The sequence below is a fragment of the Cyprinodon tularosa genome, unplaced genomic scaffold (genome assembly GCF_016077235.1).
Source record: "Cyprinodon tularosa strain WSP-4 unplaced genomic scaffold, ASM1607723v1 ctg1008, whole genome shotgun sequence".
Taxonomy (NCBI): Eukaryota; Metazoa; Chordata; class Actinopteri; order Cyprinodontiformes; family Cyprinodontidae; genus Cyprinodon; species Cyprinodon tularosa.
This window is the reverse complement of record NW_024037792.1, coordinates 54,983-179,028: the sequence shown is the minus strand read 5'-3', so window position 1 is coordinate 179,028 and position 124,046 is coordinate 54,983. Positions and strand designations below refer to the sequence as shown.

At 37.8% G+C, this 124,046-nt stretch overlaps 2 protein-coding genes and 1 non-coding gene across 4 annotated transcripts; all 3 read right to left on the bottom strand.

Annotated features, from left to right (window-relative positions):
* Nucleotides 1-2,961: 2,961 nt before the first annotated feature.
* On the bottom strand, nucleotides 2,962-94,838 carry LOC119777847 (rho guanine nucleotide exchange factor 17-like). Its single transcript, XM_038276857.1, has 24 exons — nucleotides 89,859-94,838; nucleotides 27,171-27,248; nucleotides 21,841-22,023; nucleotides 18,035-18,151; nucleotides 17,289-17,381; nucleotides 17,018-17,194; nucleotides 16,818-16,868; nucleotides 16,601-16,710; nucleotides 16,415-16,500; nucleotides 16,124-16,242; nucleotides 14,693-14,900; nucleotides 14,405-14,478; nucleotides 14,144-14,227; nucleotides 13,953-14,056; nucleotides 10,448-10,557; nucleotides 9,284-9,403; nucleotides 8,931-9,198; nucleotides 8,177-8,263; nucleotides 7,949-8,016; nucleotides 7,689-7,837; nucleotides 7,438-7,612; nucleotides 6,513-6,608; nucleotides 5,570-5,752; nucleotides 2,962-5,449 (listed from the first exon to the last, which is right to left on the bottom strand). Exons 1-24 carry the CDS (start codon nucleotides 94,836-94,838, stop codon nucleotides 5,241-5,243), a joined length of 7,929 nt encoding a protein of 2,642 aa, XP_038132785.1. The 3' UTR covers nucleotides 2,962-5,240.
* On the bottom strand, nucleotides 20,093-20,165 carry trnam-cau. The gene has a single exon. It is a non-coding gene; the product is annotated as a tRNA-Met (tRNA).
* A 5,847-nt stretch (nucleotides 94,839-100,685) lies between the features above and the next one.
* On the bottom strand, nucleotides 100,686-118,635 carry LOC119777833 (P2Y purinoceptor 3). 2 transcript variants are annotated; one of them, XM_038276847.1, is made up of 4 exons: nucleotides 118,438-118,635; nucleotides 117,451-117,529; nucleotides 105,127-105,554; nucleotides 100,686-101,762 (listed from the first exon to the last, which is right to left on the bottom strand). In XM_038276847.1, exons 3-4 carry the CDS (start codon nucleotides 105,543-105,545, stop codon nucleotides 101,090-101,092), a joined length of 1,092 nt encoding a protein of 363 aa, XP_038132775.1. In that variant the 5' UTR covers nucleotides 105,546-105,554; nucleotides 117,451-117,529; nucleotides 118,438-118,635; the 3' UTR covers nucleotides 100,686-101,089. The 2 variants fall into 2 exon arrangements, with proteins under 2 accessions (XP_038132775.1, XP_038132768.1); XM_038276840.1 differs by lacking the exon at nucleotides 117,451-117,529.
* Nucleotides 118,636-124,046: the final 5,411 nt, after the last annotated feature.

The following is a 124,046-nucleotide window of genomic DNA, read 5'->3' as shown; positions in this document are numbered from 1 at the left end:
AACTGCATAATGACCGAGTTTGAAGCCGATAGCTCATAATCCCTAGGAGGAGTTCGTTAAAGTTCGACATGAGCGAAAATGAAAAATGGCCAAAAATCGCACTTTGAGCCAAAATGGCCGACTTCCTGTGGGTTTTAGGGCATACCTCCAAGAGACTTTTTTTCATGATTTTACGAGATCTACCTGTGTGCCAACTTTCAAATCTCTGGGACTTACAGTTTCCCCCAACTCACGTTAGGGGGCGCTGTGGCGTAATTTGGGGGCGGCCATTTTGGATTCCATTACAGACCGGCTATTTCACGCGGGGGACAATTTACTGCCACGTTTTCCTGAGTTTTTGAATATGCGAAGTCCCCGTAAAATGCGTTCAAAGTGCTACAAGAATCGTAATAATAATAATAATAAGAAACTTTCGAAATACAATAGGCCTTCGCAGCGCTTTGCTGCTCGGGCCTAATAATAATAATAATAATAAGAAACTTTCGAAATACAATAGGCCTTCGCAGCGCTATGCTGCTCGGGCCTAATAATAAGAAACTTTCGAAATACAATAGGCCTTCGCAGCGCTATGCTGCTCGGGCCTAATAATTAAAAATAATCATTTAATCATCATAACCTTTATTCAAATAACATAGTTAATTTTTTATATGCATTTTTATAAATTTTATAATAATTTTTTAATTATTCATTTTTTATTAGTTTTTTAATTCAATTTTATATTAATTTTATATCAATTTTATATCAATTTTATATTAATTTTATATTAATTAAGGCGGGACTTCCGGTTTAATTAAGGCGGGACTTCCGGTTTAATTAAGGCGGGACTTCCGGCTGTCACTTTGGAATGTGGGCGTGGTTTCGAGTTTGATGAAAGGTGGTGCATATAGTTTTTTATCATATCTTTGACAAACTTTCTGGAGTCCTCAATTTACAGTCAAGAAGATAAACAATTATTGACACCAAATGCTGCAAAACTATCTGAAAAAATATGAAAAAACAGAGAATAACAGAATTCAAACTAGGGCTGAAACAATCAGATTAATCAATTGTTAAAAAATCATCAAATAATTTAGTAATTGATTAATCTTTAAATAGAGTATAGAGACTCTAAAATATGCCATAAGCTGACAGAGAAACGCACTTAGAGGAGTAATTATATCAAAACCGAAAAAAAACAAAACAAACATAAAGGTTTTGCATTTAAGATGAAAAAAAAACAAACTTTTTGTCTGTATATGTGCTCTATCCTATGGAGCCCCAGAGCTGACATGGGAGAAAAAAGAGAAACCGTGTGCGTACAGAATACTAATTTGTTCCCTCAAAATACTAATTTGTTCACACAAAATATTAATGTCTTCCCACAAAACACTAATTTGTTACCACAGAATCTAGATTTTTTCCCCACAAAATATTGATTTGTTCCCACAAAACATTTGTTTTGTCAATTGTATAGAATTTTAAGACCCTTTTAAGAGAACTTGAGAACAACTTAGTGGGAACAAAATTAGTTTTTTCTGGGGACAAATTATCATTTTGTGTGAACAAATATTTTGTGGAATAGATAAATATTTCATGGTAATAAATGAGTAATTTGTGGGAACAAATTAGTATTTTGTGGGAATAGATAAATATTTAATGGTAAGAAATTAGTATTTTGTGGGAACAAATTAGTATTTTGTGGGAATAGATAAATATTTAATGGTAATAAATTAGTATTTTGTGGGAACAAATTAGTATTTTGTGCACATGCTGTATCTCTTTTTAGTCCCATGTCAGTTCTTGGGCTCCATACTATCCAGAACTCCTCGAGTGGAAAAGTTTTACCTTCCCCTGTTTAAATTTCGTAAACGATCTTCTTTAAGGAACCTTTGGCTATGTGATTATTAATCAATTAATCAGAAAAAATAATCATCAGATTAATCATTTTGCAAAATAATCGTTAATTGTAGCCCTAATTCACACATATAACGTGAAGTCATCATTGCTTCAGTAGGTCTAACAACTATGATTAGAAGTTAATGTCCTAACAAAATTGATAAATGATGATCAACAATCTTTGAAATAAGAGTCATTCCAAGAAATACCCTGTATTACAAATATATATCCTTTCCAACAGAGAAATACTCATAATTCTGTCCTCTTTTCCTTTACTTCTAATCATAACCAAGTTCCAAATTAAAGCTTCAATTAAGTCAGGACAGTAAGCACAGACCGACCCCAGTGAAATGATTTATTTTACAAATAGGAATCCACAGTGACAAAACCAGAACAGCTACATAAAGGAGGTAACTCTGATAGACTGCAGCCATGACAAGATGTCAATCAGAGGCAGAGAAAAGCAGAAAGTCTCCACAGCAAAAACTAGCTTTCCATTTTCTTTTGTGTTTTTTTTCTTCCTGTGGAAATAAGCAGCAAAGCAGACAGGACATTTTGAGGCTACGACATCATGAACCCTTAATTTTTCCGGTGAAAATATATGTTTTTTTTTTCTTTTTCAATAATTCACTTTCCTTGTGAATGAAAGCACATGCAGAAGAGAAAACGGGGGAAATACACAGACAAATTCACAAACATATAAAAATATGCCATATGATTTATACCAACAATTGAGGCCCGTGAGTGCACTATTTACAGAAATTAAGTAGTATATACCAATATTTACATCACTAAGACTCAGTTCACATGTAGTTACGTACAAGTCAGTGAGAGTTATTTTAAAGATGGGATCATACCAATTATTACTACTTACCTCCTTCTTTTAAACCTGTTCAGAGTGCGATGGATAGAGATTATTCATACCTTCATATTTAGGATCTAAAGTTTAATAAGGAGACTAAGTATTTCCACTTAACTTAGTTCAAACATCCTCCCCGGGAACAGCGTTTTATAAAGTGGTGTTACTTCAAAAAAACATTTGAATTTAATTTGAAATTAAGCTAAAAAAATCTTCACTACAACCGCAATGCAAAATCTGCCAAAACTACAGTTCTTATCAGAGAACAGGAGAACAAAAAAACACCTATGAGGTTTTTTTTTTGGCGAGATTCAACTAAAAGAAAAGTATGTGTACGTCCTACAGCCAGCATAAATGTACAGCTTTTTTTTTTTTCCAACTGGCTGCATTTACACAGAAAAAGCACAAAACATTTAAGACTGATTCATGCAATTCATAAAAATAAAAAAAAAACAGCTTTTTTTTTTTTAAACTAAATGACAAATAGAGATGCTTTATGGATTGTTCTAGAAAAGGAATGTCTGCACAGGGAAGGAGAAAAGCTTTCAGTAATACTGGAGCTACAATCATTGGGGTGATCAGAATAGCTTTGCTCAACACAATACATGAACCAACAAAGAGGTCAGAAAGCCAAAAAAAAAAGGCCTCTACGTTTTTTTTGTTTTCGCTAAACAACAAATGCACTTACGGAAAAGAATGCACACCTATGATAACACGTTAGGTAGAGGCTATAACAGCAGCTTGCTGATCCTCTCAGTTATTTCACAGGGAGAAAGAACTCAGGTGTATTGGGAAGCGGGAATGCTGAGGTGTGGAGCCCAGATGGCTGATAAAGTGCAATGAGGTTTTCTAGGCTTTGAGAGATCTAAGACAATCACTGCTTAACCTCCAAAGCCTGCGGCTAACTCCTAAGTGTGTCTGTAAGGGCAAGAAATAAAGGACAGCTGACTTTTACTTATGTGTGTGTGTAAAATGGTTTAACCTTTAGCCTTCTGAAGGCACGTGAAGGCACTAATCATTCATCCTACTGGCAAACTATCATGGTTGTGAATACCAGGTGTGAATACCGGGTCAAATACATGAAATGGAGCAACTATGAAGCCCATTTGGCACACATATAGGCCTCAGAGTGACTGTGCTTGGGCAATCCAAAAAGGCTGCTTACTGATACTGTTCAAGGCAAAGTTTTAGGACTGTAACAAAATCATTTTTAATCTAGTCAAATCAACAGGAACTCTCTGTTGTGTGTTGTTTTGAACAATGGAGGAACGGCCTTAGCTAAACTGGACCTTATATACTCTCATAGCCAAGTTTCGGCTTTTGTGTTCATTATTTCATACAGAAAAAAGTGAAAGCTACATTTTCTATAAATTAAGTGCTGTAAAAGAAGGCGCTAATATTAAAAGCATAAATACTGTACACTATTGTCTTCCTGCATACTGCAGCTTTGCGTCATCTATGAAGAGACTCCGTTCAGACGTGACAGAACTTCAGCTGACTGATTTTCTCATGGCCATAAAATATTGTTAAAGCAGACAAGGCTTTGGTATGACTGTGTTAAGGAAGAATGCACTTTTCTCCCTTCCTAGGTGGACACAATTAAAACTGTCGGCAAAACTGAAAATGAATGAGCAAACCAAACATAATTATCTGCAACTATCATATTATATGTTCTTTGTGTTGTTTAATAAGGCTGTGCATTATAAATGTGCAATGTCATACTGTTAAAAAAACAAAAAAAAAAACAACAGAAAATAAAGTTCCTCTTACTTATGCGCCCTCTGCTGGAGCGAAGATGACATTGGCAGTTTCACGACTATGACCAGCCACTGTGCAACAGAGATCATCACCACCTCAATAGAATCAGAAAAAATCTGACCTTACGTCTCACCTTAAGGCTAGAATTTCTGCTGAAAAAATAATACTAAAATAAAATATATATTTATACATAGCAAGGAATTTCAAACTACTGTTTTGAGTTATGTTACATTTCATGTACATTATTATCTCTGATCTTCATCTGAAGGCTTCTTGACTTAAATTAAAAAGAAAAAAAAATGTGAATCCAAGTATTTCAAGCTCCAATAAACAGAATTCAAAGAACATGCAATGCCTTATTAGTCACATCACATTACTGAAATCCTCTTTTATTGTGTGCACTGACATCCTGAAGACTCCAGGTCTGCTTGCGTGAGTTTTTTTATTGGTCCTCAGTTTGAAAACAAGTCAGTCTATACAACTTTAAATTAGAACTTCTAGTCTTTTTCTGTGCTTCAAAAAAACTTGAAACCAATCGGATAAAAAAACAACAAACAGGCAAAGCCATGCACACCATCGAGGACACAACAAAAATTGTGGGTTTGATGTGGTGAAATTCATTCATAAATCCAGGTTTGGAGCTTACAGCCATGTAACGCACAGAGACGTAGACCAAGCGGAACGTCTACAGAACGAAACACCAAGAAGTGCAGGGAGGAGATGTGTCAGACTCTTGAGTTCGATTGTCTCAGACTCTCCAAAGCAACAGGTGGTTGGTGCTGTCGTCTCTGCCAACGGTTTCACTACTGCTGGTCAGTCTGAAGTCCTCATAGCCATCTCCGCCAGAAATGACCAGATGATTTGTCTTCGCAGGGATGTGGGTCGAGGCTCTGCGGTGTGTGGAGTCGCGTCTCTGGAGGCTCCCATCGTCTATGCTGCTCCTCTGAGAGTTATTGCCTAGAGTCCAGACACACCAGGGTTATGCTTTGTTTAAATATTTGTAACACTTTAGTAAAGCAACAAGCAAAATCAGAAGAAATGAAGGTTTTTGCAATGATAAGAAAAATAAGTCAGGACCTGCAGTGTCTGTAGTTGTTGAAGGGAAGTTCATGTTGAACCCTTCTGGTAGTTCGATAGAAGTCAGGAAGCGAACGTGCCCCGTGTGTCCGTGAGCCGATCCCATTGGAGCCAGAGGTGACCTCAGAGTACCAGCAACAGTTCCTAAGCTTACCATTGGGATCGGCAGCGTGAGTACCACCCCTGAAGAAGAACATTTTAAATGTTTTCTCTTTGAAAATCCAAGCCTAAATCTTACATTTGTTGAATTTAAAAACAGTTACAACACTAAAAATTACACAATAAAATCTTTGTCCTTTATTTGAATTTCTTTTCTGGGTGTTATTGTGTTTAATACAGAATTTAGTTTTTTGGTTTTCTATTGTTCCCGTTTTCTTTCTGTATTCATTGTACTTTTAAAGGTTCCATATTATTCTATGTTTAAAATAAAAAATATATATTAACAATGAGTTCCCCAGAGCATGTTTCTGTAATTTGTACAAGAAAGTTCTTCTCAGATTAACCATACAGCCTTTATCTACAATCTCCTTATTCAGCCCGTCTCTAAACAAGCTGTTTTGGCCTTCCACACCCTGTCCTCCCGAAAGCAGCTCCTAAACAACCGGCAACCATGACAACCAGGAGCACAGAATAAAACATAATACAGATGAAGGCCATAGCTTGACCAATGGGCTCCTACAGACAGCTCTAGACAGCTTATTTCCCCCGATGACATCATGAGGGGAACGATTTCAAACAGAGGATTTTGAGCACATATTAGCTAAGAGGTGGAGAAAGGCAGTGAGAGAGGGCAAATGTTTTTTTTTTTGTGAACCTCATACACAGACTTCAGGACACATATGACTATTAAAAAAGTTTATAAAGTAAATATTTACATATGAGACCTTTAATCTTATAGTACTGCAGTACTACTGCAGTTTTTTAGGCAAATCTGTATTCTCACCTGCACTGGTGCCAATCCATAGCAGATCCTTACAGGCCAATAAGGCAGTGATCCTGAGGCAGGCAGCTTTGTGCTGTCTGATGATTGCATCTGCACCTGAATAAGAAGGGGTAAGAAAAGACAGGGTGGTGGGTCAGAACAAAACCATAAGTTAACTTATTCTGCATCCTTTCCTAAAAAAGAAGCCATATTCAGTCAGTATTTTACTGGGTATTCAAAGAATATTTCAACTTTAATGTATTTTATTATTATTCCTTTGAATTTCACATGATAGATCATGAGATGTACTGTCTAGATGTAAAAATTAACAAAAACTGGTTCTGATTTGTTAAAAATAAAACTCTGAATATAGATGACATTCGGGATGTCTTTACCTTTATTTTCAACTGGTCCAAGTTCAGTTAGATTGAGCAACTGATAAAACAGGCTATTAATTCTTCAGACATTATTTAATTTAGGTTTGGACTTTGACTAGATCACAGAAAAAATGAATAAATTGATCTAAACCATGCTGTTGTAGCTCTGAGTCCTTTAGTCCCCATCAACATTAAGTTAACAGGGCACTCTGGAGTGCTGTTAAGTATGCTGACTAGCCCTGAGTGTACCCCGCTTCTAATCAGCCTGTCAGCTACTTCAGCCATGCTAAAAAAAAAAAAAAATGTTCCCATAAAATTCAGTGGAAACCCATCCCAATGGCATGATGCATATTTCTCTCCTATTCTAACCGTTCATTTTGTCCTTTGGTTAGAGGCTTCTCAACTAAAACCAAAGAACACAGACCATACTTATGTCACATAAGAGCCCAAGGAAATGCATCTAAGATTGTGGTTCAACAGTGACGAAACCTGAAAAAGCTCATGTTTTTGGCAAACCACTGTGTACAGCTGACACCCTCAGTTTAACCTCAGAAGGTGTGCATGCTCACCTGCAAGCATTTTGTGCACGGCTGGAGCCACGTCAATCTCCGTCAGGCTCTCCCAGGTCTGAGCATGGTACAGCCTGACCTGTGCACTGCCCTGCAGCGCCAGCCACACACCTTGACCATAAACCACCATGCATGTAACGCAGCGATTGCTGTCAGTGCCGACCTGGAACCAGTGCTAGAAAGGACAGAGGAAAGCAAAGGTCAAACTATTGATCCATGAATCCATTTTTCTAAAGCGCTGCTTAACTTACCTCCTGTACCAGTGTAGTAGTGTTGATAATAAGAACTCTGTTCTGGGAGCCACACCAGAGTTTCCCTCCAACTGGAACCATTTTGGTAACTGGACTACTGGGTGTACCAAGAACTAAGGTCTGGGAAGACTGAGGATCCCAGAAACTACCTGGAGATTCAGATGGAAAAAAAAAAAAAGAAAAGAATTACCTTTAAAAAATCTCAAATCTCAAATCTGTTTAATATTTCTTTCACTGGTTAGTTTTAAACTTTAGCTCACCTGCCTCTCTTTGATAGACGATCACCTCACCGTTTGCTAATGATACAAACACTTTGTTGTCTAAATACCTGACATAGAAGGAAAAAAAATGTTTGCAAGAACCTTTTAAGAAAATAAAATACATTATGCAGCTTTAAAATTACTTTTCTAAATGTTTAATCAAAACAAAAGCTCAAAAAGACATTTGCATTAAAGATTCAATAGCTGTGAGTTTAAAGGCAGGCTTACAGTATACAGAGGATGGAGGCAGAATGCTGCATCTTCATGCTGTTTTTACGGTTTCGGATATTGTCTGAGGATTGGTATACATGGATGCTGAAACAGACAGAGATGCTATAATTAATCAAAGGATGGGGTAAAGCAACCTGTCCCGTCTTGCCAAATGTTCCCTTGAGATATGCAGCAGCCTTCCCTGTGGACCTACATGGATCAATGGGTATAGGCAGTGGTTGGATGGTTGTAATTAGTTAAGAACAGAACTTAAAATCAAAATTTCATGTCAAATTTGTAAATTCTTCAAACTCAGGTTGCAGCACTAAATACTTTATACAAATCTGTATATATATAAACTAAATATAAACTACAGAAGAAAATCTTTAAATATGAAGCCTAAAAATAAACAGATACTCGGATAAAGATTACAAGCCAGGTAGGAAAGAAGGAAGTAGAGAACGTGAGTAAATGAGGGAAATTTTACTTATGTAAAAAGCTTTCACAGATTCAATCACTGTGCTTCACAAAACACATACAAATATATCAGACATCTCATCAATTGAACACCAAATTTTTGAGTAATTAGAGGAATCTACACGATGTAGAAACAACATGGAAGACTGAGGGGAGTGATGTGCTTCATTATTTATTGTTGTAAACACTACATCATCCTGCACCCAAAAAAAATAAAAAAATGAAAGACTTGAGGAAGAGAGATGACATTTAACTTTAAAAGGGAATAAGGAAAATAACCGTTTAATTGTCCTACCATCCATCTTCTGTGCCAAGCCACACGGAGCTCTGATAGGCCTCCGGGTCGATACTCAGCAGATCCTCCAGACTCGCTCTGGTGAAGGACCCCCGTGAGGATCGCCGCATAGCCCGGCCGTCCATAGGGCTCTCTGTGTGGGCACGACTCCCTCCTCCTACTCCCAGCATCCCTGGAGCACCAAAGGAGCTTGGGACAGGAAACTCCTGCTCCTCCTCGCTGCTGGTGGTCTCTGTGGCCATGTCTTTGGAGCTCAGACCCTCATCATCTTAGGGAGATGAATGCAGGACAATATGATGAAGTGGTAAATCTGATGGTTTAACTACCTAAACCCAAAAAAAACAATTACTCACTGCCATAGCTGGAGGATATGGTGGAGTGACTGGCCTGACTCTGCAAAGTTGAAGAAGGACTAGGTGAATCCTCATCGTCTGAGTCATCGCTGTCAAAGGGAACAAGCTCGGCCCCTGGTCCTAATAGATAAACAACAGACTAGATGATTGTTTTTCTGTTTTTATATGTAACATTGGAGCAGATACTTTTAAAATTCACGCCGAGTTGCCATAATTTTAAAGACTCAAAGGTCAAATTCAAGCAGAGTAGATTTTTCAATTCTTATTAGCAACCTGTTAAGTTTATAGGTTGAATGATCCCAAATTAAGCTGTTTTAAAACATAAAAAACCCCTCAGATTTAATAAATTACCTTAAGGCTAGATCACATTTTTTTTTGTCATTTGAACAGGTGTTCTAAAACATATTGTATTTGGCCCCAACAAGGCATACAGAAAAACTGTTGATTTTCTCCAGTCCCTATTTCAGTGTTGCTGGGACTAAGAACCAGTGAACACATCTGGCTATTGTAAGGTAAGATGATTTTTGCTAAATACTTACTTACAAACTTGCTTTATTCAAACATTTTTAAAGTAAATAAATATTGAATTTAAAAAACAGATTTAACATAAATATGCAAGTACAGTAAAATGTATCCAGCTTTAGAAACTGTTCCTTTTTGTTCAGCTCCTTGAGCCAAAATGTATTTAAATAAAAGTTAGCTTCCCCTCCCTTCCAATTCTGTGCTTTATTCACTTGTTAAATGAAATTGTAAACTACCCCTGAAAACATAATAGAAACAAAAGATGCAGATCCAGCCTAGATATATGTTTTGTGGTCAACAAATGACTTCAATTTCTGCAATTGTTTTCACTTAAACCATGAAGTACGAGTTGGTCAATGTGGAAAACATTTGAGGCTTGAATAAAAGTATTTAAAAACTAGATTTTGTTCACATTATAGGAAAAATAAGGTCACTAAGTTGGCAAATGAATTGTGTTTTTTTTTACATCTAAGCGGCAAACTAATGAATTTCATGCATTTATTTGATTAATCTTACCATAGACTGTGAATTTATAAAAGTCTTAAGGTATTAATGTATTATAATCAACTCAAACAAGCAGTATACCGGTAATTCAAACAGGCTCTATGCAGCTTGCAGCAGGTGTCTGTGGGAGGAGCTGACCTGTAGGCTGCTCTGTCAGCTCCAGAGTAGAAGGTGAGATCGAGATGTTGAGCTGCTGTTGGGGGTGACTGGGAGGTCCGGAGGTTGGAGCAGGTTCCGACACACGATCCCTGAGAAATCAACATGAATAAAGCTTTACATCTGAATGCACATATTTCTGATTTTATTTGAAATAAGGGCCATAACATTGGCCATATATTACAAAGAAATGTAGTTAATTTTTCAGAGTTTTTTCACAGTGCAAAAACCTAGCACCATCTTTAAAGATGTACATGTACAGTTTTGTGAGTGCAGCTCTATGTTTGTTGATCTGATGCATGTTTTAGCCCAAACATTTAATTTAGGGCTTGAAATGTTTGGGCATATTTGCACCCTGCTGCAGAAAAAAAGGCTTTTCATGTGCAGGCAACATTGAAGGTATAGAAATGGCCTTACAACAAAATTTAAAGATAAATGCAATTAATCTTTAAATAATGTATATTTATAAAGTCAGGGTTATAAATCCAATGTTCAGAAGTTGTTCTACTCTTTACCTTCTTAAGCTCTTTGTTTCAGCCCTGAAGTTTACTAAAGGTTTTGAGCCTGTGAACTCTGGAGCAAATGGTAGAATGTTGATTTTGTGCCTGATGAACAATTTTTGGCCAGATTATGCTCAATGTTTTATATGATTATCCTATTGAAAGACCTACTAATTCGAATTTAGTTAATCCAATTTTGAATTTTGCACATAAAGCCTGAAGGACAATGAGCCCAGAGCACCATGTTTAAGACACACTGAAATAAGAGATATAAAATAAAATAAAAAAAGAAGCAGAGCCAGCTCTGATAGGTTCCAATTAAAATCTAAAATCTTATAAGCTTAGCTTAAAACAGCAAAAAAAAGCCACTGCTTTTCTCATCATGGTGTTAGCCATGAGGTGATCAAATTTATTAAACTGGACAAAAAACAGTTACCCTCAAAGCCATGAAGCTTAGTAAATAACCCCCATTCATATGTTCTCAGTCTCTGTTATCAAACTCTGCCTATTTCTGTAAGCCAGCTTCAGAATGCTGGACCTTCTGCATCTTTCCACTATTGCATTATTATAAGAAGAAAAGAAGTTGTTTTGCCTTTAAGTGTTCATGAAAAACATGCTAAACTACTAGAAGTTCCCGTCAACTGGAGCTGACGTCAGATTTGCCAAAAGACAGAACAGCAACGCAACAGCAGAGGGGGCATTTATCATGCGCACAAAGAATGAGGAGAGCAAAATGCGGTAAATTAGGTAGAAGACATGTCATCTATATTTTTTGTTTCCTCATCTTCCCGGCAAGCCCACCCTTAAAACTATCTATTAAGTTACCACTTGCTTATTTCACTGTGCAGATTTCTGCACCTGAAAAACAAAAAGATAAAATCATGTCTGTTTTTCATACTTATTAAAGCCCATCCAAACCCTGACCAATCATATACAGTAGGTAAAATACATATTGAACACGCCACCATATTTCTCAGAAAACATATTTCTAGAGGTGCTATTGACATAACATTTTCACCAGATGTCAGTAACAATCCATGCAATCCACACATACAAAGAAAGCAAACCATAGATGTCCAGAAATGTAATTATGTGTAATAATATGGAATGGTATAGGGAAAAATTTTGAACATGTGAAGAAAGGGAAGTTCAAAAAGGCATGAAAAGCCAAGACAGCAGCTGAAACCACTCAGTAATTAGAAAGCAATCCTTGCCTTTGTCAGTTTAAATTAATATCAGCTGGTTCAGTCCCAAATGATGGCCTATAGAAAGGTTTCTCTGGTATCACACGAGAAATATCTGATAATGGATAAAAGTAAAGAGCTGTCTCAAGACCTTCGCAACCTTAATGATGGCATCAGTTACAGAAGGATTTCTTAAATTCTGAATGTTCCATTGAGCACTGTTGGCAGAATAATCTGAGAGTGGAAAGAACATTATCTTACTATAAACGGACCACGACCAGGTACTCTTCGCCAGATTTCTGACAGAGGGGTGAAAATAATTATCAGAAGAGTTGTCCAAGAGCCAAAGACAACTTGTGGAGAGCTTCAGAAAGACCCAGAATTAGCAGGTACAATTGTTTCAAAGAAAACAATAAGTAATGGATTCAACCGCCACGACCTGTATGCACCCTCACCATGCAAGACTCCATTGCTGAAGAAAAAGCATGCTGAAGCTTGTTTAAAGTTTGCTGCACAATATTTAGCCAAGTCTGTGAAATAATAGGAGAATGTAGTCCTGTCAGATGAGACAACATTGTAACTCTTTGGATGCCATAATACACATCATGTTTGGAGGTCAGATTGCACAGCACATCACCCCAAAAACACCATACCAACAGTGAAGTTTGGAGGTGGTAACATCATGATATGGGGCTGTTTCTCACCATATGGTACTGGCAAACTTCAAATGATTGAAGGAAGGATGAAAATAAAAATGTACAGAAACATTCTTGATACAAATCTGCTGCCACCTACCAGGATGATGAAGTTGAAATGTGGGTGAACATTTCAGCAAGACACTGACCTCAAACACACAGCTAAGGAAACTCTCAATTGGTTTCAGAGAAAGAAAATAACCCGACTTGAATCAAATAGAAAAGCTATGGAAAGAGCTAAAGATCAGAGTTCATAGAGGACGCCCACAAAACCTTCAAGATTTGAAGACCGTTTGTGTGGAAGAATGGGCCAAAATCACACCTGGGCAATGCATGCAACTAATTTCTCCATTCAGCCGGCGTCTTGGAGCTGTCATTGCCAATAAAAGCTTTTGTACAAAGTATTAAATACATTTCAGACATCTATAATTAGATGTCTTTGTATGTGTGAATTGCATGAATTGTTACCGACATATGGTGAAAATGTCGTGTCAATAGCAGCTCAAGGAATATATTTGCTGGGAAAAATTGAGGTGTGTTCAATACTTATTTTACCCGTTGTACATCTGTTGTAAGACACTCTGCAAGGAAAAACAAGTTCTGCCCACAGGATGTATATGGAGAACAAGAAGTGAGGATGGCTAGGATGAATATTTTGCTCTCGCAGATGTAGGAACAACAACTTTCTTGCAGAAGTTTCTTGCTTCTCAAGGAGTATGTTATGGCCTTAATGCAGAAACTGTCTTTCTTTTTTATGGATCCACTTTCACATTGCCCTAATCACAGACTCCTAATAATTCTGACAGCAGTTGCAGAACTCAGCATGCTGACCCCAATACTCCCATCATTGCTGATTTAGGGATATTTTCCCCACTAAATAAATAATCGCAAATGACTTTGAATGTCACGAAAATAATCAGTGTCAGTTTCAACTATCTCTAGAAAATGGTGACTTGCCAATAAATGTTCCTGGCACTAGATAGTAATGAACTTTGTGGATTTAGATGATATTAAGTAAAACACGAGAAAATAAAAGCAGGTCTTAGTGACTAAACAGCAACTGTTTTGGGGTTACTTTTGGTGTAGGTAGTTATAACAGCACACCAACCTTCCCTTCAGTCCTGGAACCGCAGCGATACAGATGATCCTGGCTGAGCAGACAGCGATGCAGGCCTCCACTGTGGGCTCATCTTTTATATTCAACAAGCAAACCTAAAGCAAAGACATCCCATCCATCAAACTGGCTGCAAAACCAATGCAAAAAGAATTTAAGGATAATCATATTTCGGGTCCGCTCACCTGACCCACGTATCCGTCGCTGTTACACACCCAAACTTCACAGCCACTGTCAGGACAGCTGTGGCTCGGCGAAGCACAAGAAAACTGCAGACAAAACAAATATATTTTATGTATAACTGTTATCTATCATTTTCATCATGTTTGAAGTTTTTTTTTTTATCATCAATTGACAATTCAGCTCTAACAACACTGGGAAAATCAGAACATGGACAAACAAACAGAGAAGAGCTTCTTTGTTGTGTGTAAAAAATCAAAATTCACCTGCATCCCACTGCGGGTCTTCATAATAGGGATAGCCTTTAGGAATTCTGGATCCCACTGGTCCTTGTTCATAGCTAAAAGCACAGAGAAGAAAAATCAGGAAGGATATAACGAAGCCAGTAGATCTAAGTTAGTCAGACTCATTTAGACTAAAGAATACAGTAATTTAATATAAAAAACACTTTTTTTCTAAGATTTATTACGCTTATTATGTTGATATCTGTTAATTGGAACAATCAAATCCCATTCAGCTTGATTCTTTTAACACTATACATTTCTGTCACTGACCCAGCTTCTTCTTGGCATCTTCAAAGGCCTGTTCGAAGCTTGAGCGAGCGTCAGGAGAGCTGAACTCAAAAACGAAGGTGCTCTCAGCGGAGACTGTGGTGAACTCCAGTTTTGTTGGCAGGAAAGTCATGCTGAAGGCCAAAGACTGTTTCTCTGAGAGCTCTTTGTGCACAGATGCCATCAGATCTTTAATGGCCTCATCTAGGGACTGAGATAAGCAAATTAAAAGATGGAGAGGTTAGGGAAAATTAAAAAACACTCTGCATTTAGAAAACCATCTTTAGTAAATATATAAATTAATAAAGAAAAAACAACACACTAAGAATGAACACCACACATGGACGGCAAGGGTAGCTGGTCAATTTGTTAATTGCGTAAAGATGTTAATGCATGTTACTTCAAATATCTAAAAATAAATTATTTGAGGCTAGAAACATTGATAAGCCAGGAAGTGGCCAGCTCTTACTATTGAGTACTAGTAATTGTAAAGCAAACATCTGGCATTTGGACAATTTTTGAATTTCCAAATCCCCCACTAATAATCAGTTGTTGTTTTTTACTGATAAATTTTGAGTCGTTTTCTACTGCCAATTTTCAGGAAAAAAAACAGACGGCTAACAATATTTACTGAAACTCAGCTTTTCTCTCATGAGCTTTTGGACATATTAAGAAAAATACATTTTTCAATTATTAAAAAAAATCCTTTCAGAGCAAGACAGAAATAGCCACTGATGCATTAGAACAACAATAAGTTGATGTTTGTCTCAAAAGTAGAAATTGGTTTATCGCTATGGAGACGTTAATTTATCAAAGGTATGACTCAGAGTAAGAAAACACGTATCACATCCAGGTAATATATAAAAACACTCCCTTTCTATGAGCATTTATTTAGAAAAATTGAAAATTTTATATTTTATAAATATTTCTTATTCATGGTTTTAATCCTTAGTCTCTTTAATTATACACTGCAAAAAAGAAATCTGTATAAGCCATTTTCTCTTAAAATAAATGCATTTTTCTTGAATTGAGGAGGTAAGTGAGAGAATTTGTCATTGGAACGAGACAATTTACATTTAAAATAAGAAAAACAACTGTGTTGTCTTATTTCAAGACCATATTATCCAATTATCTTGTTTTAAGAGTAAATAGAGTAATTCCATTGGCAAATCATCATATTAACCTGCTCAAATTAAGGGTAAACCAACTTAAATTAAGAAATTCTGACAATTACTCTGGTGTGTAATTGTACCCCATGCTTACAAAAAAAATAAACAGAGTAAGAACAGCTTTTTGAATGTTTTTTTGTCTTCAAAAACAACAGGAAAATAAAAATGATGCTTTTAGACTAAATGTCTTTGTCTTGGGCAGGAATTAAATGAAAATAAACGTCATACTTCAGGACAATATGCGTATTCTGTTTCTGGAAAGTACCTGATGAGGGAAGCTGAGGGTCTCTGATAGTTTGCTGATCTGACCCAGAGTGCTGAGATCCTCATCTAATCGGCTGATCATCTTCTGGATGCTCTCTCTGTTGGTCGCCTGAGAAGAACCTTTAAGAGATGAGAAGAGAAGCCAAAAATCTGTTACTCAAATAACGGCAAAAACGGGAGAAAAAACTTTATTTACACAGGAATGACAAAAAAATAATCAATGTTTTTATGTTTCTTCATATATACAACAACATAATGTATGGATATCAAAATAATAAAGAAAAACTCCTACTTTTCACCACCTCCACGTCCTCGAGAGGAAGTTTCCACAAGAATTTGTATTTACTGGACGTATCAATCACACTTGCAGCCGAATATCTGAAAGTGGAAAATGAGAGAAGCACAAAAATGCTAAATTATTTTTGGAACACCAGGGGGCAGTGTGCTTTAAAGTCGGGGCCATATTCTTGTTGCATACAGGCTCATGGAGCTGCGCCTTAATGAGCCGGACTTCCTCTTGAGAGTGGTGCAGATGATCAGATCGCTGAAGAGGAACAGGGATCTGTCTTTCTTCCCCCCTACGGTTTTCTACAGAGAGACAGGAGCAGCTCAGATATTCTGGACCACTTCCCTTCAGAACTATTTGTTTGATGCTTTTATCTTTATTCCTTTCACGAATTTCACTCGTTTCTTACCGCCTCCATGACTATTTCCTGTCTCAAGAACTTCCTCTGTGGATTGAAAATCTGAAACAAACATCATACATTGCTGTCAAATAACAAAAGATACCAACTGATATTACAGATCAAACCAGTTCTAGTTCATGTTTTTGGCCTCATTAACAGTAAACCAGAAGCAAAAAAGAAGATTTTCATTCTATTCCGCCTCATCTCACATGTTCCACTCCCTCTATGTGCGCCTCGATCTCCTGGATAACCCTGGCCTCCCTCTCTGCTTCCTCGGCGGACCGACGTCCCTTGTTGATTTTTTCCGCCAGTCGCTTGATGTCCCTCTGAGCGTCCAGCAACAAGGGATGATCCGGATGATCCTCCGGCGTGTGTTTCAACAAGTCCTTTATCAAGCAAGGCAAACACATCAATCTCTATTTAAACTGTTGCCAAACTTTCACTTTGCTAAAAAAACAAAAAGAAAACTGAAGAAGTTACCTTAACCAGCAGCTCGTATCGAGGAATCCTCTGCACCGGCTTAATCATTAGGTCCCCCAGAGCTTGCTTCTCCTTGTTCTCACGCATGTTTTGCTTTTGGATTCAAAGGAGGGGTGAGAATTTGAAATGCAGTAAGAGGACTGGTTTGCTTTAATAGATTTGATTTGGGTGTTTTGGGTGATTATGTGCACTTATTTTAAGTGCAGAGTCATTTTAATTTGTGCCTTTAGTCCCTCATCCTCTTATCTTTTATTTATCCAGTTTTCTGTTTACTTAGTTTACCAAGTAAATATTTGTTACTTGTGTGTTTTGATGATGGCCTTTTACCTCAGGAAAGCACTTATAGAAAAATTTGTTATTGGGAATGGGCCTCTAAGTAGTTATTAAAAACTCTTATATGAGAACATTTACATGCTTCTCCTAGCAAAGATAATCTAGTGATTGTTTACAGTGTAAATTAAGTACTAGAGAATAAAAATCCTTTTAAATCTGGTCTTTGGTGAGTTTCACAACTTCACCACAAGATGGCGAATGGTTCTACTGTCAAAGCAACTGACAGGAAGCAAACCAAGATAAACACTGAGGCCAGGTAAAATACGATTTAAATGAAGGTAGGTGCAAAGAGTAGTTCTCAGTGAAACCTGCAACAGGTCTGACATTTCAAAGCTTACACTGATTTACAATATAAGCCAATAAAAAAAGAAGGAAGCTAATGAAAAGAGCAACAAACTTGATCAAACGCTCACCTCCAGAAACTTGTGAAACGCTGGCTTCGCCTCCTTGGCGATCCTCACGGCGTCTTTAGCGTTAAGAAAGTTGTCAATGTATGCCGAATACATGTCAGCCAGAGCATCTTTGGAGAACTACAGGAAGAGAAGAATCACTGATTAAAAACTGAGAACAGCATAACAGCTGTGTTGGTCTAGTGGTTAGAGCAGTGTGCATGTTCTCTGAGAAGGTTTCAAGTTGATCCCTGCACATTGGGTTCCTGAGCAAGACCCTTAACCCCCACACTGCTCCCCGGGTGCCGCACAATGGCAGCCCACTGCTCCCCAAGGGGATGGGTTAAATGCAGAGGTAGTGGCACTGTGGCTTAGTGGGTTAAAACACCTGTGTAGTAAACAGGAGATCCTGGGTGCCCAGCAGGAATCCTAGCAGTACCTTTACGGGGCCTAGTGGTAAGGGCATTGTACTTGGAACCCAGAAGTTCTGAGTTCAAGCCCCAATCCACAGACTGCCACTCTGGGTCCCAGTGCAAAGACCCTTAACTCCCCGGGCGCCGTACAACGACAGCCCACTGCTCCCCAAGGGGATGGCTTAAATGCAGAGAGTTCATTTCCTTGCTCTGTATTTGTGACAGTGTAATGACAATAAAACATTTTAAAAAACATAACAAAACATAAAACGTGCCCAAATATTTTAAGGTTAAACCAAATCTACTACAGAACAGTAATATATTAGTTTAAATATTAAGAACTGTTAAAAAAGCACTGTTACTGATATTATACTAATGTGCTGCGATGAAGGAAAATATCCTTAGGTAAATGGATTCATCTGACATTAAGAAAATGTTTAAAATATTAAAAAAAAATACATTTATTATGCAGCAAAAGAAAAAAGGACTGATTTATTTTCTTTTTTTCCAAATCAGCAAAACAAATTAGACTCCAACATGAGGAACATTGTGGCTGAAAATGTATATGCCTCACCATATCATCATTATAGAAATCAGTAAAAGAAGCATAAAAGCATTTTTTTTAATCTATATTTTAAAGATTATGTACACATGATCCATACACTTTTTCCAAAACGTCCAACACAGTAACAGGAACACAAACTAGAGAAAAAAAATGGACATCAAATTTGTAACTAGGTTAATTATGGATGTTTCTGAGAAAAAAAGAAACCTTTCAGTCAGTTTATTAATATTATATTTCTCTACTTCCTTCAACCACAGACTTGAACCAAGATGACTCAGCCTGACCTGATTTTCCCTGAGAGGGTACAGGACCAGATGGAGAGAAAGCAGAAATTGTAGCCCAGATCCAAACAGAGGGGGAGGGGAAAGGGGGCTGTTATTTAACCCGATTACATAGTAAACAGTTTTTTGTCACTCGATCAAATACGAGTTGACCCTTTCCTAATTATCTCAGATTTTCTGTTTTCCCTGTTCCCAGCCATCGTCCCCGCTGCCCCTCCTCCACACTAATTTGTTCATTCTCAAACTTCGAGAACGAACAAGCATTAGCAAAACAAAAGCCTGAGTTGTGGAGGAGCACACGAGGTAAAAAGGTGAAGTTCTTTTCCAGCTGATTTTTTTTCCCCCTCTAAATATAGTTTCCTCTGATCTTTACTTAGCTTTAATTAAGAGTGTCCACTGGTCTGAACGTTAACAGGAAGATTAAACTGCACTGCCAGAGAGTTGATAACACAATGCCTTGTGTTTAACTTCTTAATCCCCCTGATGTTTGCACACTTAATGCAGTCAAAAAAAATAAAATCTCTTTAAGCACCGACTTTCAGAATCAAAACTTGTTTGGGCATTTACTGTGCAAATATGTATCCGTTTTTAAAATTGCCTTTAAACTGACTTAATGTTTGATTAGGAAAAGTAAACGTTTTAATGTTGCTTTTTTGCTTTTATTTAAGAGTTACTTCCTTTGATTGTTGAAAAGTATCTTGTGAAAATATATTTTTTTCCCACTCATGAGCTCTACACCATATATAAATCTGTATTTAACAGAAGCACAAACAAGAAAACGGCAGTAAATGCCAGAAATAAGGGAGGGGAAAAAGAAAAGCTATGCCCCGTGTGAGGCTCGAACTCACGACCTTCAGATTATGAGACTGACGCGCTGCCTACTGCGCCAACGAGGCCTGAAGCACACTGCCGCTGCTGTGGTATAAATAGTTGGGGGAGGGCGGTGCTTGCTGAGAGAGGAGTGACACAATAGCTCCTGCTTGCGGGGGAGGAACACCGGCTCTAACCACCTACTAAAAGCACCGCTTCTACATTAACCGTCATTTTTAGAGTACATAAACAATATTTGAATTATACCTTCAAATAGTGAAATACTTCTAAGCTGCTTTTATTTAGTGTTTGACTTTAATGTCCCTCTTAGAGACCTACCCTAACATTTAGACTGACGTCAATCCTGTTGAGCAGGATTTGTTTAACATCTAGGTCTAGAGTCACCCTTAGGTCATGGGAAATTTCAGACAGGGGCACAGAGCGGCCACTGGAAAATAAGCACTGAAACTTTGCCCCATGTTGAGAGATTCTCTGTATTCCAGCTTCTTTTCATGTTAAACAATTATTAGTTCCACCGGGAATACGTGCAATTTATATCGTCCTTGCATATTCATATTCACAGCAAAAATTGCATACTACATGGATTTAAATAGACAAGCCATAGTAAAACCAAGTTAAACCATTTTTGCTGTTCCAAATGGTGTTTCAAATGGCTTTAATAGAACCCTTTCTACATATATTCCTCTTATAGCAGCACCTCACTGCTCCTGTACATGGTTCTTTGTCAGTTTTCATTAAATTAATTTCAGATCATCCTGTGATAAAGCCTTTTCACATTCCTGACAAATGGTCTGTACTTATACGTGCTTTTTCTAAGTCAGGAGACTCAGAAAAAGCCCTTTACACTATATTAGGTCATTAGGCAACGCAAGTGAAGTGTCATACTCAAGGACACAACAACAACATTGGCGTGGTGGAGGGAGGCCGGGGCTTGAACCATCAACCCTTCGATTTCATGGCCACTGTCATAAAGGGAAGTAGTTGTCAGAGAGATGTAGAAGTTTGCCCTGAAATCGAAGGGTTGACGGTTCAACCCCTGGCTTCAGCTTTTAGTGTCATCATGTTCTAGGGCAAGATACTACAACTCCATGGTCTGCTAATGGTAGACAGAGAGACTGGTGGCTCCAATGTATGGCAGCCTCGCTTCTATCACTGAGCCCAAGGACAGCTGTGGTTACAATGTAGCTTGCCACCATCTGTGTGTGCATGAATGGTTGAATGACTGAATGTAGTATACAGTGCTTTGGTCTGGCTGAATTTAAAATTGTCTATATAAGTGCAGGCCATTTCCCATTTCAACTACAAAAGGGGACACAGACACTGATCATTAGTCAGGGTCTGTAAACTGGATGGTTTGGTCAGCGGTTATTAGGTGCATGAATTATCATTTTCAATAACACAGCTTGGAGCAACTGAGCTCTAGGCTTCCAAATTCTGACCCTTAAAATAAAAATGTATGAGGTTAAGCATTCAAGCATTTTTTTATGAGTCTATAAAAGCGGTGCAATGGTAGTAACCAGCATCATATATGTGGTGTTATGTTTTTAAATATGTTTTACAGCATTGAATCGATTTATTCTCATAGCTATTTTTGGTACTTGGTATTTATTTATTTATTTATTTTCTTAAGATGATCTTAATAGCCATCACATATGCGACCCTAAGTGGGGTACCAACCCCAACTTTAGAAACAAGAGTAACAAGAGGTATTGACAGATAGGTGCTCTAATTCCTACTCACTGAATGAATGAGGAGGTGTCCAACAGTCTGCCTGTCGTGCCACTGGCTGACGCAGCCTGCAACCTGCTCCAAGAACTGTTCGTGGTGTTCCAGGATCTCTGGGATCTGATAAAACATCTCGTCCACCAGCAAAGGATCCACGATGGAGTTACCGTCCGGTTGTTTTAGAGGACGCATGTAGCCCTGTAGAATGAGAAGGACAAGTCAAGAACAGATGAGTTTAAATCATTTTAGGAGGATTGCATTAAAAATATTTATTAACAAATTAAATATCTCTCCAATCTCTACTTATACTAGGCCATAACAAATGAACATGCTAGAAAAGGTACATTTTTTATATCTGATGCTGTTCTGGGAGTGGAGCTAATAAAGTTATCGCTATCAATGCCAGCATGTAGATCATTGGACAACACCATGCTGGTTTGGTCCTTTTATTTAACATCTGGTTTAGCCTCATCTTATAGCACTGTGAGTTGCAAGCAGTACGATGAATATGGGAATAAATACAACATGACCAATCATAGTGAGGCCGCTTTCAAAAGAGTCAATTTGCTTCCAGTTTAGGACCTCAAGTAAAAATGCACCAGGGACAATTTAGAAAAAAGAAAAAAAAAAGGAAATTCAGAGAAACATAAAAACAAAAGAAAAAAACAAATACGAGTCATTTAAGGGATTTTAGCAATTTTGCAGTGTGGCTTTTAACATCTAGCAATTTTTTATTTTATCCTTTTATTCCCTTTTATCTTTTACCCACGTTTTAGCTGTTTTGTAACTATTTTGCTCTTTAGGGACAGCTGGTGAGGTTAATTAAAGCTACAGTGTGTAGCTTTTAGCGACATCTAGCGGTCAGACTGCAGACTGCAGCAACACGAACATCTCCCCCCCACTGCTTCTCCCCCCCAACAGTACGGCGAGCGTTACGGGACAAAATGTCTTCCAACACGTCCGCATCACCTACCTTCTCAAGTGATGAGGTTTGTTTACATAGATAATTTTACAGATAGTATTTCATTAGTCTGTGTAGGGTATAGATTTCATGTAGACTTAAGATAATAAATATACCCGTTATTTTTTCTACATCGTTGTGACGTTTTGGCGATCTCGCAATCGCTAGTTTGTTGGCTCTGCGCTGCCGTAGCGCAAAGATGTCTGCCTCCATGGCTGCAAGACCCGCTCCTATGTAATTATAAATAACGGATTCTAAGGCAACGCAAATATTAAGGTTAAGAGGCTGAGCTCATAGATGATGATAAATAACATAGTTATGTATAATATATTACATTTCTGACTGTATATCCCTGTAATTATTACACACTGTAGCTTTAATAATTCATTTTAATTTTTTTACCAAATTTAATGACTTTTTTCCTCCAGCCTTTCCAGACACACATCGAAAAACTGCTGTTTTTATGCAGAGAACAAATTATGTGGACTCCCTTGACTACTCAGGAGTAGAGACAGACCAATGCTGATTTTTCAAGCAATTTTTTACTTCCTCTGTTTACGTTACACAACTTAAAAAAGAAACACTAACAATTTAAACAAAACAATAACAATGCATAGAAAACAGAGGGAGCAGCAAGGCATCACCTGCTCTCAATGGATAGCTGCTGAATGCACTGATTAATCGGCAAACACACACTCCAATCTGCTCATGCCAATACAGGGAACCAGGTTAATATCAGCCAGCGGATGTATAATACCCCAAGGAGCTCAATTTAATATAAATACAGGAAAAAACCTACTTAGGCCCTATCTTTAGAAAATGGTAAGAAACAAGGCTATCTCAGTACCAATATGTTCTAGCAGGGGTAGAGTTGTTTCACTTTTAAGGTTGATTTTAGTACAAACTGGGTTTCATTTAGTCAGGATCAGGAATGAAAACTTTAAAATCATCATCCTCAACTCAGATTTTTTTTGTCCACTATTACTTTTAATCAGAGTATGAGCTGTTTAGCGATAGATCACCTCCACAACTTGATCAAGATTTCGTTAAATAATGTTGCCCTTTATGTCTCCCGCTTTTTAGCGATTGCAGTCTAATGAGAGTGAGTCAGAGACTCAGACCCACGCTGCGAACCATTAAACATGAGAGAATTTAGGAAATTCAGTTTAGGCAGAAGTGGACTTAGCAGGATATGATCTCCTGGCTTCAGAAACAGAAGCTTACTGCCTGGGCCTTATGATAGCTTATGACTAATTCAATCTGCAGTTTACTCCATTTGATATGAAGACAGGTGAAACAAAGACGGGTCTGAGGGTCTCTTCAATGAGGCACTGATTCAGCTTGGGCTTTTTTAGTACGCATAAGATCTCAGTATTTTACAGGAATTTCCAGATGCAATAATGAGAAAAAAGATAAAGTTGTGTGGCCTTTAACAAGGTTTTCATGAGTCATGTTATGAAACGGCAAACTAAGTCCTCCTTTAACTCTTTATTAAACACAAACTGTGAAATGTGTTTTAACATGATTTGATCCATGTAACTTTTCTTCTGGGCAGCAATTACAGTAAATGCACCAAAATTTACTACATCTTCTCACCCAGGTTTTGCAGAAGCTAGCTGTTCCTTTCTAGATTTATGTTGCAAATAGCACTATATGCATGCAGACACATACACTTCCAATGTAGTTTATTCAAAAGAAGGCGACACATTGTATTTCTATTCGTGCAATGAAAACGAGGGAGAATACTTTTTTTTTTTTTTTTTTTTTTTAGAACTGAGCTGAAAAACTAAAACATGTAACTATTTAAGAGACCATCTGATTGCCTTAGGAAAGAATCATGCTCAGTATTTAGGTTTAAGCTCATTCTAATACACAACTAATTTTAAATGTTTTTATAATTCACCAACAACATGTGCTGATTTATCCAAGTTTCAAAATAAACCTTCTTTGACTTTTAATTATAGATATGAACTAAGGCTAAACTTCCTATAAACACATCTATCTTTAACTATTAATAGAATAGAAATATCCTATATTGTGACAAAGTGGGGAAATTCAACTCTGTATCCTTTACACAGACTAAACCTTTTATTCCTCACAGATCTGTTTGCCTGTTTTACTTCACTTATACGTTAAACTGCAAAATCCGCTACAATAACAGCTGCAGTTCAATATATATTTAATTAAGTATTAGCTCCAGTAGAAAGTTTCTTTTTCAGTTTCTATCAAATTAATGTAATCCTCCTGGAATAAAACTTTAATTAAAATGGTAAAAGAGAACATTATATTAGCAGACTATAGTAGGGAACTGTACAAATTATAAGTGCTGAGGTGGCTGGTTATAAGCTGTGGATTTGTCATTTTCGGTTTAGTAGAATCAGGAGCTTCCAGTGTTTAATTGTTTTTTGTTATTATTATTAATGCCAGGAAAAAACGTAGGAAGCGATCAAAATGCCACAACGTTGGAACATAAAAAGGTCTAAATGCTGAAAAAGATTGCAGATTGGTGACACAGTGACTGGTTAGGAGGAAGAATTTGGTGATCTAATGAGAAATCTGGAAATAAATGGTGTTTGGGGTGCAATGTTAGTGGAATTGTTAGCGACTACGCATCACCACATAGATTGTCTTTCCTTTAACCCCCTACCCGGTCTCAATTCATTCCGGTTCAAACTGTTATTTCTTTCTGTTCTCTTTGTATACCTTAAAGAAAATGTAAGTGGATGCTAAATAAGGCAAAGATAAAATCCTTACAATTTTAGCTTTAAAGTTCATTAGCAAACTGTGAATTGGCAAACCATTATAACTGTTTTATTAATATGTCTGTCAGTAAAAGACCTGCAACAAGTGACATATGTGCAAACTGACCATTTATCTGAGAAACCAGAAAAGAACGTCAAGGTAAACAAAAAATAATGGATGTATTTTTAAAAACAAGATTTTTGCAATTACATTTTAAACACAGCAATTAAATTCAGTAAAATCACATAGGCTGGCTTTAGAATTAAGTATATTTTACTATTTTTTAAAGTTATAGTGGTCCAGATTCCAGCCCCGGGATCAGCAATCTGCGCCTCTGCAGGAGGATCCACAGAGCCAAGGGCTTTTATTATTGGCCAAAATGATGAAGAACCAACAAATGAAAAACAGCATAACATCAAAAGCCAGTCTTGGAAGCTTTAGCAGCTAATTTTTATGACAGAGTATCATTAAAGAAACAATTTATATGTTTCTAAACCAATTGTTCTTATTGTTTCTGGGAAATTATGTGAGAGTTTTTATACATAATTTCAAGCATCCCATAAAAAAAATACATGCTTCGTCTTGCATGTATTTTTTTTTTTCTAAAAACATTGCAAATATTTATCCCTAATAATATTTTGTATATAATCAAAAGGCCATGTAATTTATGGCTATGACTTCTTTTTAGCAGGACTAGGGGCAAAATGACTCTGATTTGAAAGGTTGCAGACTCCTGGTTTAGATCCTCCTGCATTTTTTTTAAAGTACAAAGTTTCAGCCTAATTTCAAGGGGGAAAAATATAATAAAATAAATGCAAGAAATTAGAATCAAAGTTTAAAAAGAGCAGCAGCTTTGATAAGCTGGTTTCAGCTCAGGTGAAGACAGACATCTGAGCCAATCACTGCCAACTACAGTGTTCCAACTCAAAAGTTTTTCAAACAGCCCTCAAATACAGTAAATCCACGGGGTCATATTTCAACCCTGGCTGAGCGCCGCTGCAGAGTGGTCTGCGCTGAAGCACATCAGACCCCCCCCACCCCTCAAGGATCTGCGCTGTCTCTGCAGTCTCCGTGGTAACGCTTCTTTTTTCCCCCAGTGTCGTCATGGGAACACAGCTGAGGATTATTCACTTTGTGGCCACACACAAACTGAGAAATACATGAGTAAGAAGAGCACAGTCAGCGTGCATGTGTGATGTAACAACGCTCACACGCACACTGCAGCCAGGCGGCACAACTGGGTGATCAACGTTAAAAAATGGGAATCTGTGAGTGTGTGACTGCTCTGGAGGGATGGAGGAAGATTTGGGGTAAAGGTTAGTCAGTTATTAGAGCGCAGACGGGTGTGGGATATACAGGAGTGGTTATGCTTATACGTGTGTGTGTACGTGGGCAGATACTGCTGATGACAGTGAGTTGTGATAAGCATAGCAGATAATCCTGCCCAGATGAATGACAGTAAGTGGATTATATAACACCTTTGCTACCTACATATGTTATTCAATGCCTCTGTGCTCAGAGTTTACAAAACGCTTGTTAGTTTCTGCCTTTTATGTGTACATGGTGATGTGTTTGTGAGTGAAGAAAGATGGTTTATGAGAGAAGGAGAACCTGCAGATGAGGGGGTGTTTGAGAGCGTCACCTGAATAAGAGTGCGTAGAGATTCCACGTATGACTGCTCGGTGTCCAGGAGGGTCATCATTACATGTCTCCTCATGTCCTACAAAGACAAAGGAAACAAGAGGGATACATGAAGATTGATCACTGAATTTATTTCAGACTGTGGCATGCAGACAATTAAACATTGTGAAATGATAAAAAAAAAAACATTTCAAGGTTGTTCTCCAAATATACATAAAATCTCTCAATAAAAATAAAATATTGTATAAAAATAAAACATGTATAATATCAAATCTTTGAGGGAAAAAAATCTAATTTCAGGTTTTCATAAATACTCGGTTAAAAAAAGGTTTATATAACTGCCATTAATATACTTTGACATGTAATCATAACCATCTTTCTGAGAAATCAAAGATGTTTGCTGTTTTTTCACTGTTCCTAAGGTCAGAATAGGTCAGCTAAAGAGCTTTTTTCTCTCTGGCTGCAGTATTGAGTAGCGCACTGTGCCCCTTCCCCTACCTGTTGTCAAGCCCTGCTGGTCAGCGAACTGAAAGAAGCTATTGCTACTGTTGTTCACTAACAACAAAAAGCCATATATTTGTGCAAATTTCCCTGTAAATGTAAACACAGACTGACACGATACGAGAAGTAAAGCACATCCACCTATCAGTCTGGGAAACTAAATAAGGCAGATAATTTTAAGTAGGCTACCTGAGCCTAAACTATACTTATTTATCAGCTAATAACAAGTTTGTCATTCCTTTAACTCTATGAAATACAAACTAAATATCAAGATATAACCCTTCAAATAAAACAACCAACAAAACTAAGGGATATAATCAATAATTTTGGCATCCAAAATCAATACATTAGCATAAAGATTTAATATAGCAATTCAGTTTAAAGTAAAAACGAATGAGATCAAGTTCTACATTTTTGTTGGAAAAAGTTGTTGAAATGTTTTAAAACTGTAGTATGTCTATTCAAGGTTTATAACAGCATGGCATCTGGTTTTCTGCAGCTTTCTAACAAATGTGCGTGTTTTAAATAGTTAAACTTGAAGGAATTTTGAAATAGAATAAAAGACTCCAAACACATCTTAATGGTGCTTGATACAGACAGCAAGACATCACAAACTGCAAAGTGTCTGTTTGGAAAGAGACGGAAAAGTCTCTTACAGTTTTTGGCATCTATAAAAGCAGCTGTAAAGTCTGCACTCTATAAAACTGCTCAAGTATTACCAAAGTTTCTTTTCAGAGTAATTCCTCTCCAGTTTATTTTAACCAGTACTTGTAAACGGCCCTTCTTAAAATTCCGAACAAAAGGAATAAAAACAATGCTGCGGTTGACTCCTGCCTTGCCCCACAGAGACAAAACCAAGTTGTTCTTTAACACAATGCAAGTTCCATTTGCTTTACTTTGTTTATAATATAAGGGAAATTATTTTATCTCCCTTCAGCAGAATATTCAACCTCAATCCAGGATGAATGCATTGCTTTATTTTATCGGCTTCATGGGGAAGAGACAGCAGCAGAAACTAAGCTAAAGCCAAAAAAACACCAATTACTGATGATGAAAGGCATGAAATCCTCACCAGAAAAACCTGACTCAGCTAAACATCCTCGGACTGACTCAAGATGAGACGTGGATGAAAGCAAAAACCTGCTCCAACATACCGGCAGCAGGAAGGAAATAAGAATGAAAAATAGGAAGGCGACAAGATAAAGAAAGGAACGCAGGAAGTTCAAGAGAACAAGAAATATTAAGCTGGCCTCATATCATCTCTATATTTTTCATATTGTACTTAAAATGCTTTTTTACTTTATTTGCAAATATACCATAATGTGAGATTTGATTCCAATTCCAACATTTACAGGAATAATTCTCTATTTTTAGTGATAACTTTACATTGTGCTGAGTAGAAGAGTCCTGTTAAAAAGTTAAGGATACCCTAGAGTTATTTAAAGTTTTAAAGTTATGGCAAGTCTACTCAGACCTAATATGACAAACCTGACAAGGAGCACAAAATCTGGAGAAGCAGTAAAGATGCCCCTGAAAATTAGAGGAGATGCAGAGAGCCACAGTTCAGGAGGGAGAATCTGTTGACAGGACATAAAGAAAACCTCCAATGACAGAAATTAGTCAGGGGTCCCAATAACAGAGATATGTGAAAGACGGTGCCCTTGTCTTATATATTAAATAATTGCAACTTTCTGGCCTACATGTGAAAGAGAAATAAGAGTAAAAATCATCCAGATTAGACATTTCCCCGAATTTAAAAACATAGTGTTTTTCAGCATCATGCTTGGGGGATTGGTTTGTGAGAGCAGGGAGAAGGAAGATGTCCATTGTTGATTACAAAATTGAGGCCATTAAATACTCAGCAAACTGAGAAGAAACCTGTTTTGAGTCCAAACTGAATGACCTTGGGGTATTATGCCAAAATTGATCAGAACTTTTAGTCTCTAAATGTGCAAAGCCCGTAAAGCAAAGACTCACCCCCTGTAAGACTTGAAAGTTGAACTCAAAAGTACCAAAGCAAAAATACCATTATATAAAATTCTTTCCCACAGAGACAGCAAAAAAACCAATGTTGTATTGTACCTATGTTATTTTACCTTCTTTAAAAAAAAAAATCCACTACTTTGTGTTGGTCTATGAAATAAAACCCAAGGAATATAAACAGATTTTTATTTTTGTAACCTGACAAAATAGGAAAAAAAATAGCCTGGTCTTCTATGACAATGTACATTACCCAGAATTTGAACATCTCCAATTGACACTTTTCTATCAATGTAACACCCATTGAAGAAAATTTGATTAGATGTTTTTATTCAAATGCTACAAACTTCCAACCAAGGAAATTGCACTGTTTAAAAATCCCAGAGGTGAGAATATTCTTCATTGATATAATAGAAGTAGCAGTCTCTGTATCATAGTTTTTCTACTTTTTAAAAATCAACTGATCACTAACAGTGCAATGCATCCCTTCCTCTTCTGTGATGAAGCTGATTGTATTGTTTATGTTTCATTTAGACTGGTGAGAACAGCAAGGGGGGTCTAAAGAACATGGAACATGTCAGACGTATAATCTAGGGGGAGGATCTCTGGGGAGGTTCCCAAAATATTCTGGTACCAAACAGGACATAAATATCAGTGGGAGCCACAGGCAGAACCCTGTGGTGCTTCTACAACCACAGCAGCTCTTTCTCCCTTTAGCCGTCTTAGAAAGAGAGGTCGCATATAAATACGCGCCCCCCCCACCTCTTTGCCTGCTTCACTCTGCCAGCAGCACTGTGCCCTATAAATAACCTTAACAATAACTTCCCAGAAAGGGTATGTTTAGAGTTTGGCAACCGATGAGGTCCCAGCGGCTCTGTGGGGTTCCAAAGGAGGCCGAAAGGTGGTGTTTGGATGGGAGGAATGTGTATCGTTTTGGGTGAGGGGGGCTGTGAGTGAGAAAATTATTGTTTTCAGCAGAGTAGAGAGTATCTAACAGTTTTGTTTGTTATTTATATTAATTTGCATCCAGTATCCCTTCTGTAAAAAATAGTTTTCTTTAGATTAATGTTTGCATTGTTCTGTTTACGCCTGTCACATCGACACAAACATACAGAGAAGGAAATAATAACAGAACTAAACAAGGCTGCCAACCACACAATGGAGAGTAACCATCATCCCTTTATTTTCCATAATTACCCTGCAACAGGGGAATGACTGACAATACTTTGGTATACTACAGTAGATAAAACAATCAGTAGGACCAGCATCAGATGTCCTCCATAATCTGTGACGGTTTGTTTGAGATCTGTCACCAAAAACACTTTTCTTATCACAGATATCCCTCTCAGATGTTTTAACACATGTAAATACTCAGTTATAAGAAGTTATTGAAAGTAAAAAAAATATATACTTATATCTGGCGACTGGAAGAACTTGAGGAAAGAAAACATTTTGTGAATTGGTGATGAAAATTTGAAGTAGTACCCGGTAGTCATAAACAATTGTATATTGTCTGCGAGAAAAAAATTTGAGTGGTAGTATGAAGGTCTGGGGATGCTTTAGGCTGCTGAAGTGGACAGAGCCAAGATTTCTGTTCCTTAACCGGAAATCCTGAAGAGATTGTACCTCCCATCAATTTGTAACTTCAGCCTCAACGGGCACCAAAATGTGTGGTTCTGTAAATGGACATGAATGTTGGGAAGTGGTTAAGTCTAAACTATGATCTGTTTTGAGATTCTGTGATATTAACTTAGACTGTTCATGCTTCAAAACTCTCAGATGTGACTTATTTAACATGTTCTACAAACAAACGCAGGTCAAAATTCCCCAAAAGCTGTGCTAAATGCTGATATATCCTAAGTGCTTGAAGTTGAATGTTTCCCCTAAAAGGTGAGACAAGAAAATTATATTTTTCTACAACACTGAATCTACTTCCAGATACATTTACACAAAAAACTATTATACTTTGTGAGGCTTTCCAATGACTTTTATTAATTTCTAATCTATTTTTATGGCCCAGCCATCACCCTTACCATTAACCTAACCATAACGCGTTCATACATAACCGTAAACCCAACCTAAACTTAAATCACACCTTAGTATTAAACCTTACACCTACTGTAACCCTAAAACAGTGTTTGAAACCATGCTGAGCAGGCATTGGTCCCTAAGAGGAGCATTCGGCCTCCACAATTTGGTATTATTTATGGAACAGGGCCCTTACAATGCAAACGCCAATACGCATGTTCACATACACACATACATGTATGCACAGGGGGGATCAATTTTTATATTTTGAAGAATCAGGAATGTTCCTCCCTCAATGACTAGAATGGACCCAAGTTTCTAATTGTTATTCCTAGTTTTATTGATTTCCCAATCCAATATCGGTTCAATATCAGGTACTGTTCTTAAATGTTTTGGAAGGCCTTATAAAAATAAATACTGACATGGTAATAAAAACACAATGCTTCTGTCTAAAGTTTATGTAATCTGTTGGTTAATAATAAATAGGTCTGTTGTTCTCATACCCATTGTTGTTGACTAATGTTTTGAGTAATATCACTTGATTAAACATTTTCTAACATGCCACACTAGTATTAAAAGTATGCATGACTCATGCCAATGACATTTAGGGTCAGTATCAGTCCGTTCTCAAAGTTGAAATATCAGTGCTGTATCGGATATGAAATAGTTGTATTCGGACATCCTTACAAAGTCAGTTTAAAGCATCTGGATTGACATTTAAATTGTAGATCTTTCTGGACTGCGACTGAATGAGAAAACCAACTATATCTGCTAAGGAGAGCATCCAAACACCCAGCTAGAATCATGACAGCAGCTTTATTATAGCTAGAGAAAAATGTGCCAGAGAAGCAACATGTTAGGGGAAATTATAGATATAAGTTGGAGTGAGTACCCATGCAATAATGGATGCATGCTGTAATCTGATCCTGAGTCAACACAAGCAAATCCTGAAAAAAACACAAACACCTAATCTTTAAATATCATTGTCACTGTTTTCACATTGTTATGGAAGAAACAAAATACTTGAAATAGATAAGAGCAAAATGAAGCATTTAGGATTGATATCAGAGTATGTAAACCTTTAACAGAAAGTGGACCTGAGGAGAAGGACTCATGTAAAAATAAACTCATTAAATCTATTTTTGTCATGCATTCAGTAAATTCATAGCTTGATGGTCAAAATACTTGTTAAATTGCAATTAAATTCTAAAATTGCATTTAAAGTTAAAACCATCATCCTAAATCTTCTGATATAACAATCAGCACACACTCAAACATGCACACCCCCACACACACATATGTTATGTACTTGAGGGGACTTTTCATTGTCTGCCATTTATTTCACATTTATTTGTATGCCGCAACCCAACCATTACAAACATTAATTTAACCCTGAAACTACCTATCCCCACAAAGTAAATAATACTCAGGTCCACAAACACAAAACGGGACCACAGCTGACACTGTGAATTTCTAATTTCAATTAAGCCTAATCTACAGTGATTACATTAGCACATGCACAGCTCTTAGCCAAACCGAAATCTCTGTTTATTCAGAGCCAGCGTAAAATAACAAGAATTTACAAATGTAAGTTTAGGATATGCTAGTGTCTTCTAATAGATGAAAATATTGCTGATTAAATCACCTGCTTTGGAGATGAGGAAAAACAGTAAATATCTTCTTTTTTTTTTATACCATGAAGTCAAAAAGAGGGGGAACTTCCCTAAAGACATGAATGTTCCTTATTTTCTTGGTTGTCTTTATTAGATTACACACAGACACACAAACATCAGAACACAGTGAAATAATGCTAGGAATGCCACTTTCATTTCATGAGCTAGGTTACCATAGTAGCCCCTAGAAGAGTGGCTGAATAATCACAGCACACCAAGTTTTACAGTCAAGTTGACAGCAGAGTGGGACCAAAGAAAACCTACGCTTAGGCTGCTTAAACTAAGGAAACTAAGGAATGACCAAAATACAAAAAGAGGAAAGAGAATATCTGTGACAGGCAATCGCAGTGGTTGAACAACATGATTTAATTTTGTATTATTTGAACATTTCCAATCAATATACACTATATTGCCAAAAGTATTTGCTCACCTGCCTTGACTCACATATGAGCTTAAGTGACATCCTGTTCCTAATCCATAGGGTTCAATATGACGTCGGTCCACCCTTTGCAGCTAGAACAGCTTCAACTCTTCTGGGAAGGCTGTCCACAAGGTTTAGGAGTGTGTTTATGGGAATTTTTGACCATTCTTCCAGAAGCGCATTTGTGAGGTTGCACACTGATGTTGGACGAGAAGGCCTGGCTCTCAGTCTCCGCTCTAATTCATCCCAAAGGTGTTCTATCGGGTTGAGGTCAGGACTCTGTGCAGGCCAGTCAAGTTCATCCACACCAGACTCTGTCATCCATGTCTTTATGGACCTTGCTTTGTGCACTGGTGCACAGTCATGTTGGAAGAGGAAGGGGCCAGCTCCAAACTGTTCCCACAAAGTTGGGAGCATGGAATTGTCCAAAATGTCTTGGGATGCTGAAGCATTCAGAGTTCCTTTCACTGGAACTAAGGGGCCAAGCCCAGCTCCTGAAAAACAACCCCACACCATAATCCCCCCTCCAACAAACTTTACACTTGGCACAATGCAGTCAGACAAGTACCGTTCTCCTGGCAACCGCCAAACCCAGACCCGTCCATCAGATTGCCAGATGGAGAAGCGCGATTCGTCACTCCAGAGAACGCGTCTCCACTGCTCTAGAGTCCAGTGGCGGCGTGCTTTACACCACCGCATCCGACGCTTTGCATTGCACTTGGTGATGTATGGCTTGGATGCAGCTGCTCGACCATGGAAACCCATTCCATGAAGCTCTCTGCGCACTGTTCTTGAGCTAATCTGAAGGCCACATGAAGTTTGGAGGTCTGTAGTGATTGACTCTGCAGAAAGTTGGCGACCTCTTCGCACTATGCGCGTCAGCATCCGCTGACCCCGCTCCGTCAGTTTACGTGGCCTACCACTTCGTGGCTGAGTTGCTGTCGTTCCCAAACACTTCCATTTTCTTATAATACAGCTGACAGTTGACTGTGGAATATTTAGGAGCGAGGAAATTTCACGACTGGATTTGTTGCACAGGTGGCATCCTATCACAGTTCCACGCTGGAATTCACTGAGCTCCTGAGAGCGACCCATTCTTTCACAAATGTTTGTAAAAACAGTCTGCATGCCTAGGTGCTTGAATTTATACACCTGTGGCCATGGAAGTGATTGGAACACCTGATTCCAATAATTTGGATGGGTGAGCAAATACTTTTGGCAATATAGTGTAGATGCCTTACATGACAGGACAATTGTGAAGCAGCCAGAAAGGGAAACAGTCTTGTCATCACAGGTATGACAGCAGAGCATGTGTGCCTAGCAGGGTCGGCTGCTGCTCTCTAAAAAACAATGGAGGCTAGATGGTGTTAATTAAATCCATATGTAACATATTGCATTAAAAAATGTTGAAACACATAAAACATGTCACTTCAACAAGTGAAAATAGATTTTGTGAAGCGCTCTGAAATAATGAACCCCAGAAACCATTTTAAGAGTTCATCACCAGACAACTGTTCAGACTGAATGATCACTTTTCCCACTCGACTCATGAGGAAAACCTCCTCGCTGTCCGGCGACTGTCAGTCAAAAGTCCTTAAATATGTTTGCCAATCAGCATCAAGCAGCCAGCTTCAGGACCCCGCCCCGTTCTATAGACCCCCTAAGACGTTAGGCCTCACCAGAAGTGACGTATTTCAGCATGTTATTCAATCAGGGCTCTACTTTCTCACTGCTTACCTCAAACAGACTGAGGTTAAAACCTCCACAGTATAGAGGCCGACAGGCCGCTATAATGCTGCTCCAGAGTGGAGGGGAGATTACGTCCAAGAGCCAAATAAACAGCTGATTAATGCGCATCATGCTCATGAAATCAGGCGCATATTCAATGCAATTAATGACTACATTTATGAAGTTTGACAATGCATATTTTAACAATACTTTTACTAAATGTACAGGGAAGGTTTAGCCTCCCTAGTATTCAGTTGTAAATTGCCACTGGTGCATAGCATGCACATAAAAAATTAGGCTAGTTCTTAGAATAAGGTTAAAATTATCATTAAGCTCAGAAAGAGTGTTATTTCTTTTTAGTTTCAACTAAAACTAAAACCACCCTCAAAAAGTGTCTTTTTTTTTTATCTGATAACGGAAAAGGGAATTTTGAGTAAGAAGCAAATGGAAAAGCTCTACAGCAGGACAGAAATTAATTTTGTTATTACATTGGTTAGGTTTACCTCACCTGGATGTTATTGTCTTAGCTTGATTATCAGCTAATATTTACCCCCTTTCATCAAAACATTTTAGAGATTCATAAACCATGGAAAGCTGGCTGGGGATCCAAACCCAACCCCCTCTACAGCTGAATCACTTTCAGTAAACACTGAGTCATCTGACACACTTTTCCAAGCAGTTATGATTTATGATATGCAAAAGAAAGTTTCTGAAGTCACAGAAAATATTTTTGCTGGTTTATATAGTATTTGGAGCCACATTGAAATATGCTACCAACCAAATTATAAACAAAATAAACAAGCCAAAGAGAGCCCAACTTTCCAATAAGTGTGTCAAGGTAATCATTAGAGAACATTATTAGAGAAAATCTACAATTTTTTTATTGCATTTTGATGGTACTTAAGCATATGGCACTGATATTATTCAGGTAGCAGTTTTTATATGTTGTATTAGAAGAATGTACAAGAATGATGGATCAGTAGCTGAGTTCTTTTTGTACAAAAGGTATTTAAAAGCTTTTAAAATACCATTTTACATTTAACAACAGCCTTTATAAAGCCGGGGGAATGCTTGATCAAAAGCATTTTAAAACATTATAATATTGGATTCACACTGAAACAGAAAATAACAAATCATTTCTATGGTTTACAATAGCTTCTGCAGGAACAGATTGGCTTACAACCACTCAAGATAAATATTCAAATAGAAAAAATATTTTTTTCACTTAAAAAACTCAACATTTTTCACTAAATCCAGAATTCTCCCCTCTAAAAGGAACAGGGAACATTAAAAAAAGATCATTTTATGACCGTTCAGGCAGGTTTAAATAATCATTATCTTTCATATTTCTGCTCACTTTTCCACAACTTATTTTTCTCTAAATACCAAACACCAGCATGTTTTTAGAGATATCATGCGCTTCCTTTAAAATTATATCTAAAGTTGAGCAGAAAGATTAATAGGTGTGACATATTAGGCATCATCTAGATTAAAAACACACCCAACAGAACTAATGAGTCATCTTCATTTTAGAAGTGAAATGAGAGAACCTTCATCATCTCAACACTGTGTCTCAGGAATGATGTGGCTGTAAAGACAGAGTCTGTTTGTGTTATTCAATCGCCCCACAAACAGAGGAGTGGTGATCATTTTGGGAAGGCAAGTCCGTACATCACAGTCTGTTCATCTGAGAGGGGATTTACATGCAAGGCTAAAGCAGTGAAACATTACAGGTTGGATTTTTCTCTTCTCTCCAACACGTTCAGTGTCTGACATTAAGCTCATTCAGCTGTGTGACTGTGTGTGTAGTGCAGGGGTCTGCAACCTGCGGCTCCAGAGCCGGCTCTTAAAATGTATATAAAAAGCTAAATAATGTACTCTAATAAATACCAGTATTAAAAGCCTTTGTGTTTTTTTATAAGATGGAAAAGAATGATATTAATAGAACCAGAAATATGTTTTAAGAGCCATCTTTCTTCGAATTAGCGTGGAAATTATGTGTTTTAATATTATTTTAAAAGCTAAAAATACATAAATTTCCTTTACCAGCGAATAAAAAAAAAAAAAAAAATTATATATATATATATATATATATATTTTTTTTTTTTTTTTTAAAGACATGTTATATTTTGCAGCTCTTAAAAACTTTGACTTGGTCGTACTCGAAGCAAAATGGCTCTTTGGATATGAAAGGTTGTAGACCCCTACACTGTAGTGGAACAGCATGTACTCCTAAGTTAACCATGTCCTCTTAAGCTTTAATGAGGATGTGGACACAGAAATATTCCTTCAAATACCTGAGCATTTGACATTTGATCATTGGATGACAAACATAGTAAAGCCATCCAAAGATATTTGATTTATTTTGCTGCCTGACATGAAAACACACTAAACTTTTTAACACCTGTTTGGATTTTTAAGATAATATGTATTTATTTGAAACCAGAAGAATAAACTTTTTCCCATATGTGTTTAGCATTTGGTAGAATTGCCCCTTAAACAGGGTCTGACATTTTGAGAGTCGTTCCACGAGCATCTCACCATAGTTTACCGAGATTCTGACAAATAGCTCCTTCAAAAAGCTGTGTATGTGCGTCTGGCTTGTAGGCTGCCTTATATACACACAAAGACCTTTTCAGCAATGGCCACACATTTTCTATGAGAGTAAGATCAGGGCTTTGTTAAGGTCCAAATGTCCTTTAGGAATTTTCTAATTAATTAGTGGTATATTTGGAATCATTGATTCATTTAAAACACCAAACTGCAACCAGGGTTTCACCTGATATGTTGCTTTAATTCAGTTGATATAAACCTGGATCTCATGATGAGGTAGCAGTGGTCCCACAGGGGGGTCAAGAAAATATTATTCAACCCCAACTCAGTGGACCCTTAAGCCCAAAGGAGGCCTAGTCGAGGCATATGAATTTAAAAGATATATTTGGTTTTACCACAGATAATCAGGCATAGTTATATCTACAATACTGTTTAAACTAAAAATAAATACTTTTTTTTGGCCTTTCTACCCATAGGACGGGTTTTCTTTAGGATCTAATAACTTTTTCAGGGGGGGCAGTTCTGAAAGTCACTTGGATCATCTTCATTGCCAGACCTCCATTAAATGGATGTTCCTCCGTCCAAACAGATATGGCAATAGGGATGGGAATAAAATTTGCTACTTCTATCGGTACCAACCAAATTTCATTGGTACTACCAAGTACCTATTAATATAAAATCAAACAGAGGAAGTGGAAAAGTGGTCGATATTCCATGGTGGACATGAGCACAGCCTTTCAACAGCAAACAAAACAACCATGGCTAGTAGAAAGTGTTTGAGGCTAGAGCATCAATTTCCAAAAATGTGATGCAGATTATACCTGAAGCAATATTTGTGAAACAAAGAACGCAGCTTCAAATCCAAGAATGCATCTAGTTAAGCACAGGATTTTTTACAACGCCCAACAATCTCAGATAAATTCCTGCATTTGCACCGTCAGCATCCGTTAGTGGCTCTTCATCTCCACTCTGTAACATGAGGCAGCAGCATCCTCTTTAACTTGTTCAGGTAAATAGGTTCAGTGTTTTAGATGATGTTTGCATGCTACTAAAAACAGGTGCAGTTAATTAGCGTCACAAATTTCTAAGTGAGTGTCGGTGCCGTATCGGTTAAACTGTAAACAGTACCACTCCCTAAATAGAAAGAGAATTGTTGCTTTGTCTCGCTATCCATCTTGGCATCAAAAACTGACAAATGTTGTAGACCTCTGCCTTAATGTATATCTATAGTTTTCCTTTCCTAAGATGAGAAATACACCAGTCCTTCTGGCAGTGAAACACCTACACAGATGAGGTGGTGTTTCCAGGCTTGTGAGCTTCTTAATTTCTTCTCGAAATATGACAAACATTTTAGCAGTTTTAATTTCATGGGATCACAGAATATTTCTCTAAAAATAAAAGCATTTGCACCTCACTGCATTTGTCTTGCTTTGTAACTAATGTCTTCTTCCTCTCCAATTGGTGTTTTAGTGAAGAACTAGTTTTTATGGGCAGTAACAATCTTTTTCGTTTTGCTATGGAGCAGATACACGCATACAGCAGCATAACACGTTATTCTTTATGTTTTCTTAAAAGTATAATGGCTGAATGTTCTCATTTTGTTCAATTTTTTTTCAATTTTTTTTTGTTCATTTTTGTTCAATCTGAAGAGATGAAAGTGGCCCCTTCAGGTATATAACTGTCTTTCTGACATAGATTTTCCCATGACTCCACACAAGGACAAAAATTTGAGGTCTTGCCTTGTAATACATCTACTAATGTGCCTCCTTTTAAGTCAGTTGTGGTGAAGATCACAAAGAAATGACATCATGATCAGAGCTTTCCCAAAATTTTTAAATATAGCCATGCCCGTGGCATGTAAACATTTTGCTTTCATGAAAAGACTAAAACGCAATGTCACAAAAATCCAGCAAATGATTTTTTTTTTTTGTAAACTAAAACTGATCCAAAGGGGGAAAAAGTTTAGTGTGGTTTAATGTATGGAATGGAAAAGAATGGAAAGGTAGGTGAATGTGGAAAAATTATTATCAGCCATATTTCATTGGGAAAAGTTTCTTGCTTTTGCGTCAACTATAAATATGTAATCCTGCTGAATCCTGATGTAGCGTAATCTTATAAAACAGAATTTAAAAAAATTAAAAATAACAAATTGTTACCAACCCCGCCAAGCCCCTACCCCTTTGTGTAAAGTGTTGCACTAAAGACGTTAAGCCCTTAAGCACCTACTCAGTCCTCCTGTTGAACACAGCTGAAACCAGTTGTGTCCGATCAAAACGTCGAACTCTTCTCTTTTTCGCAGTGACCCGTTTTATCCCTCCAAAGATCCAGATTTGCACGTGCCTTTATAAAACACAGCTGGGAGAGCCGCAGCTGCAAGCAATCTCTCCCAAACAGTCACAGACATACAAGGTTATGATTCAGACTTCATTATGTCTGTCTCTTAGTTACCAAATTCACTCTAATATATTTAGACAGAAGAGCAGCTGTTAAAGCATCTGATTCTTCTTGATAGAGTTGGAAGAAGAGACAGAAATACAGCTCCACAGTCATCAAACTATGTGTATTGGTGTGATATGAAAGATTAGAGGTAAAGCAAGTACAGCAGTACTGTATAATGGAGCTGTTGTTGGCTCAAACAGCTGGTGCTTTTATATTGAACTTCATTACCCATAAGGGATCATTGTTAGATTTGGTATTAATTTTGCCCTCAAAAAATTTTTTTTGTTTTTTTTTTAGCAGTGGGATACATAGTAAAATATTTTGAAAATCAGCACTTAATGTAAAAAAAGAATAGAATTCCTTTAAAAACATCTATTTGCGACTTCCATACAACAACAAAAAACGTCTTTAACAGAATTTATCAACAATATTTTCTAGTAATGTGGACTAAATCTCATCCCTGGACTATAAAGTATCATTCTGGCAGAAGATCAAAGCACAAACAGGGTCCATCATCATATGATGAACAGCATCATATCAAGCTGTGAGTAAAGCAGGAGTCACTCACTGAGACATCTTCTGAGAAACACAGACTTTGGCTAAAGTTATTTTGACTAAAAGGATCAGTGACTAAAAACCTGTTCTGTCCTCCTTTTGCTGCTCTCGTCACACCTCTCCTACCTCCACCTTCACTCTCTTCTCCTCCCCTTCTTGGCGACTGTATCCCCTGGCAACAACTCAGGAAAAGCAGCAACAGGCTGCCTCCTGGTCCAAAGAGAAACGCATCGCCTACAGCGCTTTCTGTTCACCTCTCTACCTCTGAGAAAATGAAGACCTGGAGAGCTTGAGGCGGTAGAGTCAGAAAGTTAGAATCCTTCAACTCAGTCTCAAGTAACCAGCATGCAGATATAACCTTGATTTACATTTACTTCCAAGCTGCCAATTGTGCTAATCAATAGTTTAACATCAACGGATAGTACTGTATAAGTCACACCTGTGACTTTTTTCCCCCGCTGACCTTTTGATATTATAATGAACTTTATCAGTTCAATATAATATCATATGGACTTTAATGCACTGAATTATCCAGTAACATTCACTAGATTATAGCGACAGGTGTCTATCTTAAGAAAATTAATTTCTTAAGTGTATGTATCAGTTACTGAAGTGTAACATTTCCCTAAGTCAAAAGTCCATTTTACATCTTTCTTAAAACAACATCTGAATCTTTTGCACATCATGTTTTCTCCTCGACTGCAATGCATGAACTGAGATAATCTTATGCAAAAAATTTAAATGGGGGAAAAAGGTGTTTCATTAATTCATATTTTTTTTAAATTTGTTGGTTTTTTGGATACTGATCAGTGCAAAATAATATGATTTCACTGCTAAATATACATTTGTAGCTACATTTGAGGTGGGTAATATATTAAATCATTATTGTTATGGTCAATATACGCGCTTGTAATAATGCAACTGTAAAGAACTGCCTGGATTCCGTATTTGCATGAGATATACTGATATTTATTCACATTTAAGTTTAAATGGTGACACTATTTAGTCCTAAATTATTTAAAACCGTGGCATTGGTTTAAAGAATTTTTTTACCATAATCTTCCTTCTAACTGAAATAAACACCTGTCAGTTTACTATTGAGGCTTTCCTGCTTTAATGCTAATACATTTTTTTTTCTTTTTTTTTTTTTTTACCAGATATTGAAATTATTATAATCATATGAAATTACACTTACAAGTAAGCAATTACAAGGGTTTTTTGTATTTTTAACTGCCATTTTCCACTAATTATCTTGAAAGCATCGTCTGTCTAATTTCCTATCAGAAACAAACCTCTAACTGGTTGGATGAAAATCCTTTTACGGTAAAATGAAATATAACAGGGGAAAGATTGATTTAGGCTTTACTGTACTTTGATCCCTCACACCTGATCCTGCTAAAGCTTCCAGAAGCTCTTCTTGAAACAAAAGTGAGGAAAAGGTGGATTAATCATGGAAAATACATGAAAACAAACAAAACAGTAACAACAAAACTGCATATTTTCCTCATGCTGTGCACCCCCCTTACAGGTCTACATGTTCAAGTTATCTTATTTTTTTAGTTTGTTCCTCCTCTCACACAGGAACGCCTAAACCCTTATGTAAAAGGAAAAATCATCTAAAACAAATAATATCAAACTTAATGAGTGTTAACTAAGACTGCTGGCATGGATTTATGAAGGAGCATGGAGGACAACAGAGTAATGGCTCAATGTTTATGTGCTGGAAATAATCGTCTGGTTTACTCAGATAAATTCTGAGAAATGAGAAGCATGAGGAAAATAGAGAGAGCGCCTGAAAAGGAAGACAGGGGTTTGTAAAAACAGGTTTATGGAGAAATGAAGGACAGTGAAAAGGAGGAAATGGGTCAAAAACTGAAGAGAGGAGAAATGTGGAGCTAATAGGAGGAGAAGGCTGGATGGATGGAGTAAAATCTAAATTGAAGTGGACAGGCAGGTGATAGTGTCCCAGATAACCATGGGAGGATGTCACAAACAGGAAAAAGAAAATCCTAATGGGCCAGCTGGTTTACCTCTCCACCAGGGTTCCAGGAGCAAAGTCCGTTGCCATTTAAACTGCCACCAGAGTTGCCAGTGCCACCGACGCCGCTGTTATTGGTTCTGAACTGATCCGTTCCATCTTTGTCCACCATTTCTTCGCCTCCACCACCTTCTCCTCCTCCTTCATCCCCTGTGTTCTCTCCACTTTCGTTCATTTCTTCCAGAGCGATGCTGAACTGGGCTAGGGTCCGAACCATCTGCAGCATACGGACCGCTCCGTGTGCCTGAACGCACCGTTGGTTTGGCACATAGACTTTAAAACTAACTCGAGGCAGTGAGGTTTCAATCTAACTGTTTATGCACATAGATCCAGGCATTATGTCCAAAAAAAGAAGGTGAAACAAAATCAGACACCTGAGGGATCTAACGGCTCTCCTCGTACTTACAACGCACTATGCATGTTCCCTGTTTTTGTTTTCCCTTCTCAAAACAACCGCAACCTTATAATTGAGTCCTTCACGAAAGCAATCTATCTGTAAACTGCCCACTCTGCCATAAATGAAGTCTCGAGTCTTCAGTGAGCCTCAAACTGTGGGTTTGTTCAGCAGCAGGTACACTCAGCTGCGCAGCTCGTCAAAGCGTGTGTCCTGTGCCGCACACACTTCCCAAATGCCAAGCGAAGGAGCGCACTTCAGCATGTCTGATCCGTTTCCACTGCATGGGTGATGTAAGCAGAGTCAGAGCGCACGACAAGGTGTCTATGTGTGTGTGCCACACGCGAGATGCCCAGCGTGTGTGTCTGTGTGGATGTGCGTGAGTGTGTCACAGCCCTCCCTCTGGGTGTGTGTATAATAGGAGACAGCATGCAGGGCAGACGCTCACAGCGCGTAGCTCCACTTCACACCAGCCAGACTCGACCAATCATCAGAAAAGTAATGGATCTGCTGAATTTGGAAAGGGATGAAGCACTAGATGGTAACGGGGAGCTTGAGAAATCCCCCTAAGGACCTTCTATCACACAAAGAATATTGTAATTGCAATACTGCCTAAAGATCCCTCTCTTTCACCTCAGCTGAATATAAAACCTTAAAAAACATTCAATTTAACATGTCTGTTTTTCCCCCATATAGGTAAAGTTACAGGAAATCAGCAGCTTTATCAATCAAATTATTATCTTGAATCTATCTAAAAAAGCAATAATATACACCTATAATATACACCTTTTATACACCTAAGTGCATAAAAGCTACAGCAATGCACTTTAATCCAACTTAGAGAAGTTACTTTTGGGTTTTTAAATTAAAAAATGGGGATTAAATTGAAATGGGGCTGCACAGTGGCACAGTGGGTAGCATTGCTGTCTTGCAGGAGGGATGTTCTGGATTTGATTCCCGGCCCCGGGTCTTTCTGCATGGAGTTTGCATATTCTCCCTGTGCATGCACAGGTTCTCTACGGGTACTCCGGCTTCCGCTCTAAGTTAAAAAACATGACTGTTAGGTTAATTGGCTTCTCTAAATTCTCCTTAGGTGTGAATGGTTGTTTGTCCTGTTTGTCTCTGTGTTGCTCTGTGATAGGCTGGGAACCTATCCAGGGTGTACCCCACCTCTCACCGACTGACAACTGGAGATAGGCACCAGCATGCCTCGTGACCCCAGCAGGTATAAGCGTGATGGAGAATGGATGGATAAATTAAATTTAAGAATAACAAAATTAAATTGTAAAAAGCAAATTTAAAGGATAGCTACAAGTGTAATCCCTCCTGGCCTATAGGTGGCGCAATCACACTTGCCCCCTCTCTCAGTCAAACCTTTGATTGAACAATTTGCCAGCCAGTTGACAGGTTCACCATTAAAAAATGCATCTGGAATGAAAGTGGCTCTGCGCCCCTTATCTTCCTTAAAGCTGAAGTCTGTAAGTTTTTAAAAATCACTTTTTTGTCATATTGGCTAAAACTGTCCCTATGCCCAGACAGCAGTACATGTGATATGTAACCTGTGAAAAAAACTGCTTCAATTGGTCCCGCATACTGCCTGTATTTCAATCTGGAAAGAATAATTCGGGACGAGTCAAAACAACCAATCACAGCCAGAGGAGCGTCTGATGGAGTGTCAATCACAGCTCACACACGCTGAATCCCGCCCCCCCCCCTCTCACCGCTTAACCTGCCGCTGCCGCCCGGCTGCTGCAGTCAGGAGGACGCGCGTGGAAGTCATGGCGGAGCGACAGCCACCAGCGAAAGAGAAACTGCCCTTACTGCCCCTGCCGACAACTGCTTACACGGCAAACTTCGGTATAACCAGCATCTTATATCTAGCTGCTTGGAGGTGAGTGTTATCGCTCTTACCGGTTCACACTCCATGCCGCGTACGCTGCTTGGACGTTTCTGGACGCATGGGGTAGCAGCGCAGATGCTGTGAGGGGTGGAGCTTGGAGGTGGGGCATGAGTGAAGCAGAGAGGGTGGGGGAGTGGCGTGAAACCTGTTTTTCTTCAAATTTTCAGTCGAAGTCTGCTCTCTTCTCAATGTTACAGACTGCAGCTTTAAGTCGGGAGCCTCTTTCAAGAACTTGACCGATCATCACCCTTGCTTTGCTTCGCAGAAAATTCGAGAGATGCAACGCAGAGATGAAGCCACTACTCAGCAAAATCACAAAATACAACAATCTGGTCATACTGGAGCTTTGTTTCACTTCAATCTTAAATTCCTATTTTTGCAGAATCCTTTTCTGTCAACGCTGGTTTTATAACCAGAAGTGAATATTTAAACGTGACTGTACTGGAAAATTTAATATTTTCAACTAAAAAGTTGAAGCTATAAGAAAAAAAATGGTAGTTTCTTGCTTATTGAAAGGAGCGGTTTTAACATAGTCCAAGTATATTGCCTCATATTACAGGTGTGGGAGTTCTCGGGATACAATAACATACAATGCATTTGAGCTAAAACTTTGCATGCAACATATATAATATTCACCCTGTTTGATGAAATTTCATTTCTGTAGACAGAAACACCTTGGGCAGATCATGCAGAGATGCTAAAGGTTACAGTTTTGGAAATTCAGATGAGAAAGGAGAGAGAAACACTGGATACATGCTTGTATATTTAACAAATAAAACTGGCATTTTATTACACTGTGCAATCCTACGAAGAACCATGACCGAGTTAAAAATGTTAGCATGCGGTATGTAAGGTTGGCATCACCTGACATATGGAAAATATCATTGGGGAATACAACCTTTTTACATTACTTTTCTTTTACTTTTTTAATTTTTTAAGTGCACATAAATGTTTTACATAACATTTTAAATAAAATGAGGTTAAATTAGATGTTTTTTAGATGGTTCTATTAATTTTTTTTAATTAATTTATAGGGAAACTATACCTTGAAAAACAATTACTCCCAGTAACTGGCTGGGTTACACTTAGCAGCAGGAAGGGTAATCAAGCCTCTGCAATCAATCATTCTTTTAAACTGGCATAAAGAAATTATGTTTTCTGAATGAGACAGTTAAAGAATATTCGCAGCCTGTTTCAGATCATACCAAATAATTTCAATCAGGCAACTTTGACTTCGCTACTCAAAAACCTTCATTTTTTTGAGAGGTGGATCTGGTTTTGATCATTGAACTGCAGTAGAACCAAAGTGAACTTCATCTTAAAATCACACACTGATTGCCAGACATTTCCCTTCATGGTTTTCTGTTGGAGAACATAAATCGAGAATCCATCAATTTTAGCAAGTTGTCCCAGACCTGAAGCACGAAAGATTCATCTTTATCCATTTGTTGTGGATCGCTCAACCTACAGTTTACAGTAGTTTTATGGCCTTAGAACCCTGTTTTAAAATACAAAATCTGAGTTCCTAAATAAGCTAATGATAATAACACCATTAAAGATCAATAGTAAAAATAAACACAAAAAAATAGAGCTCTAGCTTAATTTTCTTATAGCTTTCAAAATTCCTTGTATTGAACTAAGATAAAACATTCCAACAGATCATCTAAACGCTCACTAGTTCTGTGATCAAAGAGCTCAGTGTACAACATATCTTAATCATTTTCCTACTAAAGATAGAACTGCAATTCTAGTTAGGCTGAAAAACCTCAAATCCTCAACAGGAAATATGAACTTTTCTGTCATGCTTCAAGCTGCTTTAACATAAAAAAAAACAATTTTTTCTTCCAGCTGAGATTAGACGGTAACTTAACAGAAAGGTCACAAAGGGACATTTAAAGGTTGAATTCATGACAGGAGAAATGGCCTTTCATCTCTGCAGCCATAAGAGCATCAGAGCAGCTTTTAAGGTCTGAATAGCAACCTTGTTGTACCAATAAACTGGTGTAACATAGATTTAACTTGGTATAAAGTAAAAAAAAATGTCCACCTGCATAATTATTTCCAGATAATTATAACCACTGATCTTTCCCTCATGATGTCAGATTGTTTTCCCTCTTTTATTATGTGTACAGAAATGATGTCATTGTTTGAAGCAACATAAATCCTTTGCTGCGGCTTAAATGTTTTTAGAGACATTTTTGATCCATTATTGAGTACTGGAAAACAACAAACAACTTCAAAGTCTTAGAAACCTTAGAAGATTAAGAAAAAAAACCCATCAAACTGGTGAGAGTCAAACTGTCGACCCAAAAAAAAGGTCTCCCAATGGATTCCAATTCCCATTCACATCAGTGATGCTTTGCTAATAACCTGGATGTGTGCAGAGACAGCTGCAGTGGTACTCCATGATCCACTCCAAGCCATTTTCTTTTTGCTGCTTAAAACTCAATAGCTACTTAAAAAGACTTAATGGGAGTGAATTGACTTCCACCCAAAACACTTTTAAAAGATTACCAACACATGCAAAACACATCTAGTTCCCGCACTGAAGTTATGATCATAAAGGCCTAAAAATTAACAATCTGTCCTTGATGTTTCTTTTTGAATCAAAGTGCATTTTCACCCAATTCTGCCTGGTTCCAACGTAAAAAGACAGCTCATTGTCGCTCCTCTAACTACAGTGTTGGAATTACTATTCAAAGTAGGAGATGGTCAAAGACTCTGCTGGACTCTATAGGACTGGGCTCATATACAATGTGGCTGCAGTCCGAGTGACCCAAGGAATTAAAATCAATAAAAATCAGTGAGGACATTCACATCAGCCCTGGTGCATAGGTACGGTTACGGAGGCTGTGCAGCTCAGATCGATTCTGCAAGATTTGCCCAAAGCCAGCAGCCTTATCTGCGTAAAGCTCCGTGATTTCAAAAGCCAAGGAGAGAAAATCATGTACCAGAAAGGAAAGAGTCCTGGTGATTTTCAGAATACAATCAACGCAAAAACTTTCACTAACTTGACTAGGAAAAACAAAATGAGTAAACAGATAAATGAACGGCTATTGGAAGAGGAAAAATATAATTATGTGTACAAACATTAAGCTTTGTCCTAGAACCCCTAGAAAGACTGAGCCTGTTTTTTCTGCAGCCAGAGCTGCAGCCGTGCCAGTCTGGTCATTTTCTGAGTGACTATAGTATGCCTGCATTGCAGTCTGTGTTAGCCTAGAGTTATTAGTTCTTGCAGTAAGTTTTACGTTCTTTATGTATTTAGTAAATTATTTGATCTAAGCCCAGTTCAAAGCCAGAGGCCAACTGTTAGCCATAATCAATTCTTGTGCTATGCAGAATACAAGAACATTCAAGTCCTCTGATAGTTAAAATATACACTTGTTACAAAGGTGTGAACACTCCAGACCAAAATCTAAAACTGAGAAAAAAGGTTTACCTCAAAAGTTTTCAATGGGATTTAGATCAAGAGGGCAAAGAAGGCAGTTATGATCCTGAAGATTGTCCTTTTTCTATTCAGCATTTTTAATTGCAATGGTTTCCTGTTATAAAGGTTAGGATTCCCAATGTTCAGTATGAATGGCTGGTATAATGACTCTAGCCCAGCTGCAGTCTGATACTCCCTCACAAGTAGAAGCTCTACTTATCCATTAAATGATAAAGCTCAAATCAATTCAGACATTCTAAGAACATTTTGAAATAAAGTCTGAACAATGTGTTCAGAGGCCTTGCTTGTGCAGCTGAGCATAGCCATCATAGTCGCCACCAAAACCCGTTTCCATCAGCATCAGTGGTATCTTGTTCCCATAGCAACTCATCAGAACTTCCTGTTTAGTTTACTAATGGAGTTGTTGGGTCATGAAGGATGCAGAGAAAAGAAGAGATACGTAAATGCGTGAGAGATTGTGAATAAACTCAGCGGGGGAAAGACAGGACAATCTGTTAGTGGCTAGTGGCGTGCTGACCCAGATTTCCCAGTGGTGTGAAATCACTTTCTTTCTTTCTCTCTCACAGACATCCTCCACACAGGCTGTAAATGCATGGCTGGCTGAAGATACCAGACATCCTTTACAAGAAGCAAATAGGGTTTCTTATTGTTTTCAGGTAAATTCTAGAGGTGAGGGATGCAATTCAGAGGAAATGGTTTGTTCTAATCTTAGATACGGAAGAAAAACACTCATTTAGTAAACAGAGATGATGGTTTGGTTCAGACAAATTCATTAGCAGTAAGAAATTACATACAACAAGAAAAGATATTGTTTTACCTTAAAGTATCTCCCATCTCTGTTTGATAATGTGTGTGTTTTCCTTCCTGCTCCGTCTCTTTGCTTTATTGTTTTGGTCAGTGTTACCCAGAGCTGCTAATTGACAGCCCCTGACCTGCTTCTGCCACCCCACCAAAAACCAAAGGCAGACATTGATAAATGGGTGTAAGAAATGGTGACACACAGCAGAAACGTGGGCTGACATGTGCTTGTGTGTGTAAGTGAGACACACTAAGCAATACCTCTGGAGAGGTCAAAGCAGGGTTGGTAAAACAGATCAAATCAGGTATTTTCATCCCACACCTGTGCAGGCATACAGCTAGTACCATGTGTTGGTCTGACTGTGGCCTGGTTTACGACAAATGTCAGTGCTGGGGAAAAGAACTACCCATTAAATATAAAATAAAATGCTTATTTACCACCTGTCTGTCAGTATTAAACCTCCTAATCACTGCAGCTAGAGCTTTTCTATAACTCAGGTGTTAGATCGACTGCATTTATTGGTGATTTAGCACACAGGCACATGAGAAAAAGGGAAGACACATTTTACTTAATCCCTTTTTACTTTATATTTTTACAAAGGCTTACAGGGTTAAAAAAAATATATATGCAAAAATGTCCACATAAAAAAAAACATACTTTGCTTAAACATCCTGTTTTTTTTTAATTGACTTTGTTATGTATTCTTGTATACGCACTCAGGGTGCACTCATTCTTATGAAATGAGTGCACCCTGTTGCTCTATATTGTTTCACACTTTATTTTCTCTCTTAGACATGAGCTTTTGATGTTTTTACCATAAGACCAAGTGACTAGAGGTACGATAATTTATATGCAATATGTAAACAAGGTAGTAATGGAGCCAAAACGGATAAAAGACAAGTAATGCTAGTAAGATTGGTTTACTACTACTTTACTAAAGTTGGAACTGAAGCTGGTAAAACATTCAGATATTGCTGCCAAGGTAATGGACGAAGTATGCAGTAATGCCAGCAGATGGTGATAACATACAAGCATGTTTATGTTGGCTGATCACTCAAAAAGGCATAACTGAAAACTAAAAAAAAGAAATCCTAGGTTTTTAATATTTTATATGAAGATTAATATTTTTGTGTATATAACTAGGCTCCTTTAAAGCATTGAGTCTTTTAGCTTTAAGAGTTTATTAGTATGGCACAGCTGGACTTAAAAATCTTTGCTCAAACCTCTTTCCTAAAATCGCTTGAGTCGGTCAGATCACAAGACTGCGGATAGTAAATGTTTCTGTATATCAGCTTCTGAGCCCTGGATGGATCACATCAAACTTCCAACATCATCTGATGGAGTCACTCTGTTGGTGATTTGTATGTCTGCTTTCCCTGGTAATGATGGTGAAACATAAAGGTTGTCTTTATCCTCCGCGTTCAAGCAGAAACTGGAATGTTCTGTGCAATCATCGATTGGTTATTGCTGTAACCTTGGCCCAGTCCATAAATGATCATTTTCACATCAACATTGTTTACTGTAGGTATCATATTCTTTTTTAGGAAGTTCCTTTTTTTTGCCTTCATCAAACTATGATGTATTTTTGGGAGATGAAAGCTTTCTAAATGTCGAAGATGTCAAAATTAGGCAGTGCCTTGATTCTTTGCTACTCTTTCCTAAACAATATTGGAGATTGTTGTCGTATGTATTTCACAGAGTGCATTTGAAGAAAGTCCAGCTGCTTCTTTCAAGTTGCAAAAGGGCCTCTTGGCAGGATATCTGTCTGATTTTCTTCTAAACTTTTAAACTGTTTTGGTGAAATGTCCATATTTTGGTGGTGTAATTATTGCACCATATTTCATCGATTTGACACTTACTGTCCTTAATATGTTAAATACTATATCTGATGCCTTGGATATTGTTTTTAGACTTTGGCTGACCGATACTGCTAATGATGAGATCCCTCTGATGGCTCTCTGCAGACTAATGATTTTGCTCTCAGATGCATCTAGAATATCTGATCTTCATATTGGATAAATCTGTAGCTCTTTAAATATTAACACCAGCTTTGTACGGATTCTTATTCACCTGAAGCTTAAGTGGGGCTTAATTATAAACACAACCAGATGCCCAGTCAAAGAAGTACGACTAACCTTATGAGTTTCAGTTCTCGTTCTTTTCTTGGTGTGAAAAATGCAGGCAAGCACAAGGGGGCAGCAGTCATAACAAAAACAAATTGTTACAAATCAACTAAGTTTTTCTTTTTTTACTTTGCCAACCCATCCTGCTAAAATATTTGGCAAACTTATAGAAGAAAGTTATTTAGAATGAGGAAAAACACGCATATAGACCAACTTGAAACTGGAAAACATCTGCAGGTTCATGTACTCAGGGATAAAGTTGACCTAAAACACAAAGTCGTCGATTGTTTATTTATCTCCCAAAGAGAGCGGGACTTAATACTAAAGCGGAGCTTCCACAGCTATAAACTACGTACTTCATATCTGTATATTACAGAGAGATTTCAAAGGTAAAAGGATCTTCCTACACTCCAAATACGCCCTTATGGGATGGCGTGCATCAGAGGGTGTGTGTCTGAGAGGCTGACAGAGAGAGGTGGCTAAAAGAGCCTTTTCTCCCCAATAGATGAGGCCTAAACAAGGACAATCGTAGCTGCAGGACACACAGGAGGAGAACTCACCCCTGCTGCTGTCCAAACGTGAAAAAAAAAAAAAAAACATGTTTAATGAATCTGTAAACTGGAAAGTTTGCTGGTTTAGACTTGTCTACAAGATAGTTTTTACTATCCATGAAGGTTAGGGCTGGATTTTTTATATTCTTGAAATTCAAAGATTGTGTGGTTTTCATAGCATATTAAAGACCTGGAAGGTTACAGAACTGAAAAATCAGAGTAATGTAAAATTTGCTAATTCATATTTTACACACCTACTTATCTTTGTGGAACGGTCTGATAGTAATAAATAAATGTGCACTGGGTTCGGAGATGGAGAATCCTCCAGACATCCTAAAGTACAGATTATCTCTTTTACTATAGCAGTAAATGAGTTCTAGCCAAACCCTCAGTAGCTCTGAGGATGGCCTGTACTCTCCATGTGAATGCTGCATCTGTAGAAAGTAGCTTCTCCAAACATAAACTATTCAAGATCTACGTGAGATCACTCTCGGACGAAAAATGATCAGCGGGCTTAGTTTTAACAACAAAGTCGGATCTCTTACAGTGACGTCAGCAGCAACTTTGCAAACAGAAAAGCTGGGAGAATGTTGAGGAAGAACAGTCCAAAATAAGTCATATATGGGAAAAGGTAGAAGCTCATTTTTTTCACTTTGTATCACTTGAGAAGATGCTTGATGTGTTATTCAATTCTGTCTGTTTTTGCACAATTTATGATTTTTATTTACCAAAGCCATTAGATTTGTGTATGTTTCTTGCACTTTAGATTATCTTTGCAAATTGCTGTAACAGTTGAAACAAAAAACTATAAACCACACGAAACTTTCACAGAAAAAAAAGAATACTACTTTATTTTAGCACTACCAGAGTTAATACAGTAGTAGGTGTGTGAATGATCGGATTCCAGGACTAAAAGCCCCAAATAAAACTTTTCTTAGGACTGCATGGCGGCTTGCATGGCCGACCCTGAGAGCAGTGCAAGCTGTTCTTTGCAATATTAACATTGCAGACATTAATACTATAATGACGCTACATTTGCAGTGCATTGTGCAGCACTACTCAATATAAACCAAGTGTGATGATAAATAATGGCAATATTGCAATAATTAAGAAGCATTAAAGAAAAAATGCTTTCATAGAGCAATATGCTGTATGCTAGAAAACTAAAAGCAGTCAGGAAATCTATAAACTATTAATATTTATAAAGTCTAGTTTTCAAGTGAAAACTTTAAAAGACTGCTGTTCAAGATAACTTCAAATACACCAACAATCTCTGCAACCAGATTCAAGTTTGAAACAAATTTACTGCTTTTATATATTTATATATGAGATGACATTTAACGATCGTGACCTTCCGCAGCTTCAATTTTGAAAACAACAATGGATGAAAACAACCAATCTTTTTCCTATTACTTTAGTTGAACTTATACCCAGTTTCCAACAAAGGAAAATGAAATATGGAATAAAGGAAAGGCGTTAAGGTTGGATTTCGTTAGGGGAAAAAAGTATTTTTAAAGCAAACAGCACCCCATTTAAAATTGTTTAATGGGTCATATTAAGACTAAACGATAATCACAAACAGGTTGCGGTTGCAGGAACCTGATTATTTTTACGTTGCCTTGCTTGAACATATAGTTGAATGGATCCTGATCAAGTTCCTCTGAATAGGACAACATTGCTGTGATACACCAGGAGGAGCCTTTGATCCACTCTGCAGCATCTTCTTCCTTAGTTTCAAGGTTTACAGCAAACTGTAATCTAACATCCCTTCCACTTCCTGTCCAGCACCCTGTCCCACAGTGCAACAGGGCTGCAGTGATAGCCATCACCCACACAAAGTATTTTTAACCCCAACACCACTCCGGAAATACCTTCTCTGCATCTGTCTTTCCCACCCAGCCTGTCCCCTCTGATGCCCTTTGCGGTCTCCTCTTCCCTTATCTTTAACTTTCTAGAACTTCCCTCATGTTTGTCAAAGTTCCTTCCACACAACTGGATGTTCATCTCATACAGGGACATACCTTATTGGGCACAGCAATATTTCTATGACACTGGAAAAACAGAGAAATAAAGCATGGGAGGACAGAAAGAAAAATTTAAAGTCAAACTGATGAAATTGGTAATTTTACAAAACTTAACTGTAATTAGTGTCTTAGTTTCACTCTATGCTCGCTATTTTTGCCCTTTCCTTTCCTCCTTATCCAATGTTCCCATCATTATCCTACTCATGAAACAGTCCAAACCCCTTTCTTCCTCACAATCCCTGTGCATCAAATCAAGAACTACTTCTCTTATCATGTCTTTTGACATGCAAACCTTGTCTTAAAAAAGGCTCAGAAAGAGCTTTGGGGGACATCGAGCAATAAAACAGAATGAGATCCAGCCTGTTGCAAAGCAAGGCAAAAATAGGATAGGCAGGAACAGTGGGTGATGGTTTTTTTTCTTTTGTTTAATCCAAAGAAAACTATTTAATAGCAGCATAAGCACAGACATTGCATTCTTCTTCTTCTGAAATGCTAAGTGGGAAGAGTGTTTTAGTTTGTCCATTCTAATCTAATAATATGTATTCAGTGCCATGCAAAGGATTTTTTTGGCTTGAATATTTCCTCTGTGACCTGTCCATGGTGTACTTCGCCTCTCGCCCGTAGACAGCTGGAGAAAGGCATCAGCACCCCTTGTGAGCTGGCTTGGGATAAGCATGATGGATGGATGGATGGATGGATGGATGGATGGATGGATGGATGGATGGATGGATGGATGGATGGATGGATGGATGGATGGATGGATGGATGGATGGATGGATGGATGGATGGATGGATGGATGGATGGATGGATGGATGGATGGATGGATGGATGGATGGATGGAATATTTAATCCGGTTTAGTTTGAGTTTATTGTAATACTAAAAGGTTTTTAGGTCATGCAAATAATTGTAATCTTTGACAAACAGGCAGAATCAACGCAAAAAGCTATTTTCAACCTTTGATTTTTTTTACCTTTGATTTCAAGGTAAAAATGCCATCAAGCATTTATTAAAACTATTAGCAAGTGTTTTATGCCACTGCCTGGGAACCTTAACAAATTCACTTTTGAAAAAATTGTTTTAATTCAAGGACATGGGAGAGTTTTTGAGTGTAGATGCCGCCGCTCCAAAACCTTGGTGTCCTATTTTTATTTTCCTTCTTTTCAACCCTAAAGCCCTGAAGATGGCCAGCTTGTTTTCCTTAAACTATTCCAAAAAGATTTCCATCTAAATTGAATGACAGCAAACTTTATATTTTGGCTAAAGATATATTACTCTTTTTGATGTAAAACAAAGTGCCTGAAGAAGAAGAGAAATGCATCTATGCATCTGCTGAAGAGGGTTTTACTTTGGAGCTTGTGAATATTTGATGACGAACGAGAAGCAGAAGCCAGCAGTAAAACCAAACTGTTTGTTGCATGAACCTCTTTAGTAAAAGCAGCACATTTTAACACGTGACTTCCTCCTCCTGATCCTATTGGTGCAGAATCCTTTCTTGTTGATGTTGGCATCATAACCTGAAATAAATATTTATTCAGCTCAATTCAGTTTAATTTATACATCTTGGACACAACAAAATGTAAATATATTTATATATTTATAAAAGGGATTTAGGTATAAATAATAGTTTCACTCTGCACCACTATAGAAGTCATGTCGATGTATTATCTTTAAAAGCATAACTGTTTTGATGAAAACACTGCAGGATACTTGGCTACAATGTCTGTTTATCTACCTAATCTAGCAGTCATGGGTATGTTTAGATTTGGGAGGAAAGCCAAAAAAATTAGTCTGAACCAGTGACGGCTGGTGGAGTTTTCTCCAGGGGGGGGGGCTATATATTCAAAATAGACGTATACAAAAAAAGCAATCAAACGTAAAGTTATCACACCAGTATAGTTATATGAATGGAAACAACAAAAACCATTATAAAAACACTTTATAAAAACAAAATGTAGAGTTTTACTTTTTGAACATAAATCTGGCACTTCTGAGGCTTTGTGAAGGCAAATCAGTGTTTTGCATGGTCCAAGACTGTGTCACAAACCCAAAAAATTATGTACCAGTTTAATAATGAAGAAGCTATAAGTCAGCTTTATATTTTTTCAATATCTAAAAACTATTTATTTTTTTGAGAATGTGTTTGTTTAGGAGCAATTATGCAAATTAACAAACATCTGGAAAATTTACACTATATTATATTATTTTCCATTTGAATCCCAGATTGTTCATGCTTTTTTGCCTTTTCTAATAAGTGCTTTAAATCAGTCCTGCCTGTCTTTATCCATGCTGGTTCAGATCCAGATATTTGAAAAAGAAAGCAGGCAGTCATGCCAGCAGAATAAAGTGTTAGCCTCGCTGCATGCAGTTAGCCAAGCCTTGTAGCTCTGTCTTTGGACTGCTGATTAATTTTGATGATCGGCTGATAAGGTCCAAATGATTTCACCACCAGCTGTTCATGATAAGTTTGCTCTAAAGGACTTCACTTCTATGACTCGACCTGTCAATCACCTGCACTAGGACTGTGACGACATTTCCTGTCACCTCAGGGCGCCGCTCTCCTGCCCCCTGAGCTCTCCTATACTTTTGTATTGCAGAGGAGCTACTGCACATGTACACCTTTTAACGAGTCTATGGCCAAAAATATTTGCTCACCAATCTGATGAAAAACGAAACAGCCTTACTCGTCATTAAAGATTAAATATTTATCTTGCACATCTAAAAATATATATATATCACTCTATTTCAAAATGTCTTAAGTTTCTAATTTAATTTATTTTTTTTATTTTTTTATGTCGGGGCAGCGCCCTAGAGCCCTCTATTGGCCAGCTGCCACTGGTCTGAACATTAGTTAAGACTTATTTCTTAAAATGTTGACACAGTGATTGAGCTAAGAGACAGCCTTTGGAAAACTTTCAAATTAAAAAAAACAAAAATGTGGCATAACATACAAGGAAATAACTTCTATCTTTGTGGGGATTTTTTCGTTCTTGTGTTCTTCTAAGAATTAACTCGGTTGATAACCCTCTGTCTTTGATTACATTGATTTTATATATACATATAGAAGGAAACATTTAATAAATAAAAGATAACTCAGACTGAAGTTGCATATTTGGAGGGGAGTCGTACCTTTTTTCCACTTACAAAATAATTTTTTTTTAAAGAAACAGGGTTTCTGTCCATTATGAAACTACTTTGATTGTAAATCCTTTTATGCATTTACTGTTTCAGATCAACAAGGGTTAATCTAAAGACACAGATTTTAAAATATGGTCATTTTGAATAATAGAGAACGTTAGACTGAAAAAACCAGCAATATTTTTTCTAGTTGTGATGAGGAGCTAATCCCAAAGGCGACTAAGATAATAAAGAGTAGTTTATAAACACCTTGAAGGGTCATCTGCTATGTAGATTAGATAACCAGCGATAAAGCCACAGCTCCTTTAGTGTAGTTACAAACAGAACCAAACATTTAGAAATCAGCTCCTTGATTTGTGAGGAAACCGAGAACTCTTTCATAGAAATACCCATTTGTTGTTGGTTTCCTCACAAGCCATCAAGAACATAACAGCATCAGTGAGTCATCGACTTTTTCTGCTGTCATCATGGGCAACACAGCAGCAGAAGCTTCTCTCAGCATGGAAGTGAATGAAAAGCCGCAGAGTTCACATAGATTTTCTTAGAAAGCTTGTAAACTCTTTTCATAAGCCTGCGCTCCCCCGGAGCACCAGACCAGGAAGAGCTGCAAGGTGAATGAACTCAATTCAGGAAAATAAAAGCATTATTGCTTTACAGAACAAGAAGACGCTGCCTTGTTCAGTTTACTGAAAATCCTGAATGCCACTATGGCAAAGCACCACTTTGGATGTTAAAGTCACATCCCATAGTAGCAGGGAAAGAAAAAGTTGATTTTACCAAATCAAATTATGCTAAAATTTATTTTTAAAAAGCAGCTTCTTATCATATTTCCCTTTCAAAAGGCAAGAAAGGGTCAGCTGCAGCAGATCAGTTTTTCATGTTAGACAAAAAAACAAAACTAAGAAAACCATCAGACCAATCCACATCTGCTACAAGTGGGCCTCTCACCAAATAACTAGTTACCACGGAAACAGCCAAATGGTAGAAAAAGAATGAATGAGAAGGAAAACATCAAAATCAGGCTCCCTGTTATTACTGTGTATGCCCAAACAATGGAAAATGCTGCAGGATCACATGAGAGTCACCTGATTGTTGAGATCCAATACCTGGATCTAAATCACACAGAAGATGAAGTACATGGAAGGAAATGGATACCAGGGAGGAGTCCTTGTCAAGGATTGGGGTCATTAAATAATGCAACAACAAAAAGAGACAAATACAGTCAGAAGTTTATCAAAGCAGCTATGAATCAGAAAGAAAGAGCATGTCAGGTTGTGATAGGAAGACTCATCCACACCGATATGTTGGTTAGAGCAGCGGCTTCATACCAACCACAAACCATCCATAATGATTACGATTATTACTTTTTTTCTTTTTTTTTTACGGCACTATTGGCAAATTTTCTCAATACGCTGACAGGAAAGAGGGTATGAGAGAGGGGGAGAGACATGCAGCAAAAGACCACAAGTCTAATTAAAAGGACTAATGCCTCTGTTACATAGGTTGTGCGCGCTAACTACTGCGCCACCTGCACGACCCCATAATGATTATAGCGTAGATATATAATGTATAGGACCTAACCGAACCAATAAATTACTGTCCATGTGATATTAAAATAACCTCAGAATTAACTTTAATCACCTGGGGAGAAAAAAAAGGAATTTTCAACAAAAAATTCATATTTAATGAAATCTTAGTAGATGTAAACTAAATGAAAACTGAGATAAAGCTTTTTTTTCATAGAAATCTAAAATGAATCCGAGGCTATCACATATAATAGTTTCATGGCTGACAAATTAGCTTCCAACAAGTTTTCTTTAATGCTGGTTTGAAAGAAACTACTTTGGTGGCTCTCCCTCCCTCCCTCTCTCTCTGACTGAGAACAATGCACATAATCTGGAAGATGTCTAAATTTTAAGATACTCTTTCTCGCTCCAGAGTTATTTTGGTGTAACAGATCTAGTTTGGGTCCTTTGTCAGCTTTGCATTGATGCTTGCTATCAAGGACCTCTGAATGCAAAATGTTTCACTATTTCCAAAAAATTATAAATGAAAAAAAGATTGAAAGCACGTATACTGGATCCAAGACACCAATAAAGTTTATTTCTAAAGAGCTTGTTTTGACTTATGATTAACTGCAGCAGTTGCTTAACAAATACTTAAGATTTCACATAACTTCTCTGCGATCAGGAAGGCCACTCTGATTACTTCTCCTCCTCATTCCAGCTGCTCCCATCAGGCAGAAGGTTAAAGGACTCTGGCCTGGGAAGCCATCAAAAAAATGTGTATTCTCTTTGCAATACAGTAGTCACACTAAACACTGTAAACTAACAGGTTTACTTTTAAACACCCAGCTTATTAAAAAGAAAAAAAAATGCTTAAAATTGTAAGGGTGTTTCTGGGACTAAGTTGTCCATTTCATTTTATCTTATTAGCTACTGGAAGAGAGCTGTAAAACCTTGGAGATCATGGAATATCTGACTAGGGGAGGAGTATCTTATCAAATATCAATACTCTCCCTTCATCAGTTTTTATTCCTTGTAGGACGAAACTAAAAAAGCAAAACATGTTTTTTTATCTCAAGTGCAGTATCACACACACACACACACACACCGGATGCTCCCAGCAAAAAGGAGCCATTTATAACTCAGAAACACAAGGAGACATACAGAGAATACATTTAATCCACTCTCTGAGTCATTGTAGCTGTACACATTAACTACTGCCCTGTTAAAATATTCACCAAATGTGTTGCACTCCACTGTCTGACTCCTCCTTAACACACTGTGGGGTCCAGAAAGGAATGAGTGCACATTATATTTCATTACATCACACTAAGCAAACTCTCCCCAATGGATTCATACATTCATTTCAGACCTGTTAACAAATCGTTGCACTTAAACTATGTCACATTTTGCATTCTAGCTATGGAGATAAAAAATATCTTAAATCTCACATTTAACTGAACATTTATATCACCATATGTAAACGTCAGTTTATACACACACACACACATATATATATATATATATATATATATATATATATATATATATATATATATATATATATATATATGAACAGTGATAAAAAAAACAAACACTTTAATGGATTATTCCTTACTCAATTTACATGAAACCAAACAATTCCCCATTAGCTGATAAACTATTTAATTTTATTCGGCAAAATGCCTGATACATAAAAATAAGAAACAGACTTGTTTTTAAATATTTTACAATAGCTTTCTTCAAAGTCAGAAGCTTAAATTCAGTTTATAGAATTACCTTTTATACTATGCTGTTTTGGGAAATATCCACAAGCTTCTCACAGTAGCTTTGTCTGATTCCACCAGACAAAACTGGTGCAACAGTCAGCTCTGTAGGCTACCTAGACAAACAATTTAGGCCCTGCAGCTTTAACTTTACACCTATGTTGATGTAGGTTTAATTATTTATACATATGTATCATGATGTTCATCATTTTTAAAGTGCAATATTTTTGTATTATGTCTTATGTATTTTTCATTATTATATTAAATAATACTTTTCAGGCTCCTCTTCTGTGGAATCAACTTACAGTTTTAGTCCAGGAGGCAGACACTTATTCTACTTTTAAGGTTAGTCTTAAAACCTTCCTTTTTGATAAAGCTTATAGTTAGAGATAGCTCAGGTTATCCTCAGCTATCTCTATAGTTATGCTGATATATGCCTAGACTGCTGGAGGATGTAGGGACCCCTTTTCATCAATCTGCTTCATTCCATCTCTGTTCTCCCATTCTGCATTATTTATTAGTTCAACCAACCAACTTTATCAACTATCTTTATGCTCTCTATGCTTCTTCCTCATAGTAGCTTCATCTGTTCGGTTCCTGTTTGGCCGTGACACCATCCTGGAGAGAAAAATCAGCTATCCTGCAGCCATCAACATCTCTGGTTACAGATGTTGGAGCTTGGCCTGATTTTCAGCATAGTCCTGTTTCTCTTACTCTGACTAAATGTATGCACTCTATATTATCCTCATGGGAGCTAGCTCGGAGTTAGTCTCCCTTCTACTTGAACCCCAGTCAGCATCGGCAAATGGCCGCTAACACCGGGCCTGGTTCTGCTAAAGGTTTGTTCCTGTTAAAAGGCAGTTTTTCCTCTCCACTGTTACTACAAGCATGCTTGGTATAAGGGATTGCCTTTGAGTCAATGAGTCGATGCAATCAGCTGGCTTTCCTTAGATAGCAATCTTTGAACCGAACTGACTATTTTTTCTGGCTGAATTAAGTATGTAAAGTGCTTTGAAATGACGTGTTGTGAATTGGTGCAATATAAATAAACTGAATTTTATTATTATTAGTAGTAGTAGTATTTGTGTGTGTCAGGGACTTCAGGTGGAAATAGCAGATTACAGCTGTAATCTGGTATAAAGCATGTTTCTGTCTAGGATTAATGTTCCTTTAATGATCAAACAAACATTAACAAATAAATAAAGCAATTTTGTATTTTAATTCAACTTAAATGTCTTACTAAAGAGATCTTTTCATCCCAATGTGACAAAACTAGTTCAAAAAAGGTTATAACTATTCGTATTATTGTCCATAAAAATGAAGAAAATATTGTTCATTCAAAAAATAACTAAAGTGTACAAAAAATTTGTGAAATTCAGCTCGACACAGTGAGGGGATTTATGTAGTCTATGTTAACATCTGGTTTCAACTAATTTGATTCTGAACCACTTTTCAGCAAATGGACTTCCATATACTGTATAATATGTCAGATCATTTGATGAAACCATGACAGCTCTTGGAGACTCTTAGACTGTTAGATGCTGTGTGAGGGATTGCTGTCGAGTCAATGAGTCGATGCAATCAGCTGGTTTTCCTAACAGCAATCAGCTGGTTTTCCTTATGTTTAAAACTTTGAACCAGTCTGACTGTATGATCTGACTGAATTGTCTCTGTAAAGTGCCTTGAGATGACATGTGTTGTGAATTGGCGCTATATAAATAAACTGAATTGAATTAGATCGTATTTACTGCACTCTTTTAAGTATATTTCCTTTCATATCACTTCAAATCGTTGGTTGTCAAAATGAAATGTCTACTAATGAAGACATTTCAGGTTCTAATGTTTCCATGTAAGAAGCAACGAAAACTGTAAAGGTACAAAATACCAAAGCAGTGAAACATTTGAAAAATTTATGGTATATCTACATATTTATGTCAAGAGCTAAAAAGCACAAAGTCATGTCAAAGCATTGCAAATAATGTCACGTTTATGTCAGCTTTCCTGTATGACTGAGCCTCATTCTGGAGTGCCAATTCAAAAATATCAGAGTTTGTGGAAAAGGAATTTCTCTTTAGGCAAACCCTTTGTTTGAACTCAGTATCAATGAAGGAGATTTAGTTAATGAGTTAGGTTCAGCTGACGGGGAAAGAAAACATTTCAATGGTAGAGAAAGCACTTTCCAAAAAAATGGGTGTGCAGCCAGCCATCTGATAAGAGAGACCGGCTGATTCAGTCTTAAAAGTGTGAAAATGAAAGCGATAGGTATACAAGAGAAACACAAGAAGATGAATAAGTGAAAATGAACGCTCTAATTTAAAGAAGAGAAACTGAACTTCAGGACGGCACATGAAAAAGTAAGGAAAAGAAGACCCCCTTTTCAACCTTGTCCCATTCCCTCTTGCTCTCTCCTTATATGGCAGTGGTGTTACGTTTGTGTGTGTGTGTTAGCAGTAATGTGTGTGATATGGGCTCAGTCCCAGCATTGCTCTCAAATTGAGCGATTAGATCAGCAAACACATACTAACTAAATTCAAACCGAGGCTGCTCTCCTCATTGCTGTTGCAGGCACATTAGACATTTAAGCCTGGGGGGGGGAAAAACATCAATATTTTTAAAACCAGGCAACCTAATCTGAGTTAATAAAACAACAAAATTCTATATAAAACTTAGAAAAGGCTGAGGGCAGAGATTAGAAAATGAAGTAACAAAAATGACTGGAAGTTGACTCTATACCAGTGTGTTTTGAGGGGTAGAAATATCCCTCGGGATCTCTGCCTCAGTATGGAAGGAACTCAACCCAAGACTCCTCTTACTCCTCCTCCCTTATATTTTCATTTCAACCCCTCCCTCCCCCATGCTTCCCAGAATGTTGTACTCTGAGCCCAAATGCAGGACCGGAATGCAGGAATCCAGGTAGCATGTCTGCATAAACACATTCACAAACAATGCATCCGTCCACACATACAGCACAAAAAGGAATGCTTTGCATGTGTAGTTCCTGGCGAAGACATAAAACCACCGAGCAAACAAGATGATCGATGTAACATTGCAGTCAAAGATTTCCATAAGCGGGAGCAAAAACAAGGAGGCTCACAGCTGGAAGCACACAGTATAACTTTTATGATCCTGTATGCTTTTATTTCGCTCTAAGCAACTCTTACAAAGCTTTGTTCCTTCACCATTAATCAGAATAACTGTTTGTCACTCCAGGAGTTAAAGGTGGATGAACAGAGAAAATCTAGACCATATGTGAATATATACACTGCAAAAAAATTTAATCTCAATAAGTAATTTTTTCTTATACTAAGTGAATTTTAATTATTGCCAAAATGAACAACACAATTTACATTTAAAATAAGAAAACTTGTTTCAAGTCCATATTATCTAATGATCTTTCAACAGTAAAAATACTCTTTCCACTGGCAGATTATCTTATTTACCTACTCAAATTAAGGGTAAATACACTTAATTTAAGACATATTTACTTATTTCTAAATTGTTTTTGCAGTGTACTTGCATCAAAATCACACATACAGCCAGTATGGACAACCACTGAAGTTTAGGAATATCTAAGTGGGATTGTTCTAGAAAAGTTAAAGTCACTCAAAAATAAAGGTAACTTTATGTCTTTCTGCAAAGAAAGTAAACATCTTGTTTTAAGTTTGCCTTAACACCTTACAGTAAGCATTTGGGAAGAGGAGTTTTAAAAGTAAGCATAAATAGCACTGTCAAACATGGTGGTGGTGGCATCATTCTTTCGCGCTGCTTTTTAGGGAAGATGGTCTGTGTTTAAGGTAAACTGGGAGGAGCCAAATTGCCTGCTAAAGCAGGAAAGAAAGTATGAAAGAAAGCATATTTTTTTTAGCTACATTAGAGGAAACACTGTTTTGGCAGGGCACACTGGGAAATATTATCTAGTCCAATCCAATCCAATTTCATTTTATTTGTTAAGCATTTAAAAACAACTTGCTGAACAGAAAAAAACAAAACATAAAACACTACAAAAAAAAAACACAGCTAAAACGTGGGTAAGAACAACATTCACACAATCAAATCAATAAGGTAAAATATAAAAGGAATAAAAGATAAATAAAACATCCATCCATCCATCCATCCATCCATTTTCAGTCACAGTTTTTTCAGCTGGGGTCACGAGGGGTGCTAGTGCTTATCTCTAGCTCTCAATGGGTGAGAGGCAGGGTACAACCTGGACAGGTCGCCAGTCTTTTGCATGGCAACACAGAGACAAACAGGACAAACAACCATTCACACACACACTCACACCTAAGGAGAATTTATAGAAGCCAATTAACCTAAGAGTCATGTTTTTGGACTGTAGGTGGAAGCCGGAGTACCCAGAGAGAACCCATGCATGCTCAGGGAGAAAATGAAAACTCAATCCAGAAAGACACCAGGCCAGGAATCGAACCTGAAACCTTCCTGCTGCAAGGCAGCAATGCTACCCACTGCTGCACTGTGCAGCCTAAATAAAAAAAAAGATAAAAAAATTATTTAAAACAAAGTACACTGTCTTGCTAGGGTTTTGACGAGAGATTTAAAAACATTCAGACAAGGGTCTGTCTAATGTGCTGAGGCAAGTCATTAGAGTAATGAGTTTTATTATGTAGAGATTTTTGCAGAATTCAAATATATATGCTCAGTAATGTTTCTTTATGTATGTTCTGAAAAAGATAATATAAGTTAATTTATATGTATCTAATTTAAAAAAGTAGTAGTTCAAGTTCATTTTGCATTCTGACATATTAGAAATTCTTAAGTAGTGACAGTTTTTCAGAGCCCTTTTAAAACAAATAAAAGACTTTGTGAAAACAATTTCCTCTTAATATTAAAGCCAACTGGCATTACTGTTTTCCAAACAACCTGTTACTATTCTCATCTTCTTTCAGTCAATCCTTCTCCATCTTATCGTTTTTCCTTCCCTCCCCATCATGTCATTCCCATCTCACATGGAGAGACATCTGTTACGACAACAGACAGAAAGGGAGGAAAGAAAAGTTTGTTTTTCCAGAGGGGACAACATTCCCAGGCCTGAACCATTTCTTTTGCTATTATTAGAGCGCACACATCCACACTCACACATATCCAACGCAAACAACAGCTCCTCACTGTCATTGGAATTACCATAGATACTCTCACACAGCAGATGAAAACACATGCTGTAGTTACGTTTACTTCACTGAACACCAGCGTTGACACAAGAAATTAGAGGACATCCCCTGAATCTTTTTTACGCTGATTAGTTACCGGCCAAGCATGGAAGACCCGATATAATTACAGACTCGGTTTGGTAAGAACTGGAAGATTCTGATTTGCTTTTCCAATGCAGTTAGTCAAACAAAGCAGACCTTCTAATAACCTGGTCCCCCCTTCTGGTGGCGCTCTTAATAACAAGAATAGTATCTAGTTCTTCGCTCCCAGGGAACCAGGACTTTTCGTTTCTCTAATTCTCATTTTTTCCAAGAATGTGATGCGAAAATTAATTCTGTATCTGAATAATAGCCATACACCCTCTAGTACTATTCTTATCACCCGCCTCAAGCTATACAATTGTCTCATTTGTTTGTTTTTACCCACAATGCCCTGTATTCTAGTTTGAATAACCCTTTATAGGGCAAGTTAGCGTTTTTCATCACTTGCATACCCCTTACAAATGTAGCCCCCCCACGTCCCTCAGTGAGGACTAGAAGCACAAGATCTATATCCAGCCATTCAGCAAAGATACTGCTACATGGTTGTACATCTTATTTTGGGATTTGACCAATTAGACAAGCCCTTGAATGATATATTACCTACTGTGAATTAAGTTGGGGAAAAAAAAAGTTAAGTCAAGAAAAAAGGTAAAAAGCTCCTTGAAAAGTTTATAAAGTTAATAAACCTTGTTAACAATTATATTTAGTTTTATGAACAAAGAAATGTAAGTGCCAGTATCAGCATATCAGTATCATGCCTCTAATGTTATGTTGTACAAAAAAAAAATTGTTTCTTTCACTCCGAAAAAGTGTTTTTCCAATAATTTCTTATAGAAGCACTTTTGTTATTTTTCTTAATATATTCTGGCAAGTTGGCTTGTCTCGTTGTTACATTGACCTTCATTTTTACCATCAAAATATCCATTTTTTATTTTTCATTTTACAAAGGTGATAAGGTCTTGTCCTGGATTCAAATAACACTATTAGCTGGAAGTATTTCACTGAGTGCCCTATAAAGGGTTAGGGCATTTTCTTTACTTGAAGCAGACTGAGACCAATGTTTTGGGTTTTTTATTTATTTTTTTCCCCAGTTTTCCTCTTGCATTCACTCCAAAATCGGTTATACATTCCCACCTCCCAAAATGAACCCAACCGCCTGAGCAAGCGACCCAACAACTACCTTCTAGAGCAGAAGGTGTTTGTTTTAACATGCTTTAAATGTTTGAAAGTAAAGTTAGAGAAAGGACACAGACAAAACTATCTTTTAAAATATCCATCTAATTACAGCAACCGTAAGCCAGGTAATGTTTGCAGTCTTTAGTAAATCTCACAATAGGGTAAAAGTGAAAAAATAAACTCCACATCTCATATAAATGATAAGGAAGCTTCACCAAATAGAAAAAAGAACAAAATAAAATAAAAACAAATAAGGGAAACATGTTTAATGTCTTCAGATGGTTTTCGCTAAAGTGAGTGTAGTTCACTTTCTCTATACTCTATTTAAATTGTGTTAAGTTGTTTGCGTTAAGTAAGCTAATAAAGCAGAAAGCACACAAAAAAAAACACTAACAGCTGAAGAAGCTGAAGAATTTAACATTATACGGGAATTACAGTGATGCCTAAAGGAGCACGAGTTATTTTTGAAACAAAATTGTTATTTTACCTAAAAACACTTCACATTTAAATGTCAGAAATAGCATTGAGTTCTAGGCTTTCAAGTCTTTTTTATAAAACCTTGAGCTCAACGCTATTTCTGAAATTTCTCTATAAGGGAGCTATCTTCATGTTACGGTGCAAATATGGACATTTTTGTGCAAAAAACTTTCTTATTACTGCCTTTTATTGGATAAAACAGTACATGTCACATCACAGGCCTGCGATGTAATTTTTCAGCAGATTCATGATGAAAAAGCTCATCCTTTCCAAGCATGAGCTTGGAGATGAGAAGCGAGAAATATTGTTCAAGACGAGGGAATTACAGAGTTTCCTGCTTGTGCAAATCCTTTTAGTTGTCAATGTTGAATACAGCTAACTACCGTTGATCTGGTTTAATTTCTACACACCATATCCATGCTTTAAAGTTGTTTAAATGGAGAAAACTCAGTCAGTTGATCAGGGCGTTTCTGATCCGCCTCTGGAGGTCCCAGGCATATTTTTCTCTCTTTAGAAATACAGCCTACCATTAGGAAGATTAGAGGCTAACATGTCAATGATTCTTAAATTCTAGTTTGGGTAACAACAGTGATTTGCTGCCTAACAGTTGAGAGGATACGGGATCCAGTAGTGCCTAATACACTCTGGTAGAATTGAGGAGGTTTTCAGAGAACAGCACCTGAGTTGGGATGATGGATTGAAGATGACCACCAAATCGAAGGTTTACAGCTTCTATATTTCATTGGATGACAAAAATGTTTTAAAGCAAAGTGACAGAGATTAGACTAACCGGTTTAAAAACAAATTTATTACACCAAAAATTTGAGGGCAACTTACAAAACCTGGTGGAGAGCTGAATCACCGGCAAAAAAAAAAATATTAAATTCATCTCCCATAGGTAAATAGCTCTGGTTAAAGTGGATTTTTTTTACGCAAGCTTGTGCTGTCTGAGGGATAAAAAAATACTGACCTGTGGTGGAATTCATAAAGCTAAACTGTGAAGAAAGCAAAAAAAGGACTTTCTATAAGCATATAGTTAATGACATGGTGTAGTCAGTAGAGTCTATTAATAAAGCACCCCAAAGTGTTCTGTTTGAACTTTCACCCAGGTTTACACTATAATTAAACTTAAAGTTCTACTTTTAAAAAAACAACTAAGGCACATTATAAAATAAATTAAAATATTAACAGCACAAAAGTGTCATTCAAATGTCTGATAAAATAGGTATTTAACAGGTTTGTGAAAGCATCCTTCAAAATCAAAATTCTGTAACTTTGGAATCTCAAAGTAAAAGGCAGATTTTAGCTTTGTATGGTGAACAACCAACAGATCCTGAACGCTGCATCAAAGGCTGCGAGTAAAACGACTTTTTTCACAAATTCTAGTGTAAAATTAGATTAGGTTTTATACACAACATAGAACTAATAAATATCACAAGGCACAACAAATGTATACCTGAAGGCTAGGTAGAAGGTAGCTGTCATTTAGTTTGATGAGCAAAACAACTTTAAACATGTTGTGCATAACTCACGTTGGGAGCCCTGAATGCTCTGTAAGGCACACACCAGCACATGAATAGTCTTTTTTTTCTTTTTACGGCTGAAAGCCTGTTCCCTCTGTATATAAGATCCAGATGTGGACTTGGTGGAAGAGTAGTTAAAAATAGAGAAAGAGAGGTGAAAGGGAGGGAAGGGGAGAAAGACCAAAACAAGGTATAAAGGAAGCAAAAAGAAAAAGAGAAATTAGAGGGTAAATTATGGAGGAAAGTAAAGACGGATAGAAAATTTTTAAATAATGAAACTAAATGTATTTTATGTTGCATTTCATCGCAAAAAAGGTGAGCAACAACTTTCAAAAGCCAAATAAAAAGACCAGCAGCTCTCGGACAGACCTTGCCCCACATAAAGCAATAGCTTCCCCCAAATCGCCCCCCTCCTCTCTTTTTCCTCTCACCAGATAGCTACACGAACCGTTTAGTGTGCACTTATGCGTGTGTGCATGAGTGTGTCCGCGATGGTCTAAAAAAATGCCTCCCCCAAACCCACTTCCTGCCCTGCCCTCTCAATGAAGACAATTATGGTTTTTTGAAAGAAGGATAATGCAGAAGAAATAGCTCCTTAAAAGGCAGGATTCATGTTGATTTTCCACTCCACATAAAATTTTTAAATCAAAGCCAATACAGAAAGTTTTTAAGTTCTTTTGTATTGCAGATGCTAGAGAGGAGCACAAAACTGCCTGTAAAGCTTGGGGTTTAAAGGGTTGAAGTTTTCACTCTAATACATCTAAATGCAAGATTGCTTAGAAGAATAAGTGCAATCTCAACTACAGTTTGCACTAATCAAAATGGGCTACCAGATTAGAGAGAATAAAACAGCTTGATTTATAAATGCTGATTTAAACCATTTGTGAAAAGCAACCAGCTACAAAACCACCAAACCAATAGAAACCCTGATTACATGAAACAATGTGTTATTAACAAGCCAGATCCTGTTTTACATTTGCTTTTTTTCTCTCTTTTTAAATGATGCATGTCTCTATTATAACTGCCATATAAGGGGTGGAGATTTCACAAGTTTCAATGAAACATAGCAGTTGCAGTGTCAAATAGGTTGTCTAATGTCATCAAAAAGAAAGCTGCATGGGTCTTCAACCCGTGGCTCATTGGACCCATTTCAATGGTTGAAAAGGATAAAGAATTATCAAATTGTTTGAACTGAATTAATTTCACAACGGAAGGGCATTAAAAGTATTATACATTTTTTGAGTTTTATCATTAGCTTGAAAAATTAGGTGTGTTTTTTTTACATCAAATAATATCCTATAGAAGAAAATCCATGTTTCCTATTCACGTGTGACCTTTTTAAGAAGTTAAAATTACAAATAACCCGTTTTTTGGTTAAAATTGCAACAGCTTTACTGTAAAGGGTATTTAACAAAAAATAAATAAAAAGTTTTGTACTATTTGTGGCTCTATACAACATGTATTTAGCTAGAATTAGGGCTAAACTTTGCATTCTAAAGGTTGCAGAATCTTCATTGGTCCAGTATGCAACCAGGCTGGTATGCAAACCTGTTAACTTTAGCTTCTACTAAAAGGTTACAAGAGTATAACAAAGCACTTTGTTGCAATCTGCAGGTTTACTAGTAGTTCCTGGAATTTCTAAAATAAGAATGAGAGGCAGATCTTTTAGTTATCAGTCTCCTGTGAAACAATCTATCAATTTGAGTCTGTGAGGCAGGAATCCTGTCTACTTTTAAGGCTAGGACTAAAATGTTCATTTTTGATAGAGCTTAATGATAGAGGGGCTCAGGTTAGCCTGAGCTATCTCTATAGTTATGCTGCTATAGGCTTAGACTGCTGGAGGACCTAGGGACCACTTTTGGTCAATCTGATTCATTTTATTCTCCCTTTCTGCAATATTTGTTAGTTCAATCTCTAACAGGATGCTCTATTTGCTTTTTCTCATCATAGTAGCTTCATCTGGTCTGCTCCTGTTTGGCAGTGACATCATCCTGGGGAGAAATATAAGCAGTGCTTCTGCCATCAACACCTTTATTTATAGATGTTGGAGCTTGGCCTGTTTTTCAATGTAGTCCAGTTTCTCTTACTGTGACTATCTGTATATGCTCTCTTTCATCCTCTGACATGGGAGCTGTCTCTAAAGCTTGGTTGCCTGATTGTGTCTTTCCTGGACGGGGCAACTTGTGGAGCTGGTTGACAGTTCTGTATATCTGCTTCTTTCCTTATGTCTGAATCTGTCTCCTTGAACCCCAGTCGGCTTCGGCAGATGGCCACTCACACTGAGCCTGGTTCTAGTGGAAGGTTTTTACAGTAAAAAGGGAGTTTTTCTCTCCACTATCACTACATGCATGCTTGGTGTGAGGGATTGCTGAAGAGTCAATGATTCGATGCAATCAGATGGTTTTCTTAGATCTAAAACTTTGAACCAATCTGTCTGTATGATCTGGTTGACCTGTCTCTGTGAGGTTCCTTGGGATGACGTGTTGTGAATTGTCGCTATATAAATAAACTGAGTTGAATAGAATTCGAATAAGAGTAGTGGTCTAATGTCCTAATATTTCCCTTGATACATAATAGAAAAAATATCACACATTTTGGTTATTTACTTGAAATTAAGTAGTATTTGAACCAAAATGAACCCAAGCAGTGACCATCAGATGGCTAAAATTACACACTCAATATGTGACTTTTAGCCATTCTTGAGACAAACTGACTGTTTTTGTATCAAGCCATGCCACATTTAAACATTGTAAGGGTTTAAATATTAGTCTTGCATCATGTTGCTTTTTCACTTTGATAACCTTAAACACATTTCTCTAGCTGTAGTAAACCTTAACAGGAGTGGCACCTCATTCTTTTCTAAGGTTTTACCGTTTTAAAATACAGCTTGTAAGCTTTGTAAGCAGCAGACTGCCGGCTAGTAACCAATAAATCACTGCAATATTAATTTCAAATCAGTAGCTGTATCTTTATGCATTAATAAAAAAATATATAATTTTAAGCTTTTGTGTGAATATCTTTAAACTGAGGCATTTCTTTAAATGTATGGTTATTGTAGTAATATAATCCTAAACCAAGCTATGCCCCCCTGCTCTCTATAAGAAATTGTTCACAGTAAGCAACACATTTTTTTTTCTACTCCAATGCATAAATAACCCGGCCGGAAATGCAATGTGTATTTGAAAGTAAATAGTTATATTTTACTTTAAACCTATGACTTTTACATACTCTCTATTACAATGAACGACCAGTGAATGAATTCTTAGAGCCAAGTTCTAGTGAGCATGATAATGCTTAACCAATAACAAAGATTCAACATTTTAAGACTTAGAAGAGAGAAGATAAAGAACACATAATTGTAAGAAAACATACAGATAAAAGAACATTTTAAAACTTCCTAAAGAAATACATTAACTTTAAATTAAGAATTCTAACTATTTTTGCTCTTTGAACAGTCATCTGAACAACTTGTATTCTAAATACTGATGCAATTTTTTGGCCCCCCGATACCGATACCTGGCTGTGCAGTGATTCCAGGTATTGCCTACCTGGAATGGGTGACAATAGTTGAATAAACTTTTGGTTCTCAAAATGGTATTGGTGCCCTATTTGTCGCCTATTTGTTTTCCTACATCCCAATATGATAACAAAATATACATGCTTTACACTGGATATATGTTTAGTGGAAACTTTGTTTCTCAACAAAGTTTATTTGTATTCGGCATATGCTGTGTGACCGCTGGATCATTTATCTCCTTCCTTAACAATAACAGAGCTGAAAAGCTAATATTCCATAGAAAATACTTGAAGAGGGAAAATGCTTCTAGAAAATAAGAAGCCCATTGAGCAAAGAAGAAGGACTACATTGTTTTGGGAAAAACAAACCCGATTAGCGACAACCCCCAAACTGCTGTCACCGGGTGATGGGAGCCTCGTGTGAACCCTTCCAACATGTCTAGCACGCAAACAGGAGCGAATTCCTCCGGTCAGATAAATGGCAGTCATCATCATTAACCATCATCATTGCAATGCCGATTACTGTTGTTATTTTTGGCTAGATATCCTCTTCGCTGGATGGGTGTGAGAGACAACCAAGTGACAGAGGAACAATACAGATACAGTGGAAGTGGAAGATATGTCAGATATATACTGTACCCTGCAGAAAACTATATTTACAAACTTATGTTCTTGATTGTTTGTCACACTTAAATATTTCAGTTCAACACATTTAATGTCATATAACTTCAGCCATTTATGTAAAACAAATATTATATAAATTATTCTATAAAAGATGTATACATTTAAAAGAGAACTAAATATTCATCTCCTTGGTTAAATCAACTAATTAACAACTTTGTTTTGGTTCAATTTTACTAGCCAACCCCTTACTGGTAAAATCAAGTAGGACCAAACAAAAACAATCAATCTAACTATATGAAGTCAACGAAAATATCACAAGAAGAATGCTATAACTGCCAAAATTACAGCCATCCTATATTCTGGAAAAGTCATTACATTATCCACAAATTGACAAAAAAATAAATAAAGAAATAATTAAAACAAAGGTGAACCTTCCCAGGAGAGGCTGGTGTTCTGTCAGACCAGCACACCCTGTCAGACCAGCAAGCCCATACTAATAGTAATAGCATACCCATAATAATAGTAATGACAATCTGACAGGTTAGCTGCTATGTCAGGGTGTGAAGTAGTTAATTAATAGAGAAAGCGAGGCTGTTGGTGTTTAAAGCAGTTTAGCTTTAAATTCTGTTTACCTCAGACTAAAACTTTTTCTTTATTACATCAGGAATAAAGGAACTTGCCTACTTGACTTTCTGCATGCTTTTCTGGTAAGTTTGTATGTTTACCTTCAACTACAACTTTTTTTTTATCATATCACGCATACTGCAGGAGCACATCAAAAACTCCTAGAGGTGGTCAGAAAAACTAAAACACACGTTAAATCTGCAGGTATAATTTATTTTAGCGTTTACAAATATCTGAAACTTTAAGAGTCACAACATCAGATGTGATGTGTTTTCCGTTTTAAACGATTTTGGCTATAATAAACGTGGGAGTTTCCTCATTTATTCCTTACATAAATGTATTTTCTTATAACTTTTAATGGGAAGAAAGTATTTATTTTACATTTTCTAGTAATGCTAAAGTTGATAATAAATAGCAATATGTCCAAATGTATAAGTCGAACATACACGTAGGCACAAGGTGTCTTTTTTTTACCCATATGATTGTATCTACACCTTGAATAAGAAGATTTATGTGTGTGTTTGTATTTTTAGGACAAAATAAAATTTGACAAATAGAATCTTTTAACTTTATATGTTTAAATACAAATTTTAAATTGTGTATATGAGCTAGGAAAAGGATTAAACACAAGTGAAACGTTCAGGATACAAACAAAAAACATGACTGATTGATGTACAGCCATCAGACTCGCAGTAAATGTAAACTGGATGGCAGAGGTCAAAGTTGAGAGAATGTTAAAAGCAATAGTGTTTAAACACAGTTTTTAATCCCATTGTTTCCCTTGACTTTGATCACAAAGCGTCACAAAAACAAAATGAACAGGACCAGAGTGATGTATGATGTTATGACAGCGCAGATGTAAAATCATCATGACAGCGTTTAGTAAAACGATGACAGCAGTGTTAGCTAAATATTACAAGACATTTCATGATAAAATATCAAAGTCCATTTCACAGGTGGAGCCAAGAGAAAAAAACAAAACACAGAGCTTCTTATAAAATCTTTAGAGGAAAGGGAGACTGTTTTTTTCTTAGCAAAATTAATAAGAAAACAAAAAGTCAGATTAAAGTTGAAGATTAAAGGTTTTTCAAATTCTATCCTGGCAAAAAAGGACTGAACACAACCTGCCTTTGGGATCTCCTTGGTTTTAGGTGTCCCCAACTTTCCTTTGCAGCCGTCTTCATCTTCCTCTCCCTGAGCTTTGATCCGGGAGCCCAGCAGCCATTCAGGAACAGCGCTACGACACTTTCTATGCCTCTCATTTCTGATTTCTTGCACGTTTCTTAGCTTGCAGCTAGAGCACGAGCCGAACCGACGAACGGAAGCCATAAGGAAGACGAAGGACAAGGTGATTGAAAGATAAAGACACAAAGAAACGAGGAGCAGAGCTGCATCTTTCATGACTGTCTTGGTGACAAAGCTATGAGGGAATGCTCAATGGCCAAATCAGCCCACTGTTAGACAAAGGCCTGAAGTCTGTCTATGAGTGTTTTTGTGCTGTACCAGAGTCCAACCACGCTCTGAAACACGCCATGTAATATGCAGCATGATGCGACAAAGGAACAGTTGAAGTACTGTGTGAGAGACGCTGGCAGCAAGCCTCAACAATGAGTTTGTGTAGAAATAAAATAGATGCATGGTAATGTAGCCACAGCTTAAATGTTCTGAATGCTTATGTCATAATAAAAATGGCTTGATTTCAACTGTAAGATTTTTTTTTTCCCTAGAAGATACCAAATAAAACGCTGGTGTAATTTAACGGAGCATTAAACAATCAAATTGTTTTCAATTGATTGTTTGCAAGATATGAAAAGCAACTGCCTGCAGGCTAGAAACATGAGTGGGTAGCCCAGCAGGATTAATTGTTTAGATATGTCTTTTATTGGGCTAATTGGGACTAACAGAAATAATTTTATACATTTTGATAAACTAGAAAAGCACTCAAATGGCACAGACCTCCATCAAGCACCATCCCAATATATTCTGACTTCCACCTTAAGTTAATACCCGTTTCCACAGAATCCCTAATCCAGACAGTGATCCAGATCATCACCAAGATTTCTTTTCTTTTTTTCTTTTTTGCCAGACACAATGCGCACCTTCTAGGAACATTTCATAAAAATCTGTCCATACTGTTATTAGTCATTTTGAGAAAAGTCAAACAGACAAACCAACACTGATGAAAACATAACCTCCTTGGTGGAGGTAATATATTCTATGCAGAAAAATCTATTATAAGCCATACCAGTAGTACAAATTAAGCTTTTCTTGCACATATAGGGGTAATACGATTATATTACTAGCTTTAAGAACTTTTTCTAATATTATAATAATTGAACTTTATTGATCTAAAAATGGAGACATTTACCTCTGTATTTAACCCATCCCCTTGAGGAGCAGTGGGCTGCCATTGTGCAGCGTCTGGGGAGCAATCAGGGGTTAAGGGTCTTGCTCAGGGACCCAGAGTGCAGACTGTGGGGATCGAACTGGGAACTTGCAACCTTCTCATAGCACAAGTGCACTGCTCTAACTACAAACAATCACTCACCTTAACTTTATTGATACTTTCAACATGCAGTTATAGTGTAATATTCTCATACCAAAGTGTGCCTTATACTACAGTATTATATATTGGGCAATTGTACAGTACCTCATGCAAGTGCTTGATCATATTATTAGTCAAGTAAGAGTAAAAAACAATTATTCAGAAAGACTACTTGTGTACCGGGTACCTCACCGTGACGTCTGATACTTAAAATGATGTAAGAAAGACAAACCAAAATGTCAAGTTATGTGTAAATTATGGTATTTTAAGACCATTTAACAATAATAAAAAAATAATAATTTAAATGGGCAATAATATTTAAACGCAGATGAAACTTTTTTGCAAGTTTATAAAACCAGTACCTCCAGAGACAATATTCACTCTTTAATGTATATAAACTTGATCTCCAAATATCATAGTAGGTTGAAGTGAGCTAGAGTACAATAAAAGAACATTTATTTTTGACATAAACCTTAAGTGTATATGTTTATTTGGATCACTTCATTTTAAAATAAGCTTATGTTTCATATTCAGTGAAGTCACTCACAATGAATTAGCAATTATTATTAAGATTTTACTCAAAAGTAAAAAGTAGAGTGCAGTAAAACTACTCCTAAAGGTATATCTTTGTCAAAATGTTAGTCCCGAAATGAAAATCAGAAAAGTTTGGAAAGCATTTGTGTTTAAAGATCCAAACAGAGTTGGACAATGTTGACCTCAAATTAGAAATATAAGCAATTATTTTAAGGTTTTGCACCTTCCAGTTCTGAATAATCAAACTTTTCATTTTTAAATGAATCAGGCTCAGTCAGACTGGGTGGAAGTTGTAAACCTTTGCTTTCTGTCACTCATTAATATGTATAGTTCTAGACACCATATCTTTAAATGTACATTTGGAGAATACAGAAAGTAAGCCCACTTTAGAATTAATGAATTGAATCTACGACCTTGAGAGTAATACATTAGAAAGAAGAAATAACATGGAGTAGCTTAATAGTGACACTTTGTAAAACTCAAATCTAGATAAACCACATTAATCTCAGCTGCTGTTGTTACAGTAAATCTAGATAAACTGGGTGCATACAAAATAGAACATTAAATACAAGCACTTTTCTCCTGTAAATTCAAAATTTAGTCAATTTCCAATCTTTGGCATTATTAAAACAGGGGGTTGACCACCTCTTTTGTTTATTTGTATAAGGAATGGTTTAAGATTGTGTCTTCTTTATGGATATGTTGAATTCAATTATCTCCACCAGCTGAGACAAGTTAGTCAGCATTACATCAGTGGTCCAGCAACTGAATACTATGTTTCTCATGTTAACATATTTGCAACCACATTTCCAGCAGATTCTGGTTCAGAAAGAAGCCAAAAAAGAAAGACTAAAATTCCACTGGGCATACCACAGATGTTTTATAACATGCTGTGTACTTGGACCAAAGAAGATGGAGTCTTAAAAAGGTTAGCCTGCGTAACAGATTCAGGTAAAAGGTTTATAGTTTGTTGTTTTTTTTCCCCTTGGCATCACATACTCAAACTGTGCCAAAATCTTTCTGTGCAAACAAAAGAGCTGAAATGGCAAGTCTGTTAGAAAGTGCTGTTTCAGTTCAGGCTTTCCTTACACAAGCAAACTGCTCTGTAATTACACTGGGTGGATCCACATCAACCCAGAGAGGAAAGCTAGAAAGGGACAGAAGAAACAAAGAGGTAAACGCAGACAGAAACAGACTCAATCACAATGAAAAAGATCAATTTTGAACATGGGCATAAAAAAAAATCTAAAGAACAAGTGAAATAGAGAAAACAAAACAAAAACCCAACGGTGCTCTCCTTATAAGGACATGTTAAAGATTTTCAAAGCATAGTGCAACTATGTCACTAACTCGGCAGCACCATTTTCCCACAGATGTTTTTTTTAAATATACTCATGATCACTGTGAGAAACCAGATGGAGCCTCGATACACATGGACACTACACTCATTCTATGGCTTTTACAGACTCATTTTAAAACAACCGCTTGTTAGAGCTAAAACCTTGATAGACTTCTCTAAAAATAAGCTGAACATAGCTGAAAACATTCAGAATATTCACAAAAAATGAATACACTAGAAAGCTGCTAATGTAGCCAATAGGTAAAAATGACTACTTGAAATTTACTTAGCCACATTCACCGCATGGCCATCACCAGAAACTAGGGGCCTGTTTCAATAAGGAAGTTCAACCAACTCTGAGTTACAACTTGAACTCTGAGTTGACTTATCCTGAGATTGGAAACTCTGAGTTTTGGGTTTCAGAACAGCTGAAATGAGTTAGTTCAATCAACTCTAAATTGACTGACTCTAAGTTAAACGCGTGCACCACAACTATAAAAAGCCATTATCAATGGAGCACAGATATTACGAGTCGCCATGGCAACAGCGTCAGACAAAAAAAGGTGTGCATATTTCTCACCAGCAGAACTGGATGTGCTTATGCAAGCATATGCAGAATTTGAACATGTATTTTTTTTAAAAAAGCAACACGGCTGCAGCGGCAGTTAACTTGGGTGAAAATAGCTGCTTGAGTCAATGCGTAAGTTTACATTTTAATTACTTTTATACAGTGTTGGGGGTAATGAACCAGACATTCTGAAACTAAAGCTAGAGGTGAGTGTATGGTCACAGGTGAATTCTAGGAAGTATTGAAACTATTTTAAAATCTTTTTTTTTTTTTTTTTTTAGCAAATGAAGAACACCATATAAATTGCTGTGATTGTGTTTATTAATTAGTTTATTTTGTGGTTGCATTTGTATGAAATAAAGAACACCATAAATTGCTGTGATTTTGTGTTTATTCATTTTTTTTGTGGTGGTGGTGGATATCATGTGTATTAATCTGAGAAGACATTGCGGCATATCATATCCCGGACTACCCTTCCATCCTGGAAATCTGCAGGGTTGATGGGCTCTTCCTCAGGGTCTTGTAATTGTAGGGCAGGGTGTTGCTCCCCTCTAATTATGGCAATATTATGGAGAACAACACATGCCACAATAATGTCGCAGGCCCTTTCAGGGGTTACCCTGAGGTGACGTAGGCACTGGAAAAGTGCTTTCAACAGGCCTATGGTCATCTCCACCCGGGCTCTCGTCCTGCAGTGTGCCACATTGAAGCGCTGCTGTGGGCCTGGTTCAGGTTCTGGGTAAGGGGCCATAAGATTTGGTCAGCATGGGTAACCCCTATCTCCCAGCAGAAAGCCATCAATCTCTCCTGTAAGAAAGTTCACATTGCTTTAGAGCTGCATAGAAATTCCCCTGTAAGTGTTTAGTGCATACATTGAAATATGTGTAAAGGATATACATTTACTTACCCCTTTCCAGTCTGTTGCTCAGGGTTGACTCCCAATTGATTCTTGAGTCATGAACAGAGCCAGGCCACTTGGCCTCCATATTTGTAATTATATGTGCAGCATCACATATAATCTTGACAGTGCAAAGAATGAGAGATGTTACAGTATTGTGGTGTAGTCTTTGACCATTAGAAACAGTAGGCTGTCAGTGTACCTGCACATTAATACTGTGGATGGATCTCCTGTTCACATAGTCCGCTTCATTTTCAGAAGGTGCAATGATCGGAATATGTGTGCCATCAATGAATCCAACCACATTCGGAAATCCTAAAGGGAATTCTAATTATTAGGTTACTTCCAGGGGTCACAGCAAGATATTCTTAACTGAATGTAATTTATCAGGTTAGCCTCATTTAAACCGATTTATACACCACTGACCTGCAATTCTGTGAAAATCCTCTTTGATGACTCTCACTGGTTTGTGCCCAGGAAACAATACAAAAATTCTCAGAAAGCGCTTAAGAGCGAGGCACACTTTCCTTACCGCTCTACAAACAGTAGCCTTACTAATCTGTTCAGCATCCCCGATGTTATAAAGAAAACTTCCATTCGCAAAGAAACGTAAGGCAACGCAAAGAATCTGCTCGGATGTAAGAGCACGGCCACGATGGTTGATGTTTCTTATGTAAGGATGGATGAGATTATGGATGTATCTTATTGACTGTAAAGAAAAAACGGTTACGCTCAAATAAAAATGGATAGGGATATGACAAAAAATCCACTTTGGGCCTCAAAATCCTTTCCCGACGTAAATGTAACTCCCTACGAAGTAATACAGCCTCTTCGTCAACAGGATTATCCATAAAAGGACATGCCATTTCATTCCCTTTGATACGCTCTACGTGACTGAAATGTGTGCAATGAATATGTCCCCAAAGAATCAATGAGGTGTTTAAACACCACTTCCTCTTTAAAAAAGGGGAGGAGACCAAAATAAACTCTGGATTTTCTGAAGAAAACCTGCTCCCGACCAGGTTAGGTTCACAGACTAAATTGCCATGGTAACTGACTCTGAGTATAAGTTACCTCTCTTTCAGAAACGGGCTTGACTTACTCTGCTTTCTCAGGTTTAACTTACCTCCCTTTCTGAAACAGAAAACCCAGAGTTTCCCTCATTTCAGGGTTAACAAACTCAGAGTTTTCACTTAACCTCCTTTCTGAAACAGGCCCTAGGTGTTTAACACTATTGTTTGATGACAAAAGACTGGCCAACACAAAAGTCAATAGAAATGCTACATGCTCCTGGTTAAGTTTCAGGGAAAAAAAACACCTGACTTAAGCAACATAGGTTATATTAGACCTTGATATATAAAAATATAAGATTTATATAAATCTTTCTCACATGTTGCATATTTAAAAGAAAAAAAGTGATCAAACTGAGAATCACTTTAAAGGAATAGTACACCCAAAACATGATTAGGCTTCATTTTCTACTCACCCCCATGCTGAACAACACTCTGGAGTACTTTTTTGATATCTCAAATGCATCTGGAGATCTGGGAGGCTTCTTGCTGTCTGCTGACATTCAAATAATGGAGGTCTATGGTGCCCGAGGCAGAAAGGTCCATAAAAGTCCACAAAAAACATGTCAATATTCCTCCATACTACTCGTCCAATGTATTCCAAGTGTCCTGAGTGGGTAGCGTCCATAATTTACTCGAAACAAAGTCATTTAGAATGTTTTTAGAGCATAAACAGTAGTGTATAGGATTTCCTAAAAGCGCGCGCCTGCGAGTTCACGAGCCTACGGAAACTGCGGCAGACCAGACCAAATGAAAGTGCGCATTCAGCGTCTGCTCTGCCGATAATGCAAGCGTAGAAGAAGAAATTTGTTGTTTACCTGTGCAAAGAAAGAAACAACGAAAGAAAAATGTCTGAGGACTTCAGTGTTAAGGAATAGCATGAGTCCTTTGCCCAGCTGAATGAGCACTTTCGTCTGGTTTGGTCTGCCGCGGTTTCCGTAGGCTCGTGGACTCGCAGGCGCGCGCTTTTAGGAAATCCTATACACTACTGTTTATGCTCTAAAAACATTCTAAATGACTTCGTTTCGAGTAAATTCTGGATGCTACCCACTCAGGACACTTGGAATTCATTGGACGAGCAGTATGGAGGAATATTGACACGTTTTTTGTGGACTTTTATAGACCTTTCTGCCTTGGGCGCCATAGACCTCCATTATTTGAATGTCAGCAGACAGCAAGAAGCCTCCCAGATCTCCAGATGCATTTGAGATATCAAAAAAGTACTCCAGAGTGTTGTTCAGCATGGGGGTGAGTAGAAAATGAAGGCTAATCATGTTTTGGGTGTACTATTCCTTTAAGGTCAAAAAGATTTATCATCTCAGGAGTGAAAAGTAAGAAACAGCAATCCCCCCATTCCAGATTCTACAACTCCAGCAAGTATGTTAAAAGTTAGGATTAAAGGGGAGATGCTCAGCAATATTAAACAAAGAAAGCACAAACACCCTATCCTATTAATCAAGCATGGAGGTTGAAGGTTGATGACCTGGTTGGCTGCTATCTCATCTCTTTATGGATGTAAGCAAGTGCCTGACGCGACGTTGTTCACCTGACAGCTAGAGTTTGGAATTAACTGTGATGAAACTGGTGCAAAAAGGATAAATTAAGGTGCTACTCTGTCTCAGTGGCAAAAGCCATACCTCCAATTGGTTGCCTTATGGCAACAGCAATGATTTTCCACTTGTGAAAGCAAATCTGTTGGGCTGTTATCCATCACTGGGAAATAACAGTTTGTAGCATTATTGGCAGACAGGACAGGTGAAAAAGAAAAAAAAAAAAGGCTGCTAATATGTGATAGTATTTAAGAGAGCTCTCCATGAATGAATATCAATAAACCTCAATAAAGTGAAGCAATTTTGAAATGAAGAGCAGGAAAAACATGAAACTTATATTCAACTCCCCTATGAAAATCAGGTTTTTAACCCCATTCTATGTCTGGTAATAAGGGGAGTGGCAACCTAGTAGTAAGGGCATAGAGCTTGGAATCCTGAGGTTGTTAGTTCGAAGCCCCCTCCGACAGACTGCCACTCTGGGGAAGACCCTTAACCCCCGTTTGCTCCCTGGGCGCCCCACGATGGCCGCTCACTGCTCCCCAAGGGGGGTTAAATGGATTAAATGGAGAGGTAAATTTCTCCAATGAAAGATCAATAAAGTTCAATTATAATTATTATATATTACTATAAATTGGAAATGTATCCAATACTTTAGGGTCTGTAGCCTGAATAGTCATGCTGCATTTTAACTGACTTTATCTCATCAGGGCTCCTAATACACGCCCACATAAACTTCTCAGGAGCAGCAGGCACTGATCGCTTGGCAAACAGCCTTCGTTAAAAGTTCTACTGTTTTATTTTGTTTTACCTTCCTACATTGTTAATGATGGGGTCATAATACTGTCAGCTCACATTGCTCAAGCGCTTAATAGTAAAACGCAGTGAGACATTGAACACTTCTAGTAAACAGAAGTAATGACGAATGTCACTACTTCTTCTCTGTGTGGAGGTCGCTTTGATGTGTTGAATCATTCCGACTGAGGTCGGATAGCAGTTATATTTAATAAGGATGAAAATCCATGCTAAAATGGTTCAGTTCTGGAAGATAAATGGGAGAAGAGCATCAAAAACCTGCTGTATGAACATAGCCTATGAGGCTGAGAGAGTTCTAAAGGAACCTCCTGCTTTAACTAAGCTGGTTGTCACTTATGGGCTCCGCTTTAGTTCTCACAGATTCCATTTTCAAATCTGTCGTCTTGCTGGGTTAAAAACCTAAAATCAAGGAAGAATGCGGGTTTCCACAAGTAAAGAACTTATTTAATATTCTAGGACAAGTTAAGCTCTGTGACCTTTTAAGCAAATACTTTTCATGTACAGAAATGTTTTGATTTTCATTAGAAAGTCTGCACAATGGCTAAAATCAGAACACAGCCATCAGGCTTTGAATGTTGTCAAAATATTTTTCTTGCATATTAAAGTCTGGTGATTCGTTCTCTGAGGTTAGAACCTTCTGGACAGTTTTCAGAGTTAAAAAGGCCCCCAGCAGACACCACCTATGTGTCACAGATGACACAGAAGTCCCCAGTATCATCTTTTATCTTCTGATTCATGCAACGTCCTCCCACTCAAAATGCCGAGCGAGAACAAACCCTTTCCTGAACCTTTCATCCCTCCAGCCCATTTTAACCTCTCTCAGCTGCGTAACGTTTTAGACCACCGCAGACCTTAGCTGACCTTTGCATTTAAAGAAAGAGCTCCCTGCACCAGCTCAATATTCACTTTGGGATGTGGCCTTTCATTCAGCTTTCAAGTTGGCCTTTAAAGAAAGTTGATTAATGGAGTATTTTCTTTTCCTTATTGATTTATGCGTGGGCTTGCTGGTTATATAATTCATGTTGTGTTTTAAAGGCACCATGCAGGAACAAAAAATTCACCTAATCACACAAAAGAGTATCTTCAAGTGGCTATCATCATATAAACCTTAAATGCATCATTTATGCCTGTTAGTCTCAACGTTATCACTAGCAACACAGGAGATTAAACTGAGCAGCATGTTGGGGCCTGAAGGTCTAAAACCATCCTAAATAATTAAATTTCAGCTTCAAAAACAGTTCAGTAGCAGTTAGATTAGAGGCTGAAGAGAATGTATATCAGAAAGAAAATGAAGGCAGCCTCCTTATATAAAGAAAGAAAACTGATGCACCGGGTACCATCAATAAAGAAGGAGCAAAAGCAAAGCGGTCGGTCATCACAAACGGTTCTCGAGCTGAAGAAATAACATCTACAGGTGGCAATCTAACAGCCCTTGTTTAGAAAAGACCACTGCTAGCTTCGTCCTGAAACATTGACCACCGACAAGATGCACTAAGCTGTCAATTAGAGCTGTGATTATCAACCTGGGGTACGCGTACCCTTAGTTGAACACGACTGCATTGCAAGGGTTACATTAAAATATTTTGTTTATTAGGTAGTAAAATAAAATAGGCCTGTTTTTACTTTCTGAGGACAAAATTGAAAACATTAAACAAGCTTTTAACAACCAAAAAATATTTTTTTCTTATGTTTGAGTTCACCATCAGCTTTGACACACATCCAAACCAAGCAGAGGAACAGACTGGATGTAGAGAACAGCTTGGGATCAGCTGTTTTCACACTGAGCTCATCAAAGCAGGACAGGTGTAATAATGAAAATAAAGTAAAACTAATTAAGTCAGACTGGCTATATTTTTTTTTCTGTAATTTGTTCCCTATTTTTTAAGCTTAAATGTGGTTATAAGGGAGTTACTCAAAGGAGCTCCAGTTTTATAAATACAGGTTTATAAGGTTTCGATTTCTTACTAACTTCCAGGCAACATGCTTGTGTTTTTTTTTTATCATTTGAGATTGAAATGCTAAGAATCAAATGCTCAAATTAAAAGATTAAGTAAAATTGTTTTTATTTTATAATCTGTTGTTGTACCTTCCACTTTTGGAAAATCATCAATACTTTTGGATTAGAGGGCCAAATTTCATTTCAATACATATGCTCTACACTTCATTTGCAGTTGAATAAGGTCATTTCACAGCAGGTTTGTAGAAAAATACAGAAATGCTGAAGATTGATGTCTAGTTAGTTAGTTTTTATCCACCTAAAACCAATCAGGCTGACTAGCTAGAAAGTAGGGTTCTCATGATACTAAAATCTCAAACTCCATATCGATCCCCAGGAAAATACTCGATGTTCGAAACTATTTTTACCATCATTGGGTTAAACAAAAAGTCAAATAAAGGCATAAAAAACATATTAGCATTCATTCATTCAATCTCAACATGGACCAACGTTTTGCAACAGAATCATAGATTCTATTACTTGAATAAGCGTGCAAATTAATGCAAAATAAATGCCCCAAATATGACTAAATTTGACAATACTTTAATTTTGTTGGAGGTATTATTCATTTAATGTGAAAATAATCAGGAAATATAAAATGAACAATAGCAAAAATATTCAAATACCACTTTGATTTAGTATTGACACCATGGCAAATGTATTTGGATACAGCGTTCGAGTATGGATACTTTCCACAGTAACGATACTTTTGACCACCTTATTTGAAAGCTGAAGAGAGGGAAAGAGGCTTGTTGTTTTCTAAAAAAAACAACAACAAAAAACAATCAATATTGACCAATAAAAAGATACTCTATGGTTATCAATTAAGGTAATATTTTTGAAACTAAAAACACAGCACATCATATTTCAAGTAAAATTGTCTAAATTACATTAAACACAGTTTTTTTTTTACTGTTATGAAAGTATTAATTTTATAACTGTAGTTCAATCTTTCCCTATATTGTGTATAGGTTTTTATTTTTTATGATTTAGTAATCTACAGTTTACAGCATGAACTAACTTAGAACAATGAACATTAATAATGTCACAACCTTTTTATTATTTTCATCTGGTTAGTATAACTAGAGATTACACGAGAGGAGCTGTTAAAAAAAGAAAGAAAGAAAGCAGATGGAAAGTATTCAATTCGATGTGGGTGGTGAGATAAAACAAAGCCACCCATATATCTATAGTTATAAACACTTTGCTTTTAAAGCTAATCCATGATCTAAACCAGCTTTTCTCTTCCTCTCTGGCTGTATCCTGCCCTCCGTTCATCTTCCCTAAACATCCCAACTCATACCTTCTGTCAACATGCCCTGGCTTCATTAATCAAATGATAATGAACAACGTGGAGCACGGTTCTGCCTGATTTGAAGAACCATCTGCAAAAATTACAGAGGTAATCTTGTCTCTTAATCGGTGTTATTTGGTTATGAGTAGTAAACAGAATTTTATAAAAACAGAACGTTTCACACTTTAAAATTAGAACAAAGTGTTCCATAGCAAAACAAGGTCATTTTGACATTGCATATCCATCTCTTTTTGGGAAGAGGGGGCCGTTATGCAATGAAAGGAGAGGCTGACGATGGACCACATTCCTGCTGCCTGTTAAAGACTGCTTAAATGAGCAGAAGACATGCACTTACATACAAGTTCAAGAGAACGCCCATCCATCACACGAGGGGCTAAAACAGCATGTGTGCTGACGTTCTTTAAACAAATGACAGACACCGCTGGTTACAGCAGCACCTTATGGTACTATTTGTTCGAACCTGCCTGTTCAGTCTCTGAGGAGTACTCATTGTGAACATGGCGGTCCGATCGCCAAGGGACTGGATTTCATTAACCTGCTGATAAATGAGGAGGCAGATATTTATTGCGCTATTTGAACAAACCACAAAAAGCAGACCAACATTTAAACAGTTTCCCTTTTCTTTTCTATTGATCTCCTTTTTCAATGCACCCCCCTCCCTTCATTTCTGCTTCATTCTTTAACTCCGTCTCAGTTCTATTTTAATCCTGTTACTTTTTTAAGCCACTGCCTCTACTTTTTTTTTTTTTTGCTTTTGCTTTCTTTCTCCATCTACCTGACATTTGGCCTGTCAGCATAGTCTGCACTAAAAGTTATGAGTTCATTTTGCAGCAATGTTCTTAAGACATAGCAGACAGAATAAGATAACATGATATGGAATGTAGAGGGAATTAGGATGAAAAAGTAAAAGGGAGATGTGAAAAGGCAACACACTGGCACGACATTACAAGCATGCAAACAATAAAGACTAGGACTGGCAGAAACATCTGGAAGCGGGAGGAAGATTGGATCTAGATTAAAGAGATAGCACCAGAGCGAAGAAAAGAATGGGTGGAAACGAAGTAAAGTAAAGGTGAAAGAGCTTGAAGAAGGATAAATATTCCTCCCTTACTCTTAACATTTTCAGATGCAATTCCCTTTTCTTTAAAGGCTTCCAAAACCTTTAAGGAATAATTTCTAGTCTAGCACAGCCATTAATTCATTCAGTCCAAATCACAAAGGGTGTCAGAGTTCAGCAGAGCTGCAGGGCACTGCTCTAAACCTAATGTGCTGGCTCCAAACGTTTGAACAAGACATTGACATGTTCCAGGGAAACAATATGGACCAGGGCTCTCTCACACACACAAAGCAGAAGAAAGGGAAACCAGTTTATAACACAAACACTGTGCTCTCACTCAGCTGCAAGTACAATGACACACCACACATTCAGAAAGCAATAAGCATCAGTAGTGCTGGACACCATCTCACCATCCAGTTACCAAAACAACTTCCCATTTGCCTTTACCCATTTCCTTTTCAGACGGGTGGCTTGCAGCTATCCCTCCGGTGACTACAGCAACTTGGAGGGAAATCTACTGGTCACTAGAGTAATGGATGGGAGTGACTATAGCAACACGGCCTCTTACAATTGCACCAAAGTGGAAAAACAACAAGCAAAGCAAGCTAATATCATTAAGAAAATAAAAAGGAAAAAACACAAAAATTGCACACAAAAAAAACAACAAATAAATAGAATGGTGAATGCTGGTCAAGGTTCCAGGTCAAACCAGCCCCTTTTGCTAATTAGTATCCCTATATGTTTCCAATACCATTTTGTTTTTTCATTTTATTTCATTTATTTCATGCAATATAGAGGTACGTGTACATATAAATATGTTTCTGGGGAGTTTATTTCTATTATTTTACTTATTATTTATTTTATAGGTATTCTCATTGGGGCTGCTGGTCTAATTTACAAGAGATTTTTTCAGCTCTGATCTCTTGATATACATGCTAAATATGTATATTAGGGCTGCAACTAACAATTATTTAGCAAATCGATTAATCTGTTGATTATTTTTGCGATTAATCAATTAGTAATCGGTTCCTTAAAGATTTTTTAGATGAATCTAAAAAACGTTTCCACTTGAAGAGTTCTGGATCGATCATATTGACAGAAGAGAAAAAAAATTATACTGAATACATGCAAAATGTTTATATATTTTTTAACAAATATGATATAATTACTGCTCTGAGTGGTTTTGCTCTGTCAGCTAAAGGTATATTTCACAGTCTCTATACTCCAAATAACGAATAATCGATTACTAAATTAGTTAATTAATCATGATTCATCTGATTCATTGTTTCAGCCCTAATATTTATCACAGTCTTTAGTTTTTAAATAAACTCTAGTAGCTCCAAGCAATCTCCTATTGGGAGATATTATCAAATTATTGTATTACAGAGTCTATCACCAGAAAGCAACAAGCACAGGGTTACAGAACTATCCCAGCAATAACAAACCCAGAGCCCTAGCTGCTGGAATCAGTCTTCTAGCATGAGCTCCCAGAGTTGTTTTCACTTTCTTTATACCCCACAGCCACTTCCATAACTGCAAACAATAAAAACTTAAACCTGAGTCATGGATTTGCAGGAGAGGTAGCATCTGTGTCTACATAGAGGTGTGTTAGAAATATGTATAGGCACATTTAGTTCCCCTTTCCCAACATTATTGAACAAGCCTTTATTAAACATAAGCAATTGTTAAAAAAAAACAATAACAAAACACAGCTTCTCTGTATTCATATAAATACAGACAAATATTGGATTACGCCTTACACCACCAATGTATCTGCTTTTATAATAAGACTAAATACATCTCTCAGCCTTTAAACGTAGCATCAAATATAACAGTATAATTGGACCCAGTATTGGACCCCCTTCCGTCTATGCCTCTAACCTTGGCACAGTCACAATCGATGCCAGGAAAAACAAACTAAAACAAACAGCGGGGCTGGGATTATATCTTAATGCCTTTTGTGTGAGTTTTGTTTAATCAAACTAATAACATCCTCTAATGCTTGTTTAACTCCGCTCAGCCTTTCAATGGCTTCTGCCCTATAGACTTGAACCAAAATGGCCTCTGCACGTGTTTGTTGACAGCAAATAGATACAAGCACTAGATGCTACAGTGAAATATATTATATAATATATGTGGTATTAGGATTTTTTTATTGCTTCTTCCCCTATCAGTAGTGTAAATCAAATAGCCTATGTGTGTTTTTACTTTAACCAAAAGCATCAGAACCTTAATACCAAGCACACAGTGTTAGGCAAATTACCGAAGGAGGAGAATAATTTGGAACTCACCACTTTGGGTTTGGTCTTCTGTGGAGCAGCTGCTGATAATGTATCCTCCGTGCTGGCCTTCTGAGATCCAGTGTCATTAGGTCCAAAACTGTTTGTCCTGTCTGAGCCCTCTGCATTAGAAACTAAACTCTGAGCTCCATTGCTTGCTGTAGCAACAGGCCTGCCCTCAGTGTCCTCAAGACTATACTTCTGTGCTAAACCCTCTTGAGATGGGGCTTCTTCTCCTGGAGGTACTGCTTGGAATTCAACTTCTTTCAGTGGCTGAAGATGTGCAGGTGGAGAGATGGGGACAAAGGTGGCAGGCTCACTGATGTGGCGAATGTGCTTAGGTTTCATTTTGGATTTCAGTGGCGATGCTGGAGGAGATGAGATGAGCCGACTGTGGTTAATGTCCTCTGTGTCCTCTAATCCTACTTCAATGGGCTGAAATTGGGCATTATCAGGCAGAGACTGTAATCTATTAGGTCTCTTTTTAGGTGGCCGACGTATTACTCTGGGAGACAGAACCTCAGCGAGCTTGAGATCCAAGTTAAACTTCTCTTCCTTTGAATCGTTGTCTATCAAATCATCTTCATCCTCAGGGTTATCAGATAGAGCCATACTTTCTGGCTGGGAGGCAGCCATCTCAGCCTGTAGCATTTGTGTGGTCTTAGCCTCTGACTGCCACAGTTCCTCTCTTTGCTCACTGAGGATTGGTTCACTGCTAGAAGGTGGAATCTGTCCAGATTGATCCAACTCACTGACTTGGTGCGTGCTGCCAGTTTGAGGATCAATTTGGGAGACTGTAGGAGCCTCACTACGACGACTGGGGTCACTAAAGGACTTCTTCTTGGGGGCCTTGCCATTGCCATGATCATCTATGATCAACCTGTCCATTGCACCGGGCTCAGCTACAATATTTCTGATTACCCTACTGTAATCCTGAATGCCATCATCTCGTAAACCACTTTCGCTGTAAACAGACAAGTCACTGGCCACACTGCCTTCATATTCGGATAGTGCAGATGCAACAGAGGCCTCAGGAGGAACTCCTCCACCTTTGACAGACAGGGAACTCAAAAGGTTGCTGTCAACTGATGAAAAGTTGTTGCTTCCTTCTGCCGCTACAGAACAGCACCGCTGAGGCATGGGGTCACTAAGAGAACGGTAGACAGTGGACTCGCTATTTCCTACAGCTGCTATTGTTGGCTCTGCATGAGAGCCGTTACTAGAATCGGACCCTGTGTTGTTGTTAGCAGAGGGGGAGAACTTGCGCCTTCGACGGAGTGCACTTGGGGTTGCAGGAGCTTCAAATCCTCTACTTCCTCCCTCGGATGCTGCAGCTGGCATGGCTCCCATTGACAGAGTACTGTTAGCGTGGATTCCCTCAAAGTTGGGTTTGTTTATACAAGTAGTACCTTTCATATCCATACTATGATTGTCAATCTGAGCCGTACAGACAGAATGAGTCACAGAGTGAGGAAAAAGCGTTTCATTCAGACGGTTTGTACAGTTCAAGCTGCTCCCTGGCATTGACTTTTCGTCTTGCTTGAAGTCTTCTACTTCAGTTGACTGCTTCCATCCAATCACGGGCTGCCCCAGAAAAGTTTTTGCTATTCTTGAACCTAAATTATCTCCAGCTGCTCTCAGGAAGGGCCTCTCTGAGAGGTCACCGGGACCCGTCTCTGGCTCTGTCACAATCCCCTCATCCGTTAAGCTGGACTCATGGCCTGAAAGTTCATCCATGGAGCGGTCATAGAGCATGCTTTCCTCTGAGTCGCCCTTCAGTAATGCTCTCTCCAGCTCTCTGCTTTGTCTATTCGACTTCTCCCATGCGTCTGTACCCCTACTGTTTAGCTTCTCCAGCTGCATACTTGATTCACTCCTCTCCCTGCTCTCTCTCTCCTGCTCATGTTTATCTTTGTCTTTTGTGTTCTCAGACTCTTGAGCTGCTCTCCTCTCATCTTTAACGCGTCCTGCTCCTTCCTTGCCGTCATCTGTTTGCTTGACCTGTAAATCTTCATCCCCCAAAATAGTATCAGATGACATTAAAGCTACATCATCCTCATCCCTAGTGCACATCTGGCAGATATCTTGAATGACCTGCCTAGCTTCCTGTACACACCTCTCCTCTAGTGGAGTTGGCATCACTTCCCCATCCTCGTCCTCCAATCGATAAATCCTCGGATTTTGCCCATACCTAAAATCCCCACCATTACTTTCTACTTCTCTGTCTGACACCACCACCTTTCCCTCAGTTCTCTCATCATCCAAGTCAAGTTGCTGCTCAGAAGAACTCCTCTTTGTTGGTCTATTTGTAAAGTAAGTCCTTGCACCTGTTGAAGGTTTGTCTGAATAAGTGAAGGATTTTGTGCGCCTCAGAGTGGCTGTTAGGTCTTTTAGTGAGGGGCGGTGACCCAAAGGTAAATTTGTCCCACCTCGAGCGTCCGAGTCCCTACAGTACTCTGACGACTTATCCCCAGCCCCACTTCGGTCCCCTCCACTTGGTCTTCGCATTTTCAGTTTTGGAACGTCGTTCTTTAGTGAGTTTAAGAGAGTCATAGTTTCTGATGTGATATCTGGGTTGGACATAGAAATCTTGCCATCCTTCTTTGCAGATTCCCTCCCTGTTGTTTTTGTAAAAACAGCCGTTTCAGGACCCCTTACTCCCCCACATTCTTTGGGTGTTAAACCTTGTATGCAAGTTACTGTGGGCAAAATCTTTGGACGCACCCGGGCAGGGGCACGGGAGAAGTTATCTCCATGTCCAAAGCTAGGGGACCGGTACATAGTAAAATTCCCATGATAAGTTTTATTGAATACAGAGGAGGGAACAGATCTGCTCGTATTCCCTTCTGTTCCCCCCCTGTTAAAGAGCATATTGGCTCCACAGCTGCCATCAGTTCTCTGGTCCTCATCTTTAAGTGTCTCAGTGCTGGAATATCTGCTACCAAGGCATGAATCACCAGGACTGGAAACAAAAGGGGGTATCTTCACCTTTGACACTCGGGATACAACAGGAAGTGTGCTGGACATTGCAGGTGAGGAGATGCGCTCCCAGTGCTGCACCCTGGCTCTGTTGCTACGAGTGCCAGCTTCTCTGGTTGATTGGCTCCGACGTAATGTCAGGATAACTTCTCCAGTGTTGTGGTGCTCTCTCTGTGTGTGATCCATGGTCAGGGCTGGGTCACTATCACTGTCTTCTGATTCACCATACTGATCATTGTAATCATCGCGACCTGTTGCTTGAGCAGCCCCAGTGACCTTCTTCTTCTTTCTCAGAGAGCGACGGCGCACTTGCTCACGACAGTGGGGGCCTAATGAAGAAGGGATGTCCTCCTCGCTGCCTGATGACCTACCAAAGATCTTTGCACCCAAGCAGGCATTTTTATTGCGGGATAAATAGCTGCCCCCTTGCTCAGTGTTGCTCTTCTCCCCTCCCCAGCAAGTGACAGAGGAAGCAGGACAGGAGGGATAACCCCAAGCCACTCCTCTTCTTCTTCTGATGAGCACCTCTTCTTCGTCTCCAGAGCTTAACCTCCAATAAAAGCTGAGTGGAGAACTAACCTTTGTAGAGGCTCCTGGCTCAGAGGGGGGAGCTACAGCAGAAGAACAGGAGGTAATAGATTTATCTAGAGCTGGAGTAGAGGAGATGGAGGAGGTGGTGGGGGCTGGTGCTCTAGAGGAGCTATGTGAGGAATGTAAACTATCCCTGGGCAGCCCGACCCCCTGTCTATCCCTTCTCTCCCTCTCTGTCGGCTGCTGTAGAGAGGAGGAGCAGGAGGAGGTGTCTAAACCTTCTGATGGTCTTGAATAAGGAGCAGCACAAGGTTGAAGGTCAGGTTTAGAGTCAGGTGTCAATCTGGGGAACTTGCAGGTAGCATCTGACTGAGCATTGGCACTATGAAATCTGCATGTTGATAAATTAATCCTTGGATGATTAGACCAGGTGTAAAAACGACTTCTAGAAGATACCTCAGCTTTTTCTATTTCTCCTTCCTCTTCATTAGAATGCTGATTATGTTCAGTTTTGGAATAAAAATCTGCACAGTCACAAGAAGTTTCTTTAGCAGTGTCCCCACTTTGTGATCCAGGTATGCATTTGTCGAAAGCAGAAATGCAAACTGGCTGTTGGTCACTTTCACTCAAGCTTGGGTCAAGTAAATAAGTTCTGCCAGCTGTTTTTAAAACTTCACAGGTGTTAGTCTTGGATGGCTGCAGAGCTTTCTCGTCGAAACGTTGTCTGATTTTGGTAACACTGGGCCATCTTTCCGAATGTGTGGGGATGTGGTGATAATTTCTGTTAGATTTACAAGGTGGGATAGTCTCTTTACTTCCAACATCCTCATCTTCATCTGTCGTTAAACTCTTTCTAAGTTCAGCGGAATGTATCTTAGAATATTCTTTCTTACCAGACTGGCAGCTCGCTGCTGATAAACGCGTAAAAATCAACTTATCGCATTTTCTCTCCGAGTCGGAGCCAGACACAGAATCGGTGCCAGAGTGAAACTTCAGCGCTTTACTGTCCGACAGAGATTCGCTCTCCAGGAAACACCCCTCACCGCTGTCTTCGTGGGGAGATTTACGACACGGAGATCCGTCTCTGTTGTCGCCTCGGGCCCGGAGCAGAGCGCCGCTCTCCCGCGTCAGCGCCGCACCATCTCCCGGTGAGGCTCGGTGCGTAATGGTGGATCCGCCGCTCCTCCTGCTGCCGAACCTCTCCGTGAGCTGGCGGATGGATGGAGAAATGGAGGAGGGAAGAGTCGAGGAGCCTCTCTTTGGCTCTGCGGTTGCGGTGGCTGAGATTTTGGAAACTTTTCTTGACACACTGACATTACGCGTCGCCCAGGATTGTTCTGCTCGGCTGGGCTCCGGGGGGAGGGCGACACCGACAACCTCCGAACCCTCTGGTTTGTGTCGCTGTTCCTCACTACTTGGGGCCAACTTTTTGAAAGAGACGCTGCGATACACGCTCGCTTTCTTCTCTTTTCTTTCTGCCATTGTTCATGTCTTTTCTTTGTTGCAACTCAAAGCACTTTTTTCAGCTGTGGCTCCATTCTTCCCCTCCTCATACAGCCCAATCTCTACTAACCCCAAACCAATTCCTTTTTGTTTTTAATTTAAACTGTTAGTAAAACATCCAGTTTTTCGCTTACTTATAAAACAACCAGACAATGGGCGGAAAAAAAGAAAAAAAAAAAGGTGAGGGCAGGCCTCTTGATCAAAAACTTACATATTTTATCGTTTGGCGAAAATATCCGTTCAGAAAAAAAAACAAAAAAAGTTTTTTTGGCCCCAAACTTCCCTCAGCCACCCCCCTCACAAACACGACTTTTCCATTATTATTCCTGCTGTTTGAACCTCTGCGCGCATCCTCCTGCATGGGACCCGACCACTCTCAAATATTTGTGGATTTCCTATTTTGGCAACATTTGCTTTTTTTTTGTTGTTTTTTTTTTTTTTTTTTTTTTTTTTTGCGTTTGCACGTTAATGCTTGAGATAGGGCAGAGGGGGTGGGCGGGACTTGGGGGGTATAAGGGCTGTCATAACCCCCCCTGGGGACTGAGAGGAAAGATTTTTTTTTTCTTGTTGATAGAGGGGAGATACAGTGGACTAACTGGATGTAATTATAGCCTCTTCCCTTGTGAAAAACACAACAAGACTGTCAGAAAGGAAAGAAAGCTCCTAAAGTAGCAGGGATTATAAATAAAAACTGATTTTTAATATACTGACCATTAAGCTCCAGGAAGTAGAGAAGCCACATCAATGCATACTTTACAGCTATTGTGGCACAGCAAGGAGCTGCAGAAACAGCGTGTCAGCATTTGTAGGAAGGAGGAGGGGGCAAGGATGAAAGTTTTCACTACAACACAATAAGCTCTCTGTGGTGCTTCCCATGTGGCTGTCTGCTTAACAGGTCCTTTTGTTCCAGAGGGGAATTCTCTGCTCACAAATAAAGAGATGGGTTCTCACTGCAGCGCCCCCTACCGACCGACTCACTGCTGCTCCAGATCTAGAGCAAAGAACATGGTTGTGGAAAGAAAACTGTCTACTGTATGCTGGTTTGATAGGACAGAATCTTTTTTATTTAACCTTTATTTAACCAGGGGGGGGGGGGGGGGGGAATCCCTCTGGGATTAAAAACCTCTTTTTCAAGGGAGTCCTGCTAAGAGGCAGCATAGTTACATAAGATACATTAAACATAGATACATTAAGATACATGACAGGTACATAAAAAATAAAAAACATATCAAGTAAAACAATTACAGCTCATTGAGGCTGCTTCAGATTCTTTCACTTTCAACTTAAAACCATTTAGTGATAAAAACTCAGTCAATTTCCAGTTTCTTTGTAAAAAAAAAATAAAAAATCCACACACAAGGAGCTGCGTAGCTAAAGGCTTTCTTCCCTAGTTCTGTGCGGGCAAAAGGAACAGGATCTTTAACCTAAGAAACTGTTAAATGTTCTTTGTAGGTTCAAAATAAAATTTTAAATTTGAATCCACAGCCTTGGTTTTCGTTCTGCATGGAGTTTGCATGTGTTTTTTTTTTTATATGTGTGGCTTTTCTTCTGTTACTCCAGCTTCATCTCAAAAACATGCCAGCTATTAGGACTGGGCAATAAAATGATATATATCATAATAGAAACCTGACCTATATCAATAGCAAATATTTCAGATAGAAAAATATAACTTCACTTAACTCTGATCTAGAGCTGCACAGCATTCTGGGGGATGTAGGCAGAGCGGACCTCTTTTTAAAAGACAGGGCTTATGTTTAATAAAGGTTAAGGTTCAGAATATATGGGTTTTATAGTTACATATTGTATATATTGCTTAAAATGGCAAGGAGGGCAATTCAAAATCCTATTAGTTTTACAGTTAAAACAAGTAAATCGGAGGGAAAGAGTATTATTAAAGAAAAGCTGATGGAAAAATGGCAAAAAAGTGGGATGAAGAAAAAACAGGAAGTTGGTTTTGTAATTTTCAGAAGATAGCAGGAAAACTAAGAAACGGAAGACGAAATAGAAAGGAGGAGAGAGTGATAACAAGGTTAAGATTTGAGCCTACAAGACTTAACTGAACACTTTTCAAAACTCAAAAGCATAATACTGGCAAATGTGATTATTGTGGAAAATATGAAACAATAGATCATGTTATACTGAAATGTCATAAATATGAAAGTGAGAGAAGATATATGAGGAGAGAGTTTGAATGTATTAAAGAGGAAGAATTTGGGACTAAACATATACAAATAGTTATTCGTTTTTTTAAAGAAAACTAAATTATTTCATAGAATTTGATTATAGAGAGGATGGATGTGTGTATGATATAGATGGGTAGAATATCAAGTTATGTATAAGTATGTATATTTGTGTGTGTATGCGTGTGAATATGTATATAGTTTGTTTTTTTTCCACTTAGAATTTATATATATGTTTATTAGTAGATAGTCCATCACGAACCAGACTTCATACCAGTAAGTGGCGGTAATGCTACTAAATGTTTGTTGCCAACCGCCAATAAATCCAACAACAAGAAGAATAAAGGTTAGGGTTATAATTTTGGTTCCACCTTTTTTTTTCCACTTATTATTTTTGAAGAGGTACAAAAATAAATAATTATCAATTTCTACTGATATGAAAGGTTTATATCATAATGTATTTGTTTGCTATCTAATTGCAATGCTATTTGCTTTCTAAATACTGAAGTTAGGATCAAGTGTCTGCAGTCAGGGTTGTTTTTTTTTCTTATATTTCTTTGAGATGGAGTTTACGCCTCCTCCCTAAATGACTAAGCTGGTATGGACATTGCCGAGGTGTCCTTTAACCAAGAAAGTCTAAAAATGAAACAAACAGGCTTGGAAAAACACCTTTAACCTACTTGGATAGATTCCCTTTAGCCATCCAAAAGATTCTGGCATAATTCTGGTTAATTATGATTTAATGGAGAATTTGAATTATCTAACTTGAGTATCGTCAATACACTTTTCAATACAACTGCCATTAAAGCAATTGAAAAAAGTTTTGTCTGTTGTATTTATTCCAGTCTTGATCTATGTATGGGATCATCCTCCTATTAGTTCCAGGTTTTGCACAGCAGACCCAAGCTGTCGCCCTCAGACAGAGTGCCATATGTTAGGATAATCAGGAGCCATCCAGGAACCCATAATCAGGCCAATATGTCCGCAGTGACCAGTGCAGGGAAAGATGGTCAAACTGGACACCTCTGGCTGCCCACTTCAAGAAGACAAATGCTTCTGGTGAAAAGTTTGTGGTGAGGCTCTTAAACTTTACAGTACTGTAGCAACTGTCCACCAGGGTGTGGAGAAGATTTATTTCCTAGTAATACTGTCATGTAGAGAAGGTACACTGCAAAAACTTTCTGAGCAGTATGCCTATATTAGCAATGTTTTTAAATTTAAAAATCCACTAATTAAAATAAACTCTACCTTTCCTGTTTAAACACACAGCCAGAATTATGACTGGTTATTAATTACAGGCTCTTTGTCTTGCCTTGTGTGCAAATCACTGAGGCCCAATCCTCTAAATATTAATGAGAGCATGTGCAAAAGTTTCACTTGATATTTTAAAAAAAGGATTAAAGGAAAATGTACAATCAATTCCAGCTTGTATTCACATTCTGTGAGATTTCTTAAATATGACTGCTGTGTAACTGCATTATTCTAACTCAAATGAATAATGCCACTACAATGACAGAATTTTAAACCACACCCCTTAAAAATCATGTTTTTTCCATGGTGTTTTTATTTGTTTTTTTGTCAGTAAGCTTTAAATTATAAAAACATACAGCGTACAAACGGAGTCCAAAACAATAAAAATAACCAATAAAACATGTGAGGCACCGAACACTTTTATTTTACACATATTTGAACATATAAAACATAACAAAACTCCTAAAAACACTAGGACAGATGTAGGACACGTTTCCACATCACACACATTATAAAGCCTCACATTAAGAGCATTGAAGGGTGCACTTTATAACTTAGACTATTACATTAAAAAAGGATTTTTTTTTTAACACAAAGCTTCAAACACATTACTTCATATTTGTGTTTAAATATATACCTTGCATTTAAAATGCATAGACATTTCACATTGAGCTGAAGAAATATTTGTCAGATATAAGAGTAATAGAAACTTTATCATCATCCAAGCTTGATGCATATAAATCATTTAGTGGGAGATGAAATACCCTCACTCATGTTGGTCTTAAAAGATCGACTTAGTTACCAGGAAACTGTTGGGGAAGCTTGTGCAGCAAGAGCATCTTTGGGATTTCTGTTATACTGTCCAGCATGACACAGATTCACAGCTTCTACATTTATAAATAGGCATTTCTTAAATAAAAACATAAAAAAACACTTGTTTGTACTTTTTTTAGGGCGATAAAAAAACAAATAAGGTTCACATTTTAAATCAAAGAGCAAGGTTTTAAACTTATAGTAAAAATGTGATTAAAAGGATGCTATGCTAAGCAATGCATTATATCTCTAGAAAACCTGTGGTAGAGAGCTCAGAGTGATGCATGTAGACACCCCTGGCAACGAAATGTAAAAATCCTTCAGATAAATTCATGTTTCATTGCAGCAGGATTTTCTTAAAACAAAAAAAAGTAAAATAGAAACAGTTTTAACAAAACTTTACATACAACAAGTAAATTAGACATTAGTCTTAATTATCTAATAATTCCTGTAAAAATATCAAACGGAAGCAATTATTTAATATTACCTTCCTTTGTCTAGCAATGCATTATTTAAAATTCATGCCTTCTTAATTTATTTGAGCATAAATAAAACATTGTACATTAGTTCTTTTCTTGTACCGACCCATCACCCATAGACTAGATATTATTAAGCTTTCGAAATCAGAAAATGGCAACCAGTCATCAAAGGTAGTTCAATCATGGAAAAACTGTAGTGATGAAATGAAAACATGTAATGCAATGACCAGATTCACAAGGCTTTTTAGACATTATAAGTAAATACAGCTTTGAAACTACATGAGGCTCTTTTTCTGTCTTTTCTGTTGTGGTTGATGTTTTTTCTTTAATTAAAATAATGGAAATTTAAAAGGATGGGTTGATATGGTGTGAGTGTTTGCTAAAACGCGTGTGAGTTTCATTTCTTAGATAGATTAATTATTTGGTATAAAATGGATGCAAAAAAAAAGCATTATGTAAGTGTCTGTTAGAAAAAGGGACTTGTATATGTATTTATATGTATACATACTTTTGTGTGTGTGTGAATATTTAAACTGCACGGTCTTAAAATAATAAACAAGATATCAAGGCTAGGTGTTTATAGCTGCAGCGAATTTCTAATACTTTTTTTAAAGCTTCTTGCACATCTTTACTGGGTTATAAATATAAATGACTGAATCCTTGCATCTTTAGTCTTCAATCTCTCACAAGCTTCCACAAGTTTTCAGAATCTAACCCAGCTTTTATAGGAAATGTTCTCCCTTTCGCAGCGAGTGGAGAACAAGGTCTTGACTTACTCTACACCTTGTCTTTCAGTCCATAAATGGTCCTTTTGTTCCCTCTTTTTCACTAGACTAATGTCACCCTTGACATTAAAATGTACTTCTCTTTAAACCACGTCCAAAGTGCGCTGTGAGCTGGACTTTGTCATAATCGGTTCATAATGACCTGCACGGCTCATAATGTGATTCATGCTGAATAAATCAGATTGATTACACTCATTACAGAGCCTGTCTTTAAGTGCAGTGGAGAACACACGCCCTCTAGTGGTAAAAACAAAACATAAACACTGAGAGTCAAAACTTGGAGAGAAACAAAAAAGATTCAGCCTCTATATCGTGCAATAACAAAATAACCACTAGATCATATTTTGAGTCAGTTTTGATCACAAATTACACAACCTCTACCATTTCCCCTCCATTGCGCCATTTGCTTGATGGAAAAATCCCTGGCAGGTCCTTGGGGTTAACTTATTGAATTCTCCTTTAAATTCACATAGTGGTACGTGAGAACATTTCACATGTAGAAAACCAACCATTAATGATGCGATCCTTCCCGATGATCAGTCTCTTCATCTATAAATCAGGAGCACACCCTGAATCTGTTGGTAATTGGTCAGCTTTGACTCGTTTATGTCAACCTTTCATTTCACTGCCATCTGGTCTTTAGGTTGCATCTCTAATGACTTCCTCACATAATGGTTGTAAGGACGACACCTCATGGGAGACGTAAACCATGTGGGACCTGCTCACGAGGCGGTTCCCTTCTCCCTAAGGGTGGTCACTCTGAGCATAAACTTCCTGGTGCTCCTGCGGTAACGTGGTTGGGTGAAATAAAACAAGATGGGGTCCAGGAAACTGTTCATGCTGGCAAATGGCCTTGTGCTCTTATAGACGATTGCAAAGAGGTTCCTCATCTTACAAGGGGCGTCAGGTAATGTTCGCACCACCAGGTACATGGTTTTAGTAAGATGGAAGGGAAGGAAGCTGATGCAGAACACAGCTGCCACCACCAGGATCATCCTAACAGCCCTGTCCCGTTTCTCCCCTGTGGCCACAGAGACCCCTTGGTAGGAAGCAGGACGGCACAAGACGTGGGCCATCCGACAGTAGCAGACCATCACACCCAGGAAGGGCAGCAAGAAGCCGATGAACGTGAGAACCATGCCGTAAGGATAGTAATCCAACGAGCGCTTTGGAGTGCTCAGATCATAGCATACTGTGCGGTTGCGCTGGATTCCTGTTGCGGCAAAGTTAAAAGTCGGCGCACAAAGGATGGCGACCACCACCCATACGGCTGCACAGATGAGCCACGCCATCTTGCGGCCACCTTGTTTGTGCCACACAGCAAAGGGGTGGCAGATTCCAATGTAGCGATGCACACTGATGCAGGTGAGGAAGAGGATGCTGCCGTGTAGATTACTGTAAAAGGAGAAGGAAGGGGTCAGTGTCATCAGCCTGTGAAGATGTTTGTATCTTTTAGTGTAAATAAACTAGAATTAAAACTGTGCGAAAGAATAAAACCAGAACCTTTAATCTACTTCTAGTAATTGTTTTTCTGTAATGTTAGTTATTTTCTCATGTCTTATGTCCAATCATGGCAATGTACGGAAGAGGATTAGGGCCACTGAAAAAATAAAAACGTTAACTGATTTTTAAAAATTATTTCAGTTTAATATGGGGAAAAAAGACAGAACTCTGACTTTAATCTCAGAATTCTGACTGAAACTTGACAGCTAACAAACATGTTAGTAACAAGCCGTAGCCATGTCTGTGTTAGAGACTAGTTCTCTTGTTTTAATCACCTTGTGCTCTTCCATTAAAGAAATAGCATCAACCCTCAGCCACGTAAAAAGTCGCCCAATTTCGTCATTTTCCACCAATGTGTTGTTTGGCCCTCCCAAAAAACTCACATCTTTGTCAGTGAAGTTGAGCGCTCCCACATCTCTTCCTTCATGGTGCCCATCTACATTAAGATCCAAATATTCGGAGAAAAAAGTCAGAATTCTGTGAAAAATGTCAAAATTCGGAGATAAAAATCTGAATTCTGAGAAAAAAGTCAGAATTCTAAGAAAAAAAATGAGAATTCTGAGATTAAAGTCAGAATTCTGACTTCTTTCTCAATATACTGAAATAAAACTTAAAAATCAGTTAACTGTTTTTATTTTTTTTAGTGGCCCTAATCCTCTTCCGTAGAAATGTGTTGTTTAGTTAGTGCTAAAAAAAAAAAGTAAAATGAACGAAAAAACATTTTTAAGATCTCCAGAATATATCTCAAACTCGTATGACTCAAACTATGTGGATGCCATAGTCCTCCAAGGAAAAAAACAAAGCAGCAACAAGCATTTTTAGCTGATGAGCAAGACATTTCACCAGGCCATATTTTAGTACAGTGAAGGAATTTGCGTAGAAAATGGACTCTATAAACCATTTTTTGGCACATTTTACAAACAGATGTACCAAAGTCTGTTCTTCATTGAAAGCCTTTAGATGGTTTTGATCCTTTTTCCAGGGAAATTTAAATAGGCTGTGTATTAGCGAACAATTTCATCATAAAAAAATATATATTTTAGCCCAAATCTCACCGTAAAAATTACCACTTTGCTTTGATTTAATTTCCAACTGCATCCGATGTGGGCCATTCCTAAAATTGTGTTGGTGGACACAAAAAATTATTTCCAAGGGCTTCAAAAAGGTCCTGAGACTCCTATGAACTACTAAAATAAAAAGTTAAATCTTTTAAAGAGTAAAAGAGGTCAGAAAGGCTTTGATTCAGCAAAGTCTGAACACAGGACCTCAGCAAAGCATCAGCCTTCAGTGGATCATAACCTTGCTGGAGTCCTAACACTATTAATCTCTGTCTTTGTTTTCCTTTATAAATAAACAGCAGTTTATTTTAATTTAGGACTAGAGGTGGGTAGAAATATTTTTATTCAGTTACATTTATTTGAGTAAAAATCTGAAAAAATTTACTTTTAGGAGTAGATTTACTGTGTCATACTTCTCATTTTTACTTGAGTAATATTCTTGTAAAAGTAAAATCTCTGATTATTCTGTCCACTGAGTAATTTAAATAATTCCAAAATCAGGTAAACATACAGTAAACAGTAGATATTAACTGTGGAAATTCATTATCTTATCCTAACATAAATATAGTTGTCATTGTATGGACTGGTTTTCTAAGTTTAATGCTGATAAGAAATTCGATAAAAGTATGTCTTTTGCATAATTCTTTTCTTTTATATTCATAACATTTATTTCTATTCTTTAGGCATTTGAGTCTTTAAAATGCCAGAATTGAACTTGTACATAAAGTCTGTTTCTCAGCAACATTTATAGACATTAAATCTGATTTTAGTATCCAACAGTTACCCAGTACTCAACTAGCCTTTTTATCAAATACTTTTCTATTTTTACTTGAGTAAAAAAAATGTTAAACTAGAGCTAATCTTACTTGACCTCTGCTTATGACTACTTTAATATTTCTATTCATGGTCCAAACTTAAGTAGAAAGAAATTAGGTAAAAAGAGCATATAAAATGGCAATAATTACATTCGGTGTTAGAGCCATAAACAAGAAATATTTAATTTATAGGAATATTTAGAATTTTTGTGCAAGGCTTTTTTTCTGTTATTATTGACATTTGTTGTAAGGTTAACATCAGTGCAGGTTTACTTTATTGTGATGTTTACTTTTATGTCTAAAGGCTTATTTCCTGTTTGAGTTTTCTCTGTAAATGGATACAGACTGTAGGAGGATGGAGCTATACCTTGTTTTGTTTTATTTTTTGAAAGAAAAGAAATTGCACCATCATTTGTCGTATGCCATATTTTTTGGATAAAGAATTTTTGGGTTACAAAAGACTGTTTTTCATGCATCCTTTACTTATCCAGGAGCGCAATGACAATGATACAGACATTGGATCTATTGCAATTAGAGGTGAGTATTGGCATGAGTGTTGCAATTCGATACATGTCGCGATACCTGGGTCGCGATAAGATATTATCACGATATTGCAGTATCACTATATATTGCCATTTTTTCCCCAGCTATCAAAATCAAATGATGAGATAAAACAGCAAGTGCTGTATATTTTCATCAGAAAATATTGATAAGGTATTATTATCCATGTTGTTTGGGGTTTTCTTCCACTGTGACTGCCTCAAATACAGATTTGGTGCTGCACGCACAGTTAAAGGACTCCACAGCGCTTTCTGCCAGAGTGGTGGTGCAGAGGTAGCCCATTTTCCCATCAATGTTTTATGTAACCATTTAAAAAAAAAAATCGATACTAAGAAGTGAAAGATCGATATTATATTGGGCAGCCAAATATCACGATATATCGCCAAAACGATTGTTTCCCACACCCCTAATTGCAATAACATTCGGGATGTCCCAATATTATTTTTTCATTTCCGATATAATGGCAATAATGAGGCTTTTAGGATGACAGATACGAATCTTAACCCAATCTGATATCAGTCATTCTTTGCTTTCTGATTATATAGTTTGTAATATTAGAAAAGGTTTCATCACATTAAGAGTTATGAGAATAACTGATTCATTGATTATTAACCAATCGGTTAGATGAACTTTAGACAGAAGCTTGGTTACATCAGAGATTTTACATGAAGGATGACATATATTGCTACATCCATTTATTGGCTGGTTTTAGACCCATTTCCGCTATCAATACCGGTTTGAGACATTCCTATAAAAATACAACATTAAGAAAAAAACAATAAAAGTAGAAATTCCATGAATTTTGAAAATCAGGTCGCCTACCTGTAAAACTGAAACCGGACCATTTTACAGGCAAACTCCCCAAAGGGCCAGTAGTCATGGCTTGCGTAGTTGTAGATGAGCAAAGGAAGAGACAGCACATACAGGAAGTCAGCTATGGCCAAGTTGAGCATATAGACGTTGTTCCGGGAGATGTGGGGCCTGGTCCTCCATATCTTTAGTATGACCACAGCGTTGAGAGGAACGCCAAGCACAAAGACAACGATGTACACCGTAGGCAGTAAGATCTGCTTAAAATCCTCCTTATAGGTGCAGCGTAAGGAGCTGACATTACTAGAGGTTCTGGCAGAGATGTCTGTGGTGATCGGTTCTGTGGGTTCTAAACTGGTAGAGAGGAACTCTGTAGCGAACATTGTGGAGATTAGAGTTTCAGTCGAGGGGGAGTTGAGAAAGTGTTGCATCTTTACAGCCTGTAGGACAGACAAAGAACAAAATGTTAAAGTCAGAAGTGAATATTTACCCGCAGGACATCATGATGGTGGCGATGAAACCAGTTTAAGGTGGTCTGTGTGTTTCTCATCCAAGGTAAACAAGAAAAAAAAACTTTTAATGCATTAGAAGCTGTTTTAAGGTCAAACCAAGTTAAACATTCAAGATGCCATACCTCTCCACCAGAGGGCAGAAAATATCCACTTTGGTGACAGAAATTATATTCTTAAATGATGCAGTTTACCAACAAATTTAGCTTAATGTGGAAGCGAAATGTGTGTAATATGTGCATCTTTTAGGCAGTGAAAGGGTGAGGAAGATAATGCAGTAAATCCATAGTGATATCCCTATGCTTTATCATTATATGATTATTTACAGTTTGAATCTATACAATTAAAAGCTGGTAAATACAAACATATTCCAAAAGACCTGAACCTTTAGCTGCAACAGAATTGGTTCACACACACATATATATATATATATATATATATATATATATATATATATATATATATATATATATATATATATATATATATATATATATATATATATATATATATATATATCTTTGTGGTTTTGACAATGACAGAAAGTTGAAGGGGCAAGAAAACATTTGCAAGCCTTGCTACTATTATTATTATTATTCTTTGAGAAAAAAAAAAAAAAAACTATAGGTCGTCTGGACTCTTTCACAGACCCCCAGCGTCTGCAGACAGAATAATCCAACAAGCACCCCTCTGACAATCAGCCCCATCCAAGCTTCTCAGGGAGAAAAGGAGTTGAGCAAGATAGTTTACTTAAGCTGCCAGCCCTACAGCTACAAAGGCCTGACTCACGGCATTTCACAACATGGTATTTGTAAAGACAAGTGAGAATTTTTTTTTTTTTTTTTTTTTTGTGTGTGGCTTTTTTCAGAACTGCACAACTCTGTGTGTTTTTCTCTAAAGAGTCTGCCTGCTGCCCTGGCCCTCCTTTCTGAGTAGGTGCAGGAATTTTGACGTAAGACTTCTGGTTTCCTGGTAATTGAGCATGAGACAGGAATAAGGCTTACAGTAAACCACAGATGTTCAACAAAAATTAATTATTACACAAAAAAACACCCAAAATGGAGGAAAATACTTCCTTCATGATTGAACTGTATCTAAAAACTCTGTTCTGTTTCATTCGGCTTTAAGATTTGCATGGAAATGCTCCTAAAACCAAAAGTGGTCAAGCAGGAAATTAACATTTTCATTTCCAAAGAAAGGGGCCAACGCCAGGTCAGGGCCAATCTGCACAATAGCAGGAAATAATTAAATCTACTGAATCAAATCAGAACATGAGGCATTTTGAATGCATCAGGACATCTAACAATTATTCAACCAGTTCACTGTTGTATGAATCAAGGTTAAATAGTAAAGATTCCAGGATTACAGCAGGAACAAGGTGATGCTTATCTTTCTCATACATTATTAACAATGCAGAGCAATGCCGATGCAGAACTGATTTGAAATTGATATTCTTTTAAAAAATCACATTCAAGAGACCTGCAGCTAACCTTGATAAAACTAAAACACAACGAGAAAGGATGAGCTGGATTTTTAAATGATCCAAATGTCCTATATTTATTTAAATTCAGCAGCATCCTTTAGATTTCTTAGCCAGCTAAAGATGCGCAATAAGAAGAAAATAATCTTTACCTGCAGAGGTGGAATCTAACAGCAAAATCCAACCTTTGCTTTGAGTAGTCTTATATGGATGGATGGATGGATGGATGGATGGATGGATGGATGGATGGATGGATGGATGGATGGATGGATGGATGGATGGATGGATGGATGGATGGATGGATGGATGGATGGATGGATGGATGGATGGATGGATGGATGGATTGATGGGAAAAAATAAGTTAACGATAAATTGTTTTTTTGGCTTAAAAAAAACAAGGAAAGTAGGCTACATAATTTTCAGGTTAACAACATTAATAAAATCAACCAGATTATCGTTCTCCTGTTTTATTTAGATACACAATCTCCGTATAAATCCTTATTGATTCCATCTAGAAAAGAATTGCCCTTTTCAGATTTGTCAGGGTTATATTTGCTGAGTGAATAATGAGGTGCGTGCAGGAAGCTGCAGAACCCTAGCTCATCCAAACGGCCAGTTAATATGAGCCAGACTACAAAATCGAAAACATTAGACCATGGTACTAACGTAATTGTGAGTTTGAGTTAGAAAGTTGCAACACAAATGTAGTCGCTCACAGATATCTGTTCCTATGTTCAGCTATAACAAGAGATGCACCAATCCATTTTATTTTCTGATCCAGTTTGATACCGATAATGGGCTGAGTGTATCGGCCGATATCCGATACTGATCTGATTCAATTGTTGAATTGATGAGCCATATATCTTGAATGTGAGTAAAGGCTTTAGCCTCGACATAAATAAGGTAACATTTTAACAGAGATATAAAAGCACTTTATATCATTTAAAAACAAATAAGCAGCGAAAAGAAAAAAAATCACAGTTCCATGTAAAATGCATTCAATTGGATCTCTGATATCCAACGTAATATCACAGATGTTCTAGGTAATTAATCACTATCAAAGCGGATCCGTTCATTTCTAGCTAGAACAAAATCTGAGAATTCGGAGGTTGAACCTGAACAAATGGGACTTAAGGGGAAAAAAATTAACCAACAAGCAAACAAACCTCCCCCCTTTAGAGAAAAGCAGCTCTGAGAGTTAGTTTCTTCAGCTGATATTTAGCCCCCGCCTCAGATGTGTTACAATGGAAATGTTTACTGAAGGGAAATTGGATATAGGATACAAACTCATATTACACCTCCAGCGACGCCACTGAGTTATTTCTGTTGACCTCCTGGTCTGTTTTTAAACACCTTGGAAGATGAGAGTCGCTGAACATATAGCGGTTATACCCTAATCTACATATGTAGATTTTTGTTTTTTTATTACGGCAGTTCTTCTACTTGTATTTCGGGACTAAGGGCTGCTGACTGGAGTAATCTGCCTGATTTTTATTACAATCAAATGGAACAACTTGCAAATATTATATTTAGATTTTTAATATCTACTTAACAATGGTTGTTTCTCAACAAGGACTGAGCAACAAAAACGAATGATACTGTATATAACCACAGAAACCTGATTAATATAAATAGAAAATATGTCTGATTGGTTTCTATAGGTTCAGTAATAGAAACGATGGATCCAGAACCATATATCTCATAGACTTAGACTAAGACAAATTTTAATTTCGATGCATACAGCTTTTCAACAGTGAATGAGCATCTTAGCAGTGAAATGAACATTTCCAGCAGTGAACAAACTGTAAACAGTATAAGAGAAAAGGAAAACCAGTTCAAAGACATGGTGCAAAAGGTACTGATACGGAAGGTTCAGAGTAGTGCAAAATAAATAAATAAATATGGTGAAAAATGCAGTTAAAGGGATTAGAAAATTCGCCATGTAGTGCAAATATAATGTTTACAAGTGTGATGCAGAACAGAACAGTCCATGGTGGGGGTATGAGGGGTCATTTATAACATTATGGGTTCGGGAAACGCAACGCTGGGATGAAATGTCTTTTATGGAGGGAAGAGGAGACCTGATGATGTTTCCTGCTGTTCTCACTTCTCTTCTCATGTTCCAGTCTGCGGCGCTGCAGCCTCCACACCACACAGTGAGACAGCTGCTCAGAACGCTCTCTATGGTGCTTCTGTAGAAGGTGGGGAGGATGGGTGTGGGCAGGTGGGCTCTCCTCATCCTCCGCAAGAAGTACATGCGTTTCTGTGCTCTTTTGACCAGTGAGGTTGTGTTTATAGTCCAGGTGAGGTTGTCTGTGATGTGAACCCCCAGGAATGACCACCTCTACAGCTGAGCTGTTGATGACCAGTGGAGCGTGGTTAGGCCAATTCTTTCTAAAGTCCAAGATGATCTCCTTCGTCTTCTCCACGCTCAGGATGAGGCTGTTATCTCTGCACCAGTCAACCAGCTGCTCCACCTTCTCTCTGTAGTCCAGGTCATTGTCGTCTCTGATGAGGCCCACCACCGTTGGTGTCTTCTAATTGGTGGTGAACCTGGGGGTGCAGTCACGTGCCATCAGAGTGAACAGCATCGGGCTCAGGAAGCAGCCCTGAGGGGAGCCTGTGCTTAGGGTGATGACATCAGAGGTGTTCTGTCCAACCTGGACTGACTGAAGTCTGTCTGTGAGGAAGTCTAGCAGCCAATTGGGGGTGACCTGCTGTAAAGGTTAACACTTATGTTTAAATACTATTAAGGTTACAATTACTTCAGTTTGGGCATTTTTCTCTCTCTTGTCCTTACTTCAAATAGTTATAACAAGCAAAAAGGTCAATAATTATAGATTTTACATGATATGAAAGGCTTATATTGTGACATGTTTTTCATCCACATCAAACAGCACTGATGCTACTTATATAAACATTTTTTAAGTGTTGGATAGCAGGTATAATCACCTCCAAGGTGTGGAGCTGAGGATGAGTCTGAGTAGTCTTTGGCTGTTGACTTCTACATATTTAGCAGCCATTTCTTTATGTGAAAACATGTGAAACAAGGCATCCAGATACAATGATGAGTTTAAAACCTTTTCTTAGGAGATTCCCAGCAGTGAGTATATGGTTGCAAAATAAATGATAGTGAGGCTCATTATTTTTAACTTAAAATCTTCATCGGGGAGGAAAGCCATTATTCACAAGCGTCACCACAATTAGGGATGTTCTGATCCATTATTATTATAAGAAATCGGTCCTATATTAGGAAAAAAAATGAGAATAGGTTTTTCTGGTTTCTAAAATCTACAATGTTTATTGTTTTGTTCTAGACCAGGACTAAATCTGAGAAAAAAATAGATGATATTTTTTTTTTACAAATGATACTTTCTGCCTTTGTCCTTTTACTGATTGCTCATGCTTAATTTTATTGCAGCGAAATAGCAGAAAATAAAAGAAAACTTACAACAACTGCCCTTTCACAAAATTAGTGTTAATTAGAATTAATCAAATATTTTCCTCTAGCCAGCTTCAAAGTGTAACATTTATAAGTTCAACAAAAACAAGAATTGCATTACTAATTTCTGATCATACTTTTTTTTTTGGGGTGTTTTTTTTTTTTTTTTTACAGGGTGGTTCAATTCGAGGTCTGCCAACAGGCACAGCTAAGAGCCACTCAGGTTTATTTTTAAACTACAGTCGCAAGACTGTGAGAGCAACTCGGTGCAAATAAGGCAGAATGAAGACTAAACATTACTGGGCTGTAAATTTACTGTTTGATACTGTTTTGATAGCTAAGCGTGTGGTTGTGTTAACATCAGGACTTGGCAAACTTTCCTGGAAACTGAGACATTAATAAAAAAATAATCAGAGTCTACAGCAGAAAATGAGGAAAAAGAAGCAGATTAACCAGCGAGTGTATAAAAGAAATGAAAATTTAAAGCCTGAAATAATTAAATATTAAACCGATATATCGCAGCTATACGTAGCCTTTACTGAAGAGCAGTCACTCCACATTCCTTCAGCCAGTTGCAGAATTGGTTATCTAACAGATAACAGTCATTTAAGGCCAAAATTAATGGTTCTGGACTGAAAATCTCTGTTTTGCTGTAATGCCTCAGAACAGGATGCATAAATGACCAGAAGGAAGAGATAAAAAGTTCACAGAAGCAAGCTGGGAAATATTTGGCTCTTCTAACTTCCCCATTTTAGATCTACACTCACCGGCCACTTTATTAGGTACACCTGTCCAACTGTTCGTTAACACTTAATTTCTAAGCAGCCAATCACATCGCGGCAACTCAGTGCATTTAGGCATGTAGACATGGTCAAGACAATCTCCTGCAGTTCAAACCGAGCATCAGTATGGGGAAGAAAGGTGATTTGAGTGACTTTGAACGTGGCATGATTGTTGGTGCCAGAAGGGCTGGTCTGAGTATTTCAGAAACTGCTGATCTACTGGGATTTTCACGCACAACCATCTCTAGGGTTTACAGAGAATGGTCAGAAAAAGAAAAAACATCCAGTGAGCGGCAGTTCTGTGGGCGGAAATGCCTTGTTGATGCCAGAGGTCAGAGGAGAATGGCCAGACTGGTTCGAGCTGATAGAAGGGCAACAGTGACTCAAATAACCACCCGTTAGAACCAAGGTGGGCAGAAGAGCATCTCTGAACGCACAGTACGTCGAACTTTGAGGCAGATGGGCTACAGCAGCAGAAGACCACACCGGGTGCCACTCCTTTCAGCTAAGAACAGGAAACTGAGGCTACAATTTGCACAAGCTCATCGAAATTGGACAATAGAAGATTGGAAAAACGTTGCCTGGTCTGATGAGTCTCGATTTCTGCTGCGACATTCGGATGGTAGGGTCAGAATTTGGCGTCTACAACATGAAAGCATGGATCCATCCTGCCTTGTATCAACGGTTCAGGCTGGTGGTGGTGGTGTCATGGTGTGGGGAATATTTTCTTGGCACTCTTTGGGCTCCTTGTTACCAATTGAGCATCGTTGCAACGCCACAGCCTACTGAGTATTGTTGCTGACCATGTCCATCCCTTTATGACCACAATGTACCCAACTTCTGATGGCTACTTTCAGCAGGATAATGCGCCATGTCATAAAGCTGGAATCATCTCAGACTGGTTTCTTGAACATGACAATGAGTTCACTGTACTCAAATTGCCTCCACAGTCACCAGATCTCAATCCAATAGAGCATCTTTGGGATGTGGTGGAACGGGAGATTCGCATCATGGATGTGCAGCCGACAAATCTGCGGCAACTGTGTGATGCCATCATGTCAATATGGACCAAACTATCTGAGGAATGATCCAGCACCTTGTTGAATCTATGCCACGAAGAATTGAGGCAGTTCTGAAGGCAAAAGGGGGTCCAACCCGTTACTAGCATGGGGTACCTAATAAAGTGGCCGGTGAGTGTATATTAACTTTCTCCACTCCAAACCAAACTGTTATCCACTCCATGGCGCCCGTATTTAGTCTTTTTCTAAACTAGAATAAAGCTGACGAGTTAAAAGAATTTCTAATTGCATAAAACAATCGCATATATCTGCAGAATACTACATAAATCTACCATAATCCAGCAGGAAAACGAAAGCAGACGACCACATGCCTCCTGCTTCTTGTTTCAATTAGACGAAACAGACAATGATTATCCTGGTCAATGCTGGGTTGCTATTGGTGAGGACAGGCGCTGTGGCCTTCACACAGGATATTTTAAACTAATCAGCAGCTCCCTGAATAGATAGAGAGGCGCTGAGGAGAGCTGGAGTGTTGACATGAGCGCGCTGCTTGCCATATGGCATAATAAACCCCCCCCTTAGGTTTATGAAGAATGCCTGCAATCATCTGTCCAGGTTGGACACCTGCTCCTCCTGTTGTTCTTGTCTGCATGAATCGCTTTCCCCCCCTCAAAGACAAACACAGGATATTCTTATAGATCCTAAAGGAACTGTTGTGCAGCTTGTTATGACTGGAGGCAAATGATGCAACAAAAATCAAACCTGTTAATTTTTGTGAGATTATGGAGGGATTTATTGGCACAGAAAGATTGACAGGAGATGTCAGGGGTACAACTCAAATCCGGAGTCCTCAGTCATCAGCTGTCCCAGGATTTAAATCTATCATTCCCCTCCTCTCATGTGGGATGACTAGAACCAAAAGAAAAGACTAACAGACATCAGCTAATGCTGTTCCTTTAAAAATCCTTTTTTCTCAAAAAAAAAAGTCTGCATGTTGAGCTGCAGGGAATAAACCATGCAGGATGAAAGAATTGCGGACAGATCACCGAGATGATGACCAAACATCCGCACCTCTGGTTTATTTTCAGCGCTCGTTTGAGCTCATTTCCATCGGAGCTCAGAAGAAATTGAAGTCATTTGTTGTAATGCGCCTTAATTGCTTGTTTACAGGCTTCTCCTCCTAAATGAGTTTGATCTGATATCAGGAGGCAGCATGATTGGCACAAGCAAGTCAGGCACCAGTTACCCTTCAAAAAACCTATTTGGTTTAACTTAAAGATCAATATAAGTAAAGTACATGAGAACAGTTCATTTTGTCTCTTAAACCAGCTGTCCAGAAACATCTTATCCGTCAGTGGATAAGATAAAGCTGCACTGAAGGATGTCAGGGAGGCAGATTAAATTGGTCAAAAAACATTTCACATCACAAACAAAATTATTCCTCTTTTAAAAACAAGAATTCTCAAAATTCCAGATTTGTAAAACTCAAATCTTATCATTAACATTCTGGAGCATTTGAGTGTAAAAAATGTATCATTAGGAGTTTTTTTTATTTTTCCTTTATATTGCAGAAATCATGAGAAAGCACAATAGTAATAGTCGCTTACGCCCCACTAGCGTCAAGGACTATTTTTAATGTTTACCGATTTAGATCAGCTTCACTTCAAAGTTGTTTTCCCATACTTAGCTTTAATCCTTTGAAAACAGAAAGCAAAAAAAAACATCTAATAAACTCAGACATCTAATTTACCGTAAATTTTCTTTGTTTTCTATGCCAATGTACAAGACCATATCAAATCCCACCATTTTCCAGCATACCTTGGAAATTTTAGGGCTGACTTGAGTTTGGGTGCTGACCTCTGAATTGCAACATGTTTTCAAATGTATTGTAGTAGGTGCAGTCCCGGCATGATGACACAAGTTCTACTTCAAAAGAGAAAACCTCATCCAGGTAACGCACGCCTATTCTTCTGAGTCTGACTCACTCACTAAATGGCACAGATAGTTTTACTATTCAAGAGCTACAAGAAAAACTTTCTGATTCTGTGGAAAAAAACATTATCTTAATAGAAAAACACATTGGATCCCTGGAGTGGCTGCGTGCACTCACTTACCGGTACTTACAGTTGGCCTATATCAAAAGCAGATCTATGATTAATGCACAAAGTCTGACTATTTGGTCAATGCACATTTTCCCCTGAGCTTCAGTTTCTTACTTTTTAGTTTTGTTTTCCACAAATTAAAACTATACCTAAGAGTATGGGTGTTGAAGCATAAGACCACAACTGTAATCTAACTTCAACTCTAAACAAAAACTAGAAAAATGTCCCAGGTTCTCAAATTTAATGCATTTAATAAATGAGGTAAAATCAACAGCTCAAACTGACTGACTGGCGCATCTTTTGAAAAAACAAGTTACTCGCTGAGAATCCACAAATATTTTCGTCCTTCACCCCTTGTTTTTTTTTTCCTCTGTCTTAATTATTATTGTTCCAATATAATCTAGTCATAAAAACATGTTTTGCCCACCTTCAGTAGTTGTAATGTTTCTACAAACACATTCAGCCAGACACACGTCTTATCAGAGGCTTAACAGGCTTCCAGATAGAGGCAGTGTGGTTGATGTTGTCACGAGACAACAGGAAGAAAAATGCAAGCCCAGCGAGAGCAGACAGTGTGAAATGTAAATACGAAAAAAGATTTGTTGTTTTTACACTGAATGCATCCTGAATCGATAATTGACGGAAATGATGATGCCTTTTGTTGTTTTATTGAAGATCGGGATCCATCTCCTGGGAGGCCCAAAGAAGACCGAATGATAACATCCACTTGATATAAGAACTTTAGACTATTTACTAATCAAGTTTAGCTTTGATTCTTTATTCTCACAGTAATTTAACACCTCCCAACCCAAACGGCATCACACTCATCTAGGTCAGACAGACAAAACGCCCACAGAAGCCCAACTACTGACAAGCGGAAAGCGATCTGCTGTAAAATCACAGCCCCTCAGAGGGCTTGTCAAGTCTTTTCATGCAAAAGCTTATGTAAAGTACTCAATCATAAAGTTTGTGTTATTAAAGCTTATCTTTACCAAACTAAAACTCAATGCTACACAAAAACACCCCAAAAGTTACAGATAGAGACTAGAATCTGAAAACAATGCAAGGGTGTTTGTTTTATAAGCATTTAGCATTTAATGGCACCAAAATCATCAAGCTATCTTACACCGCTATCATAAATAACATAACGCTCACTTTGATCCTTTTAAATTGGGTTTTTTTTGTGCCATTACTCTACCAGAAGCTTATTGATGTGTAATAACAGAATACTTAAAAGTAAATTAGGTTATGTGTAGCTCTGTCTTTATACAGAAGCCCGGTTTGTTTTTGTGGACACTTTGTGCACAGAAAGTGATAAGCTTGTCAAGGCCGTAGCTTCATAACAATCTCCATGATGTGTTTCTGTCATGATCTGGCCTGTTTGCTCTCCCTTAATTAGTCATTCCTTTCACCTGCCCTCTTCCCTCCCTGCCTCATTATAATTAATTCCCCTCACCTGTTTCCTCTGGTTTATATTCAGTTCAGCCTGAGCATTCAGTGCCAGATCATTGCTTGTCTTTCTGTCAGTCTTTCTGTTCAGTTTTTATTTGGTTCATGTCCTGGATCCTGGCAGCCAGTGGAAAGAGGGTTTTAGTGTTTGTCTCGTCTCCTGATCGTCCACTGTTCCTCCCCTGCGGAGTCCTCTGGGTTTTTGGCTCATTATGGGGGGGGGGTTCAGTTTTTATCTAAGTAAGCCTGGCTCCTGGCTGGAGACCAGTTTAAAGTCTGCTTCAAGTTCCGGTTCCACGTCCTGTCTCGGCTACCCTCTTCCACTGAGCCTGCCTGTCTGCACCTGATCCTGTCTGCTCCTGTGCGTGACCACCTGGTCATGCTTCTGGTCCCAGTAAGACTCTGAACCCTCCTGGAAGCCTGTGGTTGCATGGAAGTCTGGATCCTGCCACCTCTGTCTGTTCCTGTCTGTTCTGGATCCCTGACCAGGATCAGCTTCCACCATCACCTCTGGGACTGCAGCACTGGGACACTTGTGGTCTGTACTGTTAAACCAGGTAAGTGACCAACACAGTTAATCTTCTATTGGTTGATCGTGGTCACTTACCTGTGTTTCCTCCCTAGAGTGTCTGAGATTGGGCGGTGCCCCGCCCCCCCTGCCTGCAGTGTCCTCGAGCCACAGCTCCGCTTTCTTTTTGTTTTTATTTTAATAAACCTTTTGAACTTTCCTACTGACTGTCTCTCCTGAATACTGGGTCCATCTGTCCTCGGTTCATGACAGTTTCCTTCTAAATTACAAAAAAGTCACTCATGAGGATTGGAGTTTTATGTGAATATTAGTGGTTTTGCAGTCCTAACTGCTATCCTGGCTTTGAGTGCAGGAAAGTGTGCGTTTATATATGTGAATGTGGCTCTAGTGCAAAACGTTCTGATATGTTATTATCCCTAGAAAGTGCTTTACAAGTCAGCTTTTCTTATTATTAGTTTTAAATAAATGATTTCTTAAAGAAACATGTTTAAATCAAAGGTGCAGCTTTCTTGCTAATTCCAGATCTAAAAATGCCGATTCCGATTTGTTTAAAAACTGACGCCATCAGTTGTTATAAAGTCATAATAAGCCTTTCATACTGAAATTGTATTTTATTGGAAAGCATTAAATAATGCCAGTTAAATAACAATAAAAACTTGTTAAAACTTCACATGAACTAGTGCTCTCAGACATAGAGGAAAAGTTTAGAGTATTACCAGTGCTGAATTTTCAGACCTTTGCAGAGGAACATAAGAAAAATCGATGGATTGGATCATTTAATATGCAAATATCTGCTGATTACTCATCAACCAGAAACAGAAAATCGAGGCGGATCCATTATTGTTCCCCTAGTTTTAATATATAAAAGCAACAACCTCCAAGCAGCCAAGAAACATAAAGATGCAATTAAACACTGGGAGAAATACTTGGGAAAATATCATCACCAGATTCCTTTGTTGATTTCTGGCATAGCTTTACTAATGGCATTTGAAATCTGATACCATTTTTCTGCAGATCATCATACCTTGTTGCTTGCTTCCAGTAAAAACTTGCAGCATCGGTTGAAAGAATGAAGCCTGACAGGGGCTTAGGTTCTCCCTATTCTATACAAAATAGGATAAGTTAACATCAATCGGTTAAAGAGCTTTGCAAAAATATTCACAAAACTTGAATATAAAAAGAATAAACTCACATTGAAGCCACACAATGCAGTGTTTGGTTTGGATTTTAGTTAATAGACTAAAGAAGAATACAAGAAAGGTTTTTTGGTTCTCTTTTAAGCAGAAAAATAATAAAATATAAGTGCATCTGACTTCAACAAAACAAAATTAAATGATAAACATTTGGTTTTATGTTGATAAAGTAATTTAAGGTGGGATTCAGTTACTTTTATTAAACACTTATTTATTAAACATTGCAGGACCCCTGATTTAGTGGCTCAGTCCAGACATAAATTCCACAGAGAAACTAAGAAAAAAACATGAAATCTGACATTCTCTGATGTTCATATCTACATTGTCTGAGGATGAAAGGTCAGAAATCTTAGTTTCTAAAAGTGAAAAACTAGTAACCTTTGAATGACTTACAGCATTAATTGTTTCAGATTTTTATATATATAAAAAAAACATGGTACAAAACCATTTGGCAATTTCTCTCCCCTTTATAAAAATGCACCACTTTTTGTTTAGGTGAACTTTAAAACAGGTGTGAAAGTTTGCTTAGTTAAGCTGTTTTATATGATCTTTTCATTAGATCCGCTGCCATAACAGAAAAAAAACACGCTCAGTTGATTCAAGCTGCAGATTTATCCATTATATACTGTCAGTTTCGAAAGCCTTAATGATTAAAGCGATCTGCCATAAAATACTTAATATTTAACTCCAGTGGAATGCTTTTCACCAGAAGCAACTTTGGTGTATTGATTACACAAGGTTTGCTTTTTAATCGCGAAGTTTCCTCTAGGGAATACCAAGAAAAACATGGAAATAACTCATAAAGAAGCGTAACTTACCCCGGGCCACATTAAGAAACGCTTGAATTGACCATGAGGCTTCGGTTTCTTCCTCTGTATCGCAGCGGGGAGTAAACTGTGCGCTGAGCTGAGGTGTGAGCAGGTGTCCGCTTCTGTCCGTCTGCTGCAGCTCTGGAGCTGAGCTGGAGCTCCTTGGCGCGCGCTCTGTTGTGTCTCCACCACCACGTGAAGAGGCGCGCGCTTTCTAACAAAGGCAGCGGGTTAACAACCAAGCTCTAGACAAAAAACAGGGGCGTCAGCTGACACAATACAATACAGGGGCACAATAGGGCACAAAAAATGCGAGCGCGTAAAGCTGGCATTTTGGGTAATTATTAATTTTTTTTAAAGCATGGGCACAGATGCAAGCACGCAAGCAAATATTTTATAGCACTTATTTATTATTATAAAGCGTTAGAAATTGTACAATCAGATTGTTATTCTCTGCATCATTAAATATCTACCTGAACCAAACTGAATTGAATTGGCCCACTTGTGAACTTAAAGGAGAATGCCATTTTTTTTTTTTTTTTACATTGGCCCCTTGATTTTTACGTTATTACATCATGTTCTACTCAGCCATATGACTTTTGTGTCATTTGGAGCTGTTCCAAAGATTTTCAATTTTGTAATATCCAAGTAATGTCTTTCTATGGGCAACGACTTGAAGTCACAAACTAAACTGTTCATAATTTATCATTTATGGTACGCCAGCATTCATAACATGTAGGCAAATCACTGTCCCCCAGACATCCGCGGTTATAAATTTTATATTTATTTATTTTTAAAACAAAGCGGCGTATGTATGACATCATCCGCGCGCCAGACTGGAGTTGTGAGAGGCAGCCCGGGCCACAGGCGGCTACGCTCTACTCCTTCTATTCATTCGGCGAGCTAATCTGAATCGTTCAATTCCATTTCGAGAGCGAGATCATCTGTGGTAGTAGCACTAGACATCTTCCAGGCATGTGAGTAAAACTAGCAACAGTTCAGCGGACAGGAAGAATGAATGGTAGCTGGCGCGCACGGATGACGTCATAAACACGCCGCTTTGTTTTTAAAAGATATAAATATAAAAAATATAACCGCGGATGTCTGGGGGACAATGATTCGCCTACATGTTATAAATGCTGGCGTACCATAAAGAATAAATTATGAACAGTTTAGTTTGTGCCTTCAACTCGTTGCCCATAGTAAGACGTTACTTGGATTACAAACCCGAATATGTTCGGAACAGCTCCAAATGACACAAAACTCATATAGCTGAGTAGAACATGATGTAATAATGTAAAATCAAGGGCCCAATGTAAAAAAACGATGTTCCCCTTTAACTGTATATCTCTAATCCACTACTGATGAACGCACAGGTTATCTTCATTTAATATCTGTCAGCAAACATGAACTTGAAAACCGAAAACTTGAAATGTGAAACTGTAAAAGAAAAAAAAAACTAAACAAAAAAAGATCTGGAAGTTCATTTTTTTACAGTAAATGGTAGCATCTCGGCCAGTGGCAGCTGGTGGAGTTTTCTCCAGGGGAAGCTATAAATTCAAAATAGACATACAAAAAAAGTCAACCGTATACTAATTTATCACACCAGTGTATTTATATGAATGCCAACAACAACAAAAATTATAAAAACAAAACATAATTCCATTTTGTTTACATTTTGTCCATATATCTTGCCCCCCTGAGGCTTCTTGAAGGTAAATCTGTGTTTTGCATGGTTCAATATTGTGTCACAAACCTAAGAAAATAATGTACCAGTTTAATAATGGGGGAATCTATTGGTCAGCTTTATATTTTTGCAATTGTTTTCTGAGAAAGTGTTTATTTATTAGCAACTATGCAGATTAAAAAACATCTAGAAGGAGTAGACTATATTCTATTATTTTCCATGTGAATCCCAGATTGTTCATTCTTCTTTAAAGTGCTTTAAATCAGTCCTGACTCTCTTTATCCATGCTGGGTCACATCCTGATTTTTGAAAAAGGAGGCAGGGAAAGCAGAATAAAGCTATATGCTATATCCTGGAAAAGGATGTTTCTTGCACCATTTCTCTCCCTCTCTCCAATGCGTCTGCACTGTGGCGGGAGGCGGTGAGCATATCCACTTCCTGTCAGCTTGGGGCGCACCAGAGCTGGGGCAGATCTGTGAGAGATGAGCTGTGAAAGTGTAAAATAAATTAATTAGGGATGCACGATATAATCGGCCCCCTATCGGTATCGGCCTGTATCCGCCTTAAAACTGAATATCGAACATCGGCCACCCCACCGATATTTAACCCGATATTTGATCAGATTCTGAGTTTCTAAAGTCTAAAAAAAAAATAAAAATATTACTTCTTCTTCTTCTTTTTACAGACTAAAAAACTTCTAAAGACGAGGGAAAAAATATTGATACATTAAAATATCACAATATCTTCATATGCTGATATATTGCCATTTAAAAACACCATATCAATCTCTTTTACTAATGAAATATTGCTATATGTCATCGTTATGCTACGAAATCCCCCGAAAATTCATGAAATTTTGCCATATTTTTATATGTTGATATATTGACGCGGTATCGATCTATTTTACTAACAAAATCTCACAAGAATTTGCAAAATATCACGGGAGTTTGTAAAAGAAAGATGAAATTTCACGAGATTTTGAAAGTAAAATAGATTGATACCGCGTTTTTAAAAATCTATTTGATATCAGCATATGAACATATATTTGAGTATATTATTTTTCAAAGTGTCAGAAATGGATAACAAAACTGCTATTTTCAATGACTACTTATTTTTGTCCAGCTTTAACATCAGTATCGATATCGGTTATCAGCTACATGAGTTTTAAAATATCGGCATATCGGATATCGGCCAAAATCCCAATATCGTGCATCCCTAAAATTAATTTTAAAATCCCTGCCCCAGACTTCCCAGGCATACCCATGCACCGCAGATCCACAACGGGGCACATGCCCCTATGAAAAGGGTCTGCCGACGGCGATGACATAAACATACAGATATGACCCAGAAAACTGAACCTTTTAGAGGTAAACCTTCTATTTAGGTAAACTGGGTGGACTTTCCATGGAACACCAGTGGAAAGGTTCCCCCAGGGGCACACTGAGGGGATGGTTTGGGGTGCTGGAGCTTCTGTTCCCGTCCCTCTGATTTTGTTTTTAGTTCTTGTTGGAGCTAATTATTCTTTATTTCTCTATCCATTTGAATGGTGTTAATTCCTAAATGTAAATAATAATAAAAATATACATTTAGCAAATTAACACCATTCAAATGGATAAAGAAATAAAGAATAAATAGCTCCAACAGATATCATGGAACATCTCTTTAATAAATTATTGTAAATTGTGATAATATATGAGCAAGCAAGGAAGATTTTGAAATGGCACCCAGGGAAGTATTTTGTCAGGGGGTGGAACAGACATCAAATGAGGCAAAAAAAGTTGGTAAATTTGTTGTTCTCTATAAATGTCTTCTTCCTGTCCATTGTCCACCAGTGGACCTATAGGTAGGGGGACCAGGATGGGACAGGGTTTTTGTTGTTTGTTTCTTTTTTATAATGGGGCACATAAAAGAAAAACACATATTTTAAAAGATAGGGAAAATGTCTTTTCCAAATAAATATTCAAGTGTCAAGGTAAAAGATGACATTTTCTATCAAAGAATATCATAATTAGAAATGAATTTAGCATCATGTTTTCAGTGCAGTGGACAAAACAATAGTACTGGGGCACTGGCTCCTGTTGGCCCCTACTATAGAATTTTAAACAGCCAAGGGGTTTTCAACCAAGGCTGGCTGTTAGTGTATTAATCAAACAAACAACTTTATTTCACTGCATGGATTTCTGTCAGCTATTATATCAGAGTTCCACAAATCATAAAGATAGCCATCATCACTGCATTCCACCCTTACAGCTACAGTGTGTAGTAATTACAGGGATTTACTGACAGAAATCATATATATCATACATACATTTGTTATTTATTATCATCCACAAACTGAAAGTCTCAGTCCTAGAGGAGCGGGTCTCATATAAGAGGCAGACATTTTTGCTCAGCTCAGAGCTGACAAACTACTAACAAGTGACCATAGAGCTCGCCCATTACGCTTGAATGTGACGGCGGCAAGTTAGGCCTATAAAATCTAGATCGTATACAGACTAATAAAATATTATTTTTACAATAACCTATGTAACCAAATGTCATCATCACTTAAAAAAAAGGTGATGTGGAGGTTACGGAAGCCTTTTTGTACCATGACGGCCTCATTATTGTTGGAGAAGCAGTGAGGGGAGCTGTTCATGTCGCTGCAGCCTGACACTTAAATTTAGCTGAAGATCCAACACTGTAGCTTAAAGCTGTCTTCAGTCTATCATAAAGTCGGGCTGACTTTGGGTCCTTTCACAGAATAGGTCTACACATAGGCTGTATAAAGGTGCCTGAAGAGTTATGAGAAATGAAATCTCACAATATTTGATTTTTACTTCATACAGGATGTTCAACACAAATCTTTTAATCATCTTGAAGGGAATCCCTATTTCTTTTTTGTACATTTTCTCACCATGAGCCCGTTATTCTATTCTTCATGGTAATGTAGCTTGATTCTCTGGTTACCTAGCAGCACTGTTACTACATCCTGTTTCCTGGATTTAATTTCATTTATGACCATTAGCATTGTTCAAACATCCTGAATGTGATTCTATATCTTTCTTCTCTAGACTGATTATAACTCTATTGGTATTAATTAATGATACAAAACTACTAGTTAAGATAATTAGATATACAGGATGGTAACAAACTGACTCAGAGTTTTAAGTAGTTATTAAAAAATTTATGCGTGTCTGATTTGAAGCCCTAGCATGTATCAAACATTTTTATTGCTCCCCTTGAGAAATAGCTTTTCATTTATGTACCTATCTCCATAAAGTTTGATTAATAAGGCTGTGTTATATCAGAGTACTGTTTGTTAAAGGACAGAATAAGACTTTATCCAAGTCCATTGGCTGCATTTTGAGAGTAAGGAATAATTTTTTTTCTTCCCTGTGCCACTGATTGTATTAACTGAATATATTGTTTGCTTCAATACTATCAGCAACATCCAGTTTTTTGCTATGATGTACAGTAATCTATCATTCATTCATTAAAGCTTTAAATTTCATCATTTCTTAAATGTGGGTGCAGATTCAGTGAAATCTCGTTGAAGGAGACATAGGCGTGACTGTTATGGACTTATTTTTGTTCAAGCAGTGAAAAAATAAAATGAAACCAAATATTTTACTGTTTGTAATGTCTGTATTTCATCAGTTTATAACCAAACTCAGTCCCTCTGGATTCTTTTCGTGCTTTGGTCCACACTGCTGCAGCAACCAAGTCATAACTTCTCCTTTTTAATTATGGTTTGTCCTTCAGGACATAATCGCTCATCATTCCTTAAACTTGTCAGCAGTTCAATCTGAAGTCGCCTCTTCTAGATTTAATTTCTAAATCAGTAAGTGTGAAATTGATTTCAGACGAGCTTCGACTTTCCACAGCAGTGTGATTATGAAGACAGACGATTTCCACTCTTTGTCCGTCACTCTTTAAATGTCACTGTATC

Excerpts from the sequence above, each read along its gene's own strand:
- LOC119777833 (XM_038276840.1), bottom strand. Across the intron at positions 101,763-105,126 it reads GTCCGGTTTCAGTTTTACAG|TAATCTACACGGCAGCATCC; the intron begins GTAGGCGACCTG and ends CTCCTTTTACAG.
- LOC119777847 (XM_038276857.1), bottom strand. The coding sequence starts at position 94,838 with ATGGCAGAAAGAAAAGAGAAGAAAGCGAGCGTGTATCGCAGCGTCTCT. Across the intron at positions 17,195-17,288 it reads GATACGAGCTGCTGGTTAAG|GACTTGTTGAAACACACGCC; the intron begins GTAACTTCTTCA and ends TGCTTGATAAAG. Across the intron at positions 14,228-14,404 it reads AGACCCGCAGTGGGATGCAG|TTTTCTTGTGCTTCGCCGAG; the intron begins GTGAATTTTGAT and ends TTTTGTCTGCAG.